Source organism: Microcebus murinus, chromosome 10, assembly GCF_040939455.1.
Source record: "Microcebus murinus isolate Inina chromosome 10, M.murinus_Inina_mat1.0, whole genome shotgun sequence".
Lineage (NCBI taxonomy): Eukaryota > Metazoa > Chordata > Mammalia > Primates > Cheirogaleidae > Microcebus > Microcebus murinus.
Window position 1 is genome coordinate 43,811,103 of NC_134113.1, and position 121,896 is coordinate 43,932,998.

The following is a 121,896-nucleotide window of genomic DNA, read 5'->3' on the forward strand; positions in this document are numbered from 1 at the left end:
TTCAATGTCAAGGAGAAGATAACGTCTTAAAAAGAGAATCATGCAATGCTTTGGAGAGGTCAAGTTATTTTTTTTTAAAGCCAGTCAAATTTAGCAGTGGGAGTTGTATACCAACTTTAGTGACACTAATGTTAATAAGTTCAGATAACCCATTACCATGGGACTGGCCAGAGAAGCCAAGTTAAATAAGGACTGGTGTCTACTGGTTTAACTACAAGATAGCATTAATAATTGGAGATCTAGGTTAGATCAGTTTCTTCTCAGTCTTATGTGTGAATTACAAAAAAAAAAAGGACAGTTTCAATAGGGTGATAGGAGTGGAAATAAACTTGTAATGCTCAGGAACTAACTAAAGATGGTTGATTTAGTCCAGTGGTTCTCACCCATTGGTGATTATACTACCCAGAGAACATCTGGCAATGTCTGGTGATATTTTCACTACTGGCTTTTCATGGGAAGAGGCTAGGGTTGCAGCTAGACATTCTACAATGCACAGGACAACACTCCACGACAAAGAATTATCCAGCCCAAAATGCCAGTGATACCAAGGTTGAGATATCCTGTTTTAGCCTAATAAAGCGTGTATATTTTTGCAACCCATCATAAATATAAGTCCACTGGGTGTATTATATTCTAAAGGCAAACAGAGTAGGGCTGAATAAGTAGTAAGAGAATGAGAAACTCAAGAGCTCAGGAAACTATTTCCAACTTTGCCACTATTATTTATGCATGTCTTTTACACAGTCATTTAAATATTTTCTCAGCTCCATTTCTCCATGTAGAATTATCTTGTATCCCCGCATTTTTTTTTTTTTTTTTTTTTTTTTGAGACAGAGTCTCGCTTTGTTGCCCAGGCTAGAGTGAGTGCCGTGGCGTCAGCCTAGCTCACAGCAACCTCAAACTCCTGGGCTCGAGCGATCCTTCTGTCTCAGCCTCCCGAGTAGCTGGGACTACAGGCATGCGCCACCATGCCCGGCTAATTTTTTATATATATATCAGTTGGCCAATTAGTTTCTTTCTATTTATAGTAGAGACAGGGTCTCGCTCTTGCTCAGGCTGGTTTTGAACTCCTGACCTTGAGCAATCCGCCCGCCTCGGCCTCCCAGAGAGCTAGGATTACAGGCGTGAGCCACCACGCCCGGCCTATCCCCGCATTTTTAATCAGGGAAACATTGATTCCTTTTAGTAACTGTTACAGGGAATAATTCTTATTCTAATTAGGTTTCTCCTTAAGAAAAAAGGGGAATTCAAAAACAGTTCTATAACTACTCGGATAAATTCTAGTGCTTATAGATGTACTCTTTTTGTATAGCTTTTCTACAAATACAAGAAGTTTGGGTTAATATACTCTAATATGGAATCATTTGAAAAAAAGAATTAATTCAGTATTAGGGGCTGAAGTGGCGGGAAAAACAGGAGTACCATAAAGGAGAGAAACCTGAAGAAAAACAAAATAAAACATGATTCCTTTCAGTTCCGTGATGTTCCATGCTGGAATAAAAAAAAAAAAAAGAAAACATGATTCCTGCAGCTTCCAGAGAAGAGGGAACTGAAATTTAGAGCTTGCCAGCAAAGCAGGAATTTTCAGTAGAGTCTAGTACGCTCTCCTCATGGGGGTGGAATTGTGTCTGTCACATTTTTGTATGTTCAGATCCTTGAATGTAATTTTCAATATGTATTAATTGGAACAAATGAATGAATGGAGCCAAGCCTATAAAATACTGCATTAGAAATGAGGTTTGAGAAATGCCTTTGGGCATATGGGGCATTGTTAAATAAAAATTGACCCAAAACATTTTCCATTTTAAACATCTAATAGGAGTAGTAAATAACACAGAAAATAATAGCTAACAACTAATGAGAACTTTCTATGAAGTGATCTCATTTATTACATTATTCATTCATTCAACAACATTTGATGCGTGCCAGGCAAGATATCTCTGTCTGTATGTAGCTCATATTCTAGTGTAAGAGGCAACACAAAAACAATTGCAATAATGTGTTGTGGTCATGTATGTTGCCAACCCTCAGCATCTACACCTTCTTCTTTCAATCCAGTCCCTGACCAGGTATCCACCCTCTCTGGTGCAGTGCAGGTGACCACAGTTTCAGGTAGGTTCTAATCTTATCTCCCTGTGGTTCTTTGTAGCTTTCATAGCCATTGTTTGTCCACCTGAAGCAACAGTTAAAATGCTTCTCACTGGCAAAAACAAACACCCAAAACCAAACCAAAACCAAACCAGACCTGTAAGTGTAAGTATTGACCACAAGGGGGCACTAACAACTCAATGAAATTTACCAGGTTGTTCACAGTACATTCAAGGCTGCAAAATTTAGATGTCCTTCGACATTAAAAAGAAGAAAATTATCTGGAGATTTTCTTCTGAGTTGTAGAAAACTAGAATATACCAAAAGCCTATGTGTCTTGGGTGGAAGAGGGAGGAAGGTACAGTTCACAAGCCATCTATCCCTAGGGTGACAGATGTTAACTAAAAGTGTCTCAGGAAACTTTACACTCTCTTGTCAAAAAAGGAATTTAAGTCCAGCATTCAGATTCTCAGATCTTACCAGTTTCTACCAAGAAAAAAAAAAAAAAGTACCATCTCAAGAGTTACAAAGGGAGGCCAAGTAAAGAAGCTAAAAATATTGTTTAACTGTAAATATGTTCCTGGGTATCCATGGGGGATTGACTCCCCTCGATACCAAAATCCATGAATGCTTAAGTCATTTATATAAAATGGTAGCATATTTGCATATAACCTATGTGTATCCTTGGGTATACTTTAAATCATCTCTAAATTACTTATAATACCTAATGCAGTGTAAATGTTATATAAATAGTTGTTATACTGTATTGTTTAGGGAATAATGACAAGGGAAAAACTATATGTTCAGTACAGACACTTTTTTTCCCTTGGATATTTTCTATTCTCATAATAACTTAAATATGGAAGGCTGACAATTTTTATACTTGCATTTATAAATTTTATTTTGAAATAACTAGAGTATGAGGCATACCTAATTGTATCAGATGAAGGTATAGTTTGATATGATCGGCAATAGAATGTATACCAGCAATTTCCAAATTACTAAAAAGGTTCAGTTCAGAATGGCAACAGTCTGAGTCAGTCTGCAGTATGTGCATTTTTAAAAACTAGACATCAGTAGTTATATGGAACTAGAAATTCTAAAGAGATTTGTCCACTTAATCTAGGCCTGAATGATTATACTTTTCCATCTTCTTGAGAAATAAGTGCAGGGAATGGAAAAGTCTCTTAACAGAGAAATTGCTTTGCCCTGGTGAAATAATGGGATTGAGATTTCTTATGAGAGACTTGTGATGTTGAGATGCAGAGCTTTTGGATAGCTGTGGTCTAATGGGAAGTCTGTAAGTACAGGTATATACTGAGAATGAAAGCATCCAACACCACTTGTTTGTTTTTCCTATTAGCTACTCGTTCCTACTTGGTAAAGGTCTCAATTAAAATCGTACCATTCTTCTATACTCCTTTCTAAGTACTTCCATTGAGTATTATAATTATCTATTTATTTATCAGTACAAACCTATAAACTCTACACTAGTAGAGCTCTGCCTATCTTGCTCACCATTATATCCCATGTCTAGAATAATGGCTAGAACATGGTAGGTGCAAAATAAATGACCAAAGTACCAGCTTTCTTATGCATTTATTTTCAGTATTTTTTTTTTGCTTTTGTATAAACTTTCAATTCCTTGAATCTCCAAGTGCACCCCTACTCCCCAGTCTATTTATCAGCCCATTCTTGGTTTCTCTCCATCTTCCTCCCAACTTCTAGCTCCCCAACAGTCCCACACTCCTCACTACCAGGTTTAGATATCATACTGAGCATCTAAACTCTTACTAGCATCCTTAATTATTGTATATCTTTAAATTTGCACTGCAACATCACAAAACACCAGCCTTAAAGTGAATCTCTGGAAAAACTCTCTGAGCCACTTGGATTTTGTGTATCAAATGCAAATTGTAGGTATCGACTTCATTCTCAGGGCTACCTATCAGTCCCTTTATTTTTTGGTGTCAGCTTCCTCTCTTATCCCCTTTCATCACATTACAAACTTTCCTCAGTTACTTCTGGTCCTAATTAGAGTTGTTCATAGTAGTCTCTCATTATTCTTTAGTGTCTGTGGATCTGTGGTGATCTCCCCTCTTTTGTTCTTGATATTGGTTAATATATATTCTCTTTTTCTCGGTCAGTTTAGCTAGAGATTTATCAATTTTACTTATCTATTTTTCTAAGAATCCTTTTTGGTTTCATTAATTTTCTCTATTATTTTTCAATTTTTCATTTCATTGATTTCTACTTGTAATTATTAGGTCACTAAGTATGAAATGTCCAATTTCAAATCAAAAGTTTAGTTTACTGTATCTCAAACAAGAAGCAGTACAACTAATCAAAGTGTGTGCCTAAACTATTGATGCAGTTTTGCCATCTTAACAGTAGCTTGTTTAAGCCAGCAGCAAAGTAGCCTGGAGAGCGAGTGGCAATGAAGTCACAAAAGGTGTTTTCCACAGCTTGTTGAGAATTGAATATTTTTCCTTGCAAGAAGTGGCCAAAGCCTAGAAGAAGTGGTAGTCAGTTGGTGCAAGGTCTGGTGAATACAGTAGATGAAAGAGAGTTTCCAAGTCCAGCTTCTATAGTTTGGGCAGCATTGTTTTTTGTGACATGTGGTCTTGCAAGAGGATTGGCTTGCCTTTACTGATGAATCTCAGCTGCTTAATCACAAACATCCTCATCATTCCATCCAATTGGTTGCAGTAGATGTCTGCTGTAATCAGTGGACCAGGTTTCATGAAGCTGTAATGTGGATGGATGATAGCAGCACTGGACCACCAGACATTGTTAGCTTTTTTTGATGAATATTTGGTTTTGGACTGTGTTTTGGCACTTCATCATTATCCAACCATTGTGCCGAATGCTTGTGATTGTCAAAAAGAATCCATTTTTCATCACATGCAAGAATATGGTATAGAAATGTTTTGCTTTTATGTCATGACAGCAAAAAAAGGCAAGCTTTGGGAAAATTTCTCTTCTGATGCTCATTTAATTCACGAGGGCCCATCTATCCAGCTTCTTTACCTTGCCCAAGTGGTCCAATATTGTTAGAATAGTAACGTCAAACCTTGCTGCTAATTCACATGTAGGTTGAGATGGATTCACTCCCACTATAGCTTTCAGTTCATCATTATCCACCTTGGTCTCAGGTCAACCACATGGCTCATTTTCAAGATTAAAATCACCAGAATGGAATTTCTCAAACCATCAGTGTACTGTGCGTTCATAAGCCACTTACTTACCGAACACTTTGTTAATATTTCGAGCTGTCTATGCTGCATTGGTTCCATGATGAAACTCATATTTTAAATAACACACATTTTTGACTTATCCATGGTTTTACAAAAATTGCTCCAAATTTTTTTGAAGGATAATCACAAGCTAAAACATGCTTTTGAAAGAGTGAGGATATACCTTCACAATAAAACAAAACAAAACAAAACACAAAAGTGTCAAAGTGAAATGTCAGAGATATCAACTGTCAAACTTAGTTTCTAAGGAAATCAGACATTCCATACTTAATAACCTAATATTTCCTGCCTTCTGCTTTGGGTTTGATTTGCTCTTCTTTTTCCAGTTTCTTAAAGTGGAAGTGCAGATTACGGATTTGAGATCTTTATTATTTTCTAAGTATTTAATGCAATATATTTCCCTGTAAGCACTGTTTTAGATGTATCCATAAATTTTGACATAGCATATGCTCATTTTCATTCAGTTAAAAATATGTACATATTTAATTTCCCTGAGACTTCCACTTTGACCCTTGGGTTATAATGGAAAGCAGAATAATGCCTTCCTCTCTTCTCTGGCCACAAGATGTCTACATCCTAATTCCTGGAACCTGTGACTATATTAGGGTACATGGCAAAGGGGAATTAAAGTTGCAGAAGGAATTAAAATGCTAATAATCTGGCCCTAAAATAGTGATATTATTCTGGATTATCCAGGTGTGCCCAGTGTAATCACAAGATCCTTAAAAGATGGAGAATTAGAGGATATGTGATGACAAAATCAAGGTCATCAATTCCAGGAGTTTCTTGGAAAAAAGAAAAAAAAAAAAAACAAAATCAAGGTCAGAGTGATATGACTCACCATTGCTGGTTTTAAAGATGTAGGAAAGGAAGGTAATATGAGCTATGGAATGTGGGTGGCCTCTGGAAGCTGGAAAAGGCAAAGAAAGACTCTCTCCTAAACCCTCCAAATGGAACTGCAGCCCTTCCTATACCTTAATTTTCTCCCAGTGAGACTCGCATTGGACTTCTCACCTACAGAAGTGTGAGATAATAAATTCGTGTTGTTTTAAGCCACTAAAATCATGGTAGTTTGTTATAGCAGCAATGAAAAACCAATATAGTTACACATAAATATGTCATTTAATTTCCAAGTATTTGGGGATTGGCCATATTATCTTTCTATTATTGATTTATAATTCAATTGCTATGGTTTGAGAGCATACTTCGTATAATTTTTTTTTTTTTTGAGACAGAGTCTCGCTTTGTTGCCCAGGCTAGAGTGAGTGCCGTGGAGTCAGCCTAGCTCACAGCAACCTCAAACTCCTGGGCTCAAGCAATCCTTCTGCCTCAGCCTCCCGAGTAGCTGGGACTACAGGAATGCACCACCATGCCCAGCTAATTTTTTCTATATATTTTTAGTTGGCCAATTAATTTCTTTGTATTTTTAGTAGAGATGGGGTCTTGCTCTTGCTCAGGCTGATTTTGAACTACTGAGCTCAAGCAATCCTCCCGCTTCAGTCTCCCAGAGTGCTAGAATTACAGGCGTGAGCCACCACGCCCTGGATCTTCTCTATCTTTATTGCTTTTATTGTCTACTTCTTATGTTGAAGTCTCCCACTCTGATTGTGGACAATTGTGGATTTAGGCCGGGCGCGGTGGCTCGCGCCTGTAATCCTAGCACTCTAGGAGGCCGAGGCGGGCGGATTGCTCGAGGTCAGGAGTTCGAAACCAGCCTGAGCAAGAGCAAGACCCCGTCTCTACCATAAATAGAAAGAAATTAATTGGCCAACTAATATATATATATATATATATATATATATATATAAAAAAAAATTAGCCCGGGCATGGTGGCACATGCCTGTAGTCCCAGCTACTTAGGGAGGCTGAGACAGGAGGATTGCTTGAGCCAGGAGTTTGAGGTTGCTGTGAGCTAGGCTGACGCCACAGCACTCACTCTAGCCTGGGCAACAAAGCGAGACTCTGTCTCAAAAAAAAAAAAAAAAAATTTGTTAAATCAATGAATAATTGAAAACTGTTTACTAATAATGAGTATATTATTTGCTGTCACTTCTACTGGGGAAAACACAAAATCCTCTCCAGGCACAGAGCTTATAAGCTATATTATTTATTATGATTCAATAAGAAAGAGGTAAAACTTGGCTGAAACTCAACCATTCTTTTCTTCCCCAATAGGACCCCTTAGGACTCTCTGTAGTAAAAAGGAAAATTAACAAATTTGTCTTCTTTATGGCCTTCTAATAATATCCTCAAGTGTGGTTTTCATTAGAAAAAAGCACTGCCAGTGAACTATGGGCTTGACAGCAATAATAGCATCTTTACTACCTCCATCCTCATGTGCTTTCTTTATGTTCAGATGCAAAGGAACTTTCATCAACCATTCTCATACACTTACTTTGTAAGTTCAAGAATATCAGGGACTGCTACAAAGAATCAGTTTGACTATTACATCAAAGCTAGACTTCTGCTTACATACATAAAGATTACTCTGAGACTCCCTTCCCCTAACTAGAAAACTGGAAAAAAAATGAAACAACTGGACAACAGACAGCACAGGACTGTGATCACTGAGTAAATGGAAATAATTTAGATGAGCACTATGATTGCCCTGGCTTTCTATCTGGGGACAATTTCTAACCACAGTTCAGGAAGGTCCTGTTATGATGAGAAGAATTTGATTGAAATTCAAGGATTATGAGGCAGCTAAAATTTGTGGGACAGCAAATAAGAGAGAAAGGAGCTAGAAAAATAACTCCAGAAATTTGAGATGCTTAGTTAAATATACTTGAGGGTCCCTTCCTTGAATCTTTGAGACTAAATTCTAATCTGCATGTAAGAAGGATGAAACTCCACAAGGTTTGGCAAAGAACAAAGGATGAGGAAGGATCATTTACAGAGGAGCTATGATGTAGAAAATTTCTAGAGCTCAGAAATCCTAGGGATTATTTTAGTGCCCATCATACAGAGTGGAGAGAGCTCATTAAATAAATGGGTCATTCACTAGCAATCCAAGAGGGTTCCACCTTAATAGTGGAGCTAAACTAGTTCTATAAAAGGATACCTATAGTCACCTTATAAGACTTAAAATCAAATTTTTAAAAGATGAATTTGATCCAAAAGTAACTTAACTACTTACCAGGACAAAGTTCAATAATCCTTAAAGGAATACTATTAATACAAAAACTTTTAAGGACTACTACTAAAATAGTTATGGATGTGAAATCAGAGTTTAGGGAAATTGAGGCTGCTAGAAATTGTGAAACAGAGAACTAGAGAGTAGGGCACTGCACATAGAGAGACTTCTAAAGAATTATAGAAGGGTTTTGTACTGATTTGCACACAAGTGAGAGAAATCTTGGAAATAGACACTGGAAAGGAGTAGGCAGAACAATTATTGGCATTCATACAGGGAATAGTTTCTGTCCCCACCAGTCAGAATGGAGAAACCTCATCATATATAGGGCATTGGGTACAGCCTTCAGAAAATCATGGGTAAATAGCCCAGAGAAAAGTCTTCTATAGACGTGCCACAAGAAGTATATTAACAAGCCTCAAATGAATCAAGCTGATCTTAAAGTATATTTAACTGAGCATCAGAAGAAATTTCTTTAAAAGGATACAAAAATGCAATACTTCACAATGTCCAGCATCTAATAAAAAATTACTAGGCATGTAGAGAAGCAGAAAATATGATCCATAATTAGAAGAAAAATCAATCAATAGAAACAGGACCAGAAATAACAGAGATGATAAAGTTGACAACAAAAACATTAAAATAACCATTATAAATTTTAAAAATACTTGGCTGGGCATGGTAGCTCACACTTGTAATTCAGCACTTTGGGAGGTTCAAATAGGTGGATTGCTCTAGGCCAGGAGTTCAAGACCAGCCTGGGCAACATAGTAAGACTTTATCTCTACAAAAAAAATTCAAAAATTAGCCAGGTATGGTGGTATATTTTTGTAGTACCAGTTACTTAGAAGGCTAAGGCTGGAGAATTGCTTGAGCCCAGAAGATTGAGTTTACAAAGCTATGATTATGCCACTGCACCATAGCCTGGGTGACAGAGCAAGACTCTTGTCTCTTAAATTTTTTTTTTAAATATGCTCATGGAAGTAAAGGAGAATATGAACGTAAGAAGGAGAGAAATGGAAGATATAAAAAGATATTAATGAGCTGGGCATGGTGGCTCATGCCTGTAATCCTTTTGTTTGCATTTGTTTGATATCTTTTGCCTATTCCTTTGTAAAGTTTACTGTTTTGATCAAGCATCTTTTTTTTTTTTTTTTTTTTTTGAGACAGAGTCTCGCTTTGTTGCCCAGGCTAGAGTGAGTGCCCTGGCGTCAGCCTAGCTCACAGCAACTTCAAACTCCTGGCTCAAGCAATCCTCCTGCCTCAGCCTCCCAAGTAGCTGGGACTACAGGCATGTGCCACCATGCCCGGCTAATTTTTTTTTTATATATATTAGTTGGCCAATTAATTTCTTTCTATTTATAGTAGAGACAGGGTCTCGCTCTTGCTCAGGCTGGTTTCGAACTCCTTACCTCGAGCAATCCACCCGCCTCGGCCTCCCAGAGAGCTAGGATTACAGGCGTGAGCCACTGCGCCTGGCCAGATCAAGCATCTTTTAAACAGCCTTTATCTTTAAATTTAAATTGAGTACAATGACTCCTATACTAGATTTTATTTCTCCCTTCATACTTCATATATGTTTGTTTTATTTTTTTACCATCCTTTTGCATATTTTAGCTCATTTGATCATATTTATTTCACTTTCCTCTCTACTTTTGAATAGTTCTATTAAAACTTTCCATTATATTTTATAATTAAACATACATTTTTCTATGATTATTTAGAAACAAAATACCAAATATTGTCCCCTCTGAGGTACTCTGTTTCTTCTCTACTTCTACCAATATGTTAAAGTCTTTTTTTTTTTTTGAGACAGGGTTCTGCTGTGTTGTGCAGGCTGAGTGCAGTGGGGCTCACTGGCCTCAAACAATCCTCTTACCTTGGCCTCCTAAAGTGCTGGGATTACAGGTGCAAGCCACAGCACCCAGCCCTTACAATCTTTAGAATAATTCTACTCTCTTTCTCTTTTTTCTTTCTACCCTTGAGAAACTTTCAATTCCTTTCTTTTTGCACATTCCTTCTTAAATGTTAGGAGTTCCACACTTTTAGTACTAGACTCAGAGATTCCTTCTTCCAAGTTTCCTTGTTTATATTACACATGCTCAAATAGTCTAGCCTTATCCACTTACATATAACCATGCATATGCAAAGTGTGTAGCTCATTCTATTTTTTCTCTCATTTCTCACTATTTTGAGGTGCTTGTACAGATTTATTGTCTCTTCTTTACTATCTTTCTCAGATGAGTCATGTGAGTGATCTATGCTCTGAATTATTGCACATTCTCAAAGACCTTTCTTTCTCCTGACAGGTTAATTACATCATAGATAAGTAAAGAAGCTTGTCTTTTTTTCTCCCTAAAGATGCTATTGAAGGTAGTACAATAGTATTACCTTCAAGCTTCCAGCATTATAGATAAGCAGTCCAATACAAATCTGATTCCTTTTCTATTTCAGCAACTTTTTCTTTCTAAATAAAGGAAATAATGTTCGCTTTTCAATGTTCAGGAATTTTTATGTGGTTGTATCTATATTTTTTCTCATCAATTTAGTTTACCCTGGAATTCTGGCAGCTCTTTTAATTTACATAATTTGGTCTAGCTCTCATGCAATGTGTTCCTTTTCTCTGTCTAGAATGCCTATTCCTCATACATTAGATCTCTTGACCTTTTTCCTCCAGTTGCTTATCTCTCCTAATTTCCATCTCACTTTGTTTTTACTTCGTGCTTTGAGAGAGGTCTTGCACTTTACCTTCTAGACTACTAAAACTAGAGTGACCTACTTTTTCAGTTTATCTACCAACATATTGTTACTGGAAAACTTGGCATTTGTTCGAGAGGCTGAATAAGAAGAATGAGGATAAGTGGTTTGAGGAGGAGGAAAAAGAAGTTTTATTACTTTGTCAGTAAAGGAGGAAAAATAGTAGATCTTCTTGTCTCAAAATCCAAATTTCTTGCACATTAGCAGAAATACACAGCTTTTAAAGGGAGGGCTCCTCAGTTCTAGGGTATTGTGGTTAACTATTCTAATCATCCCACCTCTGCCAAAGACACAGCCTGTGAACTCTGTCAGCCACCCACCTGGAGGACTGTTACCACCTGGGATGGCTGCATTATCTCTTTTAACAAAGGACTTAAGCTGCCTCAGGGATGCAGGCCAGGCTGCAGTTCCCAAAAAGAGTGGGGGAAGCTTTAAAGAGACAGAAAGTATTTCTTTTTTTCTTCAGGCCTTTCCCTTTGTTACAATATTCAGTAGGGGAGTAATGTTTTTCATATTTCTTTTAATTTTCTTTATAGTTCCTAAATTTCATTAAGTGTTTCTTTTTAAAAATATATAATTTAGAGCAGGAGAAGGAGGATATATATATATATATGAATTTGTAATTTGTTCTCTTTTGGAGACGATTATTTTGTTCATAATTTCTTTCCTGCCTTACTATGTAGAGTATTTTTCTCTTTTTTCTTTCTTTACTTTTTTTCCTTCTTTTTAGGGCTCAGGTCTGGTTTTTGGAGGACCTGAATTACAATAAGCAGTTCTCTTCATTTGTGCTGGCAATGTGGAAAGCAGGCAGGTTGTCACTGCCCTTTGGATCCATAAATAGATGTTTTGTAAAAAGCAGATGAGAATGAGGACTTTGCAGCCAGATTTCCTGAGTTCTAATACCAGCTTTTCTGTATACTAGTGATGTGGTCTTGGGTAAATTATTCAAACTCTATGTCTCAATTTCCTTATGTATCCAATATGGAAAATAAGAAAATTCTTGTGACATTGTTATGAGAATTAGAAAATTCTACCTTTGTGAAGCATTCAGAACAATTCCTGATAAACATATATTGACTATTTTTAAAAATTCCTTCTGAAAATGGATACATATGTGGCAGAATAAAAACAGTAAAACTTTGAGAGCTTCTAATGATTGTCAACCTAAGCTGCATATTTGAATCACAGAGCAGCATTTAGAAATCCTCCTCCCTTATCTCAGACCAGTTAGATCACCTCTCTCAAAGGGGAGGGACCAAGGCAGTAGGAATTTTCAAAACTCCCCAGGTGTTTCCTCTCCTCTTTGCAGCCAATTTTGAGAATTATTGCTTTAGTCCCTATGCAAAAAAAAAAAAAAAAAAAATTGTGTTTGCCTATTGATCTACTCTTGTATTAGTCATTACAGATGAATTTCTTCAGACAGGTTCTTTTGCTTTGCAGAATACAGATCTTAGAGGACTTCAGAATGAGGCTAAATCTTAGATTCAAGAAATCTGTAAAAGCTTTCAGTGATTTTCCACTGTCCTAAGTGTAAAGCTGGTGGCAGGGCCCCTCTCCCCTCCCTAGACCAAAAAAGAAAAGGCTCACGAGACCAGACCCACCAAGGACAACTGTCAGGCCACGCTGAGAATAACCACACCTAGATGTCCACCCAGATAAGAAAGTTTTGGCTCCTGGATTCCGCAAATACTGCCAGCCAATCTTATTTCTCAATGACCACCAAAGGTCACAGTGGAAAAACTCCAGCTCTTCCCGCCAAAAGTCCCTATCCTGCCCCAAACAGTATAAAGGCCTGCACCCCTTTCAAACAGGTGCAACTTCTTGGGCCCCCCTTCTTTGGGACCTGTGAACCTCACCTGGGAGTGCTCAATAAAGCCACGTTGTTTGGCCTCACTCTCTCTCTATCTGTTTCTTTCACCACTGAAAACTTTACACTAAGATAGGGTCCTAAATTTTAGCTAGGCAAGGCTCTTTGGGAATCAGGTTCCTCTCTGTCTGCTGCTCCCACCTCCTTGCATCACTCTCCCTACTGCTCACTAGGTTTCAGCCAAGGCAGCCACCCTTCTGTCAATCCATTCATGTGCACAGAGGGAAGTATAACTCAATGGAAATCAATCAGTGGGGAGGAGGGAGAAGGGGATGGGTAAAAACCTACCTAATGGGTACAATGAACACTATCTAGTGACAGGCACACTTATAATCCTGACTCAGCATTACAAAAGTGATCCATGTAACCAAAAACATTTGTACCCCAGTAATACTTTGGGGAAAAAAATGCCACCCGTCCCTTTCTTTAAGATACCAAAGCCTTAGGGCTTTTCTGCTGGCTGTTTCTTGTTCCAGGGATGCTCTCTACACCCTACCTTCCACCACCACCCTTTACCTAGCCATTGCCCACTACTATATAGACACGGTCTACTAAAACACATAAGGAAAAATAAATAATCCAAATAGGCCTATTTAAAAGATGAAACAATAATTAATAACCTTCCAAAATAGAAATCACCAGGCCCAGATAGTTTCATTGTTGGATTCTACCAAGGATTTATGGAACAACATATACGAGTCTATGGCCGGGCGCAGTGGCTCATGCCTGTAATCCTAGCACTCTGGGAGGCTGAGGTGGGCAGACTGCTCAAGGTCAGGAGTTCAAAACCAGCCTGAGCAAGAGCAAGACCCCGTCTCTACTATAAATAGAAAGAAATTAATTGGCCAACTAATATATATATAGAAAAAATTAGCCAGGCATGGTGGCACATGCCTGTAGTCCCAGCTACTCTGGAGGCTGAGGCAGCAGGATTGCTTGAATCCAGGAGTTTGAGGTTGCTGTGAGCTAGGCTGATACCACGCCACTTACTCTAGCCTGGGCAACAAAGTGAGACTCTGTCTCAAAAAAAAAAAAAAAAAAAAAAAAATATATATATATATATATATATATATATATATATATATGAGTTTTCTACCATCTGTTAAGAAAATAGAAGGACAGGGAATATTTCCTAACTCACTACTCTGAGAACAGCATTTCCCTAATGTCAAATTACAACAAAGGAAAACTACTGATCAATATTTATAATGAACATAATTTCTGTAAGTCAGGAATTCAGAAGCAGCTTAGCTGGGTAGTTTTGGCTTGGAGTCCCTCATTAGGTTTCAGTCAACATTCTAGCCAGGCCAAAGGCTTGACAGAGGTTAAAGGATCTATTTCACATGGTATTGGCTGTCGGCAAGAGGCCTCATTTTCTCCCCATATGGGCCTTGTTGCTGATTGGTTAAGTGTCCTCATGATATGGTTAACTGTCCTTCCCCAAAATGAGTAATCAAAGAGAAAGCAAGGTAGAAACTGCTTTTATGTCATAATGCGTTTTATGACTTAGCCTCACAAGTCACACACTGTCATTTCCTCAATGTCCTATTGGTGACACAGACCAGGCCTATTCAATATGGGAAGGAACTATACCAGGTGTCATCTTGGAGGCTGTTTATGACACCATTCAATAGAATACTTTTCAGCAATGAGAAGTGTCAACTTGTAAGAAACAAAACCAATAATGTGGAGCAGCAAACAAAAGAGAAGGCATTTAAATTGGAGTCTTAGGAATTGCAATTCTGGAGATGCAGGTCTAGCAAGCAGCTAAATGGTGTTCTGTTCAGGTGAGGTTGGACAGGGGCTTGTAAAGGTTTGCTATAAGTTTACATATCTGGCAAGTTTTAGTATAGTCCATGATTGATGATGGCTGGTTAACAGCTTAGGATGTCCTTGGTTGATGATGAATCTAGTTTGTCACAGCTATCTCTTTAGGAAGTTAGTGATCAAGCTCAATAAAAACAATTCAGCTAGTTTTCCAATTTGGCCTAGTTCAACAAATCAAATTCCATCTCAGTGTGTACATGACTGGGGTCCAATAAGCTTCCCATTCCTTTGTGTAAAAATTTATCTTCCCTTTTGTTTTACAATGTTACTTTCTGTTTCTATGAACTTTAGATATCTCATAGAAGAGGAATCATACAGTGTCTTTTTGTGACTTATTTCATTAAGAATAATGTCCTCAACCAAGGCTCATCTGTGTTATACAATGTGACAGGATTTCCTTCCTTTCTAAGGCTGAATAATGTTTCACTGTATGTGTATAATACATTTTGTTTATATATTATGTAATATTATATTGTATATTATATATCACAAGGTATAAATACTCATATACATTCATATATGGACAAACATTTGGGTTGCTTCCACCTCCTGGTTGTTGTGAATAGCAATACTAGGAACATGGGGATGCAAATATTTCTTTGAGATTCTGCTTTCAATTATCTTGGCCGTATGTCCAGAAATGGGATTTCTAGATCATATGGTAATTTTAGTTTTAATTTTTTGAGGAACCTCTAAACTGTTTCTATAGTGACTGAACCATTTTACAATCTCACCATAGGGCACAAGGGTTCCCATTTCTCCACATCCTTCTCAAAACTTGTTATTTTTATTTTTATTTTTTTTTATAGTACCCATCCTAATGGGTGTGAGGTGGTCTTATTGTGGTTTTGATTTGCATTTCTCTGATAATTAGTGATGCTATCTTTTCATCTACTTCTTTAGCATTTGTATATCATCCTTGGAGAAATGTCAAGTTCTCCACCTATATTTTAATTGAGTTATTTGATTTTTTGTTGTTGAGTTGTGGGAGTTATTTATATATTCTGGATATTAAGCCTTCCAATCTATAAACACAAGGTATTTCTTAATTTATTTGTATCTTCTCTAATTTCTTTCAGCAACATTTTGTAATTTTTAGCATACAAATATTTTACCTCTTTGGTTAGGTTTATTCCTAAGTATTTTATTCTTTTGATGTTATTGTAAATTGAATTATTTTCTTAATTTCTTTTTCAGATTGCTTATTAATAGTGCATAAAAATGCAACTGATTTTTGTGTGTTGATATCATATTCTGCAGGTTTGCTGAATTTATTAGTTATAACAGTTTTTTTTTTTTTTGGTGGAATCTTTATGGTTTTCTACATATGTGATATTGCCAACTATCAATAGAGATAATTTTACTTCTTCCTCTCCAATTTGGATACTTGTTCTTTTTCTTTTTTTTTTTTTCTTTTTTTTTTTTCCTTTTCAGAAGTTGTGCAAATTTTTTCTTTTTCTTATCTAATGGTTCTGTCTAGGACTTCTAATACTATTTTGAAATGGCCAGAATAGACATCTTGGTCTTGTTTCTGATTTTAGAGGAAAAGTTTTTTCAGTCTTTCACCACTGAGTATTGTGTTAGTCATAGGCTTTTCATAAACATGTTGAGTAGTTTTCTTTTATTTCTGGTTCATTGAGTGTTTTATTATGAAAGGCAGTTGAATCTTGTCAAATGCCTTTTCTGCATCAAAGGAGATGATTTTATGTGGTTTCTGCCATTCATTTTGTTAATGTGGTATATTACATTGGCTGATTTTCATGTTGAACCATTCTTGTATTCCAGGAATAAATCCCATTTGGTTGTGGTGTATAATCCTTTTAATGTGCTATTGAATTCTCTTTGCTAATATTTTATTGAAGATGTTTGCATCAATATTCACTGGGAATATTGGTGTGTAATTTTTTTGTAGTGTCTTTGTCTGACTTCGATATTAGGGCAATAATGGCCTCATACATTAAGCTTGGAAGTGTTCCCTCCTCTTCAATGTTTTTAGAAGAATTTGAGGAGAATTAATGTTAATTATTCTTTAAATGTTTGGTAGAATTATCCAGTGAAGTCATCTGGTCCTGAGCTTTTCTTTGTTGGGAGGTTTTTAATTATTTTTACTTTTAGTTTTCAGGCTGGTCAAGTGAAGCAGTGAGAGTGGAGAAGGAACAAAGGAAACTGTAACTGGTTATGATCAATTAGGGAGGTTTTTGATGCAATCTTCTTCTTTGTTATTGATCTGCTCAGATTTTCTTTTTCTCCAATTTGATCTTGGTGGGTTATATGTTTCTAGGAATTATTCCATTTCTTCTAGGTTATCCAATTTGTTGCTGTACTATTGTTCATAGTATTCTCATATTCTCTTACAGTATATAATGTCTCTTCTTTAATTTATTTTAGTTACTTGAATCTTCCCTCTTTTTCTTAATCTAGCTAGGGGTTTGTCAGTTTTGTTGATCTTTTCAAAAAACCAACTCTTCATTTTGTTGCCTTTTTTTTTCCTATTGTTTTTCTATTCTCTATTTAGTTCTAATCTTTATCATTTTCTTCCTTCTGTTAACTTTTGCTTTCATTTGTTCTTTTTCTAGTTTCTTAAGGTGTAGAGTTAGGTTGTTTATTTGAGATCTTCGTTTTTTATTTTTAAAAAGTTTTTAGAGATGGCATCTTGCTATGTCAGCCAGGTTGGAGTGCAGTGGCCATACACAGGTACAGTCATAGCTCACTGCAACCTTGAACTCCTGAGCTGGAATGATCCTCCCATCTCAGACTCCTGAGTAGCTGGGACTATAGGTATACACCACTGTGCCCAGTTTTTTTTTTTTTTTTCATTTTTTTGAGAGAGTCTCGCTTTGTTGTCCAAGCTAGAGTGAGTGCTGTGGCATCAGCCTAGCTCAAAGCAACCTCAAACTCCTGGGCTCAAGTGATTCTCCTACCTCAGCCTCATGAGTAGCTGGGACTACAGGCATGTGCCACCATGCCGGGCTAATTTTTTCTATATATATCAGTTGGCCAATTAATTTCTTTCTATTTATGGTAGAGACGGGGTCTTGCTCTTGCTCAGGCTGGTTTCGAACTCCTGACCTCGGGCAATCCACCTACCTCGGCCTCCCAGAGTGCTAGGATTACAGGCGTGAGCCACCGCACCTGGCCTGTGCCCAGTTCTAAGATCTTTTTTCATGTACACATTTATAGATATAAATTTCTTAGTACTGCTTTCATTGCATGCCATACGTTTTGGTAAGTTGTTTACATTGTCATTTGTCTCAAGGTATTTTTTAATTTCCTTTGTAACTTTTTCTTTGACCCATTGGTTGTTTAAGAGTGTGCTAATCTGCACATATTTGCAGATGTTTTTCAGTTTTCTTTGTTTTTCAGTTTTCTATTGCTTTCTAGTTTTATTCCACTGTGATTAGAAAAGATACTTTGTATGATTTCAATTTTCTTTAATTTGTTAAGACTTGTTTTGTGGTTTATTCTGGACAATGTTCCATGTGCACTAGAAAAGAATGTATACCCTGCTATTGTTAGGGTGTTCTGTATATGTCTGTTAGGTCCAAGTGATCTATAGTGTTGTTCAACTCCTCTATTTCCTTATTGATCTACTGTGTGGTCACTCCATAATGGATACTATACTATCCATTATACATTATTGTTTGTTTGTTTGTTTGTTTTGAGACAATGTCTTGCTCTGTTGCCTGGGCTAGAGTGCAGTGGCATCATCATAGCTAACTGTAACCTCAAACTACCGGGCTCAAGTGATCCTCCTGCCTTAGCCTCTCAAGTAGCTGGGCCTACAGGTGCACACCACCAGGCACAGCTAATTAAAAAAAAAATTTTTTTTTTTTTTTTTTTTTTGTAGAGATGGGGTCTTGCTATATTGCTTAGGCTGGTCTTGAACTCCTAGACTTAAGTGATCCTGCTGTCTTGACCTCTCAAAGTGCTAGGATTATAGGTGTGAACCACTGTGCCTAGCCTATCCATTATTGAAAGTTTAGTAGAATATTGAAGTCTCCTACTATTATTGTGTTGCTGTCTGTTTCTACCTCCAATTCTGTCAAAGTTTGCTTGATATATTTAAGAGCTATGAGGTTTGGCACTTAAATATTATAATTGTTATATTTTCTTGGAGCATTGACTTTTTTTTAAATCAGTATATAATGTCCTTCTTTCCTACCCCTTTTGCTGATACTCCCTCTTTGTTTTATCATAATCTAGATGCTCTAGTATTCTAACTAGTCTCTAGCATTCCCAGACTGGTATACCGTTATTAATAACTTGCTGTTTCTGGTGGGGAAGGAAGGCCGGTGGCCTCCTAGTCCACCACCTTGTTTACTGATTCTCTGCTTTTAAGGACTCATGTGATTAGGCTGGGCCCAACTGGATAATCCAGATTAATCTCCCCATTTTAAGATTCTTAATTATGTCTGCAAGTCCACTTTGACATGTAAGGTAAATATTTATCATTTCTGGACTGAACTGGTATATGTACATCTTTGGGAGACCATTATTATGTCTACTACACATAGTTTCTTCAAAGGACTTTTACATATATTAACTAATTTAACATCAACAATATGGTGGAACAGAAAGTTCAGGTACTTTTTCATGCAGAGAAATAGATATTTTTTTTATTTTGGCCCCAAGGTCATACAGCTAGTATTAGGGCCCTTCACAAATGGATCTCAACTTACCTTTCTAGCTCCATTTCATACAACTTCCCTCCACCTAATCTCTAGTCACAATGAACCTTCCCCCCCCCCCATCAAATATGTAATGCCCTTCACAATTCAGTCTTTGGATGTGCTAATCATAACCTCTGGGAGTGCCCACCATCTTCACTTTGCAAACTTTTGCCCATCTTTTAATGATCCACTTAATGCTCTCTGGCCAAGTCTTCCCAGATCACTCAAGCAGTTAAGTACAGAGTTCTCACTGTACTTTGTCATACCCTTGCTATACAGTAGCCACACATCATAGCATATGTGAACACTGGTAACAAACAGGGCGTTGGGATGGTTTTGACTCTAATAGCCTAGTTTTGATTGATATGCTGGTATGATGGACATAAGGAGACTAAATTGAGGATGAGACATATGCCTCTCCATGAAAAACTTACAAAAAGAATGGTATAGACAACCTGTTGCACAACTTGTAGACTCCTAGCCACATAAGTCATAAAATAGGTCCAGAGAGCTTGGTGAGAGTAGTGAGGAGTTTCTTAGAGGGAGTGATAGCCAAGCTGTAAATCCCCAACCTCAGCCTTCTAACACTAGGCATAGTGAAGGGGCATTAAGTGTATCTTTAGAGAGTGTTTCCTTTAGTTGAACAGAGATATAAACTGGTGCTTGATTTATGTCTGAGAAAGTTAAAGCAGACTATTTTCCTGAGGGCTGACTCCTGGCCAGGGATTCCAGAGGACGAGAAAATGTCTGACTCTGATGATGAACCAGAAAGGTGCTCCTACACCGAGATGGACTAGCATTCCCAGAAACTCTCAAAGCAAGGGATTTTTCCTATGGAACACTTAAATGACCTGGTGAAACCCTATCATGAGATTGTTTTGAATCCTGTCCAAAAGCACTGCCTGAGGGATGAGATTGCCCAGGAGAAAGAGGTTAGGTGCCCAGGAGCTGAGGAAGTAACATATGGTGGTGTTAGATTAATGACTCCCAATACATCAATCACAACTCTCTGCCACCTTTCCCCCTTGCAACATAACTTTGCTACTCCTTCCATCAAGAGCTAGAGTAAGGCCAGGGCGATGGCTCACACCTATCATCTTAGCACTCTGGGAGGCCAAGGTGGGAGGACTGTTTCAGCTCAGGAGGTCGAGATCAGCCTGAGCAAGAGTGAGACCCTGTCTCTACCAAAAACAGAGAAAATTAGCTGGGTGTGGTGGCAAGTGCCTGAGGTCCCAGCAACTCGGGAGGCTGAGGCAAGAGGATGGCTTTTGCCTAGGAGTTTGAGGTAGCAGTGAGCTATAAGGAGGGCAACAGAGCATGACCCTGTCTCAAAAGAAAAAAAATACTGTGTAATTCCCTACTCCTTGAATCTAATCAGCCTCATGACTTTTATGACCAATAACTGCAGCAGAAATGACACTGTGAGACCTCTGAGTAGTTTCTAGTTTGGTACTCCTATGAAGAGAACTGGTACGACTATTTCTTTTGAGTGTGTGTACTCGGCATAGAATTAAAGGGTCAAAGTGTGTGTACATTCAAATTTAGGGATACTACTAAACACTGTATATAACTGTATTATTTAATTACACTTTTACAAATTGGTTGTACCGATTTATATTCCCTGTAGTGGTACAAGAGTTCTAACTGAACTCCATCTCCAATAATTTAGTATTTCTGCTGCTTTTCATTTTAGCTATTTTGGTAGGGGTGGTATCCGGTGTGGTTTTAATTTGCATTTCCCTGATGACTAAAGAAGCACCTTTCCAGATGTTTATTAGCTATTTTGATATCTCCTTTTATGAAGTGGCTGTTCTAGTCCTTTGCTTATTTTTCTATTGGGTTGATGGGGGGTTTTTTCTTATTAATTTGCAAGTGTTTATTTTATATCCTGAATAGGAATCCTTTGTTGGATATTACACTGCAAATATCTTCAACCACTCTGTGGGTTACATATTAATTCTTAATAGAGTCTTGGTGAATAAAAATTATTAATTTTAATATAGCCTAACTTCTTTTCTTTCTAGCTAACACTTTTGTGTTCTATTAATATTTAGGAAATCGTTCTCCCACTCCAAGGTCACAAAGTTGTTCTATTTTTCTCAAAAACTTTATTGTTTAAGCTTTCACAGTTAGATCTATAATCTATCTGGTTTTGATTTTCTGTGTGGTATGAGGAAGGAGTCAAGATATGTATGTATTTTCCCATATGGATAATGATCCAACATTTTTTTTTTTTTTTTTTTTTGAGACAGAGTCTCGCTTTGTTGCTCAGGCTAGAGTGAGTGCCGTGGCGTCAGCCTAGCTCACAGCAACCTCAAACTCCTGGGCTCGAGTGATCCTTCTGCCTCAGCCTCCCGGGTAGCTGGGACTACAGGCATGCGCCACCATGCCCGGCTAATTTTTTTATATATATATCAGTTGGCCAATTAATTTCTTTCTATTTATAGTAGAGACGGGGTCTCGCTCTTGCTCAGGCTGGTTTTGAACTCCTGACCTTGAGCAAGCCGCCCGCCTCGGCCTCCCAAGAGCTAGGATTACAGGCGTGAGCCACAGCGCCCGGCCATGATCCAACATTTTTTATTGAAAAGATCACTGTTTTCCCTCTGTACAAGTGACCACTTTTCTTCTCCCTCATCCCTTTCAGCAAAAATAACTGTATTATTTAATTACAAAAGCAAGGATATTCATTACAGAAGATGTAAAACAATAGTTAAAATAAAGAAGATATTAAAACCCCAATAATCCCACCTGCCAGGTATAATTAACACTTCAGTGTATATACATTCTGACCTTTTTTCTATATACCTATGAATTTTTTTAAACCAAAACAGGATCATATTGTCAATTCTGTATTTTGAACTAATAAGTCATGAACATCTTTGATGTCAAATAAATATGCATCTAAAATATTTTTAACTAAATAGTATTCCTTTATACAATGTACTCCAAGATATAATTATTTTGACATTAATTGGCTTTCTCTTGCCCTTTCTCCTTAAAAGAAGTGTAACTAGATTCACCAATTGAGCATGTGAGTTTTTTTTTTTTGTGTTTTTTTTTGAGACAGAGTCTCACTTTGTTGCCCAGGCTAGAGTGAGTGCCGTGGCGTCAGCCTGGCTCACAGCAACCTCAATCTCCGGGGCTCAGCGATCCTACTGCCTCAGCCTCCTGAGTAGCTGGGACTACAGGCATGCGCCACCATGCCCGGCTAATTTTTTTTTGTATATATATTTTTAGTTGGTCAATTAATTTATTTCTATTTTTTGGTAGAGACAGGGTCTCGCTCAGGCTGGTTTCGAACTCCTGACCTTGAGCAATCCGCCGGCCTCGGCCTCCCAAAGTGCTAGGATTACAGGCGTGAGCCACCACGCCCAGCCAGCATGTGAGTTTTTAAACCTGTTGTCAATTGCTTTAGAAAAAACAAAAGTTCAGAAAGCAATTAGAGAAGGCCGCTGATTGGCAATAGCTCAATTATCCTGTTGCTCTGTTAGCACAATTACCTGTTAGGTAGTTTTTCTTCTCTTGGAAAATCTCACTCACTGGCTGAACAAGCTATAGCTTTGCTATCACAACACAAATAGTAATTCCCCAAATCTCAATATTTTCTTCCACCTTTAGTTCACCTGTCACCTGTGCTTTATCATTTAGCCTTTTTGAGCTGTTTTCTCATTGGTACAAAAGTGAATAATGTACTTATCTTGTAGGGTTGTTGTGAGAATAATGCCTGCTGAAAAATGTTTAAAACAGTACCTGGCACAGTGTAAACTACTACTATTATTACTCCAAAATGCTTTTCCTCTGGAAGACTATATAGACTATGTTTTTTTTTATATTCTTCAAGATTCATTTCTTATAAATTTAAAACACGCCATTTTTAATCTAAATGGCCAAGATTAAGGAACCAATGAGATTCAGTGCTGCTGGGGTTGCAATGAGACTAGTACACTTATACACAGATGGTGGTTCTAGAAACTGTTGAAATCTTACCAAAGAGTAATTAGGCAATACTTATCAATAGCTTTTGATGCAGTAATTCCACAAAGTAGTCAAAAACTTTTCCACAAACCAGTCATCACTGTGCTATCCGTTATAACACATAGAGGAAAAAAACCCTATAAGCCCTCAAATAAGGCATTAAAGTATGGTGATCCCTAAGCTAGTGGCTTATTATTGGCAAGTTAATTGAAATGTATTCAAGTAATTTTTAATGGCAAGAGAAAATGCTTACACCATGGGTTAAGTGATGAGATCAAGATGTGAAACCGAATACTAATTATGATACTAATTATGTAAAAAAAACAAAAAACAAAATTCAGGTAAAACATGGGAAAAATACATACCATAATAATAACTGTGCTTGTCTCTGATCTCTGAATAGGAGGATTCTGACTCTTTTTTCCCTCTACACTCTTATTTTCTAAATTTTATGTGATCAAAGTATTACTTTAAAAATCTGAAAAAAGTTATTTCAAAATCATTCTACATGACAGGGCTCAAGCTATGTAATTGAAAGAGAAACTGCTTGCTAATAATTGAAGAAACACACTTGTGAATGGTCAGTGTCTGGACACAATTTAGTGTATCACTTTAAGGGAAAAAAATTGGGGAATTAACCTTTTTCAATACTATCTTAGTAGTTCATTATAAAGACCAACTTTAGGAATAAATTTTATTAAAACTATAATTGAATTACTATAATGAACACTACACAGATAATACCAACAGAAATGTGGGAACCTATATCCATAGCATACAGTTTTGATGAGTTTATTCTTTGATAATCATAGATGTTCCCATCACTTTTAAAACAGTAGCTTGTTGAGATCAAGAGGAAATAGAGGCCGGGCGCGGTGGCTCACGCCTGTAATCCTAGCTCTCTGGGAGGCCGAGGCGGGTGGATTGCTCGAGGTCAGGAGTTCGAAACCAGCCTGAGCAAGAGCGAGACCCCGTCTCTACTATAAATAGAAAGAAATTAATTGGCCAACTAATATATACAAAAAATTAGCCGGCATGGTGGCGAATGCCTGTAGTCCCAGCTACTTGGGAGGCTGAGGCAGGAGAATTGCTTGAGCCAGGAGTTTGAGGTTGCTGTGAGCTAGGCTGACGCCACGGCACTCACTCTAGCCTGGGCAACAAAGCGAGACTCTGTCTCAAAAAAAAAAAAAAAAAGAGGAAATAGAATCACTATTATTATTCTGACCTCATAATGGACTTTAAAATCATATTTAGTCCTAAAGAAAAGTTTAGAGCCTTTTGTACACTGGCTTGTATTTTTGCAATAGGGAAAATGGTAGTTTAAATAGGTTAAGAATTAATACATCAAGGTTATTTATTCTATGAATGTTTACTATGTGATAACTGCTATGGTGAAAGTGTTGAATGTGTAGAAAATAGCCAATTCAGCCTGAAAGGGTCTGGAAAAGCTTCTGAGAGGAAGTGCTACTGACCTGGTTTTTTTTTTTTTGTAATTTTTTTTTTTTTTTGAGACAGAGTCTCGCTTTGTTGTCCAGGCTAGAGTGAGTGCCATGGCGTCAGCCTAGCTCACAGCAACCTCAATCTCCTGGGCTCGAGCGATCCTTCTGCCTCAGCCTCCCGAGTAGCTGGGACTACAGGCATGAACCACCATGCCCGGCTAATTTTTTTTTTTTTTATGTATATATCAGTTGGCCAATTAATTTCTTTCTATTTATAGTAGAGACGGGGTCTCGCTCTTGCTCAGGCTGGTTCTGAACTCCTGACCTTGAGCAATCCGCCCGCCTCGGCCTCCCAAGAGCTAGGATTACAGGCGTGAGCCACCGCGCCCGGCCTGACCTGGTTTTTGAAGGATCAATAAAGTAGAAGAGGAAAGAATTCCTGGCATAATGGATGGTGTAGGCAAAAGAAAGGAATGATTAAAGAGTTGGAAAAGATTATACTCACTCATATGAGATGGCATATGTATTTTTTAGCTTCAAGTCTGGGTAATAGGCTAAGAAAATTCCTTAAGGTTCTTTATTCTAGAATTCTATGACAAAGTGTTGAGAATTTTGACATGCAATAAGGTGTTTGCTATGTATAATTCCATATACAAGTAGCTAAGCATGATCAGAAGAATTTCAAAAATCTGCAAAAATCCAGTCTCAAAGAAGATTCACTACACGGGCAAGAAGATACATGATACTTATGTTAATTTTTACAACAACTGGAAAGTGAAAGTATCAAAAAATTCATTTGAGTATCCACTGTTACTATTCATTATGTGATACTAAAATTCCTCTTTACTCTTTCAGTTCATTGCTAATAAGGTAATTTGTAAAAAGAAAGAATACCATTTAAAATAATATGGGCAGGGGCAGATGGGAAAGAAGGGTAATTCCCAAAGACGGTTTTGTTTACTTTGAACATTTTTTTTTATTCATAGAAGAAATTCGTTTGATTGTAGACTTTTTAGAAAAGTACTTAAAATAAGTTTTATATATGTATTTTTAATAGCTTTGAGATATAATTCATGTACTTAAATACTTAAAATTATTTCAAAAAAATTTAAAACATCCATCATCTTATCAGATACTACAATAATGTTTTGATATACATCCTTCTGATCTTTTTTCCTAGATTTTTCTAGGATGTAAGAACCTGACTTGAAGCAGCTTAAAAAAACAATACTAATTATAACCATTTCATTGATTTTAAAACAGTGTGTTAAAATACACTTAAAACAAGTATTATGTACAAAATATCCTAAAGTCATATAAGTAATTATCTTGGGGATGATAGGAGAGGGCCAGGATTGCTGATGGAGTTGTGGGGGCAAAAGAATATTTTACCTTCAATGTTGTAATTTCTAAAAAAGAATAGATTTAGTGTATTACTTAAATAATTAAACATTAATAAAACCGAAACAAAATCCAAGCTTAGAAAAAGAGTTGCCACATTCATAAATTTTGAAGGGGATAGTTATGATAAATGGAAGAGAATTAACATTTAGTTCTTTTTTCTTTTTTTTTTAGGAGAGATGGGGTCTCACTCTTACTCAGGCTGGTCTCAAACTCTTGAGCTCAAGCAATCCTCCCACCTCAGCTTCCCAGAGTGCTAGGATTACAGGCATGAGCCACTATGCATGGCCAACATTAGTCTTGGCAGGAAAAATAATTTCAGGAGCCTTGCCCTGCCACTCTTTCACTTCTTCTATAATAATTTCCTAACTCATTAGTTTCAAAACATTAATATTGTTTCATGTAATTGAGAAATGTTGAAGTCATCCCCAGAAATTCAAGTAGACAAACTGGTTTTTTATTTCATATATCCTTCCAGGAATTTGTTGCTGATTATCAACTTGCAGTGTGACTCTTAAAAGAAACACTGATCAGAGTCAAACAACTTCATTCAACAAACAGACATTAAACACATGCATTTTTAAAATATTCAAGACCACTTGGAGTTATAGCAACAGCTATTCTATGAGGAGATTAAACTAAGCTGCATAATTGTGTTTTCATTTTTAAAGCATGCACAATTCACTTGGGATTTGGTGGTTTAGTGTAGTTCATTCTCATTGTGATGGCACTAGGAACATTAGATAAAACATCAGGAAGATCAGATGATTAGGCCCTAGTATATCCACTGAGCATAACAGGTAGCTGCTATTCATATTGCAGGCATGTGGCAAAGTTTAAAATATCTCTTTTCACATATTTCTCTCTACACTAGGCCTTTATCTCATTATAGTGGGGTTGGCATTTATGCAGCCAGCATCCTACACATACAGCTGCTAGAAATAAGAAAGAGATATATGTGGCATAGATAACTCAAGTAATGAGAAAAGCTAAGAATAGAACAACCTGCTGTGTTAATTTTTTGCTTTTGTGGTGGCACCATTTGATATGTCTTCAACATGCTACTCCTTGAGGTTTCCTTTGGAAGCTTCCCTGAGCCACATACACTTTGCTCTCCTCTACTGTGTAACAGTATGATAAAAAATAGTATACCCTTATGCTACCTAGGTAAGCAGTACATATTGTTTTATCATACTGTCACATGGAACTCTTTCCATGGAAAGTTTTTTTTAATATAAACGGCCTAGGCCAGGCGCGTTGGCTCACGCCTGTAATCCTAGTACTCTGGGAAGCTGAGGTGGGAGGATGCTTGAGCTTAGGAGTTCGAGAACAACCTGAGCAACAGTGAGACCCTGTCTCTACTATAAATAGAAAGAAATTAGCCAAACAACTAAAAATAGAAAAAAAAATTAACCGGGCACGGTGGTGCGTGCCTGTAGTCCCAGCTACCTGGGAGGCTGAGGCAGGAGGATGGCTTGAGCCCAGGAGTTTGAGGTTGCTGTGAGCTAGGCTGACGCCACGGCACCCTAGCCCAGGCAAGAGTGAAACTCTGTCTCAACAACAACAAAAAATATTAACGGCCTACTCTGCATAGGGGAAGAATAGGCCTTAATTATTGGTTAAATATCTAATTACAAATATATTACAGTAAAATATGTCTAAGATTAAAAAAAGGACACAGCCACAATTTCTTATCTGCAATTTTCATATCCAAATGCTATAAAAACAGAAAGTTACTTCACAAGTTTGGTGACAAAACCTGACATGATCTCATCTGAGGCTCTATGGCCTTTAGTTATCACATTTAGTGGAGCTATTCATAATGCACCACAAAAACAGGAGTATATTTGATAATGGGGTGCTACCCTGGACGTTTGTAGTAGTTTTGAGTGAAATATTTTATATAGACTGTTAATTTTCCAAAATTTGAAAAATCTTGACTCCAAAACACAACTAGCCCTAAGATTTCAAATAAAAGATTACAAGGCAGTATTTCCCCAAACTCTTAATGATATGGTTATTCCACCAAACCCAAGATGCTCCCAGTAAATATTTTTATCCCCCAGTATGTGATGAAGATGAAACTCCAGGAAAGCTAAAAAGGCATATTAGAACACCATGCAATCTGCATGAAAAAATTGACACAATGATTTGGTAAGTGTAAAGTTGTAAAACATTGTGCAGTTACCAGAGGCTATTTATCCATAAGGATAGCATACTGTGCTGGTGCTAATAGTTGTCTTCTTAAAAGTGAAAAGTCTCATTCTTTCAAAGCTACTTTTAGATATAGTGCTTTCAGACATTCATTAGTTCTCAACCTGGCTAAACATTAAAATTTCCCCGAGCCTTCTAAAAATACCCACACATGGACCTCATCTTCTGACATTCCGATTTACTTGGCCTAGAAAGGGGCCTTTGCAACTGTGTTTTAAAAACTCCCTACATGGGCGGGCATGATGGCTCAGGTCTGTAATCCTAGCACTCTGGGAGGCCGAGGTGGGAGGATCGCTCAAGGTCAGGAGTTCAAGACCAGCCTGAACAAGAATGAGACCCTGTCTCCACAAAAAAATAGAAAGAAATTAGCTGAACAACTAAAAATATATAGAAAAAATTAGCCGGGCATGGTGGCACATGCCTGTAGTTCCAGCTACTTGGGAGGCTGAGGCAGAAAGATCACTTGAGTCCAGGAGTTTGAGGTTGCTGTGAGCTAGGCTGATGCCACGGCACTCTACCCCAGGAAACAGAGCAAGACTCTGTCTCAAACAATAAATAAATAAATAAAAACTCCCTACATAATCATTCTAATGTGTAGCCACAGCTTTAACAAGCCTCAATGTCCAGGCTATACTCCAGATCAGGTAAATCAGAATTTTGAGGCTTGAGGCCCAGACACAAGTATTTTTTTAAAACATGCAAACTACTGATTTGATTGGCTTAAGGATTAAGGGTGTGACTGACTGTTTTGCTTTTCTTCCTGAACTAAGTCAGCTCTACATTGGCACTATAGTAGGATCACAAATAAAGAATTCTAGCCTTCATCCACTCATGTGGTGGTTTATTCAAGGATTCCTTCCCCAATTTCTTTACGAAAGCAAAATGGGCCAGGAAAAAAAGGTACAGCGATCACATGAGAAACATTTAAAAATACTTTTAGTAAAATAATCCATTCCACGTCAAAACTCCTTTAGCACATAGTAAATCAGAGTGAAGAACAAAACTGAAAAGCAGAATTCACTTTAGTTGAGACTACAATGTAAAGAAGAGCACAACTTAGATGTACATAATAGGAAATCATACCATTTTCCAGCAACTTATAGCATAGTAAATTTTTAAAAAATACAATAATTTTCCACTGACTCTGTTTGGGATGCCAATAATAAACCATATTCTTATACATACTTCAAAGAAAGCTAGACAATACATTAAGAATATTGAATTCAAGATAGTTTCTGTTCAGAGAACAACTGAACTATATAGTAAGGTGCACATTTTTTAGATATAAGATAATGTTCTCTTGCTTTTAGTTAAAAATATTTTTTTCATACTTTATAATGGTCATATGAAAAAGGCATTTACTTTTTTTTATCATCACTAACCCTGAGGAAGGAAGAACAAGTGTGGAGTATGCTACATAAGTCACTAGGGACCAATTTCCACATTTTTCACAATTGTGATGGCAAGGTAAATGGAGAAGTGTAGGATACTACACTTATTTAGGCTTCCACATATATTAGCTTAAAACATTTAAGGTAGATACAACATTTGGGTAACTGGCACAGTAGCATTTCTTTGCCTCAACTGAGAACCATTTTAAACATCATCACTTTTAGACTATGTTGGTTTAAACAAACAAAAACAAATTAATACCTGACTATGTAGGAATACATTGACTATGTAGGAATTTTCAATTCAATATATAGCAATATGTAGGGACAATGTAGCTTCACTGCTCAAGAACCTCCGTTCAGCAGAAGAAAAATACGTGTAAGTTCTATGAACTCTTCTCTTTCACTAGAAAGATGCTAGCTGTTACAGGGAGTTGAGAGGAAAACAGAATTCTACCACAATGGAATAAGGGTGGAACTAGTAATTCTGCTTTGCCACTACAAGTATTATTGTTAGGATAAAAGTTGGAATTGCAAATTTAGGTGGACTCACCAGTTTTGACCTGTGGAAATGAAATAAAAGTTTACTCCCTGGGCCAAAAACCCGAAGCAGCTGTTGGGAGCAAGAGGGCAATAAGGACAGAAGAAAACAGATTCACTGCGTTGTTATCAAGAATGGGTTTCCCTGCTATGTACTTTGCCTCATTCGTTGGGCTGTTGACCACCATGCCAGTGCTTTCATCCAAACCTGAAGTGGAAAAGAAGAAAGTGAGGTGGAAAACCCAAATGACTTGATTAAAAGAAAAAAAAAATTACCTTTTTTCCTCCAAAGTAGATACTTTTTTGAAAGATTCTCAGTGACTTGTAAAATGACATGATTTATATGATGAGAGATATGGAACCCTTGATTACAAAAGGCCTCTTTGAATAAATGAGTTTCAGCACACTTTGGTAATGTTCTCAATACCTCTGGAGTTGATTCATAAGTGGAAAAGAGAATGTTAAAAGCAGAAAGGGCATGAAATTGGCAGCCTGGGCCTGCCTTCTCAATGGTTTCCCCTCCACAATCAACCTGTGATGTCCCAGAGAGTAAGGTTCATGTCTGTGGTCTCAGGACTGCATCTACAGGGCCCAGCATAGTGTTGGCACAAAGGAGGAACACAAAGATTTATAGGATGAATTAGTAGTCTCCCCTAATGTGCACATTTCTTTTTCAATCCACTCAATATGATCAGAACTTCACCAGTTATAATGAAACCTAGGCTCTCGGGGGCTTGGAAAAAAAAAAGAAACCTAGGTTCTCTAAAAAAGATGTGTACTCTGTATATGTGTGTGTGGGGGGGTGTGTAGAGTTATTGACCCTTTAATGGGAATTCAAATTAGATAGCTTCTTCCTTAGCATCTAAATGAGACTAACAAAACTGAGAGAGCAAATACTCTGATGGGTGGGGAGAAGAATGGAAGGGAGCATAGATTATTCTGGGGCATGAAGAGCACTGGGAGGACTGTACTCAGAGAAACTGTTTCTAGCCTCCCGGCTCCTCATGATGTCAATCAAAGGTGAAGACATGGTCGGTGAGAGTGTGGAGCAAACATATACCTAATAGAATATGTCAGCACACTGATAGGACACGAGAGCTTCAGAAGCAAAACACAGAAAATTCTGAGGAAAACTTACTTTCCCATGTGTCTTGTGAGTGGGGCTAAAAACTCAGTGGTCAGGACAGCAAGCACGATGTCACAGTAGGAAAGTAGGTCATGTGTATTAGTCAGATTAGTACAATAGTTATCCCTCAAATGGACTTGGAAAACAAATTAAAATTATATGATCCCAAATGTCCTGCTTTCCTGGGATTGGGTGATGGTGATGGCCCAAAAGCAAAAGCATCTGTTTCCTGCACCATCATATCCTCCCCACATAGCTTCTAATCATTGCTCTGCATGACTAATTCTCTTTCAATTAATTTAACACAAAAGAAAAACAAAATTGTGGAAGAGACTTTGCCCTATCATTTTTGGTCCCTCAACACCCTGCATCTTTGGATTTATTTTTAATTGTCACGTCTTTTTTTTACTTTTCTTTTCCGATTTCTTCCCCATTTCTTTAATATACTAAGATGCAATAATAAGGAAATGTTCTTACCAGTAAACTGCATTGTAGCCCCTAAATATGAGTCCACAATTGATCCTAGTAATCCAGCTAGACCCCCAAATGCAATAATTGGCCACTGGGGTGCAGAAATGTCTAAATCATTCACAAAAACCAACTGTGTGAGGAAGTATGCGATGCCCACAAAGGTACCACCAAGGAGACTTGAGGCAAGGCCCACCACTGTAACTCCTCCGTTGGTCCCTGAAGAAGAAACATGCGTAAAATCACCTGGTTAACATTCAGCAAACACATAAAGTCAAGGAAAACAAAAAATTTTGATACCTCTCTAATCATGGCTAATTCAAATAAAGCATTCTCTTTAATGCAGTCTCAAGACCATAGCATACTTAGAAAACTGTTTTTTCTCTGTAGTAACTCCTGAGATTCTTAGCAGTACAGTGGAATGGTTCCATGGAGCCAGACTGCATGGTTTCAATCTTAGTTCTGCCACTCTCAAGCTGTTGACTGTGGTTAATTTATCTTAACTACTCTAGGCTGTAGTTTCCTTGTTTGTTAAGATGGAAAAGAACCAATTCATATGATTATTAATATTATGAGTATTAAGTGGTAATAAATGTAAAGCAGTTAGAACAGTGCTTTGTAGTAGGTATTCTACTATAATAACTAATATGTTAGCGATCATAATAATGATAAGAGGAAAAGAAAAAAGGAGGAGGAGAAAAAGGTGATGGAGAAGGAGAGGGTGGAGGAGAAAGAAAGGAAGAAGAAGATTACAAAAAAGAAGCAGTACAGATTAAGTATTCCTTATCTGAAATGTTTGAGACCAGAAGTGTTTCATATTTGGATTTTTTTCAGATTTTGGGATATCTGCATAATACGTACTTAGTGGTTAAGCGTCCCAAATCCGAAAATTTGAAATCCAGAATGCTATAATGAGCATTTCCTTTGAGCGTCCTGTTAGCACTCAAAAAGTTTCAGATTTTGGAGCATTTCAGATTTGGATGTGCAATTTGTAGTAGTAGTTGATAAAGTTAATGGGGAACTGAGATGATATCAAACACTAATTATGTAACAGGCCCTCAAGAAATACTCTATCACTCCCCTCTTTTCTTTCCCCATTGTTATGTTTGTAGGTCAATCTCTATGTTTTTGTATTGTTTATCTAGGTCTTGCTAACATTTCCTACAAATATTATTTCTTATCACCAATTTAATAGCCTATAGCAGTTTTCTAATTTGCCTTTATTTAAGGAGACTAAATACAATTCTTAAAAGGTTCTAAAATAAGAAATACATTAAATTAAGAAGTTTTTTTGTTTGCTTATTTTGGCTGTTTTTTTAAGAAACTCAAATCAAGACTCACCAACTGGAACCTTCTCCCACGTTGTTATCAGCCTTGGCGGGCTTTTACTTAGAACTGTGCCAACTTCTGAAGCCCAGGTGTCTCCAGCAGAGCAGGCCAGTGCAGCCAAGAGAGACAAACACATCCAGGAAGCAGTGTACTGCTTGGAAAAATCTATTGGGATTTCCCCAGGACCACTTTCTATCATGTAGAGCAGGGCCAGCTCTGTGGGCACAGCTCCATTACAGAACACCTGAACCCAATTCCTTTGCCCTCCTGAAAACAGATGAAAAGGATAAGAAATATTTTCTTCTCAGAAAGAAAATCATGCAGTTATAGAAATTTATATTTTAAGGTTTAAGAAAAATGACTGATGTTTAAAAAAAAGACTAAAAGTGCTATGGCACCTTCACCCATATTGTATTCTGTTATTATTAAATCTGTAATAATTAAAGATAGACTCTAGTGCTTCTAAAACTCTGCTGTTATGTACTATTGTGGTGAGATAAATGACAAACCAAATTAGGCTATTAAAGTAATTCTTATATAAAAAATTTACCTTTTTTGACAGTCTAAACAATGGGTTCTGATTAAAAGCTTATGTTGGGATGGAATAAAGTTTACTATTTTGAATAATATCAAACAAAATTAATCTTACCTTCCTTATATTCTGAATCTAGACGCTTCTTTGTTTCTCCCTTCCATTTAGTGAGTTTTGAAGAAGTAAGAAAAAACATCAGCAAAGATGTAAAAAAGCTGAAATTTGCAATGGTTAGGATAAATCCAACCACTAGCCCTGAAAGAAACATACAAACACAGAATTACACTCAAATACATTAATGATGTAAAAAAAGAATTTTTTCAGTTAATTTTACACTATAATCAGAAATGTATATCTATAATATATTTGCACCTTACCAATTAAATTATTACCAAGCAGCAAACTGAATGTCATTTTTATTATATTGATTTTTTTTTTTTTTTTTTTTGAGACAGAGTCTCGCTTTGTTGCCCGGGCTAGAGTGAGTGCCGTGGCGTCAGCCTAGCTCACAGCAACCTCAAACTCCTGGGCTCGAGTGATCCTTCTGCCTCAGCCTCCCAGGTAGCTGGGACTACAGGCATGTGCCACCATGCCCGGCTAATTTTTTATATATATATATCAGTTGGCCAATTAATTTCTTTCTATTTATAGTAGAGACGGGGTCTCGCTCAGGCTGGTTTTGAACTCCTGACCTTGAGCAATCCGCCCGCCTCGGCCTCCCAAGAGCTAGGATTACAGGCGTGAGCCACAGCGCCCGGCCATATTATATTGATTTTTTTTTAACCATATTTTGGGTTTCTTCTCAAACAATGCCATAGGAATAGAAGACAAACTTTTTATAATCAAGTTGCAGAACAGAATGAACAGTAGTGATTTCATTATTAAACAATATATATTTTATATATCATATATACTGTTATATATATATATATATATATACATATATATATATATATATATATATACACACACATACAGATAGAAAGCTAGTTTGATGAATTCCAAACCTAACCATGGCTTTCTCTGGGGAGATGAGATTATAGAATTTTTCAACTGTATACCTTTTATAATTTTCCCCCATAGCCTGAAATAGTTTTCTCCCTACTTTATAAAGGAAAGTCAAAAGAAATGAGCTTTTTTTTTTTTTTTTTTTTGAGACAGAGTCTCACTTTGTTGCCCAGGCTAGAGTGAGTGCCGTGGCGTCAGCCTGGCTCACAGCAACCTCAATCTCCTGGGCTCAGCGATCCTCCTGCCTCAGCCTCCCGAGTAGCTGGGACTACAGGCATGCGCCACCATGCCCGGCTAATTTTTTTTTTGTATATATATTTTTAGTTGGTCAATTAATTTCTTTCTATTTTTGGTAGAGACGGGGTCTCGCTCAGGCTGGTTTCGAACTCCTGACCTTGAGCGATCCGCCCGCCTCGGCCTCCCAAAGTGCTAGGATTACAGGCGTGAGCCACCGCGCCCAGCCAAGAAATGAGCTTTTTATGCTTTTCAAAGAACTTTGATCTGCTCTCTCATTATGCCTCACAAACTATGATGAGGGGATAGAGGGTTTTTCTTAGCTAAGTTTTCCTGGGTAAATACACAAAAATAATCCTGCATTTAATGTGACACTAAAACCAGAATATGTTCTGTGAATGTGATTATAGATTTTTAGACTTTTCTCTGCCTTTTTAGATTTTGTTCAGGCAAACAAAAACTAAAGAAGGGGACATCTTTCAACTTTTGATGAGTGACCAATTTCAAGAAAAGCTTATTAAAACCTGCAGTTCAATCAGGAAAACAAAGAAGGAAGCTTACATTTCATGACACAAAAGAAAAAAGGCAAAAGAAAGATGCATTCTTGATATCACAGCAATGTGGAAAAGGCCATTGAAATCAATTGCTAATTTAGCTGAACATGCTTGAGACTTAACTTGCTGTGGGTTGTTTAAGAAGTTATAAAACCTCTCTCTAGGTAATTCCTAGAGAGTACAAACATATTCTGGAATGGGTTTTTAAAATCACCCAGATAATCCTTAAAGGCTATTTGTTACAAAATTTGAAAATGTTCTTGTGAATAAAATTTGGTTGGAGAGGGAGCAAATACCTTCATCTTTATCACCACAACAGTTTAATTCTACAAAAATGAATCAGAGTGAAAATATGAGTTAAATTAGCCATCTATAATAAGTGACAAAACAAGAAATAAGTGACAACTAAGAATATACAAAATTCAATCAAGGTGACCCCAGGAAATTAAGAACTGGATGTGACTGTCCCTAAGAACGCCTTTATCTCAAATGAATTGTTCTATACATTATATATAAAAAGAATATGGTAAGAGATGGAGGTAGTCTGAATAGTAGCTATAAAACGAGAGTTTCAAAAACTGAATTTGTCATTATGTCTTGAGCATGGTCCAGGTAAAGGTGGTTTAACTAAACAACTCCAATATTTGGCTTAATTATTAAGTATAAATCTGTCATAGACAGAGCTTTACAGTCTATGGACATTACATTTATACAACTATTCATAATTCTTCTCATTCTGACTGTATACTCACCAACCTAACTTTTAAAAAATATTTTTAACTTTTATTTGGAAATAATTTCAAACTTAATAAAGGTTGTAGGAGTTAAGAACCATAAAAAAGAACACTCATATACTTTTCACCCAGATTCACCTACTATTAACACTTTGTCCCATTTGCTTTATGATTTGTGTGTGCTTTCTCTAAATGCATAAATATATATAAAATGTACTTTTTGGAACTATTTGAGGGTAAGTTATATATATCATGGTCCTTCACCTCTAAATACTTAAGTTTGTATGTTCCAATAGGGATATGCTCTTACATAATCACAGTATAGTTATGGATTATACAGTAAATGTGACATTGATATAATATTTTTATTTTACTATCTGTATTCCAATTTTGTCACCTGACTCAATAATACCCTTGTAGCATTTCCCCCTGCAGCATAGGACCCAGTCTAGGGTAGTTGTTACATCTCTTTAGTTTCTTTTAGTGTGGCCTTTTTCTTTTCTGATATTGTCATTTTTGAGAATCTAATTGTCCCATTTTTAAAAAACATGTTTCTCATCTTGAGGTGTCTGATGTGCCATAATGATTAGATCTAGGTTATGCATTCTTCACCCAGATACTACATGGGTGATGTTGTATCCCTCTCATAGTGTCACATCTGGGGGCTCCTGATGGCCATCCTCTTCTCACTGGTGATATTAATTTTGATCATTCAGTCAAGGTATTGTGTGATTTCTTTGCCATTAAATTATTATCTTTTCCTTTAGAATAAGAAGCAATCTGTGGGAAATACTTCAAAATCATGCAAATGTTCTGCCCCTTATCAAAATTTCCCCCAGTTTACCATTTCTTTATGATTTTGCCTGATCCAATCTTTGGAATGCTAATTTTCCAGCACTCTCTCCACATTTTCCAATCAGCTCTTGGCATTCTAACATAAGAAAGATCCCTCCTTCTTCCCCCCCCTACTAATAATCTATACTGATTATTATTAGTATAGATTCATGAATTCCTATTTTTTCTAATAGCTTATATTACCATGCTTTATTGTTGGCACTTAGATTGGTTCCAGATTTGGTCATTGGGAGTCCTTTTAACTGGCTACTCTGCCCTTGACATGGCCTCATCATTTTTTTTTAAGCATTTACTTTCTTTCTGGTATAACAAGACATTCTAGGCTCACCTCAAACCTACTCTGCCCCAGCCCTGTAAGCAGACATCTCTGTGAGGAGCTATGGTTCATTTTAATAGATAATGTATGTTAGACACCAAGACCTAGGTTCTCAAGTATGCTCATTGCTACTGGGGTATCTTTGCTGTTTGTGGACAGGGCAAATAATTCATACACTGATATACACAAACATACAAATATACACACAGGAATACACACACACACACACACACACACACACACACACACGTTTTAGAAATCACAAGATCATACCAAAACAAATTGTAATCCATCCCCACAGGGTTCTCTCTTGCCTTCCTCTCTTCTATATTTGTATGCCTTATTTTCCTTAGTAAGAACCCCAAGTCCCAAAATGACAAATTCACTCATTTGCTTAATCCTATATTATATCTAAAATACGTTCAGAAATCCTTCACCCAGGCTGGACGCAGTGGCTCACACCTGTATTCCTAGCACTCTGGGAGGCCGAGGCGAGAGGATTGCTCAAGATCAGGAGTTCTAAACCAGCCTGAGCAAGAGCGAGACCCCGTCTCTACTATAAATAGAAATTAATTGGCCAACTAATATATGTAGAAAAAATTAGCCGGGCATGGTGGCGCATGCCTGTAGTCCCAGCTACTCAGGAGGCTGAGGCAGCAGGATTGCTTAATCCCAGGAGTTTGAGGTTGCTATGAGCTAGGCTGATGCCATGGCACTCACTGTAGCCTGGGCAACAAAGTGAGACTCTGTCTCAAAAAAAATAAAAAAATAAATAAAGGAATGCTTCACCCATACTACCACAAACCTACTGAAAATAGTTTAGGACTTGCTTGTAATTTTCGTCTCCTCTTAACCTAAGACTGAGGTATATAGTAAAAAACAATGTTCATCGGTTACTCTTTTTTTTCCTTTCAGTGTGCTCACAGTATTCATTTGAAAGGTAATTGAGTTCATTTCAGTTTGCTTTCAGTTTTAGATTCCCCTCCTTCCAATCCCTACTGATTTAATTTCTTAAATATATAGAACATGCTTCTAAAAGTCAAACTTACACAAAAAGGTATACTTAGAAAAATGCTGGCTGGGCATGGTGGCTCACACCTATAATCCTAGCACTCTGGGAGGATGAGGCGGGAGGATCGCTTAGGTCAGCAGTTCAAAACCAGCCTGAGCAAGAGCAAGATGCCGTCTCTACTAAAAATACAAAGAAATTAATTGGCCAACTAAAAATATATAGAAAAATATTAGCTGGGCATGATGGCACATGCCTGTAGGCCCAGCTACTTGGGAGGCTGAGGCAGAAGGATTTCTTGAGCCCAGGAGTTTGAGGTTGCTGTGAGCTAGGCTGATGCCACAGCACTCTAGCCTGGGCAACAGAGTGAGACTCTGACTCAAAAAGAAAAGAAAAGAAAAGAAAAATGCCAATTCTTCTCAGATCCCCCCAATCTTTAGCAACTCCAACCTTTGTAAGCAGTTGCATTATTTTCCTTCCTGTGTTTATGTTGTATTTGTTTATTATTTCTGTGTTTCTTTTTAAGTTAGATATGTGTATTTTTCATATTTTCCCTTCTTTCTTACTTAAAAGGTAGCATTCTCTGTATGTTCTTTTGAACTTTCAAGCAAACTTTTGATAATGTTATAGTTCTTCTTTTAGGGAGAGAATGTACTAATCTGCAATGAACATTTAGGTCATTGTAACCAAGAAGCTGACATTCTGCTTTATAAATTGGTTTCTCATGAGTTTTATTGGTTTGTGTCTAAACTTGAGAAAGTTTCTAGTCTGGGTGACTGACAAAAATCTAACGCTAGCCCTGCAGGGTAGGGGATCATTTTCCCAGAATGTGATAACCACACTAAGGTACTATTATCTTGTGTGGTCCTGTCCAGGCTGCCTGCCATTATCTCTAGTTTTTCTATTTTATTTCTGCCTATGACCTGCCATCCCTGACTTATTCTGTGGTTGACAATACTCTTTTCTATGTGACTCTCATGATAAATATATTGTTATGTTAACTGAAGAATTTTATTAAATAAAATTACATTAAATAAGAGTCAATATTATACAAGATAATAAATAATCTAATATTTAATGAGTATCTATTTAATAAGGAGTTATTAAATAAATAATATTCTATTAAATAAAAGAACAGGGGACCAGGTTTCTTTTTCTGTAGTAACACTTTCCATTGCTTAGCCCAAAATTCAAATATAATAACCAATGAGACAGTTATTCATTGATTCATCCAGAGATGCTCAATTACTGGTATTTTACTTAAGTTTAATATATTTTGAAAGTGTAAGAAATAGGAGAACTTGGTATAAAGTAGGAATAAAGCACTTCAGCTTTCGAATTGAGTAGTTTGGAGTTCAAACTTTGGCTTCTCTACTTACCTCTGTGAGACTAGCCTCTTTAAGCTTCAATTTCACATTGGTGAAATGAGAATAATCAAAATTCCTATCACACTGGCTTGCTATAAAAAGTTAGAGATGACTTTTGTAATATGTTTATTATATTACCATATAATAGGATGTAGGAGACCCTTAAGTAATGTTAGCTAATGTCATTGGTATTGACAGCAGTGACAGTTCCAGTGCAAAAGCTCAACGATGATAAATATTATTGTTATTCAAACTTTAAGTTTTTTCAACTGATTTTTAAAATGTTATAAAAGTAGTACATAACTATTGGAGTAGAAAGCCAAAACATATGGAAGTATATGAACTGAAAGTCAAACTGTCTGCCCTCTTCCCCTTCATGAATAGTAATTATTAACAATTTGTTCTACTGTCTTTAAAAAAAAACCCCAAAGTAGAAAGGCCCTAAAACAACCTACAATGAGATGTTACAAATGGCAAATGGCATCTATATCCCTTTTACTTCAATCACCTTAAAATACTACATAAAGTGATCAATGTTCATGTTGATGACAGGTTCAGATTGAGGAAGTAAATTTAAGACAGCATGCTCTGAAGGAATGCTTTCCTTCATGTAGTCTAAAAATATCTTGGAACTTTTGGCAACTCCCAGGTATGCCTACATTTTTAGATTAGTAACTGCTGCCTCTTTTTCATGACTGTTCTACCTCTCCACTGCACCCCATGAATCTCTAATTATCAATGATTAGGGGTTCATATATGGGACAATAAGGTACTCACAAAGAACTTGAAGATTCAAGGATTATGGTTGCCTTCTGAGCATAAAGGTAAATTCTATCTAGATGCCATCTAAGAGAGTAAAAGAACACTGTCTACAAATATCTGATAGTGAGAATAGAGTTACATTCCAAATTCTAACTAAGGTGACCTGTGTAACTCTGGGAGGCAGAAGAGGGAAAGGCAAGGCTGAAATTTCATAGTAATTTAATCAACCCAAATCTATCTAATCTATTGTTTTATATGCATTTTATAGTAATTGGTTACCCCAAAACATAGAAAATGAAGGCCAAAAGAACCAGAAGTTGGCAGACTTGTCAAAGTCTGTCCAAGGGAGGGGACCCTTTGACTTGTGTACACGTATTACTGCTTCTCAGACTTTGTACTCACCAAAGCAACCTTATAATTATAATCTGGCTTCTCAAGTGGCCTGACTACAAAAATAGGACATGCCTGAACAGTGATGATTGTATTCCAGTTTGCCTGGTAGCTCTAGATGCAATCACATTAATAAAGCAGCATTCTGGCTTATATATCAATCCCTTATGACAATGAGCAATGTTCAGCTAGTTTTCTTAGGCTCACAGAGATATGTTTCTACTTTAGACAGACTAAACATAAGACCTGAATTACAGTGACAAAAAAGAGGCAAGGCCACCCTTGTGGCCAGAATAATTTGAATAATTGTTATAGCTTTGGAAGAGTCATGTAACCTCTTTATGCCTCAGTTTTCTTGTCATAAAAAATGAAGTTTTTAATATTTAACCTAGAGAAGGATATATCATTAATTTACTGAAGCTTAACTTGAGGGCACCTCACTTGCAATAGTACTTTCCAAGGCCTTGGGAAGAGCCCTAGCAATAAGTTCTCATGGTCCTATGGTTTTGTAAATTTTGCAAAGGTAAAATATTTTTGTACTCTTTTTCTTAAAAGGGGCTCCCCAAATTATATAAGCTTCACTACCCTACCCCCAAAACCTGGATCTACCCTTGATTTCATTTTTAGGGCATAGTGAGATTAAATGAAGTAATTACTATCAAATTCTTAGCTGGACACATAGCCAACATGTATTGAGTACTTATTATTATTAGGTAGAGTTCTTCAGAATCATGCTAATTCTCTTTTTGTCATAAATGAGAAACATTGTTCAAGTTGTATTGAGGTTTTTTTTTCCATTCTGAGTCAGTAGTTGAGAATTAAAGTTAGCTAGATATGTTGACATTTTCAAGTTAATTTTTTTACCAAATAATCAACAAGTGTTAGGAATGATTATGTTTTATTTATTTAACAAATGCTTATTTTTCACTTACTATGTATCAGGCACTGCTGTTAGCACTTTAGAATTAACTCATTTATTACAAATAATTGGAATAAGCTCTGCTTGAATGTAATAATACAGAGTTATGCTTTGCTAAAAAAATGTTCTTTCTCAGGTATCCTGGCCTTGGTATTTATTATTGTTGACCTATAGCAAGAAAGCTCAAGTCCTTCTTGAAATTCCATCTTCCTTTAGCCTCCATGCTACTTCTCTTACTTTTCTGATCTCTATGTTTGTTTCTTTCCTGCTACCATTTCCTTTCCTATCTTCTAGCCCTTGGGCCTCTACGCTTACCTATTGTGATTTAGAATTAAAAAATATATATTTGAAACCTAGCACTGCCACTGTTATCGGTGTGAATTTTGGCCGTTATCGAACCTGGGAACCTCATTTTCTTCATCTCTTATAAAATGGGTCCAATAGTAATACTTTATGAGCTGATTGGGCTTCTGGACTTGCCCATTCTAAATAATCCTCATCCTGTAATGATTATATCCCATAGGAAGTATTTTGGGGGAATCCTCAAATTTTTGTGTTTATAACACTGGTAGGACATAAAAGTTCTAATGTCAAATCAGATCATGTCATGCTCCTGTTTTGAGGCAGGGAGATATTACCTAGTTTGGAATGAAACTCTTACTGTAGTCTATAAACCCCAATATGACTCAGCCCTTGTCTATTTCTTCAACTTTATCTCTACTATTTAAACGAGCCTTATTCTTCTCACTCTCAAATAAGGCAGGCCTGTACATGTCAGGGCTTTTGCATTTGTTATTCTGCCAGGCTGGAATATCCTCTCAGATCTTCTCATTACTAGCTTCTTCAGGTCCCAGCTTAAAATGATTTCCTTAAAGAATGACCCACATCTTCCAACAAGACAACATATACACTATTGTCTTTTTTCTCATGAACTTCATCATTATCTCAAAAGTTTTATATATTTTATTATCTATCTGCCCTAAAGAATAAAAATTCCATGAGAATTGAAATCTTGTCCTTGTTCACAGCTACATCCCCAGTCTCTAGAACAGTGGCACAGAGTAGTAACTGCTTATTAAATATTTGCTAAAAGAAAGAATAAATACCCTGTCCTCAACTTGGTTCTGAAAAATTAATCTAGAACACTAAGTCTGGACTGCCTTGCTTGAGATTATTAATAGCAATTTCCAAGAGTTATTCTTTCCAACTGTTCCTTTATGTTACACCTAGGAGAAATGGTTCAATGTTTCTGTTAGGAGACTAATCAAATGAAAGGAACAGAATAGGTCCTTTCTCAAAAGTCTATCCTATTAATCTACTTTATATCAATTACAAAGTTAAATTTGTATGACACACTAAAACTGCTTGTTACTTGGGAAATTTTAACAGGAATGCTGAGCAATACATAATTTTATCATGTCTAAAATATATAATGTTATGATTTGTAGTCTCATATATTCTGAATTTAGAAAACATAAATTTAAATTATATAAGCAAGCACTGATTATATAAACATTCAAAATGAAAACATACCTCCTAAAGCTCCACTATGATCTAGACTTTTCTTTTTAAAGCCATTAGAGACGATCAAAACAGGAACAACAACAGAAAACAGCCAACGCCAAGGAGAAACAGGCCGTAAATTACCTGAAAAATTATAACAGTGGAACACAAATTGTGAAGTCTGCACAGGTTAATCTTGGCAGTAAGCTTTGATAACTGCTATCTGGATTAAAATACTATCAAAAGTAGAGAGACTGAGATGAATTCACCAAAGAAAAATATAGTCATGTGTCACTTAATGATAGGTATATGTTCTGGGAAATGTGTCCTTAGGCAACTTTATCATTTGCAAACATAGACAGTACTCACACAAACCTAAACTGCATAGTCTACTATACACCTAGGCTATATGAAGAACATGCAGCCTCAAAGCCACATGTGGCTCTCCAGATCCCCAAGTGTGGTCCCTAGACCAAATATAAACTTCAGGAACAAATCCTTTTACTAAAAAGGATTAGTTAATTACAACACAATGGTTAATATTTTGTATCTAAACATAGAAAATGTACAGTAAAAATGCAGTATTATAACTTTATGGACCATTGTCTATGTAGTCTGTCATTGAAACATCATTATGAGGCACATGACTGTATTTATGTTGAAATTTGTATATTTTCAGAGGGGCAATCTTACCAGGAAATGGTCAAATAAGTTATGTCCAAGTTTTGAGAATATTTACAGCTATTAAAATATTTATAATGGGTATTTCAAACATGGGCATTTGGAAATTGAATCTCTAATTCCTCATTTCTCTGAAAGGCATGTATTAAATTTCAAGACCTACACAGAAAAAATTCTTATTTAACAGGATCTTATTCCTCCCTCTGCCTTTCAGAGCACACCTGATTCAATGGTTAGAAATTGACTTTTCCAAAGGTTGCATCCAGCTCCCAGATGTTTTGTTTGGCTAGCAGTGTTTTCAAACAATTTGAGTCAATAATTAAAGATTAGGAGATTTCATATTAAAAAACTAGATTCTTGGCTTCTGTTTTAAAAACCTTAAGTTCTGGCCTACATGGTAGAATTAATTGAAGGTGAAGAAAGGCCTCCTTTTTTAGACGACCCATGGTTTCCCTGTTTTAATTCCCCACCACTTCTGACAGATTCATAAACACCAAGACTGAATGATTTCCTTATAGTAAAGAAAAATGTGAACTATTTCTTGTGTCCATGTTTCTATCAAAAATGGGAAAATGAAAGCCAAAGAGGGGCAAGCATTCATCAAAAAATGGGAAAAATCCTATTTGTGAAAGTAAAAACTATTGACACGTTTAATATGCAAAAACTTGGCCAGTTCCATTCATTTGCAGATGACTGGCCCCAGGTGAACACTTTAATTTACAAATCCTGGCTTATTCTATTTAGTTTAGGTCATAATTAATCCTGTCACCAAGAATCTTCTCTCACTTCCCTCCCCCCAAACTCCTATTCCCTATTGTGAATCATTATGAATGAATAGCCTACTGTACCCTGGAGAACACCTATCCAATTTATTCACAGACTCTTCACAAAAGGATTAAGATCTGAAATGGCAATCATTTATGATATAACCATTTACAAGAATTCATTTTCTCACTCTCCTTTTCACTTTTTCCTTTGTTCTGAACTGACCAGTATTTTGTCTTTACAGGAGTACCAAGGAAGTTTGTGTGTAGACATGCTCATGCTCTAAGGCCCTTCAAAGCCTTAAAGACCTGAGTCCAGAGTAGCTTATGGCAAAGTAGCTTCAGGCTTTAAAACGAGTCTATTCTTCTGAAGTGACCAAATGTCAAACAAATCCTTCAAATCTCAAATATAAACATTATACTGTCTTTCTTATTTTTACAGGACACTTGAAACTGATAAACTACATTACTAATATTCTTATTCAAAATTAAAAACATCACTGAGATTGCTTTAAAACTATGTTTCACCTCACTTACTTTTTAACCAAGATAGACAGCATGATTACATAAAAATATTAAAGACATTTTGAAATAGGCATAGCTAGTATTCTCACACAAGAATCTATTAAAGGGTTTAAAACGTTCAAAGCACTGTTTATGTTTGTAAGTTAAATTCAGATTGTGGATGTTAAGTAAACACAACCATTCATAACCACAAGTTCACAATGGTACAATTTCAAATTCTGGGGATTAGATTATAAAAAAACAATTTAGAACAGCAAAGTAGTTTGAGGTCAGGAATTCAAGAACAGCCTGAGTAAGAGTGAGACCCCGTCTCTACAAAAATAGAAAAAAATTAGCCAGGTGTGGTGGCTCCTTTCTGTTGTCCTAGCTACTTGGGAGTCTGAGGTTGCAGTGAGCTATGATGACGTCACTGCACTCTACCCAGGGCAACAGAGTGAAACTGTCTCCCCCCCACACACACAGAAAAATCATACTTACCATAGTAAGTGCTTGCAGTCATTGACATAATCCAGAAAGCTAAAGAAATGGAAATGATCAGGCTCAATATAATTATATTAGTTATCATCTTTACATATCTTTTGCATATATTGTCGTCAAGATCTGTCATGGAAGGTAAGGATTATGAGCACCTGAGGGAGAAAATATATAGCGTTTCTGAGAGATATAAAGTCATTCAAGCTGCCAGCAAAAAACTCGTTTAGAGGCAAACATAAATGCCAACATCTTCCACCGATCAAACAAAAAGAAAAAATATGAACTCAAAGTCTTTCCAGAAACTGCTGCTAGTGGAGAGCTCCAACTCGTATGAACTAGGTCTACGCCTACTGGAAAAGCAAACAGCGTCCCCTCAGAGCCGGCTCCGGGCTGGCAGTCACTTCACACCTGAACTCCACCGCCAGGAAGGTGAAAGGCAAGGCCGAGGCAGCCAATCCGCGGCCCCGGGCGGCGAGCTCCGCCCACACCGCCCGTCGCAGCGCTACCACACGCCGCCGACGGGGAGTGTCTGCTGGCGCAGAGGCGCAACGTGGGGCGTCCGAACCTGGGCGAGTCTGGGCGGTGAGCCCGGCGCGCCTAAGCGCGGTCACGTCCCGACAGGCGCCTGCGCTACCCCAAGGTCCAGGTCTAGCCGGCCAGAGGCGAGACCCTTGGGGCTCAGCCCGCACCTCACCGAGCCTCCGCCTCTTGCGACTCGCCTCCTGCGCGCATGCGCCGCAGGCGCGTGAGGACTCCGCCTAGCTCACGTGAGCAGGGACTGCTGGAACTTGGGCCGGCTGTGTTTACCTTGCTGCTGAGGATGTGGACATCTGGGACCTTAGGTCTTTGCGTTTGCGGACGTCCTTCACCCTGAGAAGTGAAACCACCACCAGGATAGTAATAGAATAACGAAATGAAAGTGAATTTAGACCCTGTAAATACATTTCAAGCATAATATCCGAATCCTTCATCTATGAAGAGTTTGTGCCAATTATTAATACTATTATGGATTTGGGGGGGAGGGGAACATAGTGTGTTGTAGAAACAGAATTTTGTGACCTAGAAAATTATTTAAGGCCGGGCGCGGTAGCTCGTGCCTGTAATCCTAACACTGGGTAGTCAAGCCTTAGGCCTGTGTGAGCAAAAGCGAGACCCTGTTTCTACACACACACACATGCACACGAAAGTAGGAAAGAAAAGTTAGCTAGGCGTGGTGGCGCATGCCTGTAGTCTCAACTACTGGGAAGGCTGAGCAGGAGGATAGCTTGAGCCCAGGAGTTTGAGGTTGCAGTGAGCTATGATGATGCCACTGCACTCTAGCCCTGGCGACAGAACAAGACCTTGTCTCAAAAAAAGAAAGAAAAAAGAAAATCATTTAAAACAATATTGTCTAGTACTTATAAAGTGCCAGACTCTGCTGACTGCTAGCGATGTAAAGATACAAGTAAACACAGTTCTTGCTACTGAGCTTTCACATAATTGTCTTAATACCACTTACATTGTGAGAATATCTGCTCCTATTCCACTCATAATTAAAGTGTGTGCAGTCAATTTATTTAGAAAGCAGAATGTCTTGTTAGCATTAAAAATCCGAGTCTTGTCACTGATTTCATGTTTTATTTGAAATTAACCTTTGGTGGCCAAGAATAAAAGTAACTAAATGATAATTAAAGTATTTAATATATTTGTGAATTTTTTGTCGATTGTGTAAGAAGAGGAGATAAATCCATTTCAGACATAGTACACAGTTGTGTTTTAACCTCCTAAGAGTAGTTACTTTTTAAAAACTCACATTATTTTAAATTTCAAAATCCATGCCAAAGATAACTTCCCTCTTCTTTGGTAAGGCATCTAATTAACTAAGAACCAAATCTGTGAAGTAGGACTATGACAGGAGAGGCTTTCTCTTACATACTTATGTGGTCTTTAAGTATGATCTTTAAGTATGGTCTTTAAGTATGATCACATACTTATATGGTCTTTATGCAGAAATTATGTGCCCATTTTTTTTTGTCTCAGTCTGTTTTGCTTGGGTAAATGATTGGATTATCTCACCAAGCTGATTGGCGAATATCAGTGTTACCAGCTATTGAGTAAGGTTATTGTTACTGATAAGAGTTAATGTTTTTGTGGTTTGCATAGTGACCTTGTTTTTATCTGCTCTTAGACAAAATTATGCACTGGTCTTCCTCCCTTCTCCCTTACTTCATCACAGTCACAAGGTGACTTTGATCAGTTGGTGTTCTATGAGAAAACCAGCTTTACTTTTGAGTGTTAAGCTGTCTCCTAACAACACTCTGTAGCTGTGTCGCGTCAGTTCCTGGATATCAAGGATGATTTTCTTTCTTTCTTTTTTTTTAAATTATTTTTTACTATTAATTTTTTTCTTACTTTTTGACGTTCTACTATTGGATGGTTTTCTTTTTTATGACTATTAGATCTGGCTGAAATTGCATACTAAGTAAGAGTGCCAGTGAACTGACCCTTCAGATGAATATTTATCTTCCATTTCTTCCAATGTCCAATTATTGATGTTTTCTATAAAATAAGTTATTTTAGCTTAAGACAGAAATAATTTGGAGGAATTAATGTATAATTAATATATTTAACATAAAGTGTCCCTCCTTATCTGCAGTTTCAGTTACCCACTGTCAGCAGTGGTCAGAAAATATTAAATGGAAAATTCCAGAAATAATTCATAAGTTTTAAATTAATACATGCCATCTCAGTAGCATGATGAAATCTCATGCTATTCAGCTCCATTCCACTTGGGATGTAACTTTTTCTTTTTCCTTGTTTGTCTTTTTATTTCAAAATATTAAGGGGGCACAAATGTTTTCGTTACATGGATAGCATTTATAATGCTTAAGTCAGGGGTATAAGTGTACCCCTTACCCGAATAGTATTCATTGTACCTGTTAGGTAGGCTTTTATCCATCCCCCCACCTCCCCACTCCCCCTTCTTGATTTCCAATTGACTTTTATTTCTCTCTGTGCCCATCAATTAGTTCCATATTATTAAAGGACATGAATCTTTCCTTTGTCCAGTGTATCCATGCTGTTGACAGTACTCACCCATTGGTCACTTACGAGCCATCTCAGTTATCAGATCAACTGTTGTGGTATCACAATGCTTATGTTCAAGTAACCCTTATTTTACTTTTATTACAGTATATTGTTAATATTAGTTCTATTATTGTTGTTAATCTCTTGCTTAATTTGTAAATTAAGCTTTGTCACAGGTATGTAGGTATGGGAAAAAACAGTACATATAGAGTTAAGTAATATCTGAGGTTTCGCGCATCCATTGGGAATCTTGGAAAGTATCCTTTTTTTTTGAAAAATCATGATTTTACTATCATAGTTTTTATAGACTATGCCAATGTTAAAAATTTCAGCAAAGTCTTTGTCTTTTTTATTTACTTTATTATTTATTTATTTATTTATTTTGAGACAGAGTCTCACTCTGTTGCCCTGGCTAGAGTGCCATGGTGTCAGCCTACCTCACAGCAACTTCTAACTCCTGGGCTCAAGGAATCTTTCTGCCTCAGCCTCCTGAGTAGCTGGGACTACAGGCATGCGCCACCATGCCCAGCTAATTTTTTATATTTTTGGTAGAGACTGGGTCTCACTCAGGCTGATCAGCTCAGGCTGATCTTGAACTCCTGAGCTCAAACGATCAGCCTGCCTTTGCCCCCCAGAGTGCTAGGATTACAGGCATGAGCTACTGCGCCCAGCCTTCTACTTACTTTAAAAGCCAATTTTCTATTAATAACAATGTAGAATTTCTCGTTAAGCATTTCCTAGACTGTATTCTTCAAGTTATTAGTAGGTATGCTATCCTGCACACTTCAAAAGTATCTCTGATCAAATTTAAGGCTGAGAAATTTTATATACACATTGGATAGTGAGAGTGTATTAGTGAAGTCTCTGAGAAGAAACTTAAACATATTTGTTTAAATCTTTCCAACAGTTAATTCTGTCCATACCACAGATTCCTTTCTAGTAGAAAACATGAGTTTGAGACTTATTATGACAATCATAAAACAGACTGAAAGTTCATTGTTGCATTAATCTTTAAATTTAGCAATATACATACTTATTTGTGTTTAGTGCTCTGCTCTTTGATATAAGTTTGGATATCTCTAGGATAGACATTTAGTACTTTGCACCAATTGGAAAAATTATCCCAATAGCAAAAAGCACTTATTATTTGCTAAGAAAATATCAGTGGATTTTATGTACAATCCTTTGAATCTAAGCCAAGGGAGTGATTTAGATTTTCTGAAATCTGCTGATATTTCAGACTCCCCAGTACACACATGTCAAACCCCTGAGATCTGAAAAGAAAAAAAACCCCAACACTACACACCAGTCTCTGCCTTGAAGGAAAATGTAAGGTGAAAACAAACATGTAGACCTGTTTGTCTCCAACCTTTTTGGCACCAGGGACCAGTTCCATGGAAGACGATTTTTCAGAATGATTCAAGTACATTACATTTATTGTGCAATCAAACCTCTCTGCTAACCATAATCTGTATTTGCAGCTGCTCTCCAGCAATAGCATCACCACCTCAGGTAATCAATCAGGCATTAGATTCTCATAGGGAGCATGTAACCTAGATCCCTCACACACAGCGCAGTTTCCAGTAGGGTTCCAGCTCCTATGAGAATCTAATGCTGCTGCAGATCTGACAGAAGGTGGAGCTTATACGGTGATGAGTGATGGGTAGTGGCTGTAAATACAGATGAAGCTTCAGATGAAGCTTCACTTGCTAGCTGCTGGTCACCTCATGCTGGGCAGCCTGGTTCATAACAGGCCAAGGATGGGTACCATTCCATGCTCCAGGGTTGGGGATTGCAGATGTAGACAATCATATTATGATAAGATGATGACTTTATCCAAGTTGTATATAAAACAGAACTCAAGGAGAGTCTTTATTTCACTTTGGTATGTTTAGGGAAGGTGTCACAAGAGAGAGGAAGTATCCAAGCTAAGACTTGAAAGATGGCAAGGAGTTTGCTAAGTGACCAACCTAAGGGAAGGGCAGTTTATAAAGATTGGTTTGGTGGTTAAGATCAAGAAAAATAGGAAGTTCTGGTTCAAGAGAAAGGATATGAGTGAGAGATAAGGTTTGTAGTATTTGCTTAATTATTTATTAAACTGAAAATTCATATGAGAGGCACATACCTGCCTTCTTGACATTAAACCCAAAGATTTTTTTAAAAAAAACTTTTGGAGCATATATTTTATTTATTTTGTTTTATTTTATTTTAAACAGAGTCTCACTTTGTTACCCAGGCTAGAGTAAGTGCCGTGGCGTCAGCCTAGCTCACAGCAACCTCAAACTCCTGGGCTCAAGCAATCCTTCTGCCTCAGCCTCTCGAGTAGCTGGGACTACAGGCATGCACCACCATGCCCGGCTAATTTTTTCTATATATTTTTAGTTGGCCAATTAATTTCTTTCTATTTTTAGTAGAAAGAAAAGACGGGGTCTCACTCTGGCTCAGGCTGGTTTCAAACTCCTGACCTTGAGTGATCTTCCCACCTCAGCCTCCCAGAGAGCTAGGATTACAGGTGTGAGCCATCCCGCCCAGCCTGGAGCATACACTTTAAAAGGCTAGGCAGAATTTGAAGACTGATTTGTTGTTATTAGATTCAACTCATTCTGACAGGGCATTAGCGAGAAGATGAGGAACAGAGGGGGTGGGAATAAACAAATAAAATATTTTTTTTTCCGATAACATTGAGGACAGGGAACATGTCTGGTAGCCCCTAGTTTGCTCAATGTCTCTTAGCGAATGTTAAGATAATATTTTTCGAATACTGTCTTGTTTGTATTAAAAACAATATTTTAATAATCATAAAACAATTAAGAAAAAATCATAAACTTTTTTCCTTGTTATTAAAATAATGCTTTGATAATTATGTCTACAAATAAATTTTTGTGAGTCTCAAATTAGTCAGGACAGACTCTTAGAATTTTTATAGCCTTTCATATGTCTGGTCTAGATTACATATCCAGTATTTAAGACATTGCAAATAAACTATAATGTACATTTATATATAACTTGAGCAATGAAAATGAAAATAATTCCTCTTCAAGGTTTTACATATTTTTATTTGGTTTACAATTTGTTTCAATTTAGGGAGAAGGACTTCTATAGAAGTTTTTTAGGGAGTCAATTTAGGGGAAGAATGTCCACAGAAATGTTTATGTACCTTTTTGGAAATAACAGGCATGACAGTAATTTCCCTGGAAGAAAGTTTTTAATATCAACATACTTAGAATACAGCCTTGTGAATACAATATGCAGTTGTTTAATATACATTAAAAAATCCTTAGTTTTAGAAAGTTTCCAACTGTCTAAATATCAAAAGAATCCACATTCTGGTATAAAGATGAACCATTTTCTGTATCATACCAAAATTAAAATTTACCCGTATTCTAACATTGAGAAATGAGATAAAATACCAACATTTTAAAGTTTACCTAGAAAAGATCAACAATGTCCTCATAGACTATGTTTACTATTATATAAAATTTTATTAATCTTATTTTCATTTTTTTAAATACATGATTTGTCCTATTTTAACAACATGATTTATATGTTAAACAGGGGGTTAGAATGTGGAGGGCAGTGAGAATTTGGAGGCAAAAGACCTGTATTTAGTCTAGATCACAGGCATTTATTTCTATCCTTTGTGCAAGTTGGCATGTAGTAAATGTCTGACTGAATAAATTACATTTACAAAGATTTCTTCAGGTATAAAACAGAGATAATATCACTTACCAAACAGTATGTTTATAAGGAAAAAGTAAGAGAAGGAATGGGTGCCAGAGTGCACCCATTGTGTAAGATTCTGAGTTAAATTATTTTAAAAATCTGTGTTAATAGTTTGTTATTTTGTATAAAATATTAAATTTCAAATAAACTCCAGTACTTGACTTTGATGAAGTATTTTATTTATAGCTATGTTTTCCTTTCAACAAAGATACCATTAACAACAGATTTGTTCAATATTCATTTTAAAGGGTAAAGGTGTCTTACTGATCATTAAAAATAATACTGTAATTCAGGTCAAACGCCGGCCAGTGTCTTTCAACCTCCTTTGGTTAAGTCATTGTAAGAAAGAATATTTTGTTTAAAAAGAAACACATTTGATTATAAAAAGGTCTAAAGTTTATAGTTTCCATTGAATTCCAATTCAACAGTATTTACTAAAGTACTTGGCATTTTTCTTTTATAGCATTTATCATATTGTATTATAAATATTATTTGTTTCCCTAAGGAGACTGAGCAACTTGAGGGCAGAAAATCATGTCATATTCATCTCATATCAAGTACCTAGCCTTTGGCTGGTTCTTTATAGAGGTCAGTGCCCAGCTGACACAGAATGCTTAAACAGAGGATCTGTGTTGTGACCAGCAGAGGAAAAAGAGCTATTATAATTTTGATTAGTTTTATGGTCAGAGTGATAGACAGTCTCAACAAACTGAAAATAGGATTTTAAGGAGATTCCTTTTAGGTTTTTCTCTATGAATGAAGCTAATTTTAAGGTAGACAGATGTTATGTTAATAAAACAATTTGATACGAGGACGGTTTGGAGCATGCTATCAGAACAGTAACATGAAAATGACAGAGAAAACACAAAAATTTATTCTCATATTACTGAGTGGTAGTTTATTCAATAGTGTCAAATAATAATGAAGGAAGATGAAGTAAATTTGCAAAGCTTGTATTTTATAATGTTTTATTTTTATAATTTTTAATATGTTATATTAAGATATCAAGATATTATTGAAGATGGGAACTGGGTTGCATTAGTTAGTGTTTTGTATTTGGGGTGGGAAGATGAACCACATGAGAGTCTACACTTGGAAAAACTAGTTTTTTTTTTTTTTTTTTTTTGAGACAGAGTCTCGCTTTCTTGCCTAGGCTAGAGTGAGTGCCTTGGCGTCAGCCTAGCTCACAGCAACCTCAATCTCCTGGGCTCAAGCAATCCTGCTGTCTCAGCCTCCCGAGTTGCTGGGACTACAGGCACGAGCCACCATGCCCGGCTAATTTTTTATATATATATATTAGTTGGCCAATTAATTTCTTTCTATTTTTATAGTAGAGACGGGGTCTCGCTCAGGCTGGTTTTGAACTCCTGACCTTGAGCAATCCGCCCGCCTCGGCCTCCCAGAGTGCTAGGATTACAAGCGTGAGCCACCGCGCCCGGCCAAAAAAACTAGTTTTTATTCAAATGATTATTTGCCCAAATTATTCTGAGTAATGAAGTAGATATGGTCAGTAAATTTTCGATGATTATATACTGGTGAAAAGCTATTTGAAACCATATTAGAAAAAAAACATGTAATGACAATTGTAAGGAACTACATCCAATACTTAGGATAAAGATAAAGTGACTGGCCCAGCGTGGTGGCTCATGCCTGTAATCCTAGCACTCTGGGAGGCTGAGGCGGGTGGATCAAGGTCAGGAGTTTGAAACCAGCCTGAGCAAGAGCAAGACCCCGTCTCTACCATAAATAGAAAGAAATTAATTGGCCAACTAATATATATAGAAAGAATTAGCCGGGCATGGTGGCACATGCCTGTAGTCCTGGCTACTTGGGAGGCTGAGGCAGCAAGATTGCTTGAGCCCAAGAGTTTGAGGCTGCTGTGAGCTAGGCTGACGCCATGGCACTCACTCTAGCCTGGGCAACAAAGTGAGACTCTGTCTCAAAAAAAAAAAAAAGATAAAGTGACTAACAAGGTTTATACATCCACAAAAGGATTTTCATAAATATTTGTTGTAAGTACCTCATCGGAATTAAAAGAGACTTTTCCTACCTTTGCACTTGCTTAGAAGTCATTCCTTATTAAAAGAGAGTACTTATAGATTGTTGCCAGGATCCAAGCAAATGTAATTTAGAAAAAAAAAGTAGGCAATCCAAACAGAAAAATAAAGTTTTTATTCGTAGTCATTACTTTATAGAAAAGATTTACATCAACTTATGATTAGGTATATGCTACTTTTCTGTTTGTATCACAAGCTTGAAAGGGGTTAAATAACTTATAATAACTTATTTATTAATAATTTATATTAGTAAATCTTTACATAATTTGATCAAAACTGTTTGAAGGAAAGGGTTCCTATTAAACATTTGGTGAAATAAAGCAAATCCTTTAATTGTTTAAGTGGCAACCATAAGAATAGTTATGATAATTCTATTTTGTAAGATAATTAGCATTTGCATAGCTTTATCACAGACGTATGTATATCTTTATAGAGAACTACATTTCATTTCCCTTATGTACTATGGTTGCTCTATTTGACTTACTAAAAAAGGAGATAAAAAGCAAGCTGATGTGTAAGCTGATTGATTACATTTTAACTTATAAACTGTGAAGATATAGTAAATACTTTTCTGAGATTAAATTTTATTGTAGGTTTATGAAGAGAAAAAATAAGCCCACTATACTGGTATGCCATTAATATTTCTGAGGTATAGAATGTATTTGTACAGCAGTTAAAAAGAAAAAAAAAAGCTTAAGAGTTTTGGTATCAACACACATGGGAGCACCAATTTTGACGTTGGAAATGTAATATTTTTATTATGAGAAAAAAAGTAGTATACATTTATCTATTTGCTTCATTAAGGTAAAAGTTAATCCTGAACTTTGTATTATTTCACTACATATTTTCTTAGAAGGTGAATATAATCAGCTACCAGACTACCAGTCTGAGGTACTTGGAGGCCTTACCTAGTTTGGATGACTCAAGAGTACTTCACATTCAAATATACTGTTTTCAAAATATTTTACAACCTATTTTATAATCTATTCCTATGAGAGAGGCCAAGCTCACTTTTACTGATAAAACTATACAGAAAGTTTAAATAAGAAAATTTGCCCTGTACCTTAGGTTTTTTTCAATAAATTTTTAAATCACAATGCCAATAATAATTTAATTAATATAAAACCCAGTAGTTTTAAGGTCATATTTAATGTTGGTTAAATCCTACTTAGCATCTTATTTAGAATGTAATATCCCAATTTTGGTACAGGAAATAATTCTTTTCTAATATAAATTAAACATATTACTTGTCATAAGCTGTTCTTTAACAGTAGTTTAAAAAGAAAAACAAAAACACCTTGCAAACATACAATTTCCTAGCAAAATTTTTAAGTACGTAATTCTCATGTAAGGCACTTCCATTCATTTTCAAATGAAAATTTCATAAAATTTTCTATTTTTTGTAATCAAGTCTTCATAAGTTATACAGTAATAATGTTACTTCAAGTAAAACTTTATTAAATACTGAATTTTGGCATAATGGCCATAAATATCTTTGTCTCTGAAAAAAGTGAAGAATGGGCATCAAGTTCAATGCAAGCTCAACTTAAATGAAAGTATTCTTGGTCTGTATTAGATTTAGAGACTTGGTAATGTTTTATCTTGTTGATCTTGTTCAAGAATCTTGAAATCTTCCAAAGGAAGATTGCTTAAGGCAGCTGGTAAAATGTGTTCTGATGTGCCCTTAGGTAACATGTTATTTGCTTCTAAATTCTTCACCAAGCACGTGGCTTTGATCCATCTTCGAGTTGCTCTGCGTTCTTTTTGTAGGCAAGTTTTCATTTTTCTTCTTAAGCTTGCTATTTCTTTTTCCAGTTTAATTATCCTCTTTTTTGCCTCCATAGGATTCCTAAAGGCATAACTGTGTTCAAGTAGTACTTGCTGACTACTAATGTTTGATTTTAAATTAGATGGTCCAGCTGGAGTACAACTGTTGTTTTTCTTCAAAAGATTCCTTGACTTGAGTTTCTGAGCCCAATAAAATTAGAGGGTTGAATATAAATTATGGAATATCACAAATAAATAAATACTGTCCAGTTTTGGATAACAGTAAACTATTCTTTTAAGAATCAATTTTAAAAGTTTGATAGGAAACAGCAGCAGCCCATCTCATGTAAACATGGATTAAGTTTCTGAACTGGTTGAATTAACTCTAGTCACCTATTTTCTTTTTGATCTCTCTCCAAAGAGATTCAAACACTGATTTGAAAATTGACAATGGACTTCCAACGTCTCTTTAAATTATTGAATATGATTCTACTAAGACTTTAAAAACTCTTTGCAGTGTACTTACTAAGGTCAATTTAGTATGTATTTAGACATTTTGTTTATTATCAATGATGTTAATTTGATCCTCCTTTTAGTTAAATACTATTTTCTTAATTTAATGAATATTTTAGACCCAGGGTCCTACTTAATAAAAATGGTAGGATCCATAGAAACATATTCTTAAGTATCAAGTTTCTAAATAGATTTTTCTATTAATTGTTCATGGTTACATCTTCAAGGATTTAAAATCTGGCTAAGAACTTTCTGCCCCAATCAGAAACCTGAGGAGCCTGTTTTTTATCTCTTTTATTCAAATAGTCTTCAAGCCCTATTAATTCTACCTCCTAAATATTTCTATCATAAATCCTCTCCTCTTCATCATTCTTAATACCACTACCTACAACAGGCCCATATCGTATATGGCTTGACTATGTTACTCTTTATTACCCATGTTATTCTTTATTAATCTCTCTACCTCATTTTGATCCTCATTACTCCATATTCTGCCTCCAGAATAATTTTTCTAGCAGATTTGGCATTTCTATTCTGGCTAAATTCCTCTTTGCCTACCCATTATATAAAGGAAAAAAATTCTTTACATGGTATACCATATCATTTAAAATCTCACTCTATTCTGCCATTCACCATCTTGATTTATATTCCAGCAAACTACTTAACTACTTAAGAGTTCCCAGATTATATCATATCCTCATAAATTTGTGTCTTTAATTCATTAAATAAACTCTTATTAAAACACATACTATGAATTCCTGGGGACACAGCAGTTAACAATTAAGATAAATATGGTTCCTGTCCTCATGAAACCTACAGTTGGTCCATTTGCCTAGGATATTAGCAGGGACTCTTTTGGTCTTTATATCCCCAGCATCTAATGTAGATTCTGGCATAACGTAAAGTTTAGTTGTATTTATTGAATGAATAAATGATCAAAATGTCAAAAATAAGGTATACTTCAAGTTCAATAAAAATTTGAATCCATATTATATCCGAGGCACTATTTGAGGTGGTAAGGATTCAGAAGTGAAAAGGACAAAGTTCTTGCCCTCATGAAGCTTTTCTAACATCTGTGATAATTAGTTCACCAACTCTTTGAGAGCAAAGAGTTCACAACCTCTGCTCTCATTCAGATAGTAACTCATGTATATTTACAAATTTAACTGTCACAAATAATAGAAGCAGTTATTTTTTCCTCTCTTAGAGGAAAATCCCTGTCCTACTTTTCAAAGCTAAACCCTCTGTTGGTGTTCATTCTACCCCCTTTTATGTTTTGGTGACTGTCTTTCTCAGCTAGGACTTCCTCTCTGATCATATCTTCCCTTACTAGATAAAACATTGTTTTAATTAATTCATCTTGTACCTTAATTCTCACTTTCCTTTTCAGTATCACTTGCCAACATTTCATTATTTTCCACTCACCCCTCAACCCATTGGCTTTTGTTGTCACCATGCAATTGCAATTGTTCTGCACAAGGTCAAGATTACACTCTCCTGAATTCCAAACTTTTAGTGTTTAAGCCCAGCCTAAATGCCTGAGCTCTATGAAGTTTTCTGTGGTGCTTCTTCCCTCTGAACTGACATCCTGTGGTGTAACTCTGGGTGTACTCCTAAGTGCCCTTAAAGCACTTAGCAAATGTTAGGTGTCACTTAAAATCAGAGCAGGGCGATGCTGGAGGTTTCATTACTTGTATGTTTTTTGTCTTATTAGTGGTACAATTGTTAATAATATTTGGTAGTAATTAAAATTCCAATATAGTAAAACAATTTGGGTTGGGGGAAGAATGTTGGAGTCAGGAGACCCAAGCTCTAATTTTAGCCTGCACCTTTACTGCATAAGAGTCTAACTTTCTTGAGGTATATTACTATGTATGAATTTCAGTATATCCTAAATTTCTCCATTGTATAAACAAAAAGGAATGGGTTCTAAAAATGGTTAAAAAAAAGGAGAGTAACATTACCTACCATTGACTTTATATGGGTACAAAAATCAAAAATGGTTGGAACAGCATCCATTTTAAGTCGTCGAGTTTGTCCTGTTAGGTCAAAACAGGAGGCTTCAAAGTGCTTTGAACAAAGAAAAGTATGTTTTCCTGGCACAAAATTTTTGCGCCTAACCAGGCGAACCCATTCTTTTCTTCTTTTAGGATCCAAGGGAAACCTTAAAAAAAAAATAGGCAACTCAAATTTCAACTGTCATACTCTAATTGCACCTAAATGATTAAAAGAAATTTAAAAGGTCATAGTTTAAAGTGTCTTCCATTTACATAAAAAATTTTAAACTCACAATATCCAGACACAGAAACAGAAACCAATTCATGGTAATTTTTATAAATGATAAAAAAAAGAAAAAACTGATTTTGGTGAATTTCCTGAGCTTTTAGAGAGAGATATTTGTTCCCAACCTAGTTCTTAACATGCATAGTAAAGTAAAACACGACTAAACTGATCTAGACCAAGTTTACATAGAACCATTATAAGGAGGAGTAACTTTACAATGCTTTGCTCTGCTGCTTGTATAAGTGGTCAAGAAAATCAGATATCTAAACATTAAATTTTATCAGGCAAAGTCTAAGCAGATTCTGGTACTCCTTACCTCTGTGTTCCATCATTATGACACCTAAACCACATTGTTTTATAATTTTTCCATTTTAATAAATTTCCAGTAAAATAAAGGATTGTATGTTTCTTGAGGACAGAGATCATTAATGTATCTTTTCATCTATTTATCTTTGATACTTAGCATAGTGCCTTGCAAACAGTAGGAACTCAACAAAAATTTGCTCAATTAATACAAATACAGAATTTGTGGCAATGTTTTTCCTTTCATATTTATTAATATTTCAAATGCAAAATACAGTTGACCCCTTGAACAATGGCTTTGAATTGTGCAGGTCTAATCATATGTGTGTTTTTCCGATAAATTTCCAATAAATGGGAAATTTTTTTAGATTTGAGATAATTCAAAAAAACTTGCAGATGAACCATGTAGAAATATCAAAAAAATTAAGAAAAAGGTATGTCATGAATACTTAAACTATATGTAGGTACTATTCTATCATTTACTACCATAAGATCTACATAAATTATAAAAAGTTAAAATTTATACAAACATGGACTATGCATGGCTCCATTCATAATAAAGAGAAATGTAAACAAACACAGATGCAAAATTAAATCATAACTGCATAACATTAAGTGTGGTATATACTGTGCTATTGTAATAATTTTGTAGCTATCTCCTGTTGCTATTGTATTTAGCTCAAATGTTGCAAGTTTCCATTTAAAACTTCATGTGACACTGATCATCTCTGCCTAAGCAATTTTGTCTCAGTTTTAACTGATACATAGTTAAATTGTGTATCATGGTAAAAAGTGATCTCTTGTGGTTCTTGAATATTTTTCTTCACGGTTAGTGCAATACCATAAACCTTGAATAACATCATGGGACCCATATGAGTGCCACTAGTGATGCTGGACATGCTCCCAGGAAGCAGAGAAAAGTCATGAAAATACAAGAAAAACTTGAATCACTTGAAGTATACTGTAGCTTGAGGCCTGTAGCTGTTGTTGCCTGCCATTTCAAGATAAATGAATCCAGGACCATTGAAAAAAAGAAAATTTTTGAGGCTATTGATGTAGTTATACCAGCAGGCACAAAAACATTGCACTTTTTGCAAAATACCTTTTCATTTTGCGTTGAAAATGCAGCTTTTACGTGGGTGGAGGATTGCTATAAGAAAGGCATACCTATAGATTGTAATATGATTTAAGAAAAAGTCATTGTGTGACAACTTAAAGCAAAAGGAAGGTGTATGATCTAAAGCTGGAGAATTTAATGCTAGCAAAGGATGGTTTGATAATTTTAGAAAAGGTTTGGCTGGGAGGCCGAGGCGGGCGGATTGCTCGAGGTCAGGAGTTCGAAACCAGCCTGAGCCTGAGCGAGACCCTGTCTCTACTATAAATAGAAAGAAATTAATTGGCCAACTAATATATATATAGAAAAAATTAGCCGGGCATGGTGGCGCATGCCTGTAGTCCCAGCTACTCGGGAGGCTGAGGCAGGAGGATTGCCTGAGCCCAGGAGATTGAGGTTGCTGTGAGCTAGGCTGATGCCACGGCACTCACTCTAGCCTGGGCAACAAAAGCGAGACTCTGTCTAAAAAAAAAAAAAAAGAAAAGGTTTGGCTTAAAAAATGTCAAGATAACAGAAGCAGCAGCTTCTGCCAACCAAGAGGCAGCAGTGAGTTCCCAGAAGCCATTAAGAAAATCACTGGAGAAGGGATACCTACCTGAACAGGTTTTTAATACAGATGAAAGTGCCTTATTCTGGGGAAAAAAAAAAAAGGCCACAAACGACATTTATTAGTAAGGAAGAGAAGTGAGCACCAGGATTTCAGGCAGGAAGGGATGGACTAACTCTACTGTTTTGTGCAAATGCAGTCAGGTTTATGGTAAGGACTGCCCTTATTTATAAAGCTGCTAAACCCCCAGCCTTGAGGGGAAAAGATAAACACCAGCTGCTAGTCTTTTGGTTGTATAAGAAGGCTGGGACAATGAAAATGCTTTTTTTGGATTGGCTCTGTTGATGCTTTATCTATGAAGTCAGGAAGTACCTCGCCAGTAAGGGACTGCCTTTTAAAGTTCTTTTGATATTGGACAATGCCCCTGGTCCCGCCATAAGTTCAATACCAAAGGCCTTGAAGTGGTGGTCTACTTGTCCCCAAATACAATGTCTCTAATTTAGCCTCTAGATTAGGGGTTCAGAAGGACCTTAAAGCTCATTACACAGGGTCCTCTGTGAAAAGGACTGTCAACACTGTGGAAAAGAACCCTGAGAAAACATCATGAAAGTCTAAAAGAATTATACCATTGAAGATACCACTGTTGTTACAGAAAAAGCAGTGAAAACCATCAAGCCCAAAACAATAAATTCCTGCTGGAGAAGTGTGTCTGGATGTTGTCCAGGACTTCACAAGGAAATGATGAAAAAGACTGTGGATATGGCAAAAAAAGTTGGTGGAGGAGCAGTGAAGGGTTTCAAGATATGGAACTTGGAGAAATTCAAGAACTAATAGACATCACACCAGAGGAGTTAACAGAAGATGATTTGATGGAGATAAGTGTTTCTGAACAAGTGCTAGAAAACAAAACTGACACTTATTCAAGACTGCTTTTGACTTGTTTTATGACATGGACCCTTCAATGATAGAGGGACTGAAACTAAAGCAAATGGGGAAGGATTGGTATAGTACAGAAACATTTTTAGAGAAATGAAAAAGCAAAAAAGTCAGAAATTACAATGTTTCCATAAAGTTACACCAAATGTGCCTACCTCTCTGCCTCCCCTTCCACCTCCTCCACCTCTTCCCTGTCAGCCAACCTTGAGACAGCAAGACCCACTCCTCCTCTCCTACCTCCTCCATACTCAACATAATGATGAAGATGCTTTATGGTGATCCACTTCTACTTAATGAATAGGAAATATATTTTCTCGTACTTATGATTTTCTTAATAACATTTTCTTTTCTCTATTTTAAGAACACTGTATATAATACATATAATTATACGAAATATGTGTTAATTGTTATTGGTAAGGTTTCTGGTCAACAGTGGGCTATTAGTAGTCAAGTTTTTGGGGAGTCAAAAGTTATATGTGGATTTTCAACTGTGTGGTTGGGGGATCAGCACCCCTAATCCCCACATTATTCAAGGGTCAACTGCATACTGATCTGCATCCAGTATATACCTGTTAAGGAAGAGATAAATATAAGGGGCTGTCTCTAAAAATTCTTCTGGTTAATTTGAAACATAAGAATCAGTATTGACATGTAATAAGTTTGAGTTGAACTCTTTAGTTTGATTACCTTATCCGTTAAGTATTAATTATGAACTGATTAGTGTTAAAAAAAATAAAATCCAAGTTGGAAGATCACGTGGTTCAGAAGCCCCCAAATGAAGCCTCATTAGGTAACAGCTTTGAATATATCATATATACTAGGTTTGTTCATATTACCAGCAATGAGAGTACAATGAGATGACAGTCTAGATTTATAGTCAGCAACCTCCCATATCCTGTCCCCATCCACCTAAATCTCAAACATATCCTGATCTGAAAATGTTAACATTTGTGTGTCTCTATAGTTTTTGTAAGTTTTCATATATGTTTTTCCTATTTCATTAGAAAATAAAAATTTTCTGATAAAGACATTTGCTCTGCCTAGCCCTCACCTCTTAATGATAATCTGTTCTCATTTCAAAGATCTCTGTTCCAATATTTAATGGTTTGGAAATGTTTCCTAAAGCCTAAGCTAAAAATCAAGCTTTAGTTAAGTATATTATTCTTCTTGTCAGAGCCTCAATAAAAACTTAGAACAAGTAAGTACTACCATTGCATTATCATTTGTATAAGACTCTTTATTTTTTTATTTTTATTATTATTATTTTTGAGACAGAGTCTCGCTTTGTTGCCCAGGCTAGAGTGAGTGCCGTGGCGTCAGCCTAGCTCACAGCAACCTCAAACTCCTGGGCTCAAGCAATCCTGCTGCCTCAGCCTCCCAAGTAGCTGGGACTACAGGCATGCGCCACCATGCCTGGCTAATTTTTTCTACATATATTAGTTGGCCAATTAATTTCTTTCTATTTATAGTAGAGATGGGGTCTCACTCTTGCTCAGGCTGGTTTTTGAACTCCTGATCTTGAGCCATCCTCCCGCCTCGGTCTCCCAGAGTGCTAGGATTACAGGCGTGAGCCACCGCACCTGGCCTAAGACTCTTTAGACATACGAAGACTACCTGAAATTATTTTTCAGCTCCTTAATTATTTTTTAAAGCTCTTTTTAAAATTAGTTCCTTTGGCCAGGCGTGGCGACTCATGCCTGTAAGCCTACCACTCTGGAAGGCCCAGGAGGAAGGATCATTCAAGGTCAGGAGTTCAAAACCAGCCTGAGCAAGAGCAAGACCCCATCTCTACTAAAAATAGAAAGAAATTAATTGGCCAACTAAAAATATATAGAAAAAATTAGCCGGGCAGTCCCAGCTACTCAGGAGGCTGAGGCAGAAGGATTGCTTGAGCCCAGGAGTTTGAGGTTGCTGTGAGCTAGGCTGACGCCATGGCACTCTAACCAAGACAACAGAGTGAGACTCTGTCTCAAAAAAAAATAAAATAAAATAAAATAAAGAATAAAATAAACAAATAAAACTAGTTCCTTAATTATGAAGCCAATGCCTCAAAGTGAACCTTAACTTAAACAAATTCTACTTCCTTAAGACTGTTGGGAATCCCATTTACTAAGGAAGTTTTTCATGATAAAAGACTGGGTTAAATGTTGCTATTAATATAATCATATAGCACTAATATCACTGTATTCTAATTGTTTACTTTTCTATCTCCCTCACTAGACTGTAAGTTTCTGGGTAGCAGCTATGTTTTTCACTACTTTATCCCAGGAACTAGCATTGTACCTGTTAGGCACTCAATGAACTTTTCTGAGTGAATCAGTGAATGAATGAACTAGTAGGGTTAATTTGGCATTACTAAATAATCTTTGGATTATCTGTGATGAAACAGAATAAAACTTTATATTTTGGTATAATGTTTTTGTCAGCAGTAACCTTAGTCATATTTTGGATCTGTTTTTTGGATTTTTCTCAGCACAAAGAGTGAGAGATGTAGCCCATAAGCTGAGTTTAAGTTCAGCTTAATTTAGTAATAAATTATAATAACCTACAACTAATAAAAAATTTAACATGGTAACAGATGCACATATTCCTGTCTATATAATAATAGAACCAGGCTTTCATAAATGACAGATGTTTTAGAAAATCACTTAGTAAATTAAACAGTGCTATTTTGCTTGTAATTTTAATAAATAGTTGAATGCTTCTTATATTCAGGCACTGTCCTAGGCACTGAAGACATGGTTGTAAACCAAACAAGACATGGTACTTATCCTCTATGAGAATATACTGTAATGGGGAAGCAAATAGCTTGATGCAGTAGAACAGAGTGACTGAGAACATTGTCTCTCGACTCAAACCAGGGCACCCATCGTGACTCCTTTGCATAATAGCTGGATAACTTTAGGCATGTTATTTAATCTTTTTTTTTTTATTTCAGCATATTATGGAGGTACAGATTTTAAGGTTTCAATAAATGCCCATTTCCCTCCCTCCCCCCAAAAGTCTGAGTCTCCATCATGACCATCCCCCAGATGGTGCACATCTCACTCATTATGTATGTATATACCCACCCCCCTCCCCCCTCCCACCTGCCCATTATTTAATCTTTTTGGGTTTCCTTTTTATCATCTATAAAGTCGGGTAAGAATGGTACCTAGTGCAGTTTTAAGGATTGAGTAAATGCTTAGCCCAGTGCACAGTACATGGTAAATACTAAATCAATGCTATTTATCATAAAAGTAATTACAAGTATCCATGAGTCTTAGGGTTGCATGGAGCCATAAAATAGGAAGAGCTAATCTAGTCAGGAGCCCTTAAAGAAGGAATTAGCGAGGGAAGTAGTGGTGAAGAGTGTTAAGAACATCTTGAGGACAGGGAAGAATATTATGATATGAAATGATGCTGGAGGGCTTTCTAAGTCAAATAGTAATTTTGAACTTTATCCAAAATGGCATTGGTAAGCCATTAAAGGGCTAAAATGTGAGAGCTGATTGTTAACAGAAAATTTGTGGGAGCTGGTTGTTAACCATAGCCATTATTAAAAATTAAATTATATCTGCCTTAGAGGAAATATATGAAGTTAAAAAAAATAAAAAAATAAAATAGAACAATGTATTTTTAAATTTTTAAAAAAATAAACAAATTTAAATTATATTTAAATTTGCAATTAAAACTAAAGGTAATAAACATTAAAAACTCCTAATTATTTTGCTGTTATCTAAACTCTTAAGGTTATATCCATTGTATCTGTATGGTGGAAATACTATATAGTGTGGGCCTGCTGATGTCATATAGGTGGTTTGAAACCAGCCATGGTAGGAATATTTATATCAGGGAGATTGGGGAAATACTACAAATCAGGGCTTTCCCCCTTCCCTAGAGAGCCAGTTGTTAAACATTTAGTAACACACCACTGATTTTATAGAAGAGTGGCTAGAATACATGAAAGGAAGCAGTGAACCAGTTAAGTCTGTTGCAATAATCTAATCAATAGGTAATGATAAGAAGTCAAGGGATAAAGACTTCCAAGTTTCTGTAGAGATGGTGTTTCCATTAATTAAGAGAAAACAGGAAGTGGGGTATGTTTGGCTTAAGAGAAAGGGCAGTTCATGAATACAGATACTGTATCTGGGTGACTGGAGGGAGACTAGGGAAATACTGAGTAGACACTTGGCCTATAATTCTGGAATTTATTAGAGATATGAACTGGAAACATTGATTTGGGAGATATCAATGAGTAGATTTAAAATGAGACCACAGGAATAGCTGAAATCATTTTGATAACAGTATGAAGACCTAGGATAGGGCATGGGGAGAAGGGCTGGCAGAGGAGATTGAAGATAAGCCAAAGAAGATAATCACAACATTGGTGTCAAATAATTCAAAAGTAGACAGTATTTCAAAGAGGAAATTATCACACAACATGAAAAATGAATGTAGAGAGACATAGAAGTCATGTTAGTAAGAGCAGTTTTCAGATTATTAGGGAAACTTAGACTAGAGGGGACTAAGAGGAAAGAAAAATAGAGACAAAGTTTAGGCAACATAACTTGTACATGGGGATAAAGAAATCTACTGTCCTAGAAGAAGAGTTAATCAGATATTGTTTGTATTTATGAAACAGGAATGTATTTTTATCATAATCAATGCCGTTTTAAGGTTTAAATTTCTGAGGTTATACATGAAAATGTTAATTTCATAACAGGCAAATGATATGCATATTATTGTACCACTGTCCATCTCTCAAACATTGTTATTGGGGGCCAGGCGTGGTGGCTCATGCCTGTAATCCTAGCTCTCTGGGAGGCTGAGGTAAGAGGATTGCTCAAAGTCAGGAGTTTGAAACCAGCCAGAGCAAGAGCGGGACCTTGTCTCTACTAAAAATAGAAATTAATCGGTCAACTAAAAATATATAGAAAAAATTAGCCGGGCAGTCCCAGTTACTCGGGAGGCTGAGGCAGAAGGATCGCTTGAGCCCGGGAGTTTGAGGTTGCTGTGAACTAGGCTGATGCAATGGTACTCTAGCCTGGGCAACAGAGTGAGACTCTGTCTCAAAAAAAAAAAAAAAAAAAAAAATTTGTTATTGGTGCCTGGAGTCCTCCCTCTCTTTCATCTTCCAAATGAAATTACTAAATTCAGTAGTTTTTCCTTAAACATTTCTCAGATCTATCCCTTTCTCGTCATCCCTACTGTCAATACCACCCTAGCGTGGGACACAGAGTGGACTCGTTTTACCATAGCTTCCTAATTAGTTTTCTTTATCAATTTTCACTTCCCCTGATCCAGTGATGGTTTGAAGTACAGCTGGCTAAGTACAGTATTTAATTTAGTTGACATTGTAGCAGGATTTCCCTGTGAAGGAAATAATAGGTAAATTAACATTCTGTAATAAGCCCCTTTTTCATCAAGTTCATCTCTGATGATGCTTGACCAGCACTCTAAGTAACACTGTAATTCTCCACACTGCAGCCAGAGGGCTTTTTAATATGCAAATCTAATCATACCTTTCCTTTTAAACTACTTACCTCTCCTACCCTCATGGCTTCTAGAGTACACTTAGGATAAAATAGATACTTAAGTAGCATAAAAGACTAAATCTAAGTCCTCCTTTGGTCTCATTTGAAATGTCACATCCTTTGAGAAGTGTTGTTTGACTTTCAAGGCTAAGTTAGGTCTCTCTGAATGTCTCTTCTGTGGCACTTAACTATTTATGTCATTCTCCCCCATTAAACTCTAAACTCCAGGAGGGTAAGAACTTTCTGGATCTTTAGCACAATGTAAGGCAATTATGAACTCGATACATATTTGATCTATGAATGAATAAAACACTACATTTGCATAAAGTAGTTTAAAAACAGAAACATCACAAAATTTTTTTTAAAGTGGTAGCTTTTAATAAAGGGGTACATTTAGTAATAGGGAAAAAAGTCAAGGATATAATTTTCTGCATTCTAAGAGCATATAAGTTGTGAGGTATATAAAATCAGACCTGTTTTCACTTAACTTTTTAATGTTTCTTTTCTTCAGCCACGTGGCAGGCACTTGCAGACAAGGTAAACATTTACTGAGTACCTGTTATTTTCCAGGCAATGTTCAAAGTGCTTTTGAGAGTTCGGACTTGATAGAACTAAAGAATTTTGATCGCTCTTCCAGTAAACGAAGGAAAAAAATAAAACCCAGGTTCTTTTTATTACTCAGTTCTAGTAAGAACAGAAAGTATATCTTTTACACTTCCATTAACATTGCTTAATTCCGTGGCTATTAAAGATGACTCAATTCCTCCGCAGTTACTCTATGTGACTATTAGAAATCTAAATGCTTCCCATGTCAATTTGGCTAGTGACAATTTCCTAATTTTAACGAGAACACAGCAGGCTTTTAAGGTGATTGCTGACTTGAACGGGGAGATCTCTCTGTCCCTTATGGCGTCATTCATGCCAAGACCCGGTCTAATATATAGAAGTAAAAGAATAGAAAATTAAGGTAGGCTTCTGTCACTTTTTCACTAAGGGGTAATCACCACACAGTACTTGGATTTCTTTTAGAGAGTAAAGAAAGCTTCCCCAAAAGGAGAGAAACATTGGTCAGATTTGGGAAACACAAAGACAAAAACGATGCTTCCCTGCTACCAGCTGGGAAAATTATTAGAATAGGTAGAATCCTCCTGTTCCTTCCACACAAGGGATACCCAGAATACGAGCTCCCTTTCCATCACCCCCGCTCCCTGCCCAAGTTACCTGTGGAAGCTGATGTTAATGTGTTTGTTGTAGGTAGTAGCACAGCCCGCCGCGGCGCAATTGGTCGGCATATCCCTTTAGCCCTCATTCGGCGCTGTCTTAAGCCTGTTCTGAGGAGCTGGCCGCTAAGCTTCTTTGAGGCAGAGGCTGGACAATCGAGGCAGGCGTGCCTTAGTCGAAAGAGTTGTCTCAAGAGCCCGGTGGGAAAAAGGGGTGTGTATGTGGGGGCGGAGGCGAGGGAGGGTCAACCTTCCCTCTCTCTTTATTAATATGGCGGACTTGAGCCAGCAGAGCTGACCATCCTAGAGCTCTAGTCGCCTTCGTTTGATTTCACCAACATGGCGGACACAACCCGTTCTTTCCTCCTACCCCCTAGAGGGAGTAGATCTACTGCGTCACTTTGACAGCAATCTTCCGGGCAATAAAAGTAAGAGGCGTTTTCCCCTCTGATTACTATAAAACTCTCTCAAGGTTGCAGCTAAGAGCAGGTCTGCCCACGCCCGCACGTACTCAGCTGTCCCAGCTTGAGGTGGGCGAGACCCGTAGACCGGAAGGGCTAACCCGAGGAGAGACTAAACACTACAAATCCCATTGAGCATCGTGTTGTCATTAATTATTATCGCGTGAATTGAGAGAGTCGTTTCCTGCTTGTTGCAGGAAGTGACGTCTCCGGGACAGCCGCTTCCAAAGCCCCTTTCTCGCGAGGCGGAAGAGCCCCGATCGCCGAAGAGCAAGGGGGCGCTAGGAGAGGGAAGTGGGTTGCGACGGTCCGGCGACAAGGAGCTAGGGTGCGGGGAAGTTGGGGAGCAGAGGCCGCTAGGTGTCCGAGTAGGGGAAGGCCGCACCAGCCGGGGCCGTTAGAAGAGCAGAGGAGGAAGGCAATTGTCGGGCGGATTCCGGGACGGAGGGCTAAGGTTGTGTGGAAAGCGCTTCTCCCCGGATGGCGACAGCAGATACTCCGGCCCCGGCCTCCAGTGGCCTCTCGCCAAAGGAAGAAGGGGAGCTTGAAGATGGGGAGATCAGTGACGACGATAATAACAGCCAGATGAGGAGCCGGAGCAGCAGCAGCAGCAGCGGCGGCGGGCTGTTACCTTATCCGAGGCGAAGGCCTCCTCACTCGGCCCGGGGCGGTGGATCCGGCGGAGGCGGTGGCTCTTCCTCGTCATCGTCCTCTTCCCAGCAGCAGCTGAGGAATTTCTCACGCTCGCGGCACGCGTCGGAGCGGGGCCACCTCAGGGGACACAGCAGCTACCGACCCAAAGAACCGTTCCGGTCTCACCCGCCCTCCGTACGGATGCCTTCGAGCTCACTGTCCGAAAGCAGTCCCCGGCCGTCTTTCTGGGAGCGGAGCCACATAGCCTTGGACCGTTTCCGCTTTCGAGGCAGGCCTTACCGGGGTGGGAGTCGCTGGAGTCGGGGACGAGGAGGGGGTGAGCGAGGAGGCAAGCCGGGGTGCAGACCTCCTTTGGGAGGAGGAGCGGGATCCGGATTCAGCAGCAGTCAGAGCTGGAGAGAGCCTTCTCCACTTCGGAAGAGCTGTATCCTTAACGTGGCGGTCTGCCCTGGGTGTGTCACTTACTCAAGTTCCCTTTAGCGTCATTACTAGGTCTGTGAGATACGAGTGTAACTTTTCTGAACTGTCAGAACCGTTTATTTGTCCCTTGTGTCAGTATACCTAAAGTAACCTGTGTTACACTAGCGTTGTTTCCTAGATTATTGGGTATATTGCTTTTTAACATTAACGTGTTACGGATTAGGGTGAGCTAATAAAATCTAAGACAGTCAAATCTGATTTGTAATAGTACGTTAGAAGCCCGTTTCATTAGCATTTGTTTTTGCTGGTACAGGAATTTTGTCTTTTATGTGAAATTGACTTAGCTTGTTGGAGAAAAAATACTCATAAACATTTTGGGGAATACTGTTTCTTTCTGATATTGCACTTTGACATTGAATGTTGTAAAGTTTCATTCTGCATAATCCTACTGTTTTTGTGCTTCTATTTTTACTTTTCTTGATTTTTCTTCCCATTGCTGCCATTTAAAGTGGGGAGAAAAACAGTGTCTTTATCAACTCTGTTAATTCAGAGCTTTTAAATTCATTTATCTTTTTGAAAAGGTTTACCTCCTTGATGTTTCTATTTTCTGTCTCTTTTGGACAATGTGTGACTCTTAGTGCTGACTAAATGTGAGCCAGAGGGAGAAAGATAAACTTACCATTTTTATTTTACTATATTAGAGTGGGCAAGTGTATATGCGAGGGTGGAGATTATGAACAAGTTGAGAGGAAAGTAGCAAAATATCTGATTTTTGCTACCTCTAACCTTATTCTCAGCTATTTTTAATATTACTGAGTTTACTCAGGATTTATACTGAGGAATCAATTATCTGAAGGTTTCTTGTTTTATGATGGGTTTGTATTTCTTGAGTTACTCTGCAATAACATAAAAATTGTTTAAGTATTTTCATTACTAGTTGTATTTTCCATGGTGCAATGATTTTTTAATACATTCATTATATATAAGATTTACATATAATGACACTTATTTGGAAGACACGCAAAATTACTTTTACAGAATACTTAGAGCCAGAATGGTCTTTCCCAGATGTTGGGATGTAAAGGGGGCAGGGAACATACATTTAGGTAAGAAACAGCAGCTTCTGGTGCTAGTGTCTTGAAAAAACTTGTTTCTAAAACCAAAAGTTGGATTAGGAGCATTGCAAGATTGTTTCAGAGAAAATCATACAGGTATTTTACCTTTTAAAAAGACAGTGTTATTCCAAGATGATTAGAAAACTTCTGCCTAAGATATTTTTTATCTGTGGATTTGTTGTTTATTCTGAATCCAAAGCCAGGAGAGCTATTTAAGGATATATATTTATACACACATATATATGTGTGTGTGTGTGTTTTAAGGATACAAAGGTGCAATTTGTAATATATGTTATGGAGACAATGAAAATAAACAAAGTTTAGTATTAAAAAAGTTCAAACTGAAGTATGTAAAAAGTACTGTGGGAGCTCTAAGCTTTTTCTTAATTTATTTTATATTAGATGAGGGGAAGTCAGTGGGCTTGCCTGCTTTCTGCCTTTGTCTTTGTTCATTCATTACCAGTTTGGGCCTCTGCCATATACCTTTATTAATTGTTAAGCTTACATGTTTTTATTTATAGACAGGCATATGATGTTACAGAAAAAGTACAGGAAGATATCCAGTCTGTCTGTGTGACTTTGATTTTTGTAGTAACTTGTTAGAAATGAGCTATCTTGCTATTTTTCTTTTCACAGATGCTGCATTTAAGAAACGGATGCCTTGTTTTGATCCTCTACTCATTGTTTTCCTCATGAATTCTCCCTTATCCATCCTAGAGGTGGTGTTCTTTTTTAAGAATTTGAGAAGGAAAACATAGTTCTCAGCCACTTTTGTATTAATGTGAGCAAACAAAATGTATAATACAAAACTTTGTTCAAATTCCTTAATATCAAGATTGTACTCAGTTTAATTCATATTTCCACTGATTACAACAGCTTTTTAATTTTTACAAATATTGTATAAAGAAAGAATAAAAGTTATTCTGTGGTTATTTCTATAATCTAGAAGTGAAGTAGTCCAAGTACTGGGGCTATTTCTTTTTTTGCCACAAGTTCTTTCACTATAATAAGATGTGCTAGTTGCAGCTTTAAAGAAATAGAATAAACGAGATTCTATTGCAGTTCTTATTTTCATTATTTTTTCTTAATAATATACACTGTCAGTATAAGTTTAAGTCTCTCTTGAATGACTACTGTTTTAAACTTTCAATTCTGATGAGAGCTAACATAATTAGGCTAGTGTCTGTCATCAGTAAAAAGTCATTCCATTTTCAGCTGCAGCTGAACAAGTTGAATAGCCGTTCTTTTTTTTTAAACCAGGTTTCAGTTAGAAATTGCATCTTGACAAGCTTAAATTTGGTAAGTTGGTTTGATTCTAGGTATCTTTCATAGACAGGGTTAGGAGATTTCATTTAACTTTGAAGGAAATTAATCAATTATGGTAATAACTCAATTGCTTTTCTTCATTTTCTGTTCTTTTGTTATTTTTTGTTAGTGTATTGAATCTTTTCGCTTTGCAACTGTTTCTAAGGTTTTTAGTCTTTCTTTTTTTTAATTACTGCAGTTGTACCTTTAAATGGCTCTGTTGAAAAGTAAGTTGTAAATGCAGATAATTACAGAATTTATGTACGGAGTGCATGAGAAGGGGGAGAGGAGAGCACTCACTTCACAGAGGAGGTGACATTTGAATTGGGGTCAAGTTGAAGAATGGAGAAACCTAAACACAAACCTAGGCATACATTGTGATGAGCAGAAGAAAAGGTAAGTTTGGAAAGCACAGGTCAGATCTTGAAGGCATTATATTCATTCTCAGGATTTTGGACTCTGTTTGTGAGATTTAAACAAGGGGAGTGGTTTTATCAGATTTGTATTCTGGAAAGATTATTCTCTCTGGCTGCAGTATGGGATCACCAGGCCAAACTTCTCTCTTGTAATAGTAAAACTATGGGAATGTATTAAAATGCTGAAAATGAAAAGGGAAAGAGACTAAGTTGATTGAGCTCACTGAAGAGCATTATTATTTCAGGAGTTTGAGAGAAAGGAGCCATGAAGCTTAAAAGACAAACAAAACAAGTAGGGAAACAAGGGGAGAGTGGGAATTATAGAAGCCAAGAGAGAAATGGTTTATAGTGTCAAATGCTGCAGAAAGGTCAGGTGAAAAACAAGATTTAAAAACATTAGTGGATAAACTCAGAGCAGTTTCTGGAGACTAATGGGATGAAAGCCAGATTCCATTTGATTGAAGAGAAAGAAAGATATTGAGAGACTAATTTTCTTTCAAGAAACTTGGCTGTAAAGAGAAGAGATCAGAAAACCAAAGATTACTGGAAAAGTTTTGCTGCAGAAAAGTTAAGATTTTTAATTGTAACACTTATTAATACTTACTTAGTTTCTCAAATGGTGGTGATTCCCATTCTTGGAATTGATCATCAGGGGACTTTAAAAATCTTTTGCTGGCTGCTTGTCCTGTGAGTAGTGAAAAAAGAACTACATTTAGGGAATTGTAATATTATATCCTGGCCAGTTCAAAATGATCTATGAATGATTAATTGTATTAAAACCACAGAAGGTATTTGTCTTTTCTCTTAATTTCTAGGCTGGAAAAATGAGTTGTAACAATTCTCATGTATGAATTGTTTGGAATAAAAATTATAGTTTGAAACTTTGTAGGCATTTCCCAGGAAGACATTCTCTTCTATCACTGTTAGAGAAAGATGTGAAAATAATTGGTTCAGATATCCTTGTCTTTAGGGAAAAATTAGTTTACAAAATGTATTTTGGGTGCTATTAAAATGCTGTTTAATTTTATAACTGCCATAATTATTTTAGTTGTGCATATGTTGGATTTTAGTATATTTGATGAGCTCTAAACTTATGTATTAGATTTTTAAGAAAATGTCTCATTCATAAATTAGTCTAACTGCTAATTGTCAGTGTTCATTTTTATCTCTTTTTAAAAATTGAGACATGAGAAGAACTAATTAAAGAGAAGAAATATTTCCTCCTGATTATCTACAGTGTAAATTATCCACATCTGTGACAAACCATTCAGTTTCTCTCCTCTTGCTTCAGAAAACAATCTCTAACATCCAGTTCATTATGGGCTTTCTTGGCACCTACAGAAGGAAAGATGCTAAAATCTAACTAGGTGGACTACCTGTGGATACTACTGGTAATTACTGGCACTAGTGGTTTTGTAAGTGGACTATTTATGTGGATGCTTGTTAAATTGAAATATGGGCACATAATAAAAGAGGGCATTAGCAGCACATATATTAAATGGAATTTAGTAAGTTAAAAATATCAATTCATCTTTCTTGAAAAATTAAAAAGGGAGAAAAATCGTCTGTAACCTGTATATTTTTGTTAAATTTAACTGGAAAATTTTTGGAAACTGGTTTCCTTAACATGCTATTCAGCCAAAGGTTTTGGAAGATCTCCATCAAGAAAACAAAATTATTCATCAAAAAGTGAAAACTGTGGGGAAGAAACTTTTGAAGATTTACTTTTAAAGTATAAACAAATACAGTTGGAATTAGAATGCATCAATAAGGATGAAAAACTAGCTTTGAGTAGCAAAGAAGAGAATGTGCAAGAAGATCCTAAAGTATTGAACTTTGAGGACCAAACAAGCACTGATAATGTCAGTATTACAAAGGACTCAAGTAAAGAAATAGCTCCTGAGGAGAAAACACAGGTCAAAACTTTTCAGGCATTTGAATTAAAACCACTCAGGCAAAAATTGACTTTACCAGGAGATAAGAACCGGTTGAAAAAAGTTAAAGATGGAGCAAAACAGCTTTCTCTGAAATCCGACACTACTGAATCTAGTCAAGGTAACGGAATGAAATATTTCAATTAGTAATAAGATTGTTCTTTCTCTAAAGGAATAACTATTTGTTTTGGTAGTGTACATCGTTAAAATGATTCAAACCTGTAAATGCTTTTGTTCTTGCTATGCCAATAGTCATATTACTGAATAATGAAAAGTTTTATTTTCTTCTAATCTTTGCTTTATTTCTTTTTTGGTCTGGCATGATGGCCGGGACTTATAATACAATGTTGAACATAAATGATAAGAGTGGGCATATTTGTTGCCTAACTTAAAGGGAATGCTTTTGACATTTACCGTTAAACCAATGTTTTTTCTAGGTACCCTTTATTAGGTAAAGAAAGTTTTCCCCTCATTCCTAGTTTGAGATTTTCAGCATGAATGGATGTTACCAAATCTTTTTCTTTCATTGAGATGAGCATCTAATTTATTTCCTTTAATTTATTAGTATAATGAATTATGTTAATTGTTTTGTAGTGTTAAACCACCCTTGTATGTCTGTCTTAAATACTGTTAGTTCATGATAAATCATTTTTAAGTCATGAATTTGTTTTGTTAATTTTTTTCTCTTCCTCTTTATTATTAGGATTTAATTTATATACAGTAAAATTTACCTTTTTTAGTATATAGTATCTTTAGTATTTTGTATTTAGTATTTTTCAAGTTTTGACAGATGTAGACATTTGGGTCATCATCACCAGCCACCACAGTTAACAGAATAGTTTCATCAACCTCTAACAGTTTCCCCATGTGTTTTTGTAGATGCTCTCAGCCCTTAATCTGCTTGGCCACCACTGATGTCCCCTATAGTTTTGCCTTTTCCAGTATGTCACATAAATGGAGTCATGCAGTATATTGCCTTTTGATTCTAGCTTTTTTCACTTAGCATAGTGTATTTGAAATTTATCCATATAGTTGTGTATATTGGTAGCTCATTCTTTTCTATTACTGAGTAATATTCCATTATATGTCTATACTATAGTCTATCCATCTCCCAGTTGTGGGATATTTGGGTTTTTCCAACTTTGGGCAATTATAAATAAAGGTTTGCTTATGTTTTATTTAGAATTTTTCATCTGTATTCATAACCTGTAATTTTTCCTCTTTTTTTCCTTGCCAGTTTTTAGTATAAGGTTATGATACTCATTATGAGTTGGTGGTGGTTTCTTCCTTATTCTCTGAAATAGTTTAAGATTGGGATCATGCTGGGATATTTGGAAGATCTTGTTGTAAAATGTTGGGGCCTGAATGGAGTTATTTCTGGGAAAGTTTTAAGCTACTGAGTGTTGCTGTCATTTCTGTTAAGGCAGTTTAGGTAAACTATAATTTTCTTGTAATGTGTCCATTTCCTATAAGTTGTAAAATATATAAAAAAATTCTTAAGACTCTCTTACCTTTTTAATATCTATAGCATTTATAAATTCTATCTCCCTTTTTTCCTCTCTTCTTTAATTTCCCTTGAAATAAGTCTATAGTTTTAAAACTCATCAGTTTTCAGCCCCTCTCCTATTCAGATCATTTTAGGTCGTGAAATTTCTAATTTATTCTATCTCAAGTTGAGATATGTAAGTTTTTTTCATTCATTCTTAATATTTTCAAATTTTTGTTTTTCTTTGACTTGTAGGCTATTTGGAAGTGTGTTTCTTCCAAGCGTGTAGGTTTTCTGGCAGTTTTTTGTTAGTGATATCTAAGTCAATTACTGTCAGAGAATAAGATTTATATGCTTACCAATTTTTTGAAATGTTTGTAGAGACTTGGTTTCTTGTCTAGTATATGATCGATTTTTTATACGTGTTCTGTGTGTGTTTGAATGGAATATATAGATTGATCAAACTTCTGATGTTCACATCTTTATTTTTTGATCTTCTTGATCAGTCACTGAGACAGGTGTGTTAAAATTTGCCATTATAATGGTGGATTTGTGATTTTAAACTTTTACTATTTAAAGTAATTTATTTAAAGTATTTAAACGTTGAGGCTGGGGAATTGACTCATTATTATATAGTAACTTCCTTTATTTCTAGTACTGTTTTTGCCTCAAAGACTGTTTTATGTTAACAGTAACACCATCTTTCTCTTAATAAGTGTATGCTTGTGTATAATTTTCCATCCTTTCCATCTTTCTGTATCCTCATATCTCAAATGTCACTTATACATAGTGTGGAGCTGGATTCAATCTTTTTTTTTTTTTTTTTCTTTTGCTATTCTGGAAGTTAGATGCTAAGTTTCTAATCTGTTATTGATTCCTGTAGGAATTGTAACATGAATTCTTATCAGTGTTTAAAGTTAATCAAGATCTTATTCTCTCCCTAAATTACAAAGACCAATGTTTGCTTAGCTTTGCCTGTATATTTAGCACTTTCTTGGCTCACTCTTCCTATTATGTCTAGAATCACTTATGCTTAAACATATTCTTTAGAATTTTTTAATGTGTTTCTGCTGGGTGGAAAACTATTTCTGTTTACCCTCTTTAAAGATGATTTCTCTAGGTTTAGAATTCTAAGTTGTCTAATTATATTCGCACCATTCTGAAGATATTTTCTGGCTCCCATTGTCGATTTTAAAAAGTCAGCTATCAGTCTTAATGATTTCTAATTTGAAGGTAATCTGTCTTCTTTCTTTGGTTGCTTTAAAGATTCTATTTCTGTTTTTGATATTCTGTAGTTTAACTAATAGATGTATTAGTTTATTAGATTTATTAGTTTAACTATTAGTTTATCTATTAGATTGTAGATTTCTTTTTTTATTTATCCAGTTTGGAATTTGTTGTGCTTCTTGAATCTGGTTTGGAGCTACTTTTCCCCTTTTCAGTTTAGCTGAAAAGAATTTCATAATTCTTACACAGGCAGTTTTTAAAAGTATAACCCAGGGGGATAGAAAAGACACAAATAACTATCATAGAGTATAATAAGAGTTATATGTGAAAGCCTGCAGTAACAAAGAGAAAGGATCAAATATCCCCACCTGAATTTAGAAAATTTTCATAGAGATGAAAATGTTTTATCTGCATCTTGAAAAATGAGTGTTTTCCATTGGAGAAATCAGAAGGAACCACATGAGCAGACAGAGGAGGTACAGAGGGCTTGTTAAGGGTATTGAAATTGGTCAAATATGGATGCAAGGTGGGATATATGATATGTTTTGGGGAATGGTTGGGCATAAGTTTATAAAAGGACAGGTTAAAGTTAGATTGGGAAGGGCCTTGAACATCTAAATAATTTGAATTTTATTTTTTAAACATGGGGTGGACTGTCAGATACTTTTAAACAGGAAAATGGTGTGATCAGATGTGTGTTTTAGAAAAATAACTGGCATCAGTGTGGAAAAGGGTTTGGAGGAAAACCAAAGAAGCTTAAAATTACATCTGAATCAATAAGTGTTTCTACATGAGCATTTCCCCCAAATCCTCAGCAAGACTCTGCTATCTAATTTTTAACTCGTTATTGGTTAGCTTTTTTCCATGTCTCTCAACAACTCTTATACACCTTCATGATTTTTTTCAGGCCTTTTAGTCACCCTACTCCCTCCCTTATTGTCAGCGTAGAATCTTGCCTTATTTGAGGTGACCTCAATCTCAGCTTTTCAGTTCTTGACCATAAACTTGTTATCCATATCAGTTTTTACTTCCATTCTTCCCACTCTATGGAAGTGATGACCGTTCATGGCTACTTTGTTTTAACCTATATTCCTGGCTCTAACTTCTCCCACCTTCTCTGGGTCCTTGCTCTATATGTTATTTATTCTGCATTGTCTTTAACCACTTTTTCTTTAGGCTGTTCTTATTATAAACATGTTTGAGTTCTCCATTCAAAAAGTTAAACATCTCTTCCTTTTCATCTTGCATTTTCCCTTAAATTAATTAGGTCAAGTATTTCTCTTTTCACTGAGACTACTGGAATGGCTGTTCTGCACTAACTCTTCACTTTACTTCCCAATTCCTCATTAATCCAGCACAGTCAGCTTCTCTATGCAATACTGAAACTACTCAATGGCTAGATTTTTATACAACCTAATTGTAAAATTCTGTAGATGGTTTTGATTTCATTCTATCATTCGTTCAAAAATTAGTTGAGCACTTTATTCCTGGCTCTTGGGAAATACATTGGTGTAGAAAATATACAATCATTTATGGCTTCATGGGCTTGCATTTTAGAAGGTGAGACAGTTAACATGGTGAGTTCTGTTACGAAAAAATATAACAGGGTAAGTAGGAAGGGGATGGAGGTACAGGTTGCAGCACTAATAGGGTGGTCAGGATAGGCTTTAGTGTGAAAATGAGATTTAAACAAAGATTTTGAAGACAGGGTAGAACCAAATAGATTTCTGGAAGAAGAGGTTTCTGGACAAAGAGAAGTGATTTTCAAAATGTGGTCCTTGGGAGCTGCATTACCTGGGAACTTAATAGAAATGCAAATTCTCAGGCCTTAGATCACACTGAATTGTGTGAGCTGTGAAAATGAGGCCCAGCAATCTGTATACAGCCAGCCCTTCTTTGATGCTAACATGCTCTAAAGTTTTGAGAATCACTGGACTAGAATAATGACCCTTATGCAGAAAGATACTTGGCATATTTGGGAAATAACAAGGAGGCCTATGCTACTAAAGGCAAGATTGAAGAGGATAAATAGTGGGAGAGAAGAGATTGGGTGGGGACAGATCTTATAGAGCCTTCTAAGAATTTATTATTCTGAGTGAAATGGGGAGCTCTTACAGGGTATTGAGCTAAGCACTGACATAATCTGTTTTATATTTTCAAAGGATTACTCTGGCTGTAATGTTGAGAATGATCCATAGCAGCTAAACATGTCTACTATTTTCAGTTATGTTTTTCTTATCCTGTGATTTTGGAGTTTCTGTAATATTGTACATATGGATTTTCTTATAACTTTCTGATTTCCTTTTTCTTTTATTTTTTTAGAATTAATTTTCTTGTGTAAGTATTTCATCTTTCATTATTATGGTTTTTACTACCATCTATGTGCTGATGACTTTTATCTCTAGTTCACATTAAGAGTTTCATTCAATAATATTTTAAATACTGTATGACTATATAAGACCAATTTTCATTCTGGAGGTTTTGAGTAAAATTGAGTTACTTTTATTGTACAGACCCATGATAGTGGCAAGACAGAGTCTAATTACCCATTCAGTTAGTTTAAATAACCTGCATTTGTAATCTTTGTGTAAAGTTTATTGTCTGAAATTTATGGTTTGTACTTGTTTTTAAGGTAGCATTGTACCCATAAGGTACCTACTAGGTTAATGAATACTTACCTCTGTGCTAGATTAAAGGGTAGGGGGAGGGTGCTGCCATTTTTAATAGACAAATGAGATCCTAATCAACCAACAGATTTCTCATGACCTAATGAAACTTACAGGTTTCTCATGTAAGAGAAAAATGTAGTTCTTTCTCCATTCATTATTGGAAAGCTATTTGTCTTCATTTTTTTCCCATTTATTTTTGTCTAATAGTCATTACTAGTCTTACATTTTTTGAAGTAAGGTGAATTTTGCTGTAATGGGACATATGCATTCCTAAATAACACCACACTACAAAATTATGCAATAAAAACCAGAGTATATGGAGAAAATAGGGTTAGAGGAACAGCACTCAAACTTTGTCAGTGACACATAAAAAAAGATAGGAATTGAAGAAAAATGATAGCATATCTTTACATGTTAAATGAATTAAAAAATGCTTGAAATATTATAATACATGCCAGTTTACCCTGAAAAAGTCTTAAAGTGTACCTGTGGAGGTAGAAGATTTGCAGCTTATGCTTTGTTATGAAGTGGAGCAAGGAGTGTTATCTGAAATCAGACAGTACGTTGTAGCACCACATGTAAATGGGTATGGCGCATAACATAATGAACTGTGGTAGCTGCTAAGTGTTTGAATATGTGTGGTTTGTATATTCCTACAAAGCTCAGATCACTTTCTGCATTATTAGTGTTTCTCTGAGATAAACCACATATAAGTAGATGTAAAATTTATATTATGCTCAAGTTATTTTCTAATATACCAATCATGTTGCAACAAATTCACATTTATAGAATAAGCTGTATAGCAGAACTCATCTATCTTGAAATTTGATCATTGCCTTCTATTTACTTTGAGGTGTTTGATTAGTCATTTCTTTCCTTATTGAATAAGGTGCATATTTTTTCACCAGTAGATTCACTTGAGCAATCAAAATTAGGATATTTGGAACACTGCCAGGGGTAGTATTGTGGAAAAAAAACTTGGGCTTAGAGTTTAGATCTAGTTTAAATCCTAGTGTTGCAACTTCACTTGTGTCATCTTGAAAGATTTCTGGGTTTTTTTACTTCATCTGTTTTAACTACAAAAATATCTTAATACAATTGTAAATGTACTATAACCATATTATGTGATTTGTAAACCTGTTGTAGGTTAGATAATATAAATGTAAAATTTTGTACACTGCTTCGTTGGAAGTCTGGGCCCAGGCTAGATTTCTGGAAAATGTGGATGAACTTAATTTTGTTGATACTTAAACTGCCTTTGCTAATGCTTTTCTAGTTAAATAGAAGACCAGTTCTTTGATGCATAAGTCCAATACAGTCTTGAAATGTTGAATTCACATCAACTTTTTTTTTTTTTTTAATTTCGGCATATTATGGGGGTACAGATTTTAAGGTTTCAATAAATGCCCATTTCCCCCCCTCACATCAACTTTAGAAGACTGAATTAATTTAATTATTCTATCTGTGGACAATCTACTTGATAATGAAGCTTTGCTTCTTGAATATCTACTCTATAAATTCTATTGTTATTTGAAATAGTTTTAGTTCAGAAGTTGTTATATCAAAGTATAGTTCTAATTTATTTAATATTTTGTATCATTTGCCTCATAAGTTTCAGATTTGAGGCTGATAGGAGAAGTTTGTTCAGATTTTCATTCTCTTTAATGGAATTCTTTCTTTTTGGTTGAGAGATTGAAAAAATGAGACCATTTACTACTAAATATTATATAGCATTATTTTATTTTAGATTGTGACTATCTTTTAGAGTATTCAAAAGATGCTATTTTATTTTAAAGGATTAGAAGATAAAGAACAAAACTTAAGAAGAATTAGTACCTCAGATATTCTATCTGAAAAGGTAAGATACTGCTTTGTGGGATTGGGTATCTCTATAAGACCCATTCTTAGATTGCTTTAGTCTGTTCTTTTGAAGGGAAATCCTCTCTTGCTTTCCAGTCATTTTCTTTGATCATTGATACAACCCCATTTTGAGATAAGCCTTAAAGATAAGAAATTCTGGAGCGATGTCTTGGAGTTTCTTTCCACTGGGTTCTGCAAGTTATATTTAATTGAAGTGTTATACATACTCATAGATGACCTTATTGATTGTTTTTTTGAAACTTTTAATTTTGATTCAGAGACTTTCTAGTTTTTGTGGATCATCCTGTGTGGGAAAGCTTTGGAGTTAGGTAGACCTTTACATGGTGTCAAATTCTAGCTCCTCCTCTTATTAGCTGAGTGACTTTGTGTGAGCTATTTAGCCTTTGTTTGCCTCCATTTTCTTTTCTGGAAAGTAAGCTTAATGCCATCTGTTCTCTGGGTTCCTGTGAGGCTTCATAAAGTACAGAGGATCAAGCACTGTGTTTAACATGTAATAGGCAGTCGATAACTCAAGCTTTTTCTTTATTGAGTTAGAGATTTGAAATATCTATAGTTTCTTCTGTTGAGATTTCAATTTGTTTTTATGTGTAAATCAAAATAATTCAAAAAGCCAAGGAGCTTTAGGAAAAGATGGTCTTGAATTTAGAACTGGTAATACAACACATAGTTTTTAATATCCTCGCAGTTACTCTATGAAGTAACTTGACATTGTGTATGTTTTATAGATGAGGTAGGATTCATTTGGGAAATTAAGTGACTTGCCTAAAGATACATAGGTATTAAGTGCCAGAACTTATTAGTTGAATAAGGTTCTCTGACTCCTACTTATTCAGTGCTCTTGCTGTTTAAGTAGCTACTTCAAATAGCATATATATATATGTGTATGTATGTATGTGTGTGTGTGTGTGTGTATATATATATATATATATGCTTTCTGTATTGTGTAACATAAACAGTGGTTTCTTGCTTTTATTCCAAAAGAAGTAAGTACAAAAAGTAATCAGACTTTTAAGTCTCAATGGAACAATGTTGATAGCTTTATTTTAAACTAAATTTCCATTGTTTTCTACAATAATGAAAATGTTCTATAGCTACACTCTCCAAGTTGGTAGCCATTAGCCTCATGTGGCTATTAACAACTTGAAATGTGATTAATGTGACTTAGGTACAAATTTTAAAATTCATTTTGCCACATGTGGGCTGGTCATGGTGGCTCACATCTGTAATCCCAACACTTTGAGAGGCTGAGGCAGGAGGACTGCTTGAGCCCAGGAGTTCGAAACCATCCAGGGCAACATAGCGAGACTTTGTCTCTACAAAAGATAAAAAATTCACTGGGCATGGTGGAGTGGACCTGTGGTCTCAGTTTCTTGGGAGGCTGATGCAGGGGGATTGCTTGAGCCCAGGAATTTGAGGTTACAGTAAGCTGTGATCATGCCACTGTACTCCAGCCTGGGCAATGCATTGAGACCCTATCTCTTTAAAAAAAAAAAAAAAAAAAGCCATGTGTAGCTCATTGCTACTATATTGGACAGCTCAGCTCTGGAATTTCAGTACCTAGCAATAAAATTTGGTATGTTGAAGTGACTTAGAGTTAAAAAAGGGATTTATAGTAGTTCATATTCAGGTGACACTATTAGTTTAGATCCACTGTTTTCTTTATGCTTAAGAATAGAAAGAATTATTTAATTGTATTTTAGAAAAAGCATAATTACAATTCACCTATAAGAAAAAATTACTGGATAAGTGGACCATAACCTTTTGGAATCTTGGACTCTCTTGACTCCTCCTTTCCCTTACATACACACACATAAAGGAAAAACACACATAGTTTTGTCCTTAACTTTAGGAATGGAGAGGCCAAAGGAGCCTCCCTTCCATTAAAATTCATGGACTCAGCTGGGCACCATGGCTCATGCCTGTAATCCTAGCACCCTGGGAGGGCGAGGAAGGAGGATTTCTTGAGGTCAGGAGTTTGAGACCAGCCTGAGCAAGAGTAAGATCCTGTCTCTTAAATAGAAAAAATTAGCCAGGTGTGATGGCGTGAACTTGTAGTACCAATTACTTGGGAGGCTGAGGTAGGAGGATCACTTGAGCCCAGAAATCTGAGGTTGCGGTGAGCTATGGTGACACCATTGCACTCTAGACAGGGCAACAGAGCAAGACTCTGCCAAAAAAAAAAAAAAAAAATCCATGGACTCTAATTAAGAACCTCTGCTTAAGAACCTGACATTTCCAGTTATATTTTAGCTTTAATGTGGAGAATAGATTAATCTTTTTTTATCTCAAGAAAAGAGAGATAAAATGAATGAAATGAAGAAATTATTTCAATTTGAAAAAGTTCTCAAACATCTGCTTTTAACATCTTCCTGTTTTAGCTTCCATGAAGAAGTCATGTGTGTTCAAAATATTTTAAATGTTGAGATAAATTTCTGTAGCTTTAGAATACACAATAGTCAAATGTAAGCAAATATCTAGATTTTTATCTTCAGTGGTACATTAAAGAATTTAAAAATACATAAAAAAGAAAGTTTGCAAATTTGAGTCTTGACATTCAGTGGATCTGTTCTCTGTATTACATGTGAAGCTAGAAAATCACATGATTATGGAACCCATTCATTCTCATTTCTTACCTCTCCTAGGTTCTTGATTTCTTCTTGTATTTGTTGCCATCAGATTTTTACTCTCTCAAGTCTGGGAAGCTCTTTTAAATGCTGATCTCTAATTCTTAGTTTTCCCTTTTTGCATCATCCTGTTCTATCAGTTATACCCTTCCTGTCCCAACCCTGCGTATTTACATGTATACACATACCTTCCACAGATTGATCTTCTATTTGTATTAAAGGCATTAAATTAGAGTCTTGGGCTACAGTAAGTAAATTCATTTCCTTATTTTATCTGTATTTGCCCTTTAAATAATTGCCTTAAAACTAACATTAAATTCTAATCTTAAAGATTTGACTTGGTGAAATGTTTGAGGTTAAATTATGGAATTTAAAAATTTTAACTGTTTCTTTTTGCTTTAAAGAAACTTGGTGAAGATGAAGAGGAGCTATCAGAATTACAGCTTCGTCTTTTGGCTCTTCAGTCAGCCAGTAAAAAATGGCAACAAAAAGAACAGCAGGTGATGAAAGAAAGCAAAGAAAAGTTGACTAAAACGAAAACTGTACAGCAAAAAGTTAAAACCAGTACAAAAACACATTCGGCCAAAAAAGTTAGCACTACAGGTGATCATTTCTGTTACATTTTTAAAATTGAATTAATATGTCAGTATAGTTTCTAGATTTTAATTCAGAAAGCTTTGAGTTTGGGGAATTATAGGGCCCTAAAATGGAAGATAATCCTATATAAACAACTTAGAGGAGCAACTGTATAGATGACTCAGTGATAATGAAAATAATTTTTAAAGCTCTTTCTTTTATCTCCTATAAAATTCTAACTCTAACAGATACTAATGTTTATGTATTTTCATCTATAGCTAAACAAGCATTGAGGAAACAGCAAACAAAGGCATGGAAGAAACTACAACAACAAAAAGAACAGGAAAGACAGAAAGAAGAGGATCAGCGGAAACAAGCTGAAGAAGAAGAGAGAAGGAAAAGAGAAGAAGAAATCAGAAAAATTCGAGATCTCTCAAATCAGGAAGAGCAATACAATCGATTCATGAAATTGGTTGGTGGAAAGAGGAGATCAAGAAGCAAAGTAAGAAATGCAAAAATATAAAGTCAAAGTATTACTCAAATTTAAGTGTTCTTAGAGTTTTATAGATTCTGTCAAATAAGAGAAACTGCAAATATCTTATGTTTGATAGAGCTTATTAGATAATTAACTCTTGGGGGAGAAAGGAAAGTAGGTTATAATTGGGAATGAGTCTTTCATAGTTATAGGTGTTAGAAAAAATTAAAGGAAGGCTAAAATTATGATTAGTAGTGACTGCTAGCGTTTTCTATTTAGATGAAAATAGTATTACTAAATTGTGGTGAGTACTTATTTCAAAAATGTCTGTTTCTTAAGTATAGGGGTAGAATTTCATTAGTTTTTTATTGTTTAGTAATGTAGAATGAGAAGTGTGTCATGATTAATTGGTATGGATTATTTTAAAGAATGTTAAATGAGCATATAGTAATAACCTTAGTGCATGTGGCTGTTTTATATTTAATCATGATGCAGTTGTTGAACATTTACTATGTATAAGTCATTGATAATGCCTTTAAGAATACACTTGTGAATGTACTTATAAAGAATACATGTTCTTGGCTGGGTGTGGTGGCTCATGCCTGTAATCCTAACACTCTGGGAGGCTGAGGCGGATGGATTGTTTGAGCTAAGGAGTTCGAGACCAGCCTGAGCAAGAGCGAGACCCCGTCTCTATCAGAAAATCAAAAGAAATTAGCTGGACAACTTAATATATATAGAAAAAATTAGCCGGGCATGGTGGCGCATGCCTGTACTCCCAGCTACTTGGGAAGCTGAGGCAGGAGGATCGGATCGCCTGAGCCCAGGAGCTTGAGGTTACTGTGAGCTAGGCTGAAGCCATGGCACGGCACTCTAGCCCAGGCAACAGAGTTAGACTCTGTCTCAAAAAAAAAAAAAGAATACTTGTTCTTTATGTATGTTAAAGAATAAGTTTTTTAATTAAAGAGAATCAGGAGGCAGGTTTGCCTAAGCAAGGAATATTTTAAGTATTCTAAATGTTCATGCTTTGAACTTTTAAAAAGTACTTTGATAGAATCTTTTTGTAGAAATAAGTATTATTTGCACATTACCTTTCTACCTCCATGTGGATAGGTTTTGCTAGTTTTTAGTTATTAATAGTGATTAACTCTGTGAGTGGAATGTCATAAGTAAAAAAGAAAATACAATAGACAAACACATTGACCTAGAGTCTAGAGTTTTCAGGTATCACTAATTTATTCATAATTAAAATATTACTGACTTTTTGGGAACTATTGTTAATATAGTCTTCATAACATAAAACATATATTCCTGTAGTTTTTTAATCATATGGAAGACATGTTCAAGAGCTTGGTGCCATTTAATAGAGGAATAGCTATTTAATGGCTCAGCTAACTATAGGGGATTTCATTTATATAGATAGTACTTTGCTAGATTTCCATTTTCTATCTGGTGATGCAATTATAAAATATCAACCACAGTGTACCTGTCATGTGACCTGCATTTCCCAAATCAGATGTGATAGGCAGATCTAACTGAATCATCATGATTTTTGATAGTTTCCTAGAAGATAATTATCAATTTATTTGTACCTTGTAGCTTAAGAATAGCCTAAGACAGAAAATGCTTTGAAACTACAAAATAGTGTTATATATTTAGTCTTCAGATCCTGACCTGAGGCGATCCTTAGATAAGCAACCTACTGATAGTGGAGGAGGCATTTATCAGTATGACAACTATGAAGAAGTTGCTATGGATACAGATAGTGAAACCAATTCTCCAGGTATGAGCTGTACTTGAAACATTTGTGTATTTACAATTATGAGAGAATGATTAAGCTTACCCAATACCTTGAAAGAAATGTTTAATAAAAGTGAGATTTGCTGCTGGAATGTGTAATCATGGACATTACTTGGTATTCTAAATACTTACAGAGCAAACCTGAAATAAGTTATGTTAACCTTTATTTCCAAGTGTTTCTAGATAGCCTTTAAGTAAAAAAAAAAAAAAAAAAAAAAAACATTGTTTAAAGTCTGTTTGATCTTAAAAGTAAAGATTGTGGGAAAGATGGTAACACTACTCTTTAAAAAAAAATAAAAAAAAAAAAATATATATATATATATATATATATATATATATATAAAAGAAACCCTTGGTATCCAAGAATCTTTCTGCTTTAAAGAAAGAAATCTTTTTTGCTATTAGGCTTTCTATCTCCTTCCAGTAATGATACTTCATAGGAATTTGGAGATGGAAAGTGATACTGGTGGCATCTCAGGAAAGGCTATTTAGGATTGGTCAGGGCTGTATCTCCATTAAATTGCATTGTCTAGAATCTGACTCTACCTTTGAGGACCAGATCTTTCTTTTGTTGATGTTCAGGAGTGATTGGCTGTGAGAGACCTCTTCTCTCACTAATTTGAAAACATAAGATGGAGACAGATAACAATGCAGTTGGCATTCCAGGAACAGCAATGCTTAAAAGACCACATGATCAGTGTATTTCTCCCTGTGGTCATATTTTGAGACCAAATCAAAAGTAGACTCCTGGCTGGGCGCGGTGGCTCACGCCTGTAATCCTAGCTCTCTGGGAGGCCGAGGCGGGCAGATTGCTCAAGGTCAGGAGTTCAAAACCAGCCTGAGCAAGAGCGAGATCCCGTCTCTACTATAAATAGAAAGAAATTAATTGGCCAACTGATATGTATATAAAAAATTAGCCGGGCATAGTGGCGCATGCCTGTAGTCCCAGCTACTCGGGAGGCTGAGGCAGAAGGATCGCTCGAGCCCAGGAGTGTGAGGTTGCTGTGAGCTAGGCTGCTGCCATGGCACTCACTCTAACCTGGGCAACAAAGCGAGACTCTGTCTCAAAAAAAAAAAAAAAAAAAAAAAGTAGACTCCTACTTTGGTGAGTCTAGACTGGAGACAAAGCAAAATAGATATTATTTGGCTAATGTTTACCAAAAGTGCTTATTTTCAGGTTGTTTTAAGCTGATGTTTGATAATCTTATGTTTTGATTTCATAATTTAATTCTCTTTGATCAATCTTTAATTTTCTTATTTTCAAATTCTTGGATGATTCTTTATAATTCCCAGGTATTAATATTAATATTCTGTATTTCTATAAAATGACTTTATGATCTATGCTTTTTAAATAATTTTATAAAAAATTATTATCCAGAGAACATACTCTCCACTCAGCTTTGTCAAATTTTAACTTTTTGCCATGGTAACTACAAATATTTATATTTTTAAGAAGTAAAATTTTCTGAAGATCAATGTATTTGTAGATTATGTCAGTTGGACCTGAAGTCAACCCCATATAAGGCATGGGTAATGTCTGTATTGACTTGTGAGACAAATGGGATAAAGAAGGAACATTAGATTTTCCCTGAGGTTATATAGTTAGTGGGTGATAAGAGTAGTCTTTGAATCTGCCATATTTCAGTGAGCCTAAGAAATCATTAAGGCAAAATGCATAATTATTTTTATCTGTTACCAAGAAAGAAAAATGCTAGCAGTTTAACTGAGATGAACTGATCGTAATTATTTTAGAATTAACGTGTGAAAAAATTTGCACCTTATTGATTAAATACAGTAAGTAGTTCTTCTCATTTCTAGTTCCACACAGCTTATATAGTCCATGTCCTCAATTTTCTTTGTTCCACATGAAGGGAAGAATGGCACTTTGGCGGGATTCAGGGGAATTTTTGGTTTTATTATTTCTTAAAAAGTATGTTTGTCAAAAAAAAACCAACTATATATATATATATATCTTTTAACTTTTCCTGATCTGTTTCCTGCTGTCATCATTAAGTGAGAAGTGGAACAACATGGGACTTTTGAGGGACTGTCAGCTTAAAGTGAATGGCTGACTTTATGTGATGATGTGACAATTTTAAGTGGGTAGATGTGGACTCGTGAGGATTAAAGATTTTGTCAGAGACTGATAAAATCTAATTTGTCAACCTAGATGTATTTCTTATACCATAAATTTAATATATTTTTGTGGAGGTATTTGTATTATTAAACTCTTATCAAAAACATTTTTTACAGCTCCTTCACCAGTACAACCACCGTTCTTCTCTGAATGTTCATTGGGGTATTTTTCTCCAGCACCATCTATTTCTTTGCCTCCACCACCTCAGGTTTCTGTAAGTCAGAATTGATATGATTTCTAAGAAAATTATTGTGTTGCCTTGTCTTTTCTAATTTTATAAAAATTGGCATGTAGTTAATAAATAATTAGGTTTGAAGAGGGATTATAAACCATAATTGCTTACCAGAATTAATAGCAATGAAACATATAAAATAAACAGTTGTGCCTTTACTGGCAAGCTATCCATCTGGTAGATGTTTTTCATAGGTAAATGTTTAAATTTCATGTTGACTTTCTTTGAGCACTTAGCATGTCTCCTTCTTTCTTCCCTTTTCTCCTCCTTTCTTCCCCTTCCCCACTAGCTGAGTAGCTATCCATATCTAAACTCAGGGAATTAAATAAAAATTAGTTTCCTTTATAGATAATTTCGAAGAAGCCATTTTATTCTTCTTGGAACTTAATTAAGGTACTTTGGATTATTATTCTCAAAATCTCTTTGGTTCCTAATTTTTATTTTTTTTACTTAAATAGTATGTTTCTGGTTTTAGTATCTCTGCTTGTTTTCAGATAGTCATCTGGAAGGAAAGGCCCTGTATAATTTAATTTCTATATCTTATAGAATGCTAAATAGAGATAAAAGTGGGAACAGAGATTTCAAATATTATTGATTTTTTAAAAAATTCTAAAAATAACACTTTTTCATGGTTGAATATTGAATCTTGGGTTAGTTTTAAATTTACGGTATAATTTCCTTATAGCTAAAATAATAAACTTAAGTTTACTTTTTTCCAATTTAATATTGCTACAGAGATGAACATTTGCAGTTGATAAAATTTGCATTGTAATTATTATTTCTTTTTTAAAAATAGTCTATGCCACCTTTGAGCCAGCCTTATGTGGAAGGCTTGTGTGTTTCTCTTGAACCTCTACCTCCTCTGCCACCTTTACCACCTCTCCCACCTGAAGATCCAGAACAACCTCCAAAGCCACCGTTTGCAGATGAGGAAGAGGAGGAAGAAATGCTGCTTAGAGAAGAGCTACTTAAATCTCTAGCAAACAAAAGAGCTTTTAAGCCAGAGGTAATTTAGGCATCTGAATCTCTAGGTGGTGCTCTTGAGCTTAGTTTTAGGGCACTCCTACTTTTTTCGGTTTATTTCGGATTCGTTGGGCTTTTCAGCAAAGTTAGGAATAAGTCTTATACTGATTTGCTCAAGATTTTTAAAGGTGATAGAAGTTTTTTATGTAATAATGTGATAGAAGAAAAAGGTGATAGAAGTTTTTATGTTTTTATGTAATAATGTTTTACAGCAGTCTCTTCCTTACTTAGGAAACATCCAGTAATAGTGACCCACCTTCACCTCCAGTTCTGAACAATTCACAGCCTGTGCCAAGAAGCAATCTATCAATAGTCAGTATTAATACAGTATCTCAGCCTAGAATACAGAATCCAAAGTTTCACAGAGGACCTCGTCTTCCACGAACTGTGATCTCGGTAAAAACAGACAAAAATTGTAATATTTTATTCAAACGGATTATGAAAACTTTGTATGAAGTTTTGCTGTCCTGTTCCCACCCCCTGGTTTATTTATACATACACATATATTCATATAAATACAAATTGTTAAAATTTATTTTTTATCGATGAAGTGAGAGCAGTGTCTTCACTAAACTGTTAGTGTTTTTAATAGGGTATTTGGGAAAATATTCTCATCAGAGTGTGGTATGCTTTTCTCTGCCATTTCTTCAACTTTTTTCCTATAAAAATTGATTCATTCAGATTTTCTGTCTTTTCTGGAGTCAGTTTTAACAATATGTGTTTTTTATTTTTCTCATCTTTTTTTATACTTTGCTTATATTTTCAAACCAGTGACTGTGCTATAATGGAATGATTTATTGGTGATGTTTGTTAAAGGACGTTGAACGACAGTTTTCTACCTTGTTTTCTGTTGACTTCAAAGTAAAGTAAATGGAGCAAAGCCAAATTGAAATCTAGCCTGTGTTAGGAAAACCAGCTTTGGCAATTTAACCCTCTATATGTAACCACAAAGACTACAACATTTTTAAAATTATTATGTAGCATTATTAAAATAATTTTTCTTTGGTTTTAAAAGGGTTAATTTAGATGGCATTATGGTTCTTTATAGAATGTTAAAGAAAATAAAATTTAATGATGGAGGTAATCACAGTAATGTCTAGAAAGACTTTAAGAATATAGAATATTTTATGTTTTTGGCATATAACCAGTATTGGTGGAGTGGTATATAATCAATTATCTAGTATAACCAGAAGGAGCTATAGACAGTTTACTTGGAGTCCATTATTTTTGTGGATTAAAATTCAGAGAGGTTAAAAACTTGTCCAAGGCTGTGCCCCTCATTGTGGTTGAGCCAATAAAAGAATAGACATACTTTTCTTATCAAGAATAACAAATATATTGTCTTTGTAGCTTCCAAAGCATAAATCAGTGGTTGTAACACTAAATGATTCAGATGATAGTGAATCTGATGGAGAGGCTTCCAAGTCAACAAATAGTGTTTTTGGTGGATTAGAGTCCATGATTAAAGAAGCAAGACGAACTGCTGAGGTAGGTGCAATTATTAAAGTTTATTTTTTCCTGATAATTAGACCTTAGAGTTAAAGATTATTAATATATGGATTTGTGGACATATTGTAAGTATTTGTGCTATTAGGACTTTAAATAATGAAACATGTATCAATTTAGATCAATTTTACTATTAAAAATCTCTTTAATTTGTGTTTCATATTAATTAGTCCCTTCAAAATAGTAAAATTGGATAATTCTCCTATGTATGGAGATTTATTGTTGTTTTAGAATTGTATTTATGTTACCAGAAAACAGTTCTTATTAAAGTGTATGATCTAAGTACAACTTTTATTCTTTTTCCCTATTATAGCAGTTGTTTAGAAATGATTTAATTCAGTGATTTTCCAAACTCTAGGTCTTGACTACTTGGTGGTTTATACAATTAATTTGGTAGTTATCAACCAACATTGTTTTAGAAAAAGGAATAGAAAATAATGAAGATATTCAGGTATTTCTAAATGTATTCAGTATACACTGGGTTACAATGTGAAATACAAATTTTTTTTTATTTGCAGATGATATTTTCTTTTTATAAAATCCCAAAAAGTATACCAGAAAAAAGCTATTATATTTAATAAGTGAGTTTAGCAATGTCACAGAATACAAATTAGTATACAATAAGTAATTGTGTCTCTATATACTAGCAATGAATCACTGAAAATTAAAAATAACATCATTTATATTAGAGATCAAAACACAGCAAAAATACGTGAAATCTCTGGGCATAAAACTAATAAAATATGCCCAAGATCAAGATGTTAAAATTTTATCTTGAAATCAAAGTACACCTAAATAAATTGAGAAACATACCATGATCATGGATTGAAATAAATAATACAGTTAAGATATCACTTCTCCCTTAATTGTTCTTTTAGATTCAGTATAATTCATATGAAATTGTAGTAAGATTTTTTTTGTAAAACTAACAAATGAATTCTATTAGAATAGCCTAAATGATTTTGAAAAAAACTAGAGCAAAGTTGGAGGAATTACACTATCTACTTTAAGACTTACTATAAGACAACACAAATCAAGGCAGTGTGTGGTATTGGTAAAAGATTAGATAAATAGAAAAATTTAAACATAATGGGCCATCCAGAATTATACCCCAGATAAATATATGGTCAATTAATTTTTGTTAATATATAAATCTTAGTATAAAATTTTTGAAAGCTTTTGATCTTGTTGACTTCAAATGTTTTTTTAGCAAGCTTCAAAACCGAAAATACCTCCAAAATCTGAAAAAGAAAATGATCCTTTGCGAACACCTGAGGCTTTGCCTGAAGAAAAGAAGATTGAATATAGATTGTTAAAGGAAGAGATTGCCAAGTAAGTGCAATTTTATGTAGTTAGCTTTAAAGGTATATTCTGTTTTCAGAACTTCCTTTAGTCTCTATAAAGTTTATTGGCACTGGGAAATAAGTGATGATGTTTTTTTCCCAAGATGCAGTTAATGTTTTTGTAACTCATACAGAAGGGGGAGCCAGATGATCGTGTATAGACTTGAATACAATGATGCACTGTGATATAACCAGCTTAAAAAAAGATAAAAGCACTCAAAGAGAAGATTACAGTGTCATCTTTGAATGCCACCTTGAATCATACATACTGGTCATCGTTCATCATTGTTATTAGTCAATGTGATAAATGTTTTTATTTTATAAAAGAGAATACATTTTAAACAAAAATAGTTTCAGTTTATTATTGGGTGTAATGCATCTATCTTTATATTGGTTATTTTAGCCGTGAGAAACAGCGTTTGATTAAATCAGATCAGTTGAAGACAAGTTCATCATCCCCAGCCAGCTCTGATGTGGAAATTGATGGGATTGGCAGAATAGCAATGGTTACTAAGCAGGTTGCAGATGCAGAAGCAAAACTTAAAAAACATAGGTGAGCCTCATTATTTTCACATATCTAATTATTACTATATTTGATGGATATATTTTTATAGTGTGTCATTTATACATATACTTATAGGATTACAGATTTTTACTTACACTGGTAGAACTGTACCATTTTGTTGAATTATGCATTTATATAACATCATAGAATGAATGTTTAAATATACTAAGCCTTCAAAAGAAAGTTGAGCCCATCAGATTGATAACATGGCTCATCCATTGCTAAAAACATTTATAAAACTCTCCTCTGTGGAATTTTATTTAAATATTCTGACATGTTTTTTGAAATGTCTTCCTTGGAAGAACTATTCATCCATAGTTAATTTTTTTTTTGTTAAAGGTGAGCTTGATTGTTGGAAATAGTCATTATCTAGTATGATCAATGACATATGGTTAAATTATAGTGTTGTAAACTGTGAATATTAAGTTATGATCATAAAGTTCTTGTTTTATGAAATCACTATGCTGTTCAAGAGGTGATTGAAAATTTTGAGAATATGTGTAAAACCTCACAAGATGAACATACTGAATGATAGAATTCATTTGAATGTATTAGCATATATTTGCTAGAAATAATTATATTATGGGTACATATTTTTTCCACTCCAAATATCCTGCAGTTATTAGTTGATGAAGAGCAAAAATGGTTTTAGTTATCCTCGACATTTCTGAGCTTGCTTCTGCCAGTCTGCTTTTAGGTTTACAAATTAAAGGGGAGATTCTGTGTAAGACTTTTCTTGTCCTATTTTTAGTAACTGACTAACCAGTTCTTGAACTTTAAGCCATGGTAGTAAAAAAATTATTATAGTGATGAATTAACACTTAATGTTGAAAAATCATTAATAATATTTGAACAATTTAATGGTTTTTAAAACAAGCTTGAAAAGTTCATTCATCAATAGTTAATTAAGGAAAAGAAAGAAAAATTTACAGCTTCATTTCTAACATAATAGTCACTTGGTATTCTTTTTATTTTTTTTAAGCCATGAGAAAGAATGTCATTTAATAAATTTTAATAAGGCAACTGAGACATCTCAAGAAGATATATTTTTTTTTCCAAGAAGATATTGACTGTGTAAGGCTTTATATTAAATATACAAACATATGTTTTGTTTTTCATTTATGAGTAAGATATTAGAACAAAATAAAATGCATTTTAAAATAGTGTTATAAATGTCTTCAATTTTAAATATTTGTCTTGCTCTTAATTTACCATATTTCATTACATCTAAGGTGTACCATTATTTTAGGTACTATTAAGAAAGAAAAATGCTGCTAGTTAAACTATAATATGGAATAATGGCATCTTGATGTTAGAGATCTGAAAAATGTGCTTCATAGATGAAATATAAATAAAATTTCCAAAATTATCAATGAGAAATGGTATTGTATATGTTTTAAAAGAGTTTAAAATCATTTAGATTCTGTTTAATGAGTTTTATAACAGATGAAAAGTTTATAAAAACTCTTTATGTGTGTCTTCCATTCCCTATCCTCTCTATCACATATTCTCTGTCTTTATGATTCATTCTAGATGTTAGTAGTTGTGACTAATGAAATCTGGTATCTTTCTGGAAACTTGCTTCATTCTTTTAAACCACATATTCAGTATTTTAAAATACTTAAAATCTTTTAAACTTATTCATATCCATGAATTTGTCTTTTTGTTCTTTTTTTTCTTAGTTTCAAATTTATGTATATATGTATGTATGATTATTTAAAAATTAGACTTTCCTCTCCCCTTCCTTGCCTTACTTTGGATAAAATGAGTTAGAGATGTATAAATTAATTAAATGTGCTTATGTTTATTAGATATTTGAAGTGTATATTAGGAACATTATAAATGAAACTGAACACAGCAACTTTTCTAGTTTGCCTCAATCCTCACTTCACTCCTTGTTCGGGATCCATATAGGGTCAGATTCAGCCAACGTTGAACATTCACTGTAAGCTTTACAAATGTAATTCACATTAACTCAGGGTTAAATGATTTTTTTTTAAAAAAGATAAGACCCGTAGTTGAAATTATAAAATATAATAGGGTCAATTTAAATATCTGTGTGATCGATGAATATAGAAATATTCATTCTTCTAAATTCTCGCCTGCATATTATAGATATGTTTTTTTAAATGGTCTACTACTTTGAAAATGTTTTACTCTGATAGTTTAGAAAAATATTAAATAAGAATTTTGTTATTTCCCATTTAGGATTCTTTTGATGAAAGATGAATCTGTTTTAAAGAATCTAGTGCAGCAAGAAGCTAAGAAGAAAGAATCTGTTAGAAATGCTGAAACAAAGATTACAAAACTCACAGAACAGCTTCAGGCAACTGAAAAAATTCTCAGTGTCAACAAAATTTTTTTGAAGAAGCTTCAGGAACAAGTAATGCTTCTTTTTTTAAAAATTAATATATTATTAATATAATCTTCTGTTTACTACACATTTTTATAGACCAAGTTTTCTATAAGACTAAAAACCCCATAAAGTCATCAAAATATGTGTAAACTATAGTTTTGCATTGAGACAGAGTGGAATATTTTTATTTTCAGTTTAACACCCTAAAACTTCAGTGTTTGAGAAAGAAGAAATTTCTTCTCCAAAAGTTTTCATTTACATTGTCATAATTATTCTATATTTTCAGATTCACAAAGTTCAACAACGTGTTACATTTAAGAAAGCTTTGACTCTAAAATATGGAGAAGAGTTAGCTCGGGCAAAGGCAGTGGCTAGTAAAGAAATAGGAAAACGTAAACTGGAACAAGATCGCCTTGGAGTAAGTTGTTTGTAGAAATATTTATTTTTGGAAAGCAGAAAGTTTTTATGATACTTTTGAGGGTAATGTATAAAATAACTTTTTTCCTGTAAATTCAGAGAATACAATTAAAGCTTTGTTTTTAAATGACATCCACATTTTTGGATGCTTACTTTGAAAAAACTTTTTTTGTCTTAACTTTGTTCTTTGATTTTTTGTAGGTCACAGATTAACTAGGAAAACTGTTGGAGATTTATGTTAAACTCTATTTTAGTCTCCATATTGATTTAGTTTTGTAATGTTGGGATTCTATTGTAGGGATAGCATGATTATTTTACCAGAAATTGTTTATAAAATCACAGTGATATAAAATATTTATATCATTTTTCTTCCCCAGCCAAACAAAATGATGAGACTGGACAATTCTCCAGTATCAAGTCCAAGAAAGCATTCAGCAGAACTAATTGCTATGGAAAAAAGACGATTACAAAAACTTGAATATGAATATGCCCTGAAAATTCAAAAATTAAAAGAAGCCCGGGCTCTTAAGGCAAAGGAACAACAAAATATTGCTCCAGTTGTGGAAGAGGAAGCTGAATTTTCTTTACCTCAACCCTCACTTCACGATCTGACACAAGACAAATTAACCCTGGACACTGAAGAAAATGATGTTGATGACGAAGTTTTGTCTGGTTCAAACAGAGAACGAAGAAGATCCTTCTTAGAATCCAATTCTTTTACTAAACCTAACCTTAAGCACACTGATACCCCTAACAAAGAATGCATAAACAAACTTAATAAAAGTACTGTAGAAAAACCAGAACTTTTTCTAGGGTTAAAAATTGGTGAATTGCAAAAATTATATTCAAAAGCTGACAGCTTAAAACAGCTGATTTTAAAAACCACCACAGGCATTACAGAAAAAGTTTTGCATGGCCAGGTAACTGAACATTTCATATTTATAAAATTTAGAATTTGCCCCAGCCTTACTTGCCTTATAGAATTATTGTTTTCTTTTGCAGGAGATTGCTGTAGATGTGGATTTTCTCACAGCACAGAGTAAAACAACAGAAATGAAGCCATGTCCTTTTAGACCCTACCATAGTCCTCTTCTAGTTTTTAAGTCATACAGGTATAAAAGAAAGATTCAGTAAGGTTGAATTTCAGAATTACTCTTGGTTCCTAATATTTTACCTTGAATATTTGTTGAATGAAAAAGCAATTGAATCATAGTCACTAGAAAATGGACCTGTCCTTTTAGGGAAAATAAAAATTACATGTGTTGCTGTTGGACTCACTGTGTCAGGAAGTGAGGTTTAGCTCACTCTTGGGTTTATCATTATCAAATTCCAGTTTCTGGCTACTGGTAGAAGAAATGTGGAGAATTCTGGACTTCTTTGTTAGGGATTTTAGGAAAAATAACTGGAGGATTTTTAATTTTTGGTTCTTAATTTTCCAGTCTAAAGAGTGCATTAGCCAGCCTTCATAAAATTTATTTAGACATTCTCAGATGATTAACTTTGTGGACGGTTGTCCCACAAAGTTTTTAGACTTCTAGAAGTTTGAGACTATTAAATGGGTATGATGTTATCATAAGATTATAAAGCACCTTCTAGGTAGTACAGACTTTTCCCCTATATTTATCTGTGTGTGTGTTGGGTAGTAATGTGTGCAAGAAATACCAGTATTATACAGCATTTTATTATGTGGTGAAAAATACTACTTTTAGAATACAGGGTTTTTTGTTTCCTATTTCAAATCATTTATGTTCTTGGTATAAAAGTAGCTTGTTCCTGTCACTTGATACTCTGGCTCTTTTCTAGGGTTAATTTTGGTGTTAATTTAACTAGATAAGTAGTAAGTTCAAAGTATAGAAATCTTTACTGAGAAAAATTAAAATTTTCCTAGTTTTCTGAGGAATGTTTATAGAGCATAATGTGCCTGTCCACTCTCTTTTTAGATTTAGTCCATACTATCGAACCAAGGAAAAACTTCCCCTAAGCTCAGTATCATACAGCAATATGATTGAACCGGATCAGTGTTTCTGCCGTTTTGATCTAACAGGAACGTGTAATGATGATGATTGTCAGTGGTGAGTTGTTTTTATATGTGAACATTTTGTAATTTGCAAGGAGGTCTTGGTTGCTTAACTTTAATATACACATGATTATCTTTGCTGTGTTGTTATTTTATTTTAGGCAGCATATAGAAGACTATACACTTAGCCGAAAACAGCTATTCCAGGACATTCTGTCATATAATCTGTCTTTGATTGGTTGTTCAGAAACAAGCACTGATGAAGAAATAGCTGCTGCAGCAGGTTTTTAAAGACTTCTTATTCTTCCCCAAGTGAAAATTTGAATTTAGGCAATTTAAAAATTTTATGTTTAGTTGTTGATGTTTTTAAATAGCTACACCTGTGTCCCTTTATCTAGCTCTGCTGTGTCCAGTATAGTAGCCACTAACCACATGTTGCTATTTAAATTTAAATTAATTAAAATTAAAGTAAAAATTTATTTCCTCAGTTATACTGGCCACATTTCAAGTGCTTAGTGGCCATGTGTGGCAAGTGCTTCCCAATAGGACAGCACAGACTTACTACATTTCCAATGCTATAGAAAGTTCTTTAGACAGAGCTCATCTAAATAGTTCAGTTTATTTAAAAGCAAATTTTAAGCTATTTATATAGAAATTTAATGATTTTAACATTCTGATTTCACTTACAGTTTTCAAAAATAGAGAACTAGAAGTTAAGATGGTTTGTAGTTTCAAATTCTATAATGAAAGAAAAGGACTTCATTTACTTAGATATTATAGAAAGCATAGATTACTATCAGACATTTTGAACAAACATTGTTAAGGTTTTCCCTAGATTTGGTGCCAAATAATAAACCTGAAACTACAGATCTTTTGGAAGTAAGGTAATTGATAATTACTATATTGGGTGTTATCACAACCCAGAGTGATTGTAAAGTTACTGAATCTATTTCATCACTCCCAACTTGGGACTTTAACTTTCTTAATTACTCTGTTCATTTCAGGAGATACTTTTTTTCCTGCCCAAATTGGGTGTTTGATGTGGTAGGGTTTGCCATAGTAGTTAATGTAGAAAAGTTTTGCCCTCTCAGAGGTCATGGATGTTATTAACTAGGGGCATATACTTTCTTTTAATTCTTAAGCTATTCTTTGTGTCATATTCTTTAATTATACCAGTCTTTGTAATCGATGTTTTTATGAAGATAGTATTGCTCTTATTTCAGAAAAATATGTTGAGAAACTCTTTGGAGTAAACAAAGATCGAATGTCAATGGACCAGATGTCAGTTCTCCTTGTTAGCAATATCAATGAAAGTAAAGGTCATAGTAAGTATACATATATGTGTGTGTAAGTGTGTATATTTCTCTCTCTCTAAAAAAGAACTTTTTTGTTTTATGTTCTTAATATAAAGTATATATCATTTCTGAAATGGAGTAAATGTATTTCTATTTGGGTAGCCTTCAAAAGGATAAATAACTAGTTATATCAATTAACAGTCTTCTCCTGTTTATGTTAGCACCTCCATTTACAACATACAAAGATAAAAGAAAGTGGAAGCCAAAGTTTTGGAGAAAACCTGTTTCAGAGAATAGCTTCAGCAGTGATGATGAACAGGCAACAGGACCAATTAAGTATGGTAAGAAGTTATGTAATTTAAAATCCAGAATTATCAAATAGTGGTGCTCTATCTAACACTTTGCTAGTCTTTTGATATTGTGCTAGCCTAGTTTAAAAAAATTTTTTGCATTCTAATTTCAAGTTTGCATAATTTGTTTACTATTTGTGGATTAGCAATTATCTGAGATATGTGTACTCTCATGTGCTTATTTAACATTAATGTATTACTTTCTTTCTAGTTTGGATATAGTGGAATAAATCATCTTCATAAATTGCAACTTTTAATTTCTTAATTATAATTTACAATTTAATGAATGTGAATTGTCAGATGATGTCACTTATCTTTAAAGTAGGATGACTTGTACTTGTAGTTTTCTAGGAGAGTCCTAATTACTCCTCTCATCCTGCTGTAATTTTTAATAGCATTCCCTTCCACTCTCAGAAGCGTACTAGCTTTGATGATAAATTATGAGGTTATTGAGTCTGAAATGTCCGATTTCCTTAAGTACTAAGTTTGGCAGTTGATATCTTTGACGTTTCACATTGACATTTATGTTTATTTTTATTGTGAAGGTACATCCTCATTCTTTCAAATGCACATTTTGGTTTATGATTATCTTTCAGATTTTTTTTTTTTAAGACAGAGTCTCACTTAGTTGCCCAGGCTAGAGTGAGTGCCTGCCATGGCGTCAGCCTAGCTCACAGCAACCTCAAACTCCTGGGCTCAAGTGATCCTCCTGCCTCAGTCTCCCGAGTAGCTGGGACTACAGGCATGCGCCACCATGCCCGGCTAATTTTTTCGATATATATTAGTTGGCCAATTAATTTCTTTGTATTTATAGTAGAGACGGGGTCTCGCTCTTGCTCAGGCTGGTTTTGAACTCCTGACCTTGAGCAATCTGCCCGCCTCGGCCTCCCAGAGTGCTAGGATTACAGGCGTGAGCCACCGCGCCCTGCCCTTTCAGATTTTTTTTTAAAGCAATTTTTGTGAAACATGGATGAGTCAAAAATTCATGTTATTTTCAAATGTGAGTTCCATCATGGAACCAATGCAGCACAGACAGCTCAAAATATCAAAGAAGTATTTGGGAAAGATGTGGCTAATGAACAACACGGTACGTCGATGGTTTGAGAAATTCCATTCTGGTGATTTTAATTTTGGAAATGAGCCATGAGGGTGACCTGAGACCCAGGTGGATAATGATGAGCTGAAAGCTATAGTGGAAGTGAATCCATCTCAACTTATGTGTGAATTGGCAGCAAGGTTTGACATTACTATTCATTACTATAGTATTGGACCATTTGAAACAAATGAGCAAGGTAAAGAAACTGGACAGATGGGTACTACCTGAATTAAACAAGCATCAGAAGAAAAATCATCTCAAAGCTTGCCTTTCTTTGCTGTCATGACATTAAGGTAAACCATTTCTATGCTGTGTGATGAAAAATGGATTCTTTTTGGCAATCTCAAGTATTGGGCACAAAGTTTGGATAAAGATGAAGTGATGAAACACAGTTCAAAACTGAATATTCACCAAAAAAGGCTAATGGTGTTTGTTTGGTGGTTTAGTGCTGTTGTTATCCACTGCAGCTTCATGAAACCGGGTCAATCAATTATAGCGGATGTCTGCTGCAACCAGCTGGATGAAATGATGAGGATGCTTGTGATTAAGCAGCTGGGATTGGTCAATAGAGACAGACCTATCCTCTTGCAAGACAATGCTGGACCACGTGTCACACAAACAACACTGCTTAAACTACAGAGGCTGGCTTTGGAAACTCTGTCATCCACCGTATTCACCTGACCTTGCACCAATTGACTACCACTTCTTCCAGGCTTTGGACCATTTCTTGCAGGGAAAAATACTCAATTATCAACAAGCTGTGGAAAATGCCTTCGATGATTTCATTGCCACTCACTTTTCAGGCTTTTTGGCTGCTGGCATAAACAATTAATGGCATCTTTGCCATTAAGATAGCAAAGCTAGGCCGGGCGCTGTGGCTCACGCCTGTAATCCTAGCTCTTGGGAGGCCGAGGCGGGCGGATTGCTCAAGGTCAGGAGTTCAAAACCAGCCTGAGCAAGAGCGAGACCCCGTCTCTACTATAAATAGAAAGAAATTAATTGGCCAACTGATATATATATAAAAAATTAGCCGGGCATGGTGGCGCATGCCTGTAGTCCCAGCTACCCGGGAGGCTGAGGCAGAAGGATCGCTCGAGCCCAGGAGTTTGAGGTTGCTGTGAGCTAGGCTGACGCCACGGCACTCACTCTAGCCTGGGCAACAAAGCGAGACTCTGTCTCAAAAAAAAAAAAAAAAAAAAAAAGATAGCAAAGCTGTGTTGATAGTTTAGGCGCATACTTTGATTAATTGTACTGCTTCTTGGTTGAGATATAACAAACTAAACTTTTGATTTGAAATAGGACATTTCATATTTAATGACCTAATATATGATAGCTCTACCTTAAAGCTATAAGCTGCTTCCTGTCATTTAAAATCTAAGTTTTTAGTTTATCTTAAAGATGAGACTGATTGTTTTTTCTTGGGTCTGTAGATTAAAGGAAGTATTAAGCTAATGAGACTTTCTTTTCTTACAGCTTTCCGATCAGAGAAGCGAATAAATGTTCCAGCTCTGGATACAGTTGTTACTCCAGATGATGTCAGATACTTTACAAATGAGACTGATGACATTGCTAATTTAGAAGCAAGTGTGCTTGAAAATCCTTCTCATGTACAACTTTGGCTCAAGCTTGCATACAAGTACTTGAATCAAAATGAAGGGTAGGTCACCTTCAAATCTTTGTGTAAACTGTTGTACATTTATATTTTTATGTTTGAGGTTTATTTCACCTGTGGTAATCAGGTTTCTTTCCTGGTATCAATGGACTCTTTGTTTTTTGACAAAGCCAAGAGCATTTTATTGTTTAAAAGCTATTAGAAAAGTTTAAGATTAGATCTTGAGTTTGTGTGCAAACTCAGTGTATGGCTCATTGTATGGGTAATAAATTATACTCTCAAGTTTTTAACTCCAGTAGGCTCTCATTTCAAAGTAGAATTAGCTAAGACAAGTAAATTCTGAGTGGTGGGAGGAGTAATTATTAGTTTTTTTAAAAATTGCCGGGCGCGGTGGCTCACGCCTGTAATCCTAGCTCTTGGGAGGCCGAGGCGGGCAGATTGCTCAAGGTCAGGAGTTCAAAACCAGCCTGAGCAAGAGCGAGACCCTGTCTCTACTATAAATAGAAAGAAATTAATTGGCCAACTGATATATATATAAAAAATTAGCCGGGAATGGTGGCTCATGTCTATAGTCCTAGCTACTCGGGAGACTGAGGCAGAAGGATCGCTCGAGCCCAGGAGTTTGAGGTTGCTGTGAGCTAGGCTGACGCCATGGCACTCACTCTAGCCTGGACAACAAAGCGAGACTCTGTCTCAAAAAAAAAAAAAAAAAAAAATCAAGTAGTCATAGTCTCTTAATGAAATTATGATAAAATAACAGTGGAACAGGTTAATTTGCAATGGAGATTTAAAGCTTATCTAAGAACCTCTAAATTTTGGTGAATTTTCTTTTGTCCTATGCATGGTATTAAATTATATATATTTAAGATAAATAGTAATACCTTGTAACCAATAGCTCCTGTTGCAAATGGCATCTTTTGACTTCTACTTTTTGATAGTAGAGATAAACCAGGAGTAAAATAATCTTTTTATAATCATATCTTATAGCTATTTTAAAGGGTTTATTTTTTTTCAGGCTTCTCTGGTATATTTGACTATCTTAAAACATACTATAAAAATATAAACTTTTGAATAAGTCAGCACTGCAGAGTGCTAATAAACCACACATGCCTGGATATGGTACTTATTTAACTTTCCTTGTGTGTTATTTCCATGTTAATGGGATAAGTTACAGTGTTTTCTTTTCTGACTCATTTACTGAGTGAAGGCCAAAAGAACTGTACATAATTTTATGAATAGGATCATGAGAGAATTATCTTCTCCAAAAGATAGCAAGCCCTTGACCGTTGAAAAGAACTATTATATTGAAAGCTTTGAAATTTTTGTGCTGGCAGTAGCTGGCCTTGAGAGAGAATTGTTTAACTTTTCCTGTTCCTGAGCAGTGTAAATCATAAAAGGTATGGCTGAATATGGACATAAAGCACATTTGAAGTTGATAATCTTAGTGGTTTTATAACACTATTTTTATCTGTGGTAAGTGCTTAGTGAACATTCACTTAACAAGAAATTGTTGGGTCTGTGGGAAATCAGGACTTTTTTTGGATACATAAGATTTAAAATCCTAATCTATTTCCCTTTGTCATGTGTGATCCTGGCATAATAGAAAATGAAATTTAAAAATTGACTCATTAGCCTTGTTTAAATTTTTAAGTAGTGCGTTAAAAAAAAGCTCCTGCCTTTTCTTTTGAAACCTACAGGCTGTGTTCCGAATCCTTGGATTCTGCGTTAAATGTTCTGGCTCGAGCATTGGAAAACAACAAAGACAATCCAGAAATTTGGTGCCATTACCTTAGATTGTTCTCAAAAAGGGGAACCAAGGATGAGGTGCAGGAAATGTGTGAAACAGCTGTTGAATATGCTCCTGATTATCAAAGCTTTTGGACTGTGAGTAGAAAAGATAACATAAGTCGTGTGTGTTTATAATTCTTTGGGTCATCTTAAATATTGATAGAGCATGTGCTTTATCTGGATACGGATATAATAACTTTACTTTCAGTTTCTAGTAACCTTAGAGCCACTTCTGGATCAGGATTAATACAGAGTAAGCAAAAAGAAACCATTTAGTGAAGAGGTGATTTTTGTTGTTAACATTATTGGTAAGCAAAAAATAGAAAATTATTAAATATTTTGCACTTAACTGTACTTACACAGTTTTAGTTTGGGCAAAGTTAAGTGTAGTTTTTTGCAAAACATCTCAAAATTTGTTTTCTTTTAAATTGCTTGCATAAAATTATGGATGCCAGGAAATAATTTGGTCTCTTCATTCTTTATGGAAATAGTTATAGTTTATAATCAACACTGATATTAAACCTTGCCACGATACAAAGATTTGGTTGAAAAAAATAAAACGGGTTCTTCCTCTTACTCCAGGAATAGGATATTTTCCACCCAAACATAAAGTTATAATTGTTCCACTTGTGAAATAAATATTCATTAATACCTGAACTTTTATTAGTTAAACTCAGGAACTATTAAGTTCAGATTATGTTTCCAGATAAATCTGTTGCTATCAGATATATCATTTATTTGCTAACTGAAATTCAGAATCAAACAGTTTGTATAATATGGTATCTTTTAATGAATGAATTTGCTATTCTACCTCCTACTCTGAAATCAGGAACTGAATAGATTTGGACAGTAAAGGATGCTTGATTTTTGACCTGGAGCCTTGTACCAAAGTAAATGCTATTCATCACCACAAGATTTTATAGGGTGTGGAATATTCAAAAAAGATTTAATGTTTTTCCTTGAATTTGTTTGGTCTTCAATATGTTTTTGCCATACATTTTTAATATAAATACCATTCTCAGATTGTTATACAGTCATACACCTAAGCAGTGCAAATTGTATGTGATCATAAACGTGAACTTTTGGATTATCCATCATGGTCTTGCTGCAATTTACCTTTAGAATCAGTGAAAGAGAGATGAAATTACTTCAGTGATGACTCCGAGAATACATCTATATTGTTTTAATTTTCATCTGATTCCACTTTCCAACATGTGATAGAAGGGGAAACCTAGGTTATAATACTGGAAGATGGGTTTATAATTTTTAAATTATCCTTTTGGTAGAAATTGAAGATTTGGTATGTGATAGTTTCTTAATGAAATGTGACAAATCTGTAGTTTTAGTTTATTCCTATAAAACAAGGTTAACATATGAAACTCCTTTGGGCAGTTTCTACACCTAGAAAGCACCTTTGAAGAAAAGGATTACGTATGTGAGAGAATGATGGAATTTCTGATGGGAGCAGCCAAGCAGGAAACATCAGATATTCTGTCCTTTCAGCTTTTAGAGGCTCTTTTGTTTAGAGTTCAGCTGCACATATTTACTGGAAGATGTCAAAGTGCACTAGCAGTTTTACAGGTAAACATTTATTATGGCATTTAATTATATTTTGTAGAAAAAATTTAAAAGGTCTAAAACATTACAAGTAGCATTATTTAAGGGTGGGAACACAGCATTTGGATTTGAATCCTTGTTTTGCTGCTTACTAAAAGTTGTGTAATGTTGGTTACATTTATGACTTTATTTGCTTGTTTGCTTGGTAGGGATAATATAGGGTTTAAATGTTTATAAAGTTTAAATGAAAATATACTATTGTGTGTTAAGTACCTACTAGATAAACCTCAAGATTCAAACCATAAGGGGAAAAAAATTAGTCTATAATGGAAATCATCTTATGTGAGTGTGGTGTTTAAAATTTTTTTCTTACTGTTTTGTTTTTACGTTATTAGATTTTAAGTATCAAGATAATTAAAATATACAAATAAATTCAATGTTTTCCATTAATTATGCCATATACTATACATAATGAAATTATGTTCATCTGGTATTGACATCTCTAAAGAATTTTTTCATTAAAAAAATTAGTGACTACCAAAATTAACACTTTTTTTCTTATTTACCTTTATGTTTAAATCATTGTGTATGAGAAGTCATTTTTTAAAAAAATACTTTCAGATTATTTTTCTTTTACCTAGAATGCATTGAAATCGACTAATGATGGAATAATAGCTGAATACCTTAAACCAAGTGATCGATGTTTTGCTTGGCTGGCCTACATACATCTTATTGAATTCAACATTCTCCCTTCAAAATTTTATGATCCATCTAATGCCAATCCTTCAAGAATTGTTAACACAGAATCATTTGTAATGCCATGGCAAGCAGTTCGTGATGTAAAGACTAATCCTGACATGTTGTTAGCAGTTTTTGAAGGTAAGTATAAATGTTTACAAATTACAACATCACTTATTACAAATTATAACATCAATGTTTAGAAAATTAAGCACTCATTATTATGATTCTTCATAATTAAGTGGAACAAATTTGTATCTATGTATTATAAGTTGTAGTTTCATAATTTATTGTGTATTTGCTTAAAAAATTAAGGATTGAATCAGATAAATTGGACATTGGCATCTATGAAAACCAAGAACTACATTATATAATTTATTTTTCTGTTTATGACAAAGGAAATCAGTTAAATTGTAGAATATAGATTATATAGGTTTGATGAGTTGATTAAATCAGGAAACGGGTTTTGTTTTGTTTTTTTTAGCCACCATTAAGATAGAAGTTTAAGAGGATATGATATGTCTTGTCTTTTCAACTAATTTTTTTTCTCTATCAGTGACTTTGATTTTACTAAATGATATTTAGTAAGTTTACTAAATGATATGTCTGCTGTGAAACACATACAAGGTATAAAGCCTGTTCCTTTCTAAAAGAAGTATATAATGCAAAAGAAGAGTCTCTTGCTGATGATCTTTTTAGATATAATCCTAATGTAAAAAGGAGATAACAGGATTTTTAAAAGAAGCCATGGAAAAACCTTACCTAGCGAGAAGCATTACTTAAGGCTAACTGGGATATATGAATATAGAGAATATTCAAGTTACAGATATTTTATGGCCTAAATTTGTCAAATAAAATACATAAAACTCCAAAAAAATAAAATAAAATAAAAGAGGTATATAGCCTAATCAGAAGATGAAAGATAAAATCTATACTTTTGATATAATTACTAAACATACAAGGCCATATAACTATATTAGTATATAGTCTAAATTGCATGCTACAGAAGAGACTAGGATCTGTGATTTATAGAATTATTTGGTATAGGCTATGAACCCAAAGGGTGGAAATTCTTGTAGGTTGGCATGATCAAGGACATCTTCATAGAAAAATTGGGACCTGAAACTGGATCTTTAAGCACAGCTATGATTTGACATAGTGAGTCTCCTCAAAGATGAGGCAGGGTTGATCCTTATTTATCTCTATATTTCTGAGGTCCTATAAGAATGTCTGATATTAAGTGCTTAGTAAATGCTTATTGAATAACACAGCGAAGACAGGAAAGAAAGAAAGGTCATTTTTCTTAAGGGAGCTAAGTCAACAAAAAGCAATAAGTAGGTAGAAATGTATGCATTGCATTTGAAGTGGGATTGGAAGAAGGGATAATTATTATCAAAGTGCAAATTCTGTGCTGGACAGTAGTGGGATTAAGCTTGATAAATGGAATGATGCCAGATTTTCAAGAACTTTGAAAATATGGAAGACTTGATGATAGCAAGAGAGGTTTTTTAAGAAAGAGAGAATGTACTTGAAGAGAAATTATACCAATGGTAGAAAAAACAACCAGAGGCTGATGGTCATAACTGAGGCACAAGAAAAGTAACCTGAGAAAAAGAGTATTTGTTAGAGACATTTCAAGTTATCATATGTGGGGTAAGATTAAATGTCAGGGAAGAGGAGAAGGAATAATCAAAGACAATTTCAGGGTTTTGAGAATGAGGAAAAGAAAAGTATCATTAATAGAAAACTAGTAAGTTAAGAAAACTGCTTTTGGTAGTAGGAATAGTATTTGTGAATGTAATTGGTCATTCAAGCGGAAATGATTGTTGGCAAAAGGAAATAAGGAAGTGGACCCTAAGTAGACAGTTATGGATAGATAAATGGATTAGAGAGAGTTAGTAACATAGATGTTACTGTGTTACAAAGTGCTTTACAGTCTTTAATGTGCTCTCAAAATAAATGATTTAATAGTTGAAGATATGGGATATTTTCTCTGAGGAAATGAGATTTAAGAACATAGCAATAAGGAGTATAAGGGGGAGTAGAGTCAATGAATGAGGCTAAGAGGCAATATAAACAATCTCTTGGAAGGCCGGCCATGGTGGCTCATGCCTGTAATCCCAGTATTCTGGGAGGCTGAGGTGGGAGGATGGCTCAAGGTCAGGCGTTCAAAGCCAGCCTGAGCATGAGTGAGACCCCCATCTCTACTAAAAATAGAAAGAAATTAGCTGGACAACTAAAAAATAATATAGAAAAAGTTAGCCACGCATGGTGGTGTATGCTCGTAACCTAAGCTACTCAGGAGGCCGAAGCAGGAGGATTGCTTGAGCCCAGGAGTTTGAGGTTGCTGTGAGCTAGGCAAACGCCATGGCACTCTAGCCTGGACAACAGAGTGAGACTCTGTCTCAAAAAAAAAAAAAAAAAAATCTCTTGGAAGCAGAGGCAAGAAGAAATTAAAAAGAATAGGAAGAACATTGCCATATGCTAATCAAATAAAATGAGGGCAGAGGTGAGGTTTTAGTTTGATTAGATATGAATCCTTATATTTGAACCTAGAGCACAGTTTGAAATTGATGACATTAACTTTGAAACTCTGTAAATCTGAGAAATCATACTACCATTGGGCAAGGAGGAAATGATGACAGTTACACAAAGTAAAACACTATACCATTCTGTAAAAAGCAACAAGATTAAGTAATGAAATCTTTACAAAAAGAAAAGTGTCTTTTGAAGGAGTAAGGAAAGGATCTGGTTTAGGGGGAAATTTTGTAAATGGCTGTTGGACAGCAGAGCAAGGGTTTTACAGTGGTCAGGGAAAAATAAAAAGATAACTTATTCTGTGATTGTTTCTTTAGGTAAGTTTTAAGGAATTTAGGATAATTGCAGAGACACTTGTTTAAGCAAAAGCACTGATATGAGAGCTCATGTGGGATGGTTTTATTCTTGCCAGGAAAGTTGAGGGTAAGGGATTGGATTTTAGGATTTGGGAGACAATTTTAATTACTTCCTTTGGATAAAAGCCAAGGGTTCAACAAAGATGAGTAAGATGATGGGCAAGCAAAGGGATAGGTCATTTTTTCCCATTGGTCTCTCAGAATTGAAGTAACAGTCTCATAATTCATTTTATGTTTGATTCATGTTGTGATGTTTTTGGATAGATGCAGTGAAAGCTTGCACAGATGAAAGCCTTACTATTGAGGAAAGAATAGAGGCTTGCCTTCCACTTTACACAAACATGATTGCTCTGCACCAGCTCCTAGAGAGGTAAAACCTAATTGCCAAGCAGCTAACCTTGTGTTAAAAATTGATCGTTTCATGTGTTTAGGCTTTTTTTTTCTTGTTAAGGTATGAGGCTGCAGTGGAGCTTTGTAAATGTTTGTTGGAATCATGTCCCATGAACTGCCAGTTGTTGGAAGCCCTTGTTGCTTTATATTTGCAAACAAATCAGCATGACAAAGCCAGGGCAGTGTGGCTTACTGCATTTGAGAAAAATCCTCAGAATGCAGAGGTTTTTTATCATATGTGCAAATTCTTCATCTTGCAGGTAAAAAATGTCTCATAATTCTTAAATATGATGTTTTTGTGTTTCAAGTTTCCTTGTCTATCCAGGAAGCATTTCCTGGTCCTTTTGCCCTTTGCAAACTGTGTTAGGTATTCTTTTTCTCTTTGCCATAGTTCTACCATTGTACCTAATATAGTGCTTTGTAATTCTATTTATAGCTGCTTTATGTACAAAAGAACTTCTTGAGGGCAAGGACCATGTCTTATATTTACAGTCCCAACACCTACCACAGTGCCAAATATGTGATAGACACTTAATAGATAATTGGTGCTTGAAATTTGAGCTTCTGGTAGGTAGTATTGGATATTAGGCTGTTTAATGGTTAGTTGAATTTAATCCAGAAATTAGAATATAGAAGTTATTTGAATGTGTCTCAAACACCACCTGTACTCCTCATCCACCCAAGAAACTTAATCAGTATTTTTTAAAGTGTTTTTTTCCTCCCTTGAAACATTTTAATTAAACACTGTAAGCCTAATGTATATCCCCCTCCCTCTTTTAAAAATAGAATCGAGGCGATAATCTTCTTCCATTTTTGCGGAAATTTATTGCATCCTTCTTTAAACCTGGGTTTGAGAAGTATAATAACTTGGATCTGTTTCGGTAAGTTATAGATTGTAGAGGAATGAGAGATAGTACAGTTCAGTAAAGATTACAGTTATTTTGTGTATTTGATTACATTTTAGACTTTTAAAAAAATACACCACTCTTATGAGGGCAGTAGAATAAATAGAATAATAAAAATGGAAGCAAGATATAAAATTTTTTTTAGTCTTTGGATTAAAGACACTTTGTAAAGTAAGCTTTATGGTAACACTGTCGTAACTCATTCTTTTACATTATTTTTATTGTTGTTTATTTTAGAACTTAATGCTATAGCAGCTAATTATCCTGAGACAATCTCAGTAATTTTTGGAAAAAAATGTTTTCATTTATTTGTTTGGTGATCTGAAGTGGATGTAAATAATATGCCCTTTTCTCTTTTTTTTAATTCTAAAAAGAACTGCTCTAGCCTTTGAATTGTTAAGTAAAGTTTGGGAGAGAATTCTTTTCTCAACCATCAGTTTCTCAATGGCTCATAAAGAGCTCTGTATTTACTGTCTTTATTTGTTTTGCTTAGTGTTCTTTTTCTGGCTGTAATAAGAGGCCACAGCAGAATATGAAGAATGATTTTGGGGGGAGGCTTTTAAAATTCTCTTCTCTTCCTCCCCCTCATCTCTCTACAGGGATCAGCAAACTTTGTTTTAGATTTGCAGGCCATATTGTCTATCACTACTTTAAACAACTCAGCTTTGTTGTTGTAGTTTGAAAACAGGCATAGACAATACGTCAATGAATGGACATGGCTGTGTTTCAATAAAACTATATTTACAAAAATAGGTATAGTTTAGTTTGATCCTAAGTAAAATAGTATCAAAAGGAAAATATTTTATTGTGATATACTCTATTATTTTATGTTAGGAAGAACTGAGAAGGAAGACGTAAGCTATATATCTCCCCAAAAAATTTCTTGTGGAAAATATTGATGAGTGAAAATAAAATCTTTGTTTTATGCTAGCAAGTCTAATGCTTACAAATACATATTTTTCTTCAGTGTCCACTTCCTACTCCTCTGATAACTGTTATATAAAAACAGATTTTAAAAAATAACCCAAATTTTATTAAGTGGTCCATCTGTCCCAGAATTTTTTGTGAACATGGTAGTTTTAATTGAGATTTGGGGTCACTTTTCCTTCCAAGATCTAAATCTTTATATTTGTCCTCTTATGGTAGCAAGTTTATTGACAGTGATTTTAGCGCCCTTCCTGAAATTCTTTCTGCTCTGCCACATCCAGGTTAATATCTCACAAATAATTACAAATGAAATAATTTTAAATGTAAATTAATAGAAAAGAATGAAACTATAAGGAATTTATAGCTTCCCCATACTCAGTTTCTCCCTTGTTTAAATTAGTTTGCTTTAACTTTTCAAACTCAGGCAAAGGACTAATTCAAGGCTGAACCAAACTCTTTGCAGACTTGCTGGTTCTGGTCTTCCCTTAGGCATGAAGGTAATTGGTTTAGCTTAAAAGAATATGCTGCCAATTTCTGCCTTGGTAACTAATCAGAGATCTTCAGATCTTGATCTCAGCTTAATTAAGCAGAACAAATAAGTGTCAACAAAAATTTGAAAAATGGGTTGCCTCCAAATATTCTCATTGTTTACTGAGTCTTCTTGGTTTGTTAAATTCTTTTGTGGAAGTAGTCATAATTCATATCTAAACAAGAATTAGAAAAAGGTGTCCTGTGTATAGTTTATTTAGATAATACTGAAACCTCCACAAAGATTGTGTACTTATGTTAATGTAGAAAGTCTTTTGAGTCATATTAGGAGAATGGCAATAGATGGGATAATTTTTGCATTGCCATACTTATTGTATATTGATATAAATATAGTCAGAGTATATTAATAGGAGAAATCAGTGCTCCTAATTGGTTCAAAATACTTTTCAAATTTCATGAGTAGAAATTGTAAAGCAGAATACTCAGCACTATATTTACCTAGGGTTAAATTCTGTCAATTCTCTGTGACATTTAGTATAAAGATAATGAGCAGAAAGAACTAAATAGGGTAATTTTCATGTGTTTCAAATCAATTTGAAGATTAAGTGGCTAGCCAGAAAAGTTAATTTGGAGATTTCATTTACTGTACTGAAGTTAGCCTAGTGATTGTACTTTTATAAATATGTGAAGTCATCTCTTTAGACCCCTTCAGTTTTCAGTTGAGGAAACTAAAATTCTTTGAAGTTAAGTGATTAACTAATGGAAATATAGCTAGTGATTATGGTAAAGTCAGGAGGATAACCTGACATCTAGGTGTCTCATTTCTTTCTGTTCTTATGTTTGTCTCCCAGTCTGTCTAATCCATTAAAACTTATTCCTTTGCAATCATTTTAAAATCCAAAGTAAATAGTTGTAATAGGTTGTCATTTTTGAGAGCAATGTATTTTCTTTAAAAACATTATTTTTGAAGGTGCTATTAAATATTATACACACATAGATTTAAATACATTCAGAGGAAAACTGAATTAGTCAAAGTCAAATACATTTCTTTACTGATCAACTTAGAGCCTTTGATGTCCTATTATGTGGCTTTTCTAGAAGGAGGTTATAATTTGCAGTATTTCCCAATCTTATTTGATCATAGACCTCTTTTTGGCAAATGTCTTATGGGCCAATGTGTTATAGAATATGCTTTGGTATCATGTCTAACATTAAACCTAAATGGGGGGACATGTTTGTGAGAGAGATTATTTTCAGATATGAGGTTTAGTTAAAAAAAAAAAAAAAAAAAAAAAAACCTTTTTTACATGTATAGATTTAATGAGAAAATGTCAGGTACTTGGTAGTCTCTTTTTAAAAAATTAGGTTTAATTAGAGGATTATGGTGATCTGTTTAATTTTGGAGATAGAATAAAAACTTCATTTTAGGAAGGGAGTTATCCATGTAGGTCTAAAACAATAAAATTTTCAGTGAATATGTGATCCTGGAGATATGACTGAAGAGGTGTGGTATATATGTGAAAAGAAGGTCTATTACTTTCTAAAAATAATTCAATGAAATTTAAGGATTTAAAAAATTATAATTTGTATATACATAGGCATAATTTCAAACAATTTTGGGTTTTTTTCCAGGTATCTTTTAAATATCCCAGGACCACTTGACATTCCATCTCGTTTATGTAAAGGGAATTTTGATGATGATGTGTTTAATCACCAAGTTCCTTATTTGTGGCTGATTTACTGGTGAGATATTATCCACTGTGGAAAGATTTTGCATACTAGGCCTGAATTTGCTATTTATTACTGAATTACACTATGTTAAAATTAACCTGATGTTAAAGTCATTGAAGCAGAATTGAAGTGATGCTAAGATTTAATACATGCTAAAGAAGAAAGATCAAAAGAAGGACTCCATTGTTACAGTATTTGTAATGTTTAAAATACTTTGTCATTCCTTTAGCTAATAGTATTGAATAGTAGACATAAGTTTTCCTTCTTTTTATAAACAGCCTTTGTCATCCTCTTCAATCAAGTATTAAAGAGACAGTGGAGGCATATGAGGCAGCATTAGGGGTGGCCATGAGATCCGATATAGTACAGAAGATTTGGATGGAGTAAGTTTAGTTCCTCTTAATAAGAATGGGATTTTGGAATAAGGGCATATGGTGGGGGTAAGGGGTGATAGGCTTTCTTGGTAAGAGAATTACTGGCTTAATTATTCTAAATTACAATATTTTTCTTTTGGCAGTTATCTTGTGTTTGCCAATAATAGAGCTGCGGGATCCAGAAACAAAGTCCAAGAATTCAAATTTTTTACTGATTTAGTGAATAGATGTTTGGTTACAGTCCCTGCCCGATACCCCATTCCTTTTAGCAGTGCTGATTACTGGTCCAACTATGAATTTCATAATAGGGTAAGAACTTAAAACTTTTTTCTCAGATGTTTGTACAAAACAAAGGAACTTTTAAAATGACAGCAAAACTATGATTTTATATCAAGAGTACTTTTCCTATTATCCTTTCCTAGCAGTCACTATTATTCTTGGCTATGTTTTACTTATCTCTTCAAAGTCTAACAACAGAGCCCTTGAAGGCTCAATTAAGATATACGTATTGATTATGTTGTATTTTAAAAACTTAACACTGAAGTAAAATTGAAGGGATGCTAAGGTTTAATATGTATTAATGAAGAGAGATCAAACAAAAGATTCTATTTGTGATAGTATCTATGTTGTTTTACTTGAGTTGAACATTTTACTGAATGAAATTCCGTAACTTTAAATAAGAATGAACTTATACATTGTAGCTAGTCTTCTTGCTTATATTTTGACAAGCCATTATAGCCATACACAGGTCATAAGAAAGCTGAAATCAGGTGCTTTTTGGAATTTTAAGAGTAGATGCTGATTAAGATATATTTATACGGTTCTCTTTTTTAAAAAAATTCATTTTCAGAGACCCCTTTCAGTGCAATGTAGGCTAAAAAGCTCCTAAAGCTCAGTGTGGACTAAAACTGTTTATGGTTTTTTGTTTTTTGTGGGGTGGTTTTGTTGCTAATCAGGATAACCAATTACTATGCTTTGTACTTCTATGCCATTCTTTATCCCAGGATCTCAAACCTCTTTATGGACATTAAGTCATTTACACACGGGCATTCCATGAGCAAGATGTGGCAGGTATTATTAGCCCATGACTTGCCCAGCTATACAGCAAGTAAAGGTAGACTCAGGAATGAAAACCCGGACTCCTGGCTTCTTGTCAGTGTTCTGTCCATGGCTCTCATCACTAGACCATATTTCCTAATTCATATCTGGAAAGTCACTAATATAATTAATGGTAGGAACTATAACTCACATCATACATTATTGTAATTTATACATTCATATCTCAAAGGCCATTTTGGTTTTCTCATTAAAACACATAGGTGATTAGATTTCACATTTTGGTTGCATTCAATTTTCCCCCCTCAACCTTTACAGGTTATTTTCTTTTATTTGAGCTGTGTTCCAAAGACCCAGCATTCCAAAACCTTGGAACGGTTTTGCTCAATTATGCCAACTAATTCTGGACTTGCACTGAGGTAAGAAAAAGTAAAATTCTTTTGTTCCTCAGCTCAGTAGTTTAGGTTCTTTATATAAAATTATTCTTAAAACTTGATAAGAACAGTTTGTTCTTCCACTGTGTTCTCATGGATATATACTATGCCAGAGTTTTGTTAAGCACTATTTAGCTATTCAAAATGACTGTACAAGAGTCAGTGTAAAAAATCTGGTCCATTCAGAAAACTGCAGGTTATAGGGGGGCAAATAGTTCCCTAAGCACACACTGTCTGTCTTTAGCAATTGCATTATAAGTGGTAAGCATGTTTAACATGGCAGGGGACCATTACTTAAAAGGTTTTCATATTTTCACATAGGTCATTTGCTCTCAAATATTGGCATACATTAAAATCTCCTGGGATGCTCATTTATAATGTATATTCCTCAGCTTGAACCCTCAAACCACATTGCTGAAGCACTGATTTAGGGAATTGTTTCATACATTCAACCAGAAGGAGATTTCTGAGCATTTCTTTGTATTAAATAGTTTCTCTGCTCTAATAGAGTAAACCTATTTTCAGTCTCAAGAATTGTGCTTTTTAATTCAAAAAGGTACCCAGCACACTAGTGGTTTGGCTTCCACTTGTGCAGTCATTTCTACTATGTCAGTTGTATCCTGTGGTTGTAAGTTTGCTTTATGTATAGGAAGATGCCCAAACTATTTATCAAATGTTCCCGTGTTTTAAAGGATTTATATTTACCTAGCATGCATGTGGGAAAAATGGTATAAGTATTTGAAAGGCTGTAACAAAAATAACCGTAGTGAATTATTATATAATTAAATTTCTTAGTAAGCATACTAATCTGCAGAAGCTAAGTAATTTGAATTATGAAACATTACCTTTGATAAGAGTATAAAATAGAATATGTCATATTTTGACTAGTTTCTATTATGATAGTCATTTTTTAATCTAGGCAGTTTAATTGTTGGTTTTGTTGGTAAATCCTCACCTCTGTGTTTTGATTTCCTTGTGGTCATCCCTATCCCTTTGTTTCAGGAGCATAGAGAACGTAATATTTAGTTACTACATTGTAATTCAAGAAACATTCAAGATTGAGCATATTATAAGAAAGAAAAATACCAGGAAATTGCATTAATATATCAAATATCACTTTTAAAAAGTTTGGGGTGGAGGCAAAGAGTGTTATTTGGAGAGAATGCTTTCATGTCCTGTAGGACTACATGGGCCTTATTTTAGTCTGTTGAAGATGAGCATGAATCTTGACTGGACTTCTTGCTAGTTTGCATATTCCTATCCCCGGATGACTTTCATAAGAGACATTCTACAAATATTTGCTGAATAGCCTTTATGGAATTTAACTGACCAAAATTTATACTTCATCAAACATTCTGCTCATAGAGCACATAGTGGTTCCCTACACTTGCAATGCTTTGTTCATTCTCCTGAATGTACTTTACAGGCTACTTCAACATGAATGGGAAGAAAGCAATGTTCAGATTCTGAAACTTCAAGCCAAGATGTTTACATATAATATCCCAACATGCCTGGCCACCTGGAAAATGTAATGCAACAATCATGTTCATGTTTTTATAGCTATTGCTTTTATTTATAAGGTTTGTTCCAGACAGGTAAATCTGAAATGACATATATATTTTTTTCTGGACAGTTTGCTACTGTAATTTAGATTTGTTTTTGGCACTTGCTGAGGTTTAATGCCAAGAGCAAGTGAGTGCCATTAACACTTGCCTCTGAAAGCAAAAAGGGTAGACTTTTAATTTTCTATGAAGAACATTTAGATAATACTGTTATCAGACAAATCTGTTATAGACATTTTAAAACTATCTTTTGAAATGTGGTGTTTCTCCCCATTGTAGCATGATTTCTTCCTTTTTTAAAAGGTGTTAGTGCCAGGTATTTTTCACTAGCAATTATGAGTAATTTTTTTCATGAACGTTATTTATATTCAAAACACTGGTCTGCTTTTTTCTTGTAAAGCTGATAAAAATTGTTGAATTTTTCTTTTCACTGTAGGTTATCCTCCTTGGAAGTTTAGCCTGTTACTTTCAGGAAGTTTTGTACTCAGATTCCCACAGTCAGTATTCTGCCAGTGGTGGTGTTTCATTTTGTTCAAAGATATATAAATTTTTCTTTTCCCTTTTCTATATTCCTTTTTTTCCTTAGAGCCATTGCTGCTGAGATTGTTCTAAAGGGACAAAGAGAGGTAAGCCAGGATTGAATCTCATATGGGTCACTTTTGTTTTTTAAGTTATTCTGCCCCTGTTGTTGACTTCTCAGTTTAAAAGGATTAAATTATGAAAGTTAACATTTCAAGAACTCTAAGTGTTTGGAAACCCCAAAACTCCATTTTGGTCTTGAATGTTATTATATTGTGAAGTACCATTCTTTAAACAGATAGTATGGTGAAGGTGTTTTTCATCATGTTTTCTGATGGAATTGTATGTATATCTATCTTATAGGTCCACCGTTTATATCAGAGAGCCTTACAGAAGTTACCTCTTTGTGCATCACTGTGGAAAGATGTAATGCTTTTTATCTTTTATTTTACCTTGATGTTTTCCTATAAATTTTCTGCATGTGCCATATCCATTGATGTGGTAATGCTCAAAATCTAGCTAAGTCTTACTTCTATGCTTCCCTGTCTTTTACAGCAACTCTTGTTTGAAGCGTCAGAAGGAGGTAAAACTGATAACCTGAGAAAACTAGTTTCCAAGTGCCAAGAGATTGGAGTCAGCCTAAATGAGCTCTTAAATTTAAACAGTAACAAAACAGAAAGCAAGAATCACTGAACACTGGGTACAGTCAGTTCTAAGTCCTTTTAATAATTGCCAAAATTATTTGAATGATTCTTCAAGATTAGGCTGATCCCTGGCTAAAGTCTGTGTAAGGCAGACAAGCATTATTGATCATATCAAGTCCCCTACAATATCCTATCCTCAAAACCGGAAGCAATGAACATGATCCTCTTCGGTTGGATAAATGAACTTCCTGTTTGGCCTGCTTCTAGGCCCTGCCAGATTCTCATAACATCATGTACGTAAGTATAGTTCCTCAAAGTGACTGACATTTATTTTAATTTTGCTTTGTTTTTGTTTTTGTTTTTTACTTTTTCCCCTTCCTTTATGTTGTGTTATTCCTGATTCACTTGACACTCTCTGATGCCTGAGAGATTCTTGTTTGGGATTTAATTTCCAGTGCTGTGTTTACAGTAAAAAAGAAAAAAAAAAAAAAAAAAAAAAAAAAGAAAAAAAAGCAGGCAATCCCTTTTAGTTCTTCCTTTTTAAATCTTCTGAGATTCTTCATTTCAGGATTTAAAACTTAAGCAGTCCATCTTAAGGAAAGTGTAACTGCCATGGCCACAAGTCTGCTAGTTGCACTTGAATGCTCTAACAGGGTTGTTTATTGCCCTTTCTACGTTGTGGACTCCTTGCCGAGACTGTTTAACTTGAAGATTAAAGAAACTATTGCAAATGCCAGTGCATCAGAACCTAAGAGTGGTCAAATATTATGTGCAATTTTTTGTAAAGAAATTTTAATTTATAATAAAGTTTAACAGTTTAAAGAACAGTTAATATTTGAACTGCTTTGTATTGAAATACTACTTTGTAGTATTAAAATTGTTTATATACAAAATATTTTTAATATAAGTTTTTTAAAAATCTTGCTGTCTTTATTCACTTTTCACACTGGTGGGAAAAGGGTTGAGGTAGGAGATACGAATATTCACTATAATTATATCAATACTTTTTTATCCTGAAACTGCTTTCCCATTAAAAAAAAATTTCAGTGACTTTTAATTATGACAAAATGGGTCCTGTTCTGTTTTGAGGACAGTGAACAGAGAGGTTTGCACTACATTAAATTCTTTGTTCTCGAAACTATAGTCTTCAGAAAGTGTCTCCCAACTGTAGTTTGAATGATTTGTGTAGTGACATGCTGTCTTATGTTGAATAGCAATATGATCAAATATAAAAGAGACCTTGGTTTTTGTTTTGTTTTCTGTCTTGTGTTTTTTCACCTTGGCAGAAAAATTGTTAATGATAATACTTGCTGCCACAGATCTGACAGCTACATGTAATCAAACTGTTGGAGGCAGAGCAGTAGCCCCATGAAATACCAGGCAAACTTATACATCTTTACATTTGTATAATGCTTACTAAAAACCATATTTTGAGGCCCTACTATGAGCCTACTAAACAGTATATTTGACTAGTAAGTGCTGTTTGTTAGGGTCAAGAATGGAAATGGAACCCATTTGTCTAGTGTTTTTTCTTTTTCTTTCTTTTCTTTTCTTTTTTTTTTTTTTTTTGAGACAGAGTCTCACTCCGTTGCCCAGGCTAGAGTGCCATGGCGTCAGCCTAACTCGCAGCAACCTCAAACTCCTGGGCTCAAGCGATCCTTTTGCCTCAGCCTCCCAGGTAGCTGGGACTATAGGCATGTGCCACCATGCCCGGTTAATTTTTTTTCTATATATATTTTTAG

General features: G+C 35.3%; 3 protein-coding genes across 3 annotated transcripts; 1 reads left to right on the forward strand and 2 right to left on the reverse strand.

Moving 5' to 3' along the window:
* Nucleotides 1–29,448: 29,448 nt before the first annotated feature.
* Nucleotides 29,449–47,435, reverse strand: TMEM19 (transmembrane protein 19). The gene is made up of 6 exons (XM_076007165.1): nt 46,113–47,435; nt 43,696–43,809; nt 34,132–34,269; nt 33,495–33,749; nt 32,163–32,372; nt 29,449–30,767 (listed from the first exon to the last, which is right to left on the reverse strand). The coding sequence occupies exons 1-6, from the start codon at nt 46,240–46,242 to the stop codon at nt 30,604–30,606; spliced, it is 1,011 nt and encodes a 336-aa protein (XP_075863280.1). The 5' UTR covers nt 46,243–47,435; the 3' UTR covers nt 29,449–30,603.
* An 8,250-nt stretch (nt 47,436–55,685) lies between these two features.
* THAP2 (THAP domain containing 2) lies at nt 55,686–69,768 on the reverse strand. The gene is made up of 3 exons (XM_012738853.3): nt 69,156–69,768; nt 59,204–59,399; nt 55,686–56,923 (listed from the first exon to the last, which is right to left on the reverse strand). Exons 1-3 carry the CDS (start codon nt 69,224–69,226, stop codon nt 56,534–56,536), a joined length of 657 nt encoding a protein of 218 aa, XP_012594307.1. The 5' UTR covers nt 69,227–69,768; the 3' UTR covers nt 55,686–56,533.
* Nucleotides 69,769–69,818: 50 nt separating this feature from the next.
* ZFC3H1 (zinc finger C3H1-type containing) lies at nt 69,819–120,986 on the forward strand. The gene is made up of 35 exons (XM_012738845.2): nt 69,819–70,693; nt 75,164–75,580; nt 82,638–82,699; nt 85,751–85,949; nt 86,201–86,424; nt 88,057–88,180; nt 90,451–90,548; nt 91,363–91,572; nt 91,821–91,985; nt 92,940–93,077; nt 94,306–94,427; nt 94,842–94,991; nt 97,212–97,386; nt 97,646–97,777; nt 98,154–98,696; nt 98,779–98,888; nt 99,717–99,848; nt 99,955–100,076; nt 101,017–101,118; nt 101,310–101,429; nt 104,008–104,191; nt 105,844–106,030; nt 107,327–107,515; nt 108,133–108,370; nt 111,388–111,493; nt 111,575–111,773; nt 112,300–112,394; nt 115,467–115,577; nt 115,844–115,948; nt 116,083–116,248; nt 117,314–117,414; nt 118,856–118,957; nt 119,578–119,617; nt 119,874–119,936; nt 120,066–120,986. Exons 1-35 carry the CDS (start codon nt 70,096–70,098, stop codon nt 120,201–120,203), a joined length of 5,967 nt encoding a protein of 1,988 aa, XP_012594299.2. The 5' UTR covers nt 69,819–70,095; the 3' UTR covers nt 120,204–120,986.
* Nucleotides 120,987–121,896: the final 910 nt, after the last annotated feature.

What these genes read in the sequence shown, in the direction of transcription:
- TMEM19 (XM_076007165.1), bottom strand. Translation starts at nt 46,242, where the DNA reads ATGACAGATCTTGACGACAATATATGCAAAAGATATGTAAAGATGATA. An exon ending in GACTGCAAGCACTTACTATG is followed by an intron (nt 43,810 to 46,112) that starts GTAAGTATGATT and finishes ATAATTTTTCAG; the next exon opens with GTAATTTACGGCCTGTTTCT. An exon ending in GGCTACAATGCAGTTTACTG is followed by an intron (nt 30,768 to 32,162) that starts GTAAGAACATTT and finishes TTTCCACTTCAG; the next exon opens with GTTTGGATGAAAGCACTGGC.
- THAP2 (XM_012738853.3), bottom strand. Translation starts at nt 69,226, where the DNA reads ATGCCGACCAATTGCGCCGCGGCGGGCTGTGCTACTACCTACAACAAA. An exon ending in ATTAACATCAGCTTCCACAG is followed by an intron (nt 59,400 to 69,155) that starts GTAACTTGGGCA and finishes TTTTTTTTTAAG; the next exon opens with GTTTCCCTTGGATCCTAAAA. An exon ending in GTACCCATATAAAGTCAATG is followed by an intron (nt 56,924 to 59,203) that starts GTAGGTAATGTT and finishes TATTGGGCTCAG; the next exon opens with AAACTCAAGTCAAGGAATCT.
- ZFC3H1 (XM_012738845.2), top strand. Translation starts at nt 70,096, where the DNA reads ATGGCGACAGCAGATACTCCGGCCCCGGCCTCCAGTGGCCTCTCGCCA. An exon ending in CAGATATTCTATCTGAAAAG is followed by an intron (nt 82,700 to 85,750) that starts GTAAGATACTGC and finishes TTTGCTTTAAAG; the next exon opens with AAACTTGGTGAAGATGAAGA. An exon ending in TATTTGTGGCTGATTTACTG is followed by an intron (nt 115,578 to 115,843) that starts GTGAGATATTAT and finishes TTTTATAAACAG; the next exon opens with CCTTTGTCATCCTCTTCAAT.